This window comes from Nymphaea colorata, chromosome 2 (genome assembly GCF_008831285.2).
Source record: "Nymphaea colorata isolate Beijing-Zhang1983 chromosome 2, ASM883128v2, whole genome shotgun sequence".
Taxonomy (NCBI): domain Eukaryota; kingdom Viridiplantae; phylum Streptophyta; class Magnoliopsida; order Nymphaeales; family Nymphaeaceae; genus Nymphaea; species Nymphaea colorata.
Window position 1 is genome coordinate 2,065,971 of NC_045139.1, and position 118,614 is coordinate 2,184,584.

The following is a 118,614-nucleotide window of genomic DNA, read 5'->3' on the forward strand; positions in this document are numbered from 1 at the left end:
GAGACCATTTGGACATAAAAACACTGAGAGTTATTTTATGATGAATTTATGGAATATTAGAACTATATTTTTAATATGTTATAATCTTCATTCAGATTCATGTGATACTTACAAAGTGTCTTAAACCTAGTGCCGGAGGGAGGGGGCCCGCCCGGGCCATGGCCCGGGTGAGCCCAAGAAATTTTTTTTTTACATTGAAAAAATCAATTTTTTTTAGTAAACCCCTAAAAGATCTAAATCAAACTTATTATGGTAGTAAATGAACTAAAAAAATAGATTATTTTTTGATGAATGAAACGAACTAATGGTGCGGACTCTCTCAGTATATCAAATTCATGTAATATACTTGCACAAAATAAATCTTATTAAGATTTGGAATACCTCACAAGGTTGAATATTTCACAACAAGCGCATAAAATTTTGAAAACGAATAACAAAAAGTACTCAAATATTTCACAAAAAGCACATATAATTTTGATAACGAATAACAAAAAGGTACTCATATTTTAGTCATCTGACATTTCGTTACCTAGATTTCAGCATGTTCTACACTGTAATATAAAATATTCAATAATGGTTCAGCCGCCGGGTCGCTGCTCCATTGTGGGCTGACGGTTTTCAGATAATCCAGAATCCATCGTAACAAAGATCCAGATATGCGAGTCGTTTTCCGAGATTTGAAGCCAAAATAGTGGTCAACTTTATTAAACTTTCCCACAAATATGTTGACCATTAGCTCTTATTTAGCCGTCCACCTGAACGTACTCCCCTCTAGAAAATTCAGATCCGAATGAAGATTTGGATCTGAAACTCCAAAACATGACCCGATTCAGCGTATCCAATCAGATTCCATGGAATTGCCTTACTGAATCTAGTTCTTTTAGTCGGATTGGATCTGAGTTTCCAGATTTGGATAAAATGGGATGCACTGGATCCGAATGGAAGACGATGAAATCCATGGAATTTCAGATCCACATCATGTGAAGTTAGGTGAAAGGCAAGAAGGGTGGGATTGAGTAGAAATCACTCAGAAATGGATCCATCCAAGCATGGTTGTTGCATGCACACCTACCAACCCACTGGAGCTAAGATGGACGGCCATCTTTTAACGCATTTTATTTATTTAAATATTTTTGTATTTTCGATTTTTCTGGTCATTACATTGCTTTCTCTCTTTTTTTCTTTTTATCCCCAACATTTTTCTATATGATAAATAGCAGTGAGGCAGATCTGGAGCTGGTCTGAGTTGGTTCGCTAGATGATCGACGAGAACCTGACCACATCATGAATAGTTTTTTCTATTTTTTGTTTTTTGGAAATCTTCTGAGAAATATTTGTTTCCGATTCACAATCGGTTCACCTGAATCAGTGAATTGGCCGATTCACCAAGTCAGCCGACCGATTCACCGATTCATGATCGATAGATCAGTCCTCTACCAGGTCACAAGATAAAATACTCTTCTTGTTCGCCCAGATGATAAAATCATTATTTATTTTTTTTTTTCAATTTTTCTAAGATCAATTATCTATCTTTTGAAAATTTACATTCGAAAGTTTTTTTCAAAAAAAAAAAATTGGTAGAGGAAAAGAACTCCCTCATCCTTACAACAATCAAGTTATCAACCTAAAAATTCAAAAAAACTTTGTCACACCTCTAAATGTCTTTTCAGGAAGTGACTGTACACTTGCTATCTTCACAACCCAAATGCTTAAATTTGAAAATTAAAACTAAGGTGAGGTTTGTTTATAGTATAGATATAATTTTAAGAAATGAAAATTTTGAACCCTCTTCTTTTATATATATATATATATATGTATTAAAAAACCAAGTTCTTTATGTTGATTCTCAAAAACAAATATCTCTCTCTCTTTCTCTCTCAAAAGAAGAAAGATGCATTCAGGAAGCATATGAACTTTGAAGATCCCACAGATTCACCTTTTTGCTGCTTGTGATCTGAGCAGCTTTTTGTTAATTCTTTCATGTAATCTTTTTATGCAAGTATGCATGCTTTTCATCACGGGGACCAGAATTCAAAGCAGAATATATGTGCATGAGTTGTATTCCTTTTTATTCGACAACATCAAAACCAAAATCACGACGACTATGGCCTCAAGAGGGTAGCGTAGTTGGCACATTTTCATTTTGATTCCCGTGGGCGCTATTTTCTTAAATAATTAAAAAATGGTGTGCACTTCACGTGGGTACTATTCTCTTGAGCCATTAAAAAATGGCGTGCACTTCTAAAGTGGTCTCCTGCCCACCCAATGTTCCATGCACCATAAAGTGGTCACCTGCCCACCCAATCTTCGACGCAGCTAGGACCCATAGCTACGGAGAACGGGGAAAACCTTGAAACTTCATGGGAGTAGTGGGGATAACACTCTCACCCAAAAATCAAGGCTACCATGAGACATAATCCTTTCATTTCTTTTGTCTCCATTACAACATTTGTTTTCCCGCAGCAAAAATTTGGGAATTTATAGAGCAACTGGTTTTGAAGGATTCTAGTCGTATGAGGAGAAAGACTACCAGCTACAGATGGTTCTTGTAAAAACCAGATATTGTGCTGCAATGGACTCAACGATAGCTCTTCTAGCTACTTCATCTGTTCGCGAAAAGACATCTCATTCCTTCCCAATAAAATTATAAATTTTCTTTAATTTAAATAAAAAATAAGCTAGAAAATTTTGGTTAAAAGAACACTAATCAAGCCTCATAAATAAAACGCCTAGTGGATAGTGGGACTCCTAGTAGGCAGTCTGTATTGAACCAACGAGAGAAAGTTGCATGCCCCGTGCACAAGGTACGCAGTAGTAAAGGAGGAAAAGATATTTTGGTAATTTGTTAGAAAGAAATGTTTTTTATAGTCTTTTTAATTTTTTTAATTTTCATTTTTGGATTCACAAAAAATATTTTTTCAGTTCACACTAAAGGTATTTTAGTCATTTACCTAATTAACAGCGAAAATTAATGCACCAATATAGTGTATAAACCTGGTTAGAATAAACCTATATTGAGGTGATTATTTCATGATAAATGTAAACTTACCAGAATACCCCTGGGCATTAAGAAAGGGGAGACACCTCTACAAGGATGAAAATGGGAGTCAGAAAAATGAAATGTCGAAAAATAATTTTTATAAAATCGCCAAAATATCTTTGATCCTTTTTTTCCCCTCTACATTGGTTACATGCACACTTGGCTCTACAATTGATAAGTTAAAAAAAATCATGAATTTAGAATCATTGTTTTTCAAGTTTATGGACCTCTAGTAAGAGGAGAAGGATGATATGACGATCTAAATCCACATATTTAATGACGCAAGGAATACAAATTTATTTTGTAATTCATGCATCATCCAATTAAATGATAAAAGATCTTTCTAAAAATTAAATAATAAATATGAAACCTGTGGCATCGAAAATCGCCAAGATCTGTTTGATAACTGAGGTAATCAAACACCCCTTAAAAGTGCATGAGTATCTCTTTCCGAGGCAACAAGAAAAGGCTAATCTTTTTCTGTTGGAACGTCAATGAATCAGATTCAAATTAGATATGTCCTCTAGTAACATTTTGTTTGAGAGATGTACGAATTATATTTTGAATTTGTAATCTTCTCATCTTAACATGCATGGATCTCAAGTCAATGCCCTCCATTCCCTTTCATGAAATTTAATTGCTAAAACGGCATACTCGTAAGATTAGACCATGAGATCTAAGATTCAGGACAATCAAACTGTTGAATGTACGTGGAATGTCTAGGATCAAATATTGAAGTTAGAAATGTTTCTAATGTAGGTTCACAGCATAAGGATGATCATACCCACGTAATGGCATGGTTTTGGCAATAAACTTGGTCAATGAAGCACCTGTATTTGGTTTTCTTTTTGGTAGGAGCTGGATTTAATGAGACTTTTACCTGGTTAAGCCAATAAAGGTGCATCACTAGCGTTGAGCACTTGCCTTTTTTAACTTGAAAGCTTGAAGTACAATCTCCCAGTCAGGTGTAGATTGAGTTCCTGTCATTAAGTGCCAATGTTTCACCAACATGCTTTAGATTTATAAACTGCACATTTGACACACAATATACATTAACTGACCAAATTTGTTCTTCAAGTGTAGCAAATTAAACCCCTATGATCACATCAATACTGTACCATACCCCTAGATTCCAAATTCCTACTAGTAGTTGATGAAATTCTCTGTGTTGGCTCTTCTAATTAAAGATGCCTACAAAGAAAAACTTGCTATTTTCCTAAGATTGTAGGGACCCTCAATAGGTCATTTCTACACCATCTGTAGCTGCCACTTATAGAAGGAAAGCGACCTGTCACATGGATCAAGATAATTGATATGGACATGGATGAGTAATACTTTGAATATGTAACTAGCTGCTGTATATGCAATGAAACTAAGGAATGCAGTTCAGACTTTAAGATGAAGAAGATACAATCGTGCAAAACTGAGGATCAGATGCATTGCATATTGTGCCATGCAATGCAGCTCCCTGTGCAGGCATGTTTCATATCCCTTGTCATCGAGATTTTTATCAATATCTGCCTGCATTGAAATGAAATCTCTTGATTGAGATTCATAGCTTACAAGTACCTTAGATAATTTTGGGCATCTATGAAGTGAGAAGATTTAGATTGGTCAGCTTGATTTTGAACCACTTACCCTTCCTTAATGAAGCTGGTAATAACTTGTTCGATGCCCAATCAGATGAAAAAACCCCCTCATATAGACAAAGAAAGTGAGTGAGAAGACTCCGCCTACCAAAAATAAAAAAAATGTAAATCACCTTCTGAATGAGACCCAACTGGCTGATTTGAGCTCCTTTGAGAGGGCAGAACATGCAGCTTCTTCTTCGGGTCTAAACAAGTTTTGCTACTAAAACATCAAAGTTGGTAATATAAAATAGGAAGACAATCATCAACTTGTCTCTTTAATAGTAAAATGCATATCTTCTATTGGCATAGATCAATTTGAAAATTATTTTTTCACCGGAAGAAAGAAGCAAAGAAACAGTTCTTCACAATAATGGCTTGGTTCATTGTCTGGTGGCATCTTTAATATTCTTCCTAGCCCCCAAGTGCCATTCTGTACATCTCTCTCTCTCTCTCTCTCACACACACACACACACACACGCATATGCATTACGCATACAAATGCAAGCTTTAATATTTACTGCACTTGGGGGGTTTCCATTTGACAGTAAAACAGGTGGAGCAGTACGTAAAAAGTGAAAATGGGTAAATGCATGTGCAAGTGAGTGTGGTTGCTGTGCATGAAATGCTCTTTGTGGTGAGGGAATCTAAGAAGGGAGACAAAGTGTCTTGAGATTGGTCAATTATTTGGCACTCTGCAGGAAAGACAAACACAAATGGCAGGTGAGCCAAGAATAGATTTCATTTCTTTCTTCCCTTAGTGCTTCTAGTAACTTCCCCTTCTCTCCTAAAGGAAAACTGATCTGACCTTCCGTCTCCTTCTGTCTCTGTCTCTTCACCTGGTTCAATGAGAAATACCTCTCTCCACGGAGCAGAGTTGCCCTGTTGATTAGTGCCAGGATCACTTGGGATTTAGAGAGATGCAGATGCTTTATTTGCTTGAGAATAACAAATTACAGTCTGTTTATGGTTTACACTTTTGCGTACTGTGTATTTATGCTATAAATGACAAAACTGGACTAATATTTATTTCTCTGTGTGAGTGCATAAGTGTAGACTGAGAAAATGGGTGCTTTATTTGTTGCAGAGAATGTACTGTTCTTTTTCTCCTTTGAAATTTGAGGATATTGAATAGCTGGTAATGTACGTGCTTATAACTTCATAATAGTGCATAACACTGGCTTTGTTTTATGAAGAGCTAAATGAGAGAGAGAGGGAAGGAGCTCGGCTGTCAGTGGAGTTAATAATGAGAAAATAACCAGTGAAACAAGAGCAATACTGTCTCTTTTTTCTCATAAGAGCTGACCTCCCAATCCAGGCACATTTTTAGTGACTGAGGCTACTTTTGGAAACTTAACATTGGAAGATAGCCCCCCGGCTTATGTGGGGAACATGCACTGTCACTTTTGGCAACTGATCTCCAACTCATTCACGCCACTTCAAGTCCCACAGTTGCCCCAAATACCAAGCAAATGACTATCTTGTCCTTCATCGCCTCTAATGGCCAAAATAGCCCTCCACATCACAACTTCATCTATATATTCCTCCCTTCCTGATACAAGCTATCCATGTGCTCACTAAAAAGAAACAGAACTTCTCAAAACTTCTGTAGCTTGTGTGCCATTCTTCTACCAAGCTATGTCTCAACTTCTTGATCTTACAGAGCAACTCTGCTATGTGCAGTGCAGTTTCTGTGATACCATCTTGCTGGTTCTCTCTCTCTCTCTCTCTCTCTCCACCCCACGGAACTTTTCTTTCCCATGGAACTCCCCAAATAGATGACGGTGTTTTTATGCCGTTTGTGCAGGTAAGTGTCCCTTGCAGTAGCTTGCTGAAAGTGGTGCCTGTCAGATGTGGCCATTGTAGCAACCTCTTTTCAGTCAACATGCTGAAGGCTTCTTTTCTTCCACTTCAGCTTCTTGCTTCAATCAACAATGAGGTATCACCGAAATCTCCATAACTCTCTTCAGCAATGATTTCTTCGTCTGGATAAGGCAACAGTGTTCGACTTTGTCACATCAATCAACATATTTTGCAATGCTATTCCATGCCTGTTTGAATGTTAAACTTCTCTGTGAAGTGTGAACAAATGAAGAATTTCGGTTTCATGTCTGCAGACAAAGCAGGAAAATTTCCAAAATGCGCCTGCGAAGATTGGAGATACATCCTTCATGGAATCATTCTGTGAGGAAGAAAGAAAACCTGCATTTACTGTAAATAAACGTAAGCTAATTGCAAATAACATCAAAGAAGAGAGAAAAGTATTAGTTCAAGATTCCTTAATACGTACCTTTTTACTATTTCCTTCCTAATTCATACGTACTTTTTAACTGTTTTCTTCTTTATCTGATATCAATGCAGCTCCAGAGAAGAGACACAGAGCTCCTTCTGCTTACAACCGGTTCATAAAGTAACAGTTCCATTACTCCTTGCCTATTTAGGAACATATTAATACATTAAGCACATGATCTCTCTCTCTCTCTCTCTCTATATATATATATATATATATATATATATAGAAAGAGTGACTAAATATGGTGACAAAGGCACTAAAACCTATTAACAAACTTCAGTTTCTGATGGTTCATCTGATGTTTCTAAGGAAAGGGAACGACTAGATTTGTAAGAACGCTAACGTATGCATGTGATCCAACTTAAATATGTCTCCGTTGGGCAAATCTTCCTTTTATGTATTACGATCAGATATGTGTTATAATCCATTAATTTAGCTGAGCACCACCATTATGTTCAACGCGAAGAGAAACACATCGTGCCCATGATTCAATTGTCATGTGGAAGACATGCTTGACACGTGTCCAATCCCCCACACATGCCCTTGTAACAGGTTTATGCGCATGCGACTATAGTCGTGTATAAATGCAACATCAGATTCCAGGCGTGTATACATGCGCATCCATAATATATGTAGACATGAATGAGCATGCAAATGCATGTCAACATGCATGCAACACATACCATTACATACATATCCATACACAAATACACACGCAATGCTGCATGTGTTAGATGTAAATGCATATGCATTTACCTATATATTGCCTGCAGTACACATGCACGATCACTCTAGTCATATATGATCCAACAAAATCTTTTCTGAAAACCTATGCAGAAGCACCTATTAAATCTGAATATTTTCCAGCTGTTTGGATTTGATTTGTCTATGTACAGTATTAACCTATATACGTGGCTGATTCTATAATAAGTTTCTGCACTCTAATTCTTTCAGCATTTTTTTTTGTACTTACGATCACCAAAATCTAAAACTCTCAGCCATGCGAATGCAAGTGGCTGAAATGGATTAGCTAACAAAGGTCTAAATTCTCAGGGAAGAGATCCAGAGGCTCAAGACCAGTGAGCCAAGCATCAGCCACAGGGAGGCATTCAGCACTGCCGCTAAAAATGTGAGCCGAATTCTAAGGCAATAAGGAGAATCCAATGTATATTACTGCTAGTTTTTAGCCACAGTTCTGATGTTTCTGTTCTTGCTTGAGTTATATGGTGCAGTGGGCACATTTACCTCGAATTCAGCATAAACCAGATGCGGAAAGTGGCAGCCAGAGACAGAGCAACAAAGGCAAAGACAAGCATGTTGACCGCGAGGTGGTACAACACCAACCTCCAAACTTCAGAAATTTCTCCTGTAAATAGAAGTATACATTTATTTTAAGCTCTTAGATTTCTATACTTGTCATGTTAAACATTTAGTATGTGGACCATATAGTCTTCGAGGCTTTAATGCACGTCACACTGTGAGTAGGACGAGCACCCCTCCTCCGGTCTGCAGGTGAGCACGGCCACATGCAAGCGAGGAATGGTAGGACAGAACACTTAACGCGGTGTTCTGTTTCTCGAATCAAACGCCCTCTTTGAGTTCATCACATGAATTCTCAAACAGGGCACCCAGGCTTTGAGCAAGCTGTCTGGTCTCAAGATATCTTGTTTTATCCTATATTTAGGGACCAAGAAATTTTCCTTCTATTTTGGAAGTTCCCTACATTTGTCCAAGTCTATTTTTAGCTGTATGTAGAGTTGCATATTGAAAAAAAAAAAGAAAAAAGAAAAAAAGATGTTGCAGTTATCTAGATATTTAATTGTTATAGCGGCTATTTTTCTTGTACAATCCGCAACTATGTAGTATATATTCATATTGCACCTGCTAACAAAAAGATTTCTGCTTTTCCTTTCTATGGCAAGCTGGATCAGGCAAATTCTTACCAGAATATCTATGTTAGTGGAAAAATCAAGCATCTCCGGTTTCCAACTCATGAAATTTTCAAACTAAATGCCTTAATTAAATCCGACTTTTTAGGCATTAAGCTCTTGATCATCTTTAACTTAAACCTTCTAACGTCGATCAACACCTAGACAAGTGCACGAACTGAGCTTATGAAATCTAAATATTACACTGGGGTGTAGAAAATTTTAACTTCTTTCTTCTTCTTTTTTTTTGTGCAATTAAATTGGTTTGTGCAAAAAACCTTCTGTCAACTGATCAACATAGAATTTAGAGAGGCCTTATTTTGATAGGATAAAAAATATGGTCCAGGTATTTTTGAAAATTTTGTTCAAAAATTTTCTGAACTATAAAATTCTCATCTTGGTAGTCTCCTACGAACCAACTAAGGCTTTCAATGATTATCACATTGGTTTTTCGTGGCGCTAACTCCTGCCTTTTGCTCAATTTCAGGATAAAGAAGGAAACCAAAATTTCCAGCAGAGAAAGGTGTCGCAATCCTTCTTTACGGAAATACCCTCCCAATGAAGCTTAAATTACTAAAGTTCTCACTGAGTGTAGGTCTAATGATCAGAGAAGGGGGGTAAAAGCTTCAGGAATATAAAGGATCTCTGGTTTTCAGTCTTTTCCACAGATTCGTGATCAGTTGGAGCAAAATACCCTTCTTTTGCTCATCTCTTTAGAACAAAGTCTCTTAGGGTTTTTCATTAGCTAGAAAATCAAGCAGTGTCACCATTTTGTAGTGATCTGAAGGAGTACCACTGCTGTTTATCTTTTCTTTTAGTTGTTTTGGTGATTTGGGGTCTCAGTTAGTTTAAGAATGGTGAAACTTGTCCTTCTTAACATTCAAAATGATGAAAGCAACTTCCATTCCTATCTCTGATGAAGATCAACAGTAAGATTTGGCAACTTAATTAATTTGTGAAGTTTCAGCATTAAGTTTATGCAGCTTCCCCAACACGCGGAAGGTTATTTAGAATAAACCATGCGAGCGAAAGTTTACATCAAGAGACGACAGGATGAAAGTTGGTAATCTTACTTTAGCTTTTGGTAACCCACTTTAGAATGTTGACCAATATAAGACTTGCATTGGCCAAGTCAGCCTACATTCTCCCCTGTGGCTCCGTATTGGCCGATATATTGATAAAATAATAAATATCAGTAATAAATAGTTATATTTTTATTTTTATTTGATTTGTTGTGGTTGATGCAGCCCAATACAGACCAAAGTATGGATGGAAACTGATGTATGTATACAACTTAGTTGGACTTAATTAACATGCCTTTGAAATGAAGTAGGTCAAGAGTTCAATATCTAAGATGCATCCTTGTGGGCATGGTCAAGTAGCGGGAGACATATAAAAATGCCTTCAAGCTTAAGGAAAATAATTTAGCTTAGATCCCAAGATCAGTTGTACTCTCCCGAGGAGCATAATGTAGCTGGTCAGGCTGGTGGGCTGGTGAAAGTTCAGTCATCAGTTCAACTCTATAGGTACTACCCTTCTGGATTAAAAACAATGACATTCTCGCATTAAAGAGAGTAACCATAAGTACATTCAGGTTCTAACTCAGCCTTAGACCTTACTGAAGAAAGGGGTACATCAAGGTTCCAACTCAGCCTTGGACCCTAGTGGACAAGGGGGTACCACCTTCACCCTCTTCAAGGTATCTTCCCCGGCCCCTCTTACTTTGAAACTCTTCCAAAGTAAACGGAGAGGCATTAAACATCAAACGTGAGTTCAATAAGAGGGTTTACTTTTGTCTTCATACCGAATCAGTCGACTGCTACTCCATTCCCAGCGCTCTACTCATAAATTACAAGGGATTAGTGATCGATTTAGCGAAGACTATTAGAAAGAGCCCAAGGCTATTTCATCTGACAAAAGTAAGAAACCTTCTACCATTAATTTTTGCGCCATAGAGCAAACTATATTTTTTCTTTTCAAACAATACCAATCTCTGGTATGTGTATGTGAGTGCAGAAATTAGGGTAAGATTTATTATGAATAAGAATTGTGCCCTGGCACAATCCATTATGACTCAAGCAACTCATTGTATAGCTCAATGGCCATTGACTCACTTAACATGAACAAGAGTTGTGAAAAACACACCAAGTTACCGGTAAGATGCATTTCTTGTTGTGAACTCAAAGTTGGGATATATATAGTCTCTGTATACATATATGGGACACCAAACATTTTATTGACAAAAAGCCTAAAGTGTACTCATCTCATCAACTGATAGAGGACCAACCAAGAAATTCTAGTTGTATTAATAAAAATTAAATTATAGAGACATCATTTGGTTCTGGATTCAGATCCAATTATGTTAAAATCTTGCTCAACCCATTCAAAGGAACCTGCTGCCCTATAGTATGATCATGTAAGATGAATAATGTCTTTGTGCAATTAAAGGCAGGAGCTTGGCTGCAGTCACTGGTCCCATGCAGAGAGATCCAGAGTTAGTGGGGGCCTTCAAATGTGATAAGGAGACCTTTCTCCTTGTACTCTTCAAAAAATAAATTAATGGCAACTGCATAACGTTTACCTTCCAATGACAAAAATACCCCTTCCGACTTTCGATGTGGTTCCAGTGAAATGTCTGAAATGCCCTTGCAAGATTTTGAAGCATGTTGTTGAAAGGTCTTCCCACTGGAATGAAGGTAGAACGATTATGTATCACTTTTTTAAAATTCCACTTATGCTTAGTCATTAATGTGATCCTTGTTAGGCTAAAGATTCAAAAGACAAAATTAGTTCAAAATTTGTAGGACACAGAGTGTTCTCTATTATAAGTCTAACCAAAATGATCCATGAACATCTTTTTGGTTCATAAACTATGAAAATCACAAATGCATGCATGCTCACAGTGTTCAAGACTTACCAAGAATTTATTTTTAAAGTTAGCTTGTGAGTTAGGTTAATTGGTTATGGATTGAAAAAGATTGCTAAATGTTTTTGTAAGAATAGGTGGATAGTTATATAAAGAATAACTACAAGAACTTCAAAGAAATTTTTAAGAGTAAGTAGTGTTTTATACATGGCACCCTGTTCATACATCAGACCCTGTATCAGCCAATGAATCGAATCGATTTGACACCGATCCTATCAGAATCAACTAATTCACGGCAATCTATACAATATTATGTATAGCCATGGTATTGAGATCTTGATGTTTTCTAGCTTAAAATCTTTTAAACTGACCCACATAACCAAGTGACTAAGGGCTTTATATGGCATGATTGTGCAGGTTTAGCCTTTTCTCAGATGGTTCTTTTTGCATAAGCAAGGAAATTCATACCCCACTTATCATATTATTAGCACCTCCAATATATATATATATACACGCACATATTTTCCTGGCGTCTATTAAGTTGCAACAGATGAGGATGAATTATGCCGAGAGGGTCTTAAGAGCGATCGATCTCCTGAATTTCCATGTCCGTGTACTGATCCACAAAATTCATACGTGACAATATCGCTTCAAGCAAATCACCGTGAAGGACCGATTTGTGACGCATTAGATTGTCCTTCAAGTAATGAATCCAATATCCATGCAAATTTTTTTGAAAAATGTAAACAATAGACTGCTTATTTGAAATAATCTGCAATTATGAACATATGGGTACAAACTTAGTATATGAAAATTGGGGAATAAAGGATCAGCTCTTTGTCTAAGTATCTTCTCTAGAATAATCTAAGTTATATGTCAAGGAAAATATCCAACCCCATATCGCTATAGATAACGAAAGATGCCGGTGTCCATTGATTTATCTTTCTGCAATTACTTAACGACCTGATTTGTTTCCAGGATTGAGACTAAGAATCCATTTAATTAAATGCACTAGTATGGTGACAACCATTGAAAAGGTCAACAAAAAGACAGAAAACTTCGTTCTCATTAACATAGTCAACAAACTGTATATATATATACATATACATATAGGCACTGCCTTATTGAGAAATCAACGCTACTATTTTTTGCTTATAGCGCGAGCATCTTCACCTTCCGAACCTCCATCTTCTATGAAGTGCCTTGCCTGAGAGGTACATAACAACAAGAAAGTTAACATCATACATAGAACATTATTAGTTTTCTGATCTAAATAGATAGAAATAAGAGAAACAAATATATATGACCTCCTACAATATTATTTCAATAAATATTTAACGGTGTTATGATTGTTAGGTGAGATATATCGACTACCAACTAACCTTTAATATAATAAGAAGTAAGAACCATCATTTACTATTGATTAAAGTTAGACTATGTTGAAATATAATACTGAATGTAAATTTTGTAAAGTCCGCCGACACGACGTGATACGGCAAAGGATGATTCAGAATGTGAAGAAAATGAAGGAACGCGATTGGACCTTCCAGCTTTTAGAATGTGACAGGACATCCATTATTGGATGTACTGATAAAGGGAGGAACCGTGCGATGAACTTGGAATGAGAGATGGAGAAAAGGCCAAGACGTCCATTGTCCAGCATTCATGAGTATATGCAGAGAGACAGAGGAAGTAATGGGGCCTTTCTTTGATCATGTACATTGTGAAGGGAGGCAGCGTCGTACAATGGCTGCCTACGTTAACTTTTTCTGTGGAACTTAAAGTTGGTCTTCTGTTTTCTCTTCCTCTCTCTTAGAAAAGGGGAGAGAGGGAGATTACAGAAGGCCAACTGAAAGTTCGATTCCAAGTCTGTGTGTTCGCTCGCGTGTGAGAGAGGGAGAGAGACCATCGGACATGATGAATTACAGAGGACGAGACATGCTTCATGATGAATGCGGCATGATTTAGGACAGCTCTTTCTCTTCTTTCGGCCTTCTCCTCCTGCTTTATTTGTTATACTATAGATCAATAAGGTGCTCGAAATTATGCGTCTTACCAAGCAATTAAAAACTTTGTTTATGCATTCTTTTTCTTTGGAAGCTTGAAGGCACAAGAAAAAGAAAAAGAAGAATCAAGTATCTCAAACAAGAATGACCTTGGAGAAGAATCTCGGAAGTAATCCTGGAAGAACTCCTTATTTTCTTTCAAGAGCTCTTTCCACACTGCATCAACAATCAAACGTTTTTTGAAGTTTTGTGCGCAATGCCATGATACAACGCGAAGTAAAATGCGTAAATCATTGAGGAATTGCAGAAAAACACTTCGTGAATATGTTTAGCACGAAGTGACTGCAACACCATGCTCTCAAAATAACTCTTCAAGTTATGACTCACTCTGTCACGAAATGCAACAAAAGATTTCGTCAAAGATACCAATGAAAAAAAAAAATGCTTGAGCAGTAATCAAATTTAGAAGCTATTTTGTCAGATCTCAGAAGCTCCAATATATATGATACAACACTTGCAATAAGCATGACAAGTTCGCCTTCTGAATGCAGTAACATGGAGAGAGAGAAGTAAGGGAGGAAGACCTGTCAAAGTGACCAAGGGCTCGATATTTGCATGCTGAGCGAGTGCTTCGACGCAATCATCCCTCCCCATGCGAAGGATCAAGCACCTCTCGATAAGATGTTGAACCTAAGACAGGCACAGCTAGACCAACTGAAGATCAATAATCAAGCAACATTTTCAAAAACAATGAAACAAAAGAAGAAGAAAGAACGATAATGCTCTATGGGAAGAGCGAATGAACTCCATGCAAGAGTTGATCACACTATTCAAAAAGGGAAGAAAGAAGAGGAAACAACAATCATGGTTGACCACTATTAAAAGATGGAATCCAAAACAGCATGCATGTGTGTATTCATTTCGGGGCTATAGTTTATTGCAGCAGCATAGTTTATTACCATCCTGATGTAGCTTTGAGGGTGGCAGTGCAAACACGGGAAGTGGCTATCTTGGCACATTTCCTTCTTTGTCTAAAGTGGACAAAAAAGTGCGATCAATCAAAGAAGAGAAAAAGGGGAGGAAGAAACAAGAGAGAGAGAGAGAGAAGATATTTCAATATACACAGTAGTAGGAGAAGGGCTACTGTTATCCAAAGGTATCCAAGTGAAAGGCCAAAAGCGAAGGGATATCCAAACAGGGGGATTCACCTCTATCCTCAATTGAGGATAAGAGGGCGTGGCATCAAAGGAATGCAACATCGTGGCAGGTGCTGTTGCCACTTGAAACTTTTTGGCTCTTCAAAACCCTAACCCTAATTCATTCAATTTTTCTCTCTCTAGATCTCTCTCTCTCTCTCTCTTGTTTAAAGAAAGAGCAGTGGTCCAAAAGGGCAGGGTAGAATGGCACTTTACACGTGGCAGAGGTTGCTGACGTGGTCATGTGGGTGTGTCGCTGGCAGTTGGCTGCAGCCCACAACAGATGCCGAGGTAGTTGGCTGTGGGGACCAGCGATTTTGGCTCCTTTATAAAAAAAGCTAGACAACAACGCTTCACCGGGCCGGCGGGCCTGGCCCCTCGGCCCGGACTGGGCTCGGACTCGGGTCCACTTGACCTGACCGAGCTGCTAAAATGGGGCCAGAGCTGGCCCAGGACCGACTTTGAATCGAGCCAGCCTGATTCCCAACCCTATTTCTATCTCCCTAACACCTAACTCAAGGTATGCCCTCCAACTTTATTCAAGGTTAATGCAGTTTACATATACATAACTAATAAATATTAACGAACATCGAATCTGAGCCATTCGATCATGTACAATTATAAGAAAAATAAAAGGAAAATGTGATTTAGTTGACACTTTTTTGTTCTTATTTCTCTCTTAACCATTTAAATCATATAGTATTCATAAGGGAGTTCGATGACTCTGATTATTATTATTGTTATTATTATATAAATAAATAAATAAAGAAAGGAACACTCTAATGTCAAATCTAGTATTAGTACAACCCCAGTAAGAGTACCTATATTCATATTATAGAAATCACGTCTACAGGTTGTGCTCTTGTAATCAACCTTTTATATATATATATATATATATATATATATATATATATATATATATATATATATATATATATATAGTATTTTATACCATTTTGTTTTGATATAAAGACAGACTTTTTAATCTTAAAAGTTGACATACCGTAAGCCGTTGGTCTTTTTATCACATAAAATTACTCATATTTGTGCTCGCAACTTACAACCTAAAATCTGCCTCGAGGGGCATAGCGTAGCTGGTCGAGTTAGGAGCTTGTATTAAGACAGGTCTCTAGTTCGATTCCTATGGGCGCTATGTTCCTGTGTCTTAAAGCGGTAGAGCGCGACACCCAAGTTGAAGGGTGCACCGTTGCTATCGCTGACACCGACGCAGCTCAGGACCTCGGAGGCAGGAGGAATGGGGGGCGTTCAGGCCTTTTTCGGGTGGTGGGTTTCATACCCCTTGCTCACCCGAAACGTACAAACTAAAATCAAATGTTGTAGTCTTGTAGAGCTACGTAATATTAGATAAATAAAAAAATATTATATATATATATAATATTAATGGACATAGGTATGAACTGGATGAACCATTGTCTCGACCTGATGGATGGGATTTCAAGAGTGGAGATACTAAAAAGAAGTTGAGTTCAAATTCTACGTCGCATACTCGCACATTTTTTCGAATCTCTGGCTCTTGATATTGGCGTAATTCGGCTATGACATAATTCAAATGTCCATATCCATTTTCATCATCCACTCCTAAGAACTTGAATAATCAAACCTTATACAATAATAGATTGATTAATAGATCATAGATAGTAGTCCATACGATATAGAGCCTTATTCCTTCCATAGATTCTTTTGGACCCTATGAACAACTTAACTGCACTTTCATTTTGAGCAGTAAAAGAAGAAAAAAAGAAGGAGAAACTCTTATGACGCCAAGAAATCGATGGTAGAAAATGAAGTTCATTTATAAATCAGCGTAGAATCAAAACATTGTTCAATAAAACTGATACAAGCAGTACGTTAGCATATTCAAGTTAAGTCTCTTTAAACATAAAATAAGAAATTTTAGTAGTTTTCTATGTGCATCAGTTTTCTTTAACGAATAAAAAGAAGAAATTTCAAACGTAGATCTTCTTGAGAGCAACTGCAAAGCTAGAGCCTTCTATGATTTTATAGAAGGGTTGCCGTCTCCCAAAGCGGCCGTTCTTTTAAGAAGTATACTCAACATTCTAATATTCCCAAACTAACATTCGTTTTCTTTTGCAAAAAATGAATGCCTTTATAGTGGCATTTTTGTATGCATATATATCAGACCTTATTAAAAATGCATTTAAACCTTTTTTTTACCAAAATGTACAAATTTTTGCGGGGATTTGTGTATTGTATATTCATATATTGCTGTCTTCCCATACCCACATTTTCCAAACCTATCGTACCTGTGTCGGCTTTATTGTATGTACCTATATCTATACTAATATCGATGTGACTTACATGAAACCTAAATTCCGAGGTCTCATCTAATTGGTTTGAACTGTACCTGAGTTGGCAGCCCAAGCCTAGGACCACCCAAATATAACTGGGCTTGGATCTGGCCTGGCCCTGTTGTATTTTAATAAAAAAATATTTTTATAATTAATTCTTTGTAATGGAGCCTCGCCAGAGGCTGATCTCACGTCCAACCCGGTGGCCCCTGGCCTGGTGCCCGCTCTTAACAGGAACCTATTATAATTAGGCAAATGCAATCGTGGTGTTCCCCTGAAGAAGCCACCCAACTCGGCCTCATAACATGTATATATATATATATCTATACACACACATAGATATAGCAATGTTTATTATAATATTATATATAGCAATGTTTATTATAATATTATATATATAGCAATGTTTATTATAATATTATATATATATACACACACAGACTAGATGAGAATCATATAGACCACAGCTTATTAGTGAAGATCAAGTTGAGAAAAAAAAAACAGAACCTAAGTTGTGTCAAAAGAAGCGGTCTACATTCTACCAAACAAGGCTCTCTGGTACAAGTCAAGGACATAGTATTTCATTTTCTTGGTCCGAGATGAATCAAAACGTAAAGCGTGGCACGTCTATCACTAATTCGATTCACGTGGCTGTCAAATCCTTGCACAACCTAATGCATAAACTCACCAACACAGCTCTGAACCGCATCTTTGTCGATTCAACCCACTGACGATCTGCCCTTTCTCCTTCTCGCCTATAGAAAAGAAGAAAAAGCCACGCTATACCTCACTCGGTTCAGCAACAACTTCTATCAAAGCTCAGATATTGATGCAACTATACGAATAAAGATGTGAAACTTAACGAAAGATATGGATAGCAACAACTACAGTACTGACCATAAATACAAACAATAGGAGGAAACAGATGGACCAATGACAACCATGATGTTGTAGAAGCAGAGGCCGCCATAAATCACAATCTTTCAGTGCGCAGTATGTGAAGAGTCTGAAAATCAGATAACACTTTCAAACCATACAAAAGTTCTGTTACAAGTAGTTCAACTAGCAAACTTATTAACGGCACGATTCACCTTCATGGAACACAGAGTCATAGGCCCTTGTCTTGTACAGAGAAAAGTTTAATGGTGTAGGGACATTGCATTATTCAAACATCACTAGCACAAATAACTTAAATTCCGTGCAGAAAGCATTGGTGAAATCCCTAAAGACAAAGCCGAAGATTGAATTCTTTCCAGCAGGTTTCCAACTTCCAGTAAATTAAATACCACGAGGTTTTTAGGCTACAAACATACGATTCTAAGAACCAACCGATAACAACGCGAAGAACTTCTCCCCTACACTATATCGATTTCATTGATCACCACAAGTGGCAGAAAAAGCCACTAAAGTGGTACAGCGGTTCAAAATAAGAAGCAGAAGATAAGCATCATCACCATAGTAATCAATAGAAGCACCTTCGAAAACATCAAATGTCTTCACCGCCACTTTTGAACAGCATATCCCACCAAACAAAATTTCTTCCATCACTGTCATCGGGGAATTGCTTGACCTCAAAGTGCAGAAAACAAAAATAACAAACACATATAAACTGTAACGGACCATGCCTAAATGACATATATGTAGTTGCCAAATTCAATAACATATTCTGACCAATTTCAACCCAAACAAGCAGAGGACACAACCATGATGTTGTAGAAGCAGAGGCTGCCATAAATCACAAGCTTCCAATGAGCAGTACATGAAGAGTCTAGAGACCAGATAACACTTTCAAACGATAGAAAAGTTCTGTTACAATTACCTCAATGAGCAGTAAATGAAGAGTCTAGAGACCAGATTACACTTTCAAACCATAGAAAAGTTCAGTACATGAAGAGTCTAGAGACCAGATAACACTTTCAAACCATAGAAAAGTTCTGTTACAATTACCCCAAGTAGCAAACTTTTAAGCGCCAACTCTGACAGATAAATGGCACGATTCACCTTCATAGAACACATAAGAGTCACAGATCCTTTTCTTGTACAAAGAAAAGTCTAATGGTGTAGGAATATTGCATTATTCAAACATCATTAGCACAAATAACTTGATTTACGTGCCGAAAGAATTGATGAAATTCCTAAAGACAGACAAAGATTGAATTCTCTCCAGCGCCAAGGTTTTCAACTTCCAGTAAATTAAATACCACCGGGTTTTTAGAGTACAAACATACGATTCTAAGAGCCAACGGATAACAACGTGAGGAACTTTTCTCCTACACCATATCGATTACATTGATAAACACATGTGGCAGAAAAAAGACACTAGAATGGTACAGCTGTTCAAAACAAGAACCAGATGATAAGTATCATCACAATAGTAATCAATAGAAACACCTTCGAAAACATCAAAAATTTTCACCGCCACTATTGAACAGCATATACGACCATGCAGAATTTCTTCTCTCACCGTTAACGGGGAGTTGCTTGACCTCACATTGCAGCGAAGAACACTAACAAATAGAAATAAACTATGACGGATCATGCCTAAATGACATATATGTAGTTGCCAAATCTTAAAAAAATTTCTGACCAATTTCAACCCAAACAAGCAAAAGAGACAAAGAACATATTCACTTTAATTAGAAGAGGAAATCCCAGCTCTTTCTTCCCATGTTTTTCGTTCTCCAACTCGTTTACCATGAAGGAAACTGATCCCATCTCCAGGGAAGAGGAGAAACAATAAATAATTAACGTGATGCGCAACATTATTAAACGCAAACGTTATTCTTCAAAAACAAAATAACATCCATTAGTGAGGTTTGCCATAACAAATGCAAAAAATAGCAAGGGAAACAACTTCGCAAGTAATAATCATCACTCGCATTTTGAAATCTAATTACTAAAAAACAAAATTTATTAAACAAACTCAAGAGTATCATACTCATTAAAGAAAAACCAGTTCATGGATGTCTCAAAAGAGAACAATTCTCGCTAATAAACTCAAAGAGAGACCCTAAAATCGCTTCTTGCGATCGAATCTATTAAATAAAAAGACAACGAGAAGACACTATTCCGCACTAATCGCCTCCAGCCTTCTGGTAGACATAGGTGAGCCCGCACTTGCCGCAATAATGCCGGTCAAAATGGTTGGCCATGAAAGTTCCGGCGCCGCAGTCAGCGTTCGGGCACTCCTTCCGGAGCCTCTGTACCTTGCCGGAGTCGTCGACCTTGTAGAATTGGAGGACCGCGAGCTTGACCTTCTTCTTCTTGTGCTTGATCTTCTTGGGCTTGGTGTAGGTCTTCTTCTTCCTCTTCTTGGCGCCACCACGAAGGCGGAGGACGAGGTGGAGCGTGGACTCCTTCTGGATGTTGTAGTCGGCGAGGGTGCGGCCGTCCTCGAGCTGCTTGCCGGCGAAGATGAGGCGCTGCTGATCCGGCGGGATGCCCTCCTTGTCCTGGATCTTCGCCTTCACGTTGTCGATGGTGTCGGAAGACTCCACCTCGAGGGTGATCGTCTTCCCCGTTAGGGTCTTCACGAAGATCTGCATCTTCGCAGACGCAGTTGACAACCCAAGAGAGAGACAGAAAGGGGGAGAGATTAGGGTTAGGAACGGCGGAGATACGGCATTTATACTCGTGGGGTTGCTCGTCCTTGCAATGGATGTTAAGGGTATTAATGTCATTTCTTCATTTCGAGGCTACTATTCGGTTCGGACCCAAACAGTAAGTAAACCTGTCAACACTTCTTCGTCGGCACAGCTGGAGCGTCCGGAAGGAGGAAGCCGGAGAAGGAAGAGGAGGTAGAGCCGAAATTGGTCGGAGTGGCCGGAGAAGGAAGAGGAGGTAGAGCCGAAATTGGTCGGAGCCTTGGAGCAGTGGAATCACCGGGCCGCAGCGGCAGCATCACCGCGATTAGCTCCACACCTAAGACATGGCGAAGGAGGCGGCACGAACCTATAACGCTGCCGCCCACCGACCTTCCCGACGCTCCCGCTTTGTCGATGCTCTTCTGTCCCCAACGTTTCTTCTGTTTCTCCCGTCACCTCCGCCTTTTTATAAGAGGAATAGGGGAAATACAGGTGCAGCTTGTGGCTGGTGAGTCTCCATCTCCACTTTCAGCAACTGCAGATCTTTACAAATCCAAAGCTTCTGAGTCGTGATTCTACAAATCCTTGAGGGGACAAGCGCCCGTCTTCTCCAGTTTGAAAACATTGGGGGTTTGTGAACGATGGAGATCATTCTTGGATCCTCTGTTCTCTTTTTGGCCCCTTTCTTTTCTTCTGAGTTTTTTAACATGCGTGTTTTGTTGCAAAAGGTATTTTTGCTTACTCCTCTAGAGATGGTGGAAAAGAAAAAGGTCTCTTCCGGTGGAATTTTTTTTTAAAGAAAGTTTCATTTGAGACAATGACTATGACTGAATGTTTGTATCTCGCATGGAAACACTAATAAAAGTATTATAAACTATGGTTGATGCTCTTGTGGCCAAAATCTTTTGTCACAATTTTTAGCTTTTAGCCATGGGTTTCCTGTGAAGGAAGTCTTTCTAACTCCGGCACCAAACAACACTACAAAAGGGCACGTTAAAATAAAACTTGAAAAGACCTCAACACTTTCATTCTTTTTCTCACACATTGGATTACACACATGGAACTAGTATTTATAGAACAAAAGAAAAAACTACCCACTAATGCCACTTGCCAAAAAGCAGCTTCATTTTGTGGACACATAACCACTAATTCCTATTTTTATGGCTAAAAAAAAGAAACTAAAAAAAACCACCACATGTTTACACGATCTCCACTTCCACATATTGCTCACACGTTCACATTAACTAACATTTCTCCCCCTTAATGTGAAAAATCTTGTACTCCAATCGCTTCTCGAAAATTGAAAAACTTTGATGGTGGTAATGCTTTTGTAAAACCATCTGCAACTTGCTTTTTTGTGAAACATTGCTTCAACTCAATTTCTTCTTTCTCAATCACGTCTCTAATAAAGTGATAACGTAACTCTATATGTTTAGTCCTTCCATGAAATGATGGATTTTTTGCCATGGAAATAGTAGATTTGTTATCACAGTATAAGTATAACTGAGTTGGATTCTCTTGCTTCAATTGAAGATCTTCTAAAATACGTCTCATCCATATTGCTTGGCATGCAGCAGTAGTAGCAGCAATATACTCAGCTTCCGAAGATGATAAGGCTGTTGAACTTTGTTTCTTTGAGCACCACGACACAGCACTTGAATCAAATCCAAATACAAAACCACTTGTACTTTTTTTATCATCAACAGAACCTGCCCAATCACTATCAGTATATCCAAGTAAACCAAAGTTAGTCACAGGTTTATAAAAAATTCCATAGTTGAGTGTAGATTGAATGTAACGAAGAATTCTTTTTGCTGCACCAAGATGTTGCACTGAAGGATCTTGCATGAACCTTGATATCAAACTCACTGAAAACACAATGTCAAGTCTGGTATGTGTCAAGTACATCAATGCACCGACCATGCTTCTGAAATATTTTTCATTTACTTTTGCCATTCCATCATCTACATTCAGCTTTTCGTTGGTGTTCATGGGAGTTGCACAACCATTACAATTCATCATTTTAAACTTTTTCAGAGTATCTAATGCATATTTTCCTTGCGATATGAAGATTCCTTCATCACTTTGTACTACTTGAAGACCAAGAAAGTAATGACATTTCAAACTCCATCATCATACAATTTTTAAATTCTGCAATAAGGCTAGAAGAAGTGCCAGATAATGTCATCCACATAAACACTTACAATAAGTAAATGATTTTCACTCACTTTGACATAAAGAGTTGGCTCACTATCACTTCTTTGAAAGCCATTTTGATGAAGAAATTTATCAAGACTACTATACCAAGCACGAGGAGCTTGTTTAAATGCGTATAATGTCTTTTTAAGTTTATAAACCTTGTCTTCTTTTCCTTTAATTTTAAATCCAGGTGGTTGATCAACATACACTTCTACATTCAAATAGCCATTTAGAAAAGCAGACTTGACATCAAACTAAAAAACTTTCCATTTAAATTGAGCAGCAATAGAAAGAACCATTCTTACTGTCTCAAATCTTGCAACAGGTGAAAACGTCTCAGTAAAATCAATTCCATATACTTGCACAAAACCTCTAGCAACCAGCCTTGCTTTATATTTTTTCACGTTACCTTTAACATCATACTTCACCTTATAGACCCATTTTACTCCAATTGGTTCCTTCCCCGACGGCAACTTAGAGAGTTTTCATGTGTCATTCTTTTCTATGGTTTGTATTTCCTCTTCCATAGAATTCATCCAATTTTTGTCTACACATGCTTCATCAAAAGTTGAAGGTTCTATAACAGCAAAAGCGAATGCACACTTATAAATGTCATTTAAGGATCGTACCTTTCTTGGAGGAGTTTCTTCAAAAATGGATTCAATACCTTCATTGATCGTCTCCTTCAAGGCTTCATCTTTCTCCCTTGGTTCTTCGTCAATATGACTTGGATTCACTTCTTCCCCGTCAACTTGGAGTTTCATGGTTTCATTCTTAACCTAATCCCAGCAAGCTTTTTCATCAAATATAATGTCTCTTCTTATAATCATCTTCTTAGTGATAAGATTATAAAGACGATAACCCTTAGTTTCACTACTATAACCAATAAAAATGCATTTTTCACTCTTCTTATCCAACTTGCTTCTTTCACTAGGATCAATTAATGCATATGCAACACATCCAAAGACTTTTAACATACTTACATTTGGTTTGCGATTCCACCATGCTTCGAATGGAGTTTTGTTTCTGACTGCCTTTGTTGGAGAAATGTTGAGAAGATATACTGCCGTATGGATTGCTTCAGCCCAAAATTCACTTGGTAATTGTTTTTCATTTAACATGCTGCGTGCCATTTTCATCACTGTCTGATTTTTCCTTTCGGCCACACCATTTTGTTGTGGGGTCTTCCTTACTGTAAACTGTCTACGAATGCCATGATTTTTACAAAATAAACCAAATTCGTCAGACAAAAATTCTCCCCCTCTATCCGTACGTAGTATATTTATTATATTTTCACTTTCTTTTTTTGCAAACACTTTAAACTCTTTAAATTTATCCATTGCATCAGATTTGTGACTGAGAAAATATACCCAACTCATTCTAGTGTAATCATCAGTAAATAGCAAAAAATACTTGCTACCATTTAATGAAGAAGTTTTCATTGGACCGCATATGTCAGCATGAATTAATTGAAGCGGTATTTTAGCTCTCCATGATTTTCCAACTTGAAATGGTAATTTATGTTGTTTACCATAAATACACCATTCACATACATCATCATGACAATCAATAGATGGTAGTCCATATATCATACCTTTTTGATGTAAGAGCTTCAATCCATTAAAATGAAGATGTCCATATCTCACGTGCCATAGCTTGGAATCATCAATTTTTGTCATAAATGCATTTGTTTCAAGAGGAAACATTTTATTTCGAACCATATTTACTTTCGCAAGAACTACACCACTTTTATTTTTAATTTCACAAGCATCATTTTCAAATAAAAGTGTGTACCCTTTTTGAACCAATTGCCCAACACTAAGCAAATTTTGAGCCAACCCGGGAACGTAATACACATCATTAATAAATTTTTTCATACCTGTTTCTGATTTGATGATAGCAGTTCCTTTGCCCTTCACACTTATTCTATTATTGTCTCCAAGCCACACATCCAACTGTATAGTCTCATCAATGTCTTTGAAAAAACTCTTGTTACCAGTCATATGATTACTGCAGCCGCTATCTACAAACCAAACTTCACTCTTGCAACTGTTAGCATCCATAGTTGCAAGAAATAAATTCTCATTTTCTTCTACAAAACTAGCTTGTTGTTTTGCCTTTTCAAAACATTTAGCTTCTATATGACCAAACTTCTTGCAAAAGTTACATTGTTTTCCTCTAAAGTACTGATTTTGATTACTTTTCCCTGTTGTGTCATGGGTTTTATGGAAATTTCCATGGAATCTTCCACGTCCTCTACCATAACCACGAGTGACTCCTCTATAGCCTCCTCGTCCTTGACTCCTTCCTTCATTTCTTTGATCATAGCTTCCATTCTTCTCTTTTGAAAACTCTATCTTTGTTTGGAAAACTTGCTCTATTCATTTTTCTGTTGACCTGTTCATACGTTGCTCATGTGCTAAAAGAGACCCCATTAGTTCATCAATAGAATAAATAGACAAATCTTTGGATTCTTCTATTGCAGTGACAACATGATCAAATTTAAAAGGAAGACTTCTTAACACCTTTTCAACCACCTTTTGCTCGGTTATGGCTTCACCGAAACTCTTCATTTGATTTACAATAGTAGAGAGTCTAGAAAAATAATTTTGAACGGACTCACTAGTTTTCATGCAAAATGTTTCAAACTCTCTCCTTAAGATTTGGAGCTTAACTGTAGTAATCTTCTTATCTCCATGAAATTTTTGTTTGAGGAATAGCCACGCTTCACTTGACTTCTCTGCACCAGCAATAGTTGGGAAGACAGTCTCTGATACAGCCTGCTGCAATACTGAGAGTGTCTTTGCATCTTTCTTCCGAAATTCCTTAACATCAATTTTCTCTATTAACTTTCCTACTGCCTTTGATACTTCAGTTTCTGCATAACCATTTTCAACTAACTCCCAAAGATATTGTGAAATGAAGTAAGTCTTCATTTTGATACTCCAAAACTCATAGTTCTCACCATTAAAAATAGGCACTAAGGATTGGGATAAATTGAGAGTATTTGAATTAGCCATACCAGCTTTCAAAAAATAACTCTTACCAATAGCACGCAATTTGGAGTTCCTTGCTTCTGCAATGCTCCAAGATACTTGAGATGCCCACGCAACCTGGCGCTCTGATACCAAGATTGAAGGAAGTCTTTCTAACTCCCACACCAAACAACACTACAAAAGGGCACGTTAAAATAAAACTTGAAAAGACGTCAACACTTTCATTCTTTTTCTCACACATTGGATTACACGCATGGAACTAGTATTTATAGAACAAAAGAAAAAACTACCCACTAATGCCACTTGCCAAAAAGCAGCCCCATTTTGTAGACACATAACCACTAATTCCTATTTTTATGGCTAAAGAAAAGAAACTAAAAAAAAACCACCACATGTTTACACGATCTCCACTTCCACATATTGCTCACACGTTCACATTAACTAACATCTTGTTCATATGTAAAAATATATAAAATAGTTTACATGTGATGAAACTTTTCAAGGTTTGGCCTAATTAATGACAAATTGGTTTTAGCTCTAAAATAAAAGCAGCAAATTAGAAAATCAATACCCATCTGCTATGTCAACATGATTTTCATGATGAATATCTGCATATGTGAAGGACCACATAATTGCAAACACTATTTATTGATTGTTTACAATAAAAAGGTGTTTGCATAATATGCTTCATCCCCTGAATTGACGTTCATCTATAATATCTCCCCGGATGTGATAGCTAAAACCAGTACCGAGGGCGCCACCGACGATTCTCCACAAGAAATAGAAATACATTTTGCAGTTGGGACACATCCATTGTCACTTGCATTCTATAGCAATGTGCTCCTTCCCCGGTGTTCACAATGTTCTCTGCTCCCAAGTTCAATTCCACTTCATCATCACCGTCGGCTTCTGCAATTTTCTCAAACACAGTAACGCCATCGGCAATGATTGCTATGCAGATGGGTGAGAGCACCTTCTCCAGTCCCAACTTCACCCATGCTCTTCTCAACCAACTAAATGGCAACCTCGGGAGTACAAATTGCAGCCACTGTTGTCCTTTTGCTGATCCTGGCACTAAAGACCCTGACATCTTGAACATTTTCAACTTCTCAAAAGTTATCTCCTGAGACAAAGAAGTTCGCCATCAATAGAGTACTTAATTTACACGTATTCTTGGGATCCTTCGATAACAACAACCCTAACCCAGCCAGTTTAGAATTTCAAAATTTGTTGTCTCCATTATTGTTGATTGATCCTGTGGACTACTTCCTTGTGTGAAGTTTAGTTCCTTTCTTGTTTATAAGTTGGTCAATTTGTTTTCAAATAACTATCTATCAATTTACTATGCATGCGCTTAAAACAATTGCTAACTATATATGTTTAAGGAAAATTAACTTAACATTGTTGGGTATTTTCAAACATCGGTGGGGTATGGTACATCGTCGTCTACCAGTAAAATCTAAAGACATCTTAGTCAAATATTATAATTTCTTGGTCCTCATTCAATGTATATAATGTTAAAGAAAAATATATTGTTACATGACACGCTTTGTCAAATATATATATATATATATATATATATATATATATATATATATATATATATATATATGTATACACAAACACACTTTCTGATACTATAGGATACACACACCGCATGAAAAAAAAAAAAAAAAAAAATTTTAGTCTATACACCGCTAATTTTACTTTCATGGAAAAGTGAGCTTCATTGATGAAATATTAAATGTGACCTATATTTCTAAGTACCTGAGCTTTTGCCACAAGAAGTATTTCATTTAAGGCACTATATGATTCAAAACATTGTTAATTTGTATAGTGTTTCTCAAGCTTTTAATTCTATGTTTATGGCCTTTGTAGTTTTAATTTCTGTCTCTTCCACTACCAATGCAACTATAAGTAATAAATATGGTGCAATATTCCAATACAATGAACGTCAAGATAATATATATTCCATACATACCTTGAACACTTTGCTTTTGAAACCATGACTAAAGTGGCAACACCCCGCGAAATCACAAGGACCAGGCAGTTCTAGCACTTCCAAGTTGCTTGAAATATTTTCCAGGCCAGGCACATCTTCAAGCTGCTTACAGCCACCCAAACACAAGTTCTTCAAACTTTTCAAATTTGAAATATCCGGCATTTTTCTCAAATTGGTGCATCCAGAAGCTTCAAGCGTGAATAGAGAAGAAGGAATCTGAGGAAGGCACCCAAGCCTCTTGCAGTCTTCCAAACCTGTTTGTCGAATAGAAGCAGCGATCATACCTTCCAAGTTCTCACAACCACTTAGCTTAAGCCATTTAAGTCTTCCCACAGACTCAAAAATTGCTGCATCCAAGTATTTTAATTTACTGCTGTTGAAGGAGAAGCTCACAAGATTTTCCAATCCTCCAATGAAATCAGGTGGAGCTGTAAAATTGTCGCAATGTAAATGTAAATCTCGAAGACTTTGTAATTGTTCCATAGAGCTGGGCAAATCTTCAAGGTTGATGCAGTTTAGTCTCAAGAACCAAATTGTTGTTAGAGTGCCAATAGAATTGGGCAAATATTTGAGGCGATGGGAGTCCACTTCAAAGTATCCAAGACTTTTTAGTTCTCCAATAGAATCTGGTAGAATCTCGAGGTTTGGGCACTCTAATTCTAATCTCCAAACGTGTTTCAACGACCCAATGGAGTCAGGTAGAGCTTCAAGACTGTTAGACGACACCTCAAATTCTGTAAGTTCCTCCAAACGTCCGATCGAATCAGGTAGAGCTTCCAGACTCATGCAATGTAGCACCAACTTATCAACGCTTCCAAGACATGCAATCGAATTCGGTAGGGCCTTCAATTTTGCTGATTCAATTTTGAATGAGGAAACATTTTCCAGCTCTCCAATCGAATCAGGTAGAGCTTCGAGGTTCACACACTTCAATTCCAACTCCCACATCCGTTTCAGTGACCCAATCGAGTTGGGTAAAGCTTTGAGGTTCTCACACTTGAGAATCAACTGACGAAGTTGCTTGAGCGACCCAATCCAGTGGGGCAATTCTTTCAGCATTTCACATTCTAGCCGCAGCTTCTTGAGGTTTTCCATCCTTCCAACACAATCGGGCAACTCTTCAATTATAGCATCCTTCAAGTGAAGAATTTCTAAGGCTTTGTGAGTTTGGTCGCGCAAGCCAAGCAACTCCGAAGATGAACCTGTAAATTCGATAAAATTAATTGGTGCAAGATGTGGAAGGTCGATCTCGTAGATCTTTAAACTGGTTCTAGACATATTCAGCTGTTGTATGGAGCTCAATTGTCTTATGGAAATAGGTAATGCTTTTAGGAGCTTGCAACCTTCCAAAGACAGCAGGCGAAGGCTTTTAAGCTGTCCAACTGAATCAGGTATGATCTCTATTCTGGTATTGTCAAGAATAAGCTCCTCCAATCTCTCCATGTCTCCTAATCTTTTTGGCAAAGAGCGGAGAGAATGGCACCCACTAAGGTTAAGCGATTTCAACAACTTTAGCTGGCAAATGGAACCCGGGAGCTCTCTCAAGCTTTTTGAGTTACATAAAGATAGTTGATCAAGGTTGATAAGTTGTCCAATAGAATCGGGTATGACCTCAATGCTTGTCGAAGAAAGATCAATCTTCTTCAATGACTCCATGTCCCCTAAGCCTTCCGGTACAGAACAAAGTAGAAAGTTGGCATTCAAATCAAGTATTTCAAGAGAAGTTAATCGGCAAATGGAATCAGGTGCCTTCTTTATACTTGTGAGACTGAGATCAAGCTTCTTGAGTGATCCCAACTCTCCTAATCGCTCTGGCAAAGCGGAAAATTCCAAACAACCAGAAATATTAAGGACCTCAAGTGAACTTAATCGCCAAATTGAATCCGGTAGTTTCCGCAGATGCCTACAGTCTGGAGTACTTAAATGTGTCAAGTTCTTGAGTTTCCCGATTGATTCATCAATTGTAGTCAATGCTGAGCAATCTAGAAATCGCAATGTCACCAAGCCAGGCATATTCGTGAAATCAAAGGCGATCTTTGTTTGCACTCCGCAAAGTGACAGAACTTTCAATCTTTCAAAGGCCTGCATGCATAAAATAAATATTTCCAATAGGAACAAACAAGTCATGAGAATATATATGACAAGAGAAGAAAAACAGAAGCACTCCCTCATAATATACTGACCTTTGATCTCAGTGACAGTTGGTTTATAAGAATTGGGGCCATGTTGGTATTATAGAGGTCAAGGATGACGAGCTTCTCGAGATTAAAATCAGATGGTGGGGAGTCAAAGTGGCAACTGCTCAACTGCAACCATTTCAGATCTGTAGGAAAACATGGAAACGTGCCTTGGAACTTGACATTGTCAGCTTGAAGAAATCTCAGGTTGTCAAAGCATTCGACAATAACACAACCACCATGAATACGAATCCCTACGGCATCAATAGTCCTTGGTCTCTGCACAAAATAGAGACGCAAAGTAATTAGCATACCTTGGTTATGGAATCAGAACATGTACATTGAAACAACTCTCGTTGCTTGTCCCTAAAATTAAAGCAATTAGAAAAAAATATTTTCTTTATTTGCTAAATTTCTTAAATTCTATTTCACACAAATCATTATTATTCTTGATAAAATTGGAGACGACTTCGTTTTAGATACCAAGGCCCGCCCTTGGAATACATGATATTTCCAAGGAATGCTAAAATTGATTTATTTATTTTAGAAAAGCTAGCATTGGCTTTTCTAAAAGGTGCCTTGCCTTGCTCCTAGGCTTTCATTTTTGGCAACTGCATATCGTAGTAAAAGTGTTTCTGATACTCAAGTATTTGGAAAGTCAATGTAGTCGAAGAATTATAAAAGCAATTCTGGTTAGAAGTATAAAAGTGGCAAAGTTAATAAGCAGCACCTTAGAGTGACAAACAATTAGCCATTAAACTTGAAGAAACTAAACCACCAGATTTTAAAAATGTTTGATAGAAGCGTTTGAGAGGACAGAGGCAAAGGCAGCGGCAGCGGCAGGAGCTTTGGTCTTCCTTAGGATTTTATTTATATGTAAATTAAAAAAAAAGTTTAACATAAATAAAAAATTTAAAAATTTCTATTTTGTTCTCTGTTAAAATTTTGAAGCTATAGTTCGACTCTTTCGACAAAAAATTTCTTTCTCCGCCCATGTGAGAGGAAGTTCTATGAATCCAATCCCTCTACTTAGGTTTTCAAGGCCAAAGGTAAGAAGGGGACAAGGATAGGCCTTATCCTCGATTGATTTGGATTCTAGAGTGATTGGTATTAATTATTTTATATGTTAGTTTTCGGGTCCTATGGATCTTTAATAAGGAAGCCTCCTATTTAATGGGGAACTAAGCACACGGTTCAGATTCGAGTTGCATGCCAGCTTTTACCGGATTCAGTTAATTGAATTGTATGTAGTTGGATTTGGACTCAGATTTGGACTAGCATATCTAAGATCAGATGTTTATATGTAGTGAGACTACATTTTCAGTGGATCTCACTCGGATATTGAACTTGGATTTTATGATCCGATTCAAATGAGATTAATAATTTCGGTCCAAATTTTTTGACCTAACGCAGCCGGAGAGAGAGATTACGATTACCTTTCTTTGAAGTAAACCCCAAGAGTCTTGGTTATTCCACAGCCTACTCTTCTTCTGAAGCTTTCGGGAGCTTTCTTCATCAACTATGGCTCTCCCCATGTCTCGTATTTGATCGTGCATCTCGAACTCCTGACTTTCTTCATCTATCTTTACAAGAGACCTTTGTACAAGTACCCTAATTGCTGCACTGGGGCACCAGCGACAATCCTCCCACATGTAAGTAGCTCTTTCTCTGCCCCAACCAATAAAAAAACAAGAAATATCTAGAAAGATGTTCTTCTCCAAGTCATCTAAACTGTCATAGCTTAGCTTCAATCTCTGTTGGACTTCGTTGTGGGGAATCGTTTTCAGCTTCTCCAATGTATCTTTCCATTCTTGTACATTCTTTATGGAAGACAAAAGCGATCCGATCACTTCGAGAGTTAAGGGCAACCCACCAGCTGCTTCAACAAATTTGTTTGATAACTCGACGTACTCTCCTTGTGGTAATTCACCGTCAAATGCATGAAGCATGAATAACTCTCGCGACAGATCTTCATTCAGTTCTTGTGGCTTGTAAATTTCATCTTGTTTCACGTTGTGGGCTAGCAGTACCCCCTCATCTCTAGTTGTGATTATGATCACGATTCCTGAGCCAAACCAATCTCTCTCACCAGCCAATGCATCAAGTTGTTCTCCGGAATCAACGTCATCTAAGATAATCAGAACTCTTTTACAACTGGCCCTGTCTTTGATCACATTTTTTCCTTGTGCAACATCACGTAAGGATGTATTTTTTTCTTTCAAGATATCTTCAATGAACTGTTTTTGTAAGTTGACCAATCCATTGGGTTGCCCAGCATTTTCCCTAACATTTGAAATAAAACAAGTGGCGCCATTGAACTCTTCGGCTAAGTCGTTGTAAACAGCCTTGGCAATCGTTGTTTTTCCAATACCACCCATACCATGGATGCCAACCACATGAACACCATCAATATTGCCTCCATTCTCCAATATTTTCTTCACGTCATGAACACGAGTTTCAATCCCGATTGGACCAACCACACGAACACCATTAATATTGCTTCCATTCTCCAACATTTTCTTCACGTCATGAACACGAGTTTCAATCTCGATTGGATGCTTTGCGACTTCGAATGGCTTCTTGTTCAGTTTGGCTGACACTCTCTTAATGACTGCACGCTTTAGCTTTGCCTCATCCCTGCAAGTATTAATTTCTCCCATGCATGACAAACCATGAACAATAGGAAAAATGAATTTATGATGCTCCTTTTGCAGATCCAATATGAATATCTGCATATGTGTATTTATTGATTGTTTACAATGAAAATCTCTTTCCATAACAGGCTTCATTCAGTTAATTTACACCTTTCTTTCATCAGTTTTCCACATTCATCCATATGTTTGAACGTTTGGTCCCACTCATCCGTAAGTCTGCTCCGGTTCACGCAAATAAACATTTGAGTTATATTAAGCTGGTCACTGGGGAAGAAGACTGGCTACTTTACGTTCCAGTACACTTTAAATATTTATAAACATTTTCCAGGAAAACTAATGGCGTGCATGTAATTTTTATAAGCAAGAACTCGAAAATTGATCAAATAATCTTCTGTTCATTGGTAAGTAAGAAATTTTAAGAAGAAAAACGTGTGTCCGTTAATTTTAGATTTCTCATAAAATCTGATACATGCTTTCTGGGGAAACATGATTTTTCTTTTGGTTAATTGTTTAATTAAGTTTTTTCAACACAAAGATCACGTCTTAAATTGTCTCACTTTAACTGATAGTAGCTTTAAGGATATGTCCCGGTTAATTAAGTAAAGTAATTAAGTGAAAGATGAATTTGAGAAACTCGAATAGTGAAGGATGCATTTGATTAATATAGCTCATAAGATAATGATTTTAAAGAAAAAAAAATCTAAAATACTAGCCAAACATGATGTTGGGATAACGCAAGCCGAAAATAAGGTTATGAGTAAGATATGAATGGAAGCAACTGAAAAGCTATGGACAACAAGCATCAGCGACTTTACATTTGGAGAGAGAGAGAAAGAAAGAGAGAGGTGATTAAACTTTAATTCATCTAGAGGGAGAGAGGGAGAGAGAGATACCCATTCATGTCCTTGAGAGTGAAGCCAGAGATATTTCCGACTTTCTTCAATGCTTCCCTCCATTCCATCACCTCCTCTTGGTCCTGTTCCTTGTTCGATTGATGATCCTTAAACGCAGATTTGAAAGGGCCACCCTGGTTGCAGACGTCAGAAGGTTCCACGCCAAAAAACACCGGAATTATCTCCTTTCCACACTCCACACTTTTGGTCACCTCTTTCAAGCACCATTTTGATTCTGCAAAGCGTTTGGAGAAGATGGGAACAACGATCTTGGACCTGTCTATGTATTCCAACAGCTTGTTGATCTCCTCCCCCTTTTCCAACTTCTCGCAGTCTATGAAGGTGGTAATACCGCGCTCCTGGAGCCCGTCATGAAGATGCCCAGTGAAACCCTTTCGGGTGTCTTCGCTTCTGAAGCTGAGAAACACTTCAAACTCAGATCCATCAACTCTTGGTGAAGATGGTGAAGGTAATGTCTCTAGTACCTCTTCCCCTGCCTCCATGTTTCTTCCTCTAATTCCTCCACTACCATTTTGGTTGGCTGAAAATTGCAAGAAATCCTTGATTCGCTGAAGGAAGACATGACCAAAGAGAACGGTGATGAAGAGTACTATGAATAAAGCTGCAAAGATCACCATTTTCCCGATCTTAGCTTGGAGAACCAAGAAAGAAGATGGTAAAATTAGGCAATCTTTTCGTGGTCAGCAACACCGCCTCCACACAGAATATTAATAACTATCACAACAGTAGACACACAAAACGATCACTCCTCCTCACCCAACAAGCAGGAACAAGGCAGGAGATCGACAAGAGATGACAAGTGATATCGAGGAAGCTTCTGGCTGAGCTTCTTTCGGTGGAACAAGGGATCTTAATTAATGGCGGAAGACCCCATTGCATTACACCCTTTTTACCCTGTTTTTGATTAATTATCCGTTGCCTAGTCAACAGTTGAAACTTTCTTGTAAATGAAATTTCTTGGTAGTTTTCTAGTTGAATGTTCATCCATTTTCCTATGCATAAAATCATTTTCGCTTGAACTGATCCATTTTTTGTTTGCAGGAAGAGTAATATACTGTTGGACACATTCATTGTTTATGGCATATTTAAATTTGTTTTCTTTTTAAAATGTCCTTCAATTTTCAGATAGCCAAACAAAAAAAAAAGGAGAGAGAGAGATCTCATTTCACAGAGAATCTAGATTTGCTTTTGCCAAATGATTGTAACTATATGGTACTTCTTTTTTTTTCAAATTATTGTCATGAAAAACTGCACTTGAACAATTAATCACTTATATAATTTCCTGAACTTAGTTCGGAGAACCAAGAGGAAAGTGGTAAGATCTGGCAAGCTTTCGTGGTCACCAACACACTCAAAAAATGATCACGCTTCACCCAAGAAGCAGGAAGAAGGCAGGAGATCGATAAGAGATATCGAGGAAGCTTTTGGATGAGCTTCCCGGCTCTTAATTTATGGCAGAAGACGCCATGACATTGCTTCTTTTTTACCCTGTTCTTGATGAACTACACTCTTGTAAAGATCTACCCCAATCATCGTGCTGGACACGTTCACATTGCCAAACGATCCATAACATTTAATACCGCGGGTCCGTTATGTTCAGCTCCATCCATACAGTGACAATCTTGAAGAAATTTTGACAGGAATGTAAATTCACCTACCTGCAATTTAGAACCTTCATTATCAGCCGAGCACTTATAAAATAGTTTCATTTTGTTTTCTTATGAGACTTATCCAACTAGTAGTTAGTTCTTTCTTTCTCCCAGTGAAAAGAATTGTGAACGTGGCCAAGTTTCTGATCAATCATGAGGATGCCAACATCTTTAGGTTGAAGAGGAAGATGAACATCAACAACTATATTTAGCAATTCGTCACTGTCATGGTCTAGACAATTTACAGGCTTTTTTTTATCTGAAGAGCACCAAGGAACAAAAATAGTACAATACCTACATTATAGATCTAAAAACTGACAATACATTGACCTTCTTCTACCTAGAATGGCAAAAAATGATCAATTTGTAATTTTTTTTATCATAAACGTGGCCTTAATTCTTTAGGGGTCGTTCGGTAATAGGAACTACAATAAAGTGTTTCATGAACATGTTCCAATCTTTTAATGCAGATTCATGGAACACTGTGTTACAATGATTTTTTTTTTCTCTTTATGGTAAATTTAATGATGGTTTTAATTCATTTCTCTTTACTACAAACACATCATTTTCAATTCTGAAATCAAAATTTCTGACTATTAAACACAACAAGGAGCTAGAATTGGAATTTTAATTCAAATTCCAAATCCAATTTGAAAGGAAATTTTGCTTCTAAAATTTTAATTCTAAAATCAAAATTCAAGGTCTTCAAGTGCCATCTTAGAAAAATCATTCAAATATTGACTTTTCCAAATGAGACATGCACCCACTTCATGACTTAAATAGCTTGGCCCACAACATTAACCTCTAGAAACAGACAATCCTGAAGAAATTTTGATAGCAATGTAAATGCACCATATTTTGTCAACATCTTATTACTATGCCATATTTTGTCTAAAACATTTTGAACATAATTTTAAGTGTTTTAAATTTTATTCTTGGGTTGGAACAAATTTTATGTGCTTGGTGTATGCAATTGCCCACAACAGCCAAACGTAGCACCATAAATTCTTGGCTCAGATCCAAAACAATGTTTCATTGTTTAAAAACATGTCTGGATCCGACATCCGCCTGAAATGGACTTTACATTTTAATTGGACTTGGATGCCGAACTGCATTAACCGCAGGTCAATTATTAATCAGCAATTCCAACAATTTTTCAATATTAATCTAAAAAGTTGGATTATTCAACAATAAATTACATGATCATTGATCACTCTATTATCATGCCTAAATTACTGAAATGCCCAACTATGATTTTTGTGTGGCCTCATATTTCATTGTTATCATAAACCCATTGGCCAAGTCAGATTTTCTTTTTTTTTTTTGGAGAGGCACTCACAACCTTTAATACTTAAACATGCAGTTACATGTATAACAAAGTAAATATCAAACGATTTTATTGTAAAAATGAAAGAAAATTAAGAAGCTGGTGTGGGCAATTGCCCACACCAGCCCATATGTGGCTCCGCCACTCACAAACCCGGTTTTTGTTGATTCTGATTTTACTCATATTTTCCTAAATAATCTGTGTTCACCTTGTGATTTGGTATACCAATTGGACCATTGGATCCGAACATTCGTAATTTAATACATGCTTGTACTCTTTGAAAGGATCTAGTATATCCGACCACGATTGAAGAACTTGTATCCGGTAATTTATAAGATTCAAATTGCATGTTCCGTTTCATCGCTAAATGACAAAGCTTAAAATCCTATGCTTATCACACCATGCTCGTTGATTTTGAGTTTGAGAGAAAAGAAAATGAGTTTTTAATATAATTTCAATCCCTCCGAAAATGGAAAGATTGGAAAGGAAATGAATAGATGATCATTCTCTTTCCTTGCTTCTCCTTTCCCTCCCCATTCCCTTCTCTCTGCTTTCCCTTCCTTTTTCCTTCCATCCATTCCTTTCTCTTGGTCCAAATATAGAGTTAAGGACCAATAAAAGAAATAAGGGCTTCTGCTCTTGCTCGGGTAGTAAGATTAATCTTTTTCTTCATCCAACAACTAAATATCATTTAATAAATGTAGAATCGGACTCCATTTCCCATTTCTTGAAATAGCAAATGGACCAAATGTTGAGGGGTTTGGCGGTTGGTTTGCATTGGTAATATAGTCTCAGCTCCCCTGGCAATTTCATCTTTTTTTGTGTTCTCCCTTCACTATTTCCGTCCTTGATAGCATGGAGGTTTGTTTCTTTCACTGTCACAAAAAACATGTTTTATTGGAAAAAAGCACATATAATACGGTAAAACACAATCAGCCGTATAATACCTGTTTTATTCCCGTCTTTTTAAAAAAACGTCAGAAAATTAAAAAAAACATGTATTATACCTGTTTTTTTGTATTTTTTCATATTTTTATGAATTTTTATAATTTTTAGGATTTATTAAATGTTTTAAATTTTTTAAAAATTTGCCGAGATTTTCTCGTTTTATTTCCGAGATACACAACTTTGTTGTATTATACCCGTCTTTTTCCTCGTCGTATAACACCCATACACATTTTTTGTTTTCATAGTTGAATTCCAGTCATCTTCACCTTTGTTCTGTATTACTATGGTCACAGATAGAAGATAGAGTTTTGAAGCTGCAAAACCAACTCATGAGAAGACGGTGGGTTTTTTATGATGTATCGAGGGATTTATTTGACACCATGTTGTTATTGTTTCATGAATATGCCCAAAACTTTGATACGTATTATGTGTTTCATCACTGTCACAGCTCCCCTGGCAATTTCATCTTTTTTTCCGTCCTTGATAGCATGGAGGTTTGTTTCTTTCACTGTCACAAAAAACATGTTTTATTGGAAAAAGGCACATATAATACGGTAAAACACAATCAGCCGTACTTTTTAAAAAAACGTCAGAAAATTAAAAAAAAACATGTATTATACCTGTTTTTTTGTATTTTTTCATATTTTTATGAATTTTTATAATTTTTAGGATTTATTAAATGTTTTAAATTTTTTAAAAATTTGTCAAGATTTTCTCGTTTTATTTCCGAGATACACAACTTTGTTGTATTATACCCGTCTTTTTCCTCGTCGTATAATACCCATACACATTTTTTGTTTTCATAGTTGAATTCCAGTCATCTTCACCTTTGTTCTGTATTACTGTGGTCGCAGATAGAAGATAGAGTTTTGAAGCTGCAAAACCAACTCATGAGAAGACGGTGGGTTTTTTATGATGTATCGAGGGATTTGTTTGACACCATGTTGTTATTGTTTCATGAATATGCCCAAAACTTTGATACGTATTATGTGTTTCATAATTCTGCCCAATGTTTAGGCTGCATGAACAGTTTGATATTGTTGCTGAGTGGCTTTAAAGGGTGCGTTTGGGTGATTCGAAGGCAAAATGAGGTTTAACATGTATTTGGATGATGATCAAAACTGGTTTTTGTTAGAAAACATTATTTTCAAAAGAGACTGATAAGCTTGTGCATACCATCATGTTGTTTCGTCCAAAGGGAGTGAGTATTCCATCTGAATCAGGTGAAGAAGAAGGAGAAGGAGTTTCCAGTCTCAGTTGGCAGTCCTGTAAGGTGGTGAAATTTTCTTGGGCTCTCGCCTTCTCTTCCATTGGCACTGAAGTTGGGATTACTGGATAGTTGTTCATTTTGGTTCATTTCTGGAGTTGTTAGGATTAATGTGTTGCACTTGTTTTGCTCTTGGCTTTTGGATTTTGAAGTTGTGAGTGTTGGGTAGTTCTTAAATTTATAATTTCTTGAGTATGCTAGGCTCAAGATATTGAAAGAAATGGTGAGGGAGATACTAAAGGCCCAAGTTCATCTTGTTCTGAGCCGAAACGCCATTTTTTGGGCATGGGTTTTGCAGAGAAGACGGTGGAAAAAGCTATCAAACAAAACGGTTAGGGATCGGGTTGAGATTACTGAAAATCTCAGGTCCGATCATCCTTCTGTCGGGCTTGAAAACCACAGTTAGGAACAGTGGCAGAGCCAGAAATTTCTGCTTAAGGGATACTCTTAGTTCAAATTCCAAACTTTGAGCTACTCTCACATGTAAAAACAACAAAAAAATAATGAAGTACCAATACATAAACAGAACAAATTTTATGTGTTTCGTGCATGCAATTAATTGTATGCAACAGCCACAATGTAGCTCCGCCACTGGTTAGAAAATCTATTGGTTGTTTAAGTAGAGGGCCATACAAACTTAGAGTTTAAAATAACTTCAAGTCTGATATCTAAGGCTGTCAAACCCACCCTTAGATTAGATTAAAGCTCATTAAGCAATCTTATAAGTATACACACATCTATGAGAGTGTCTCCCAAAAAATCTCTCCCCGTCCCTCCCACCCTTCCTCTCTCTCTCTCTCTCTCTCATATTCATTGTCACAAAAAACATGTATAGGTATAATGTGGCGAGGAAAAAGATGAGTATAATACGGTAAAATTGTATATTTGAGGAATAAAATGAAAAATTTTAAAACATTTAATAAATCTTAAAAATTATAAAAAAATAAAAATTAATAAAAAAATAAGAAAAACGTAAAAAATAGAGAAAACGTATAATACAGGTATTATATATTATACATATTTTTTTGTTTTTTAGCATTTTCTAAAAAACTTGTTTTTTTAATGTTTTATACAGCTGATGGGTATAATACGGTAAAATTGTATATTTGAGGAATAAAACGGAAAAATTTAAAACATTTAATAAATCTTAAAAATTATAAAAAAATAAAAATTAATAAAAAACAAAAAAATAAGAAAAACATAAAAAATGGGGGAAAACGTATAATACAGGTATTATATACGTATTTTTTTGTTTTTTAGCATTTTTCTAAAAAACTTGTTTTTTTAATGTTTTATACAGCTGACTTGTTTTTCACGTTTTATACGCTTTTTTTTAATAAAACACGTTTTTTGTGACAATTATATATATATATATATATATATATATATATATATATATATATATATATATATATATATATATATATATATATATATATATATATATATGCTTTTGAATTGAATATTGGTCCCACTCCCTTTGCATAAACGTAAAAAAAAGCTAACTGGACCCATGCCACAGCAAATATGGTCCAAAGTCAGAGGATCAGATTCTATTGTCCATTGAAAGGACTAATTCTGATTCTTCTACTCACTTAATGGCAAAGTTGAAGGCGAAAGGGACACTACTTTATGGTCATTTGTCATGCCATTTCAATTTTCCTCCCTTGGTTACTTGGTAAACAAGAAACTGTTTCAATCCAAAGGCTTACTACTTAGGGCTTCTTTGGTTCCTTGTAAATGAAAATATGTCAGACACCTTGCTTTCATCCAATCCAAAAGATATAACATACTTTGCAATAAATTATATGTTTTCTTTACAAAATGTTATCTTATGTACCTTCATTATCAAATATACTTTTCCACTGCAGTAAAACCTCTTTTGAACATTGGTAATCAAATTTATGCTTTACATGTAGGAAATTTTGTATTTGATGATGCCTTTTGGCCATAATCTCAAAAAGAGCCTATTGGTTTTATTTTTTGCTAACAACTGCCAACAGGCAACAGGGGCCTGAGATAGTGAGACTGTTTTTTGTTGGAATATTAGAAAATTTATGTTTTCTAACTTTTCTTTTTTGTGAAGAAATATTTCCACTTTTATATGAAATTACCATCGGTATCATTTTTTTTTCTACTGGATTAGCACTTTCGATCAGAGTTAGGGGCAATCTTAAATATGATTCCATCTGTGTTTTGATTTCTCCTTTCCTCTTTCTGATGATATCCAAATATCCATATCCATATTTTGAAAGTTGTGGTTAAACCCATGTCTCAGGTCAGGGCAGAGCCAAGGTAGGGCTCGCATGGGCCCTTGCCCCACCTCAAAAAATTTTAAAGAAAGAAATTACATATAAATTTTTAAAAATTTTACTTGTTTGTATAAAATTTTGAAAAATGATATTTTGGCTCTAGTCAAAATTTAAAAACTTTAATTCTTCCCCCTCCCCATCATGAAAAATTTTTAGCTCTGCCCCAGTTTGAGATTAAGTCTGGGCTCCAAGTCTTGCCGTGACCAGTACTCAGTACTCAGCCCGACTCAGGCCCGAAAAAACATGACCCAAGCAAGCCTGGGTGGGCCCGATAAGCGCAGATGGGCCCAATAACAACCTTTTTTTTATTTTTTTAGTTATATATATATATATATATATATATATATATATATATATATATATATATATATATATATAACATTTTATTATTTGTATGTATTACATTATATTAAAAAATATTTTTTTAATATAATCGGGCCGGGCGGGGCTGGGGCTTGAGTTTTTTGAATCCGGTCAGGCCTGGCCTGGGCCCGACTAATTATCGGGCCAGACCGGCCCGATGTCCAAGCTTGTTTAAGTTCTACACAAGTTGGTAGGTTGGTAAAAGCTGATTCTCAGTTTGATTTTTCGTGCGCTCTTCGTCATATTCCCAAGCAGCCTTGAACCTCGAGGGCATAATCACCTCCTTCTAACATCAGGAAACAGGAACTTAGATCCATGTCTTGTAACACCAAAACCTTGTTCGATCTATTTGGATTCGGATCGACCTGAAAAATTGATCCGGTCATGTCACATTCGAATCCATTCTGGGACCTCATCAGAACCCCGTTGGCTCACGCCAGCGACTGGACCCTAACGACCAATGGGTCCTACGAAATCCATGTTCTAGAAACAACGGAAAGAGCGGATCCATAAACTTTATCCAAGCAATATCCATGCCCATTTGTCCAGTAGAAAAAGGATGTAAATGGATCTGATGCAAGATCCATATCTTCTTACTTTTGACTGTCTTGAATTCAATAGGTATCTGAATATGTACGTTTGTCTCATGGGTCCGGCACATTTGAACTTGGATCCGCAGCCAAGCAACCGCCCTCTGACCACCCAATGATACTTACGGTCCCAACTCAACATCATCATCACATGACCATTGCCATCATCATCATCTCATCACATCTTCCATGGTGTTTGTCAAATCTGAGACCGTCAAGTTTGGATTTGAAATTCAACTCAAACCCAAATTCGATGTCACTCAAACACTCCAAAAACATTGTCTCTGGATATCATATCGACTAATACACATTGGCCTATATCAGCATTTTATATCAGATATGCTGAAACGATGCGTACCAGCCGATACTGGCAAATGAGATTCCGATTTGGATAATAATGTTACCGATACGTTGAAGTTTAGATCCAATATCCAACGTATTTAACTGATCCATATCCGAACCATTTAGATCCGGGCCATGCCACCAGAACAAAACCGTTTTCCTTCCCTTTAGATTCTCCGACCAATCAATTTTATCCTCTCAACCGACACCATGTAAGAGGACGCGTGGCGGTGACATGAAGAAATAACTAAAACGCATTTTTTTTTTCTACCGCGTCTTCCATTTTCGATGTTTGACATCAAGGAACAGTTCAATGTCAAGCCCCACTGATTTTGCTACCAGTTGTCGAAGGCAAAGCGAACGTTTGTATCAAATTTGAAATAGAAGCAAAAAGAAAGTTGGACAAGAAGGAGGTAGAATCATTTCTGGTTCATAAATCATCAATCAACCATTTCAATCGTAATATTTTAGCCAATTTGAGAGAAGATTTATTCGTCATAAACAACATCAAAAGTGGAGATCTCAGATCAGTTCATTTTTCTGCCGAATCCATTTCGAATCATTGTATTTGAATTGTTCTGACAATGAGTTATGGTTTGGGGATTAAAAGTTTGGAGACTTGTTCCTCGAAGTCAACAAAAGGTTAAGGACATGTTTTGCTTCTGAATTGAGGAATAAATAAATTGACGGGCAAAAAAAGAAAAAAGGATTATTGGTTCATACTTGGTGTGTGTTCCAACTTCTAACAAGAGAGAGAGAGAGTCTTACACTCAAAGCATACTTTTGAAGCGAGAGAAGCAAAGCATCTCGTTTTACACCACCTCAAAGTTCCAGTTTTCGATCGGTAAGCACGCTCTTTTGCTACCCTTTTTTATGGTTTTCTGTTCTCTCTTTTGCGGGTAACTGTATGGGAAACGTGATGGACGACACGCCCTGAATTCCGGGTTTCTTCAGATTCCTGTAACGTTAAGAACAGGAGTACCTCCATTGGGTTTCACCTGTTTCGCTTTCCCTAGTGTCGGTTTCTGCATTTATGGTGGAGCCATTAGTGTTACCTTAGCATGGAGCTTGCTGCTTCATGATGGGGGTCTAGCCGTGGGTGGCATTGATAGATAAGATTCGCTTGTGTGGTGTTCGCTTGATTTCTCAGTCTGTCGTGGGCAGTTGGTGCTTCATTGGGTTGTTCTTGGTAGAAGTGTTCTTTTCTGAAATGGGCTTCGAATTTTCAGGAGATGTGAGATAAAATATTGTGATTTTTCTCTTTGGAATTTGTCGTCTCCATCAGTCAGTTTTTTAATGAGTTTTGTGTTTGTTGAGTTTTTGGTGTGTAATTTTTGTTGTTGAGTGATTTCTTGAATTAATGCGTCTTTGTTTTTGTTGAAGCATTTGCCTTTGGGTTGACGATGTTCTTTCTTTCTTGCTTTTGAGATTTCGAAGTGTTCCTTCGTCAAAAATCTTGTAAAAGATCAGCAATGTAAAATTTCTGATGCTTCTCCTAGTTTTCAACGTAGAAAAATTGTACTTTTTGCGGCCTTTTAACGAACAGGCGTTCAGTGGTGTTTCTGAAGAATGGGGAGTGTGAGGAGATCGATGAATAAGGTTGAAGTAAATGAGAGTTACTTCAAGTTTACTATGAATTATACAGGTTCTCTGAAGGCTACTTGGCAGCCAGTAATGACGGCTAACACAACCAACTTCGAGTACTGGATGCATTGGCAAGTTTTTTTATGCGCAATATGGATACTTCTTGCGATGTTTGTGGCCTCAGTTTTGATTCTGAAGTACGACGCATCATATAAACTGCGGGGCCGAGAAGCAGATTCAGATGGACAAATGGATGATTGTTTGTACGCTGATGAATCTTGGAGGCCTTGTTTAAAAGAAATCCATCCTGCTTCCTTACTGATATTCCGGGTTGTTGCTTTCTGTTTAATGGCGTCTCTTCTCTCAATCAACATCATTTTGGACGGAGCAGATATGTTCTACTTCTACACCCAGTAAGTTGATTCTCCAAGTACAGTGTCCGATGTAAATAGGATAATAAATTGCCCAAATGGGAGATGGTGTGGGAACGAACTGCATTCATGCCAATGAAGCCCAATCGCAGTCAATGATTAAAGTGGTTTTCTTCCTGAAATTATAATCCTGAACTTGGATTTTTTCAGAAAGTAACTGAATACAGACATCGAGTTATACGCCTTGAAGTTAAACTAATTCTACGGATACTTTTTTATTTTATCCCTGTAGCATTTAGTACCTCTATGAAGTTATTTGTAATATCATGCTTCCACTGTGAAGCCATTACTTGGCTCCCTCAAAAATATTGTGTGAAAGCCAAAACTTATTCCAGCGACAACTCTTTATGAGCACAATACATGTGCTGTGCTGCTATTATTTGTACTTGTCCTTTCTGATGCATTCACAGGTATGCTATTAACTTCCACACAAACATTTCGAAATGGAAAACATGGTAAGAAACTGCTTTGCTGTTATTTGTACTCGTCCTTTCTGATGCGTTCACAAATATATTATTGGCTTTCATACAAATGTCTGGACAATTTGGATTGGGAAGCGTAATAAGAGACTTGAAAGATCAGGACTAAAAACAACTTGTAGAACCATCGAACATAACGTTGACTTGCAACTCTTGGGTGATACTATCCTATTTGATCAGTAAAACCTTTCAAAAATCCTGCAGTGTAGAAACTGTGTTTCAGATATCATAAATTGTAACATCATATTTTCTGTTTATTTGGTGCTGAACAGGTGGACATTCACTCTAGTGACAGTTTACTTTGGGGTAATTCATTTTCCTGGAGCTACTCTCTCTCTTTCATTCCTTCTGGAAATGATGTAATGATTCTTCTGAAATATGAGCACGTTTTGCTCTGTGCAGTAGTTCCTGATATCTCAGTGAATTAGGTTCTCACATATTATGTTTAGCAAGCACAGGGGTTTGATGACTTGTCTCCTTGCTTGACTTGCAGCTTGGATCTGTGTTATCCATGTATGGCTGCTATCTCACTTTAAAAAAAGGGGGTAATGATGCTGACCGTTTCAAGGTGGATACTGAGAGGGGCAGTTATGTTCCTCCTGTAAGGGGGTGCAATGGAAGTATGGCTGCAAACAGTAACCACGGAGAAAGAAACACTCGTGAGAAGGCTGGGATCTGGGGTCACATATTTCAGGTTATGTTTCAGGTGAGTACTTGTTAAGCACTTGATAAGCAGTCAGGTTATGTTTCAGGCTGGTACTTGTTAAATACTTGATAAGCAGGGTGAAGTTAGAAAATTCCAGGCCCATTCTCATTCGATTCCTTTTTGTTAGTTTATATATATATATATATAACAATAAAATTATGCACAATATAAGGTCATGAAGATGCTTTAGAATTTAGGCAAATGTTAAGCACAAAAATATTCTCAATTTAAAAAAAGTAGAAGCTATAAATACACGTATGCCACCGATTTGAAGTACTTAGTTTTTGGAGATTGGACTCTCCTGAAGTGTTGATGTTGGTGTGTCATTTAGTTGCCAAATCGACCTAATTTTTTGCTTCTGGAAATTCTCAACTATGTTTTTCATGTTCAGAAAATCAATGCCATGAAGGTGGATCTTGCTGTGTCTCAAGTTGACTTGACTATTAGCTGAGGCCTCAACATCCAGGATTGGGATTTTGGTTGCTATTACACATATTTGCTGCTGTAGATGCAGTATACCTTCATTTATCAAGTCGTTCTTAATTGCTAGTCTATCAAGGGACATGGTATGAAAGCAAAAATGGGGTATCCATGTGCACAGATGGTGTCTCTGGTGCCATGTCTTTTTTTTTTTTTTTTCCAGACTCTGTTTCAGAATCCAGCCCCTTTTGACTTGTTTTGCTGGGTAGCTGTAGAGCTGCTTGTTTCAAACTGACCAAGTGTTAGGATATTGTTTCTGATGTCCTTATTTTGATTGAACAAAAGTTCCTTCTCAGCATTCTAGCGATAGCATAATTTGTTGTTTTTTGTAATTTTTTATTCTTTGGTTCTTGGTTTAGGGGACACTCTTTCTTCTGCAACAATCACATGAATGATTTAGGTTCTGTTTTGATTTTTGACAGACAAGTGCAGGAGCTGTGATGCTCACAGACTGTGTTTTTTGGTTCATCATCTTTCCATTTCTCACTGTCAGAGATTATAGCTTAAATTTTGTAAGTGTTCCTTTTAACACACAGTTAATTTCCATGTCTTTAATGAATTACCTCACGTATTGAGATGCTGTGGCTCATAACTGTCTTATACTGGATGCTGTTTGTTCAGCAACTAAATGCCAAGAGCCGAATGAGTAGAAGGGCTTTGATATCTACAAGCATAAGGATGTTGTAGCTTGTTGCGGTGGAAGACAAACGTTCTCTTATAGTAATCCCTAGTGTAGACTTACGTTCATAAGACTCTTGGAACAATCTTAAATAGTAATTTTCCTTGTTCTTACTGGCTAAAAAGATATCGTGGAAAAGGAGTCAAAGTTTCTGATTGCTGATAGCCTGATAATGTCATTGGAGAATATATGCACTTAGAGATTACATCATGCTGGAGAACAGGCGGATATTTCCGAAGTGGATATCTTTGTGGGAAAAGGGTACTGAAAAGGAGTAATTATTTTCAGTATGTTCTTTTACTGATTGAATAGGAATATCAAGATCACTTTTGGGTCCTTTGTGAGGGACACTGTTTGTTCTTGTTAACAATCACATAGACAAGGAAGATAGCATGATGGGCTATGAAGCAACTTGTATATTTTGCCAATTCAACTGCTACTGCGTTGTAACTTAAGGAAATAAATAATATACGTGGCTACAAACGCAGACTTCGTTAAAATCACAATCTGAAGGGACACACCAGATATAACTTTTTCTACAGGATCTTATTTTACATGTTGCTGAGCGTCTTGCAAATTTATGTTGAGCAATCAAAAGTAAGGCAAGAAATAGGGCAGAATCTTAACAAAGAGATTTTGTAAGTTTGAGACCAAGTAGTTGGCAGTTTGACTTTGTTCTTTCTTGGAGGGAAATAGTTGGTAGATAGGCATGAAAAATTTTCTGCAGTTTTAATGGGAAATATGCCCTAGTTTGTTGATATTTCATTTGAGAGGTCTATACAGACTACATAACCTATGCTACAATTGTTTGCAGTTCATGGTCAGTATGCACTCAATCAATGCCGTGCTCCTTCTCATTGACACTTCAGTGAATTGCATGGTAAGTTTTGCTTCCATAAACAGATAAATCTCCTGTATTGTCCACTAGATGAACTTGTCTCTGGAGATTGGAGTTGAAGCTTTTGAACTGGTGTCCCCTTCCAGCGGTTCCCATGGTATCGCATTGCCTACTTCATGCTATGGACTTCTGTATATGTGATCTTCCAATGGGTTATCCATGCCTCTGTCTCTTTATGGTAGGTCTTCTCCATTTCCTCTCTGTACATTTCATTTGTCTGACTATCCTTATATGTGTTATATTGCGTCTCATTCATGGGACACTCATATCTGTGTCTTCCTCTATTACAGGTGGCCATACCCATTCCTTGACTTATCATCTTCTTGGGCTCCTCTATGGTAATTTCTAATATCTCTTTCTCTCTCTTTTCACACACACACACACACACACACACACATATGGAGCTTCCCACTTTCTAAGATCTCTTTTTCTCTTTCTTTCTGCTCAATTGTCAGGTACCTTTTCGTTGGCTTGCTGCACATCCCATGCTATGCATTGTTTTCCTTCATTATAAAGGCTAAGCATTACTTCTTTGCAAGATGGTTTCCTCAATCATATCAATGTTCAAAGTGATACGTCCAGAGAAGTGGAGGGAAGGCCTTTTGGTCGGCTGTTGTCTTCCCTAAGATAGCATTTATTACGGACATCAGATATAAAGTTTGGGAAAAATGGTGCTAAACTTGGTCATCATCGTTGAAGAAAATAGAAATAGAAATAGAAATGAAATTTAAATTATTGAAAGATGTAAATTCTTCCTAAATCAGTGGCAGATATCATTTTTACAGAATTGTAAAATGCCTCTCTTTAAGAATCTGGACATGAAGTGCACCGGATGTAAATGATAATTGAAGGGCTTTTACGTGTTATAGTTCCATCTGCATTTCGTGCCTCGCGGCTGAGTAATTCTCCCTTTCATGAGGTGGCTGTCTCGAACATGGAAAAAAAGATGTTAACCGTTTTCTACTTTAGAGTCTCAAGAACGTTTCCACTTTTTGAGTTCATAAAACGCAGCAAGTTGATACATATGTGATCTTCAAGGCCGACAATGTAGAGTATTTCGTTCTTTATTTCCAGACCTGATACAAACTTGACAGGAAAGATCCTTTTTAGCTCCAAGCTTTTCAAACGTGAACCACTTTACAGTTAATCTCACAAAATCGCGCTCCTGATTGAGATATTCAGCGAGACTGCGTAGCACTTAACTTGCATTTGAGCATACCCTTTTCTCTCTCTCATGAAAATTTTCCAGAAAATCGGAGAAAATTGGAAACCATTCCAAGCGGCATCCTTCTACTTTCCTAAACCCCCGTGCAATTTAGGCTTATGTTTGGCATTGAGAGGTAAGACCAGGCTCGACTGTAGCAATGCCCAACAAGCAGACAAAACATGTTTAGAGTCTAGACTTGGATATGCCTCGAGACAGTCCATCAGGTCAGGTAAGCCCGAGTCTAATGGTGGCCCAATCAGCTTAATCAAGCAGGGACTTTGCCTAGATGAACCATGTCTGACTAGTCCCCTGTACGATGGCTGCAAAAGAATTAGTTCCATGTTGCAGATTCACAATTTTTTTACGGCATTCCATCTGATTCCGTCTATTTGCACACCTACTGTATTATGAAGCTGCATTTCAAGCTCAATCCTGAACCCACAATCAAACAGAAGCAGAGTTTCTACAGAAGCATTTTGACAAACATAACAATTTGTGCAGCTTGCTTCTGATTAATATTTCCTTGAAACAACTCCACAATGAACGGTGCATCTGAGTGCCACTTTCTCCTGCTGACATAAGAGCAAAGAATGATCCTCCATTCACAGTGCGATGGTGATACTTGCAGGAAGTCGTCATTGTTTGTCTTTGTGGTGAAGCTTAAAGACTTGCGTTTGCATTCTCACGGTGAGACCATCCCTCGCAAATTCACCTTCCTTGCCTATTAACATCTGCAACTTTACTAACTACCAAGATAATGACAGCTAAAAACTTCATGCAACCAATAGAACTACTCAAGTTTATGTGATCAATAGCAAATATGCTTTTTTCATATGGGTCAAGAGTTCAGTTCATGCAGTTTGATTTGCAGACCAAAAGAAAAGAGCTTCATTATTGAAATATGTATTCTGTGCAATTCAATGGTCCACCATTGATGAAGAAATCACATCAGCCTCCCTGGAAATAGTTTGACCACTCATTCTCAGTTTCTAAGTACCTGAATGGCTGAATCAATTGTTTGAAGGAGAAATGGTTATATGTGTGCAATGATTGAACAAACAATAGAAAAGGAGTAGAAGAGATGAATATAAGTAGAAATCGGACAGCCCAGCAGAACCTGTTACAATATCCAATCTGCAGCGCAGCAGCAGACTACTACCAGTCAATCTGGTGGTAGCCCGAGCTCGAAAACTGATAATTAATCAAATGTACAATCTGCTATTTTTCAAAGACTGACAATTATATGAGCATAAGTATACATCGGTTGGAGGGGTGGGGGGTGCGGAGGGGGGTTAGTGGTGGCGGTTCTGCTAAGCTGCTTTTAGTCTTCCTTTTCCCCCCCCTGAAGAGGCAGATTAATGGATTGTCCAAACACATGCATACATTAAACAGCAAAGCAGGGGATACAATCTACAAGTTCATCTGACCACAAAAACAAGTCAAGATGATCAAGCTGCTAAGAGGATTCACCTTATCTAAGGTCTCACATGATCTCTTATGAATTCCTCAATCTCAGATATCTCTCCTGTGATGCCAGAGGCATCAGTCACTGTAACTTTGTTATGGCAATGAGAAAACGTAAAGGGCTGGCCAGCTAGACCAAGCATAAATTCATTAGCAATATCAGCAGCAGATATAGCAATTCTTGATGTGCGCAACTTCTCCCTGTAGATTTATAGAAAATAAAGGAGTAAAACTTTTGCTTCCACTAGGTACTCTATACTGAAAATTTGTAATCTACACTTGTGTGCCTTTAAAACATCTGCACCACAGGAGCACAGTTTATAACCTGCGATCAGCCAAATGTTGTTTTAAAGCATTGGAAGATATGGCTACCCTTCACCCATCAATATTAGCATAGAAAGCATTCAGGCAACCAATAATTCATCCAATAATTTCATAAATCACTAGCTACAATGGAAGAATGGCAAACTTATTGGTGTCACAATAAGTTACAAAAAATCTAGCTTGCAACACAAGACGATCTTGTGATCCATGTATTTCGAACTGAAGAAGAGGAAGTTACCAAGAGTCGAAGACTGCAGATTGCAACATAAGACAATCTTGCGAGCAGTTCAAACTGAAGACGACGTTACAAGAGCTCATATAAGCAGCAGTTCCATGAAATACTTGACCATTTTTAATCAAAATAAGAGAGGCATAGTTCCAAAGGAGTTATTTCAAAAATGCTACTAAGCAAACATTAGATATAGAAAAAAAATTGCAATTAGATACATTCAAGCTAGTTTCTGCATGCCAACATTGTGAATGAAATGGACACCTTGATCTCATTGCAATTTGCCCCATCTTCTACAGGACTAGGAATAACATGAAAAAAGAAAAAATTAAAGCAGGCATTTGTGCTCCACAATAAAATCAACTTCTGCATCTTTTAGAAAGCCACAAAAGGTTTGGACCCATTTGTGCCGATCCAACAGCTAAGAAATAAAACCTAAAAACAGGGTTGCCTCCTAGAATAGTTTCCAGTAATGCTTCAGACAGCTGATCCTTGTCTTCTGTAGATAATGTAAACATCTTTAGGGAACATAAGAGGTACACAGGATCTCTTGGTAGGTTTACTCTCTTAATGTATTATCATATTATTTAACCATTCATAAAAGCTAAGAGCACATTTATTTGGATTTCACAGTGTCAAGAGAATAGTTGAGAAAGATGAAACATGATCATACAGTTCCTTTTCCAGTTGCCTTCTTATGAATTCCTTGGTGTGAGCCGTTACTTTGTCAGTCTTGTTGCACACTATAAGCACTGGGGTTTTCCTTGCAACAACACTGGCCTTTGTCAAAATATCATAGAAGTACCTTCATTAGAAAGAAGAAAGACTATCACCAAGATTGATTGCTAGATGTCTCTGAAAAATGGAATGTTGAAAGAAGGAATAAAAGAAAATAGAAAATAAAATAAAGAGAACACAAGGCCTGGACTCTACTCGGCAACCGCTTGCATATTCAGCAAGAAGTCCACAGCATCTATGACAAAAACAATCCCAGCTGCCTTCTGGAGAAAGTCATCAAGGTTTGGTCGCAGCCGAGAATGCCCAGGTACATCAACAATATGAACAGGCTTGACTTTTCCTCTCTGCTAGGACCAGAACAAAGTCAGATTGTTTCATACTTCCTTTTCTACAGAATACGTTTGCACAATTTTATGTAAATGACCATGATGATATTACCCTGTCAGCTTCAGAATGTAAGATAAAGGTCCCTTCATTTGGATCCATTGATGTGACGGAGCCTTGGTGTAAAGAACCATCTCGTAGCTTGTAAAGATTTACAGGAAATAAGATTTCATCAAAGAAGGGTCCTTTGGTGTTAAAATAAAGGCAAAGGAAATTTACTTCCTCGCGTAACAATTTTCCTCATTTGAAAAGCATATAAAATTGCACACAGACTAATCAATTGCAAATCAAATATTCACATGCTTCGTTCTAGCATGCCGACGAAGCTAAATGATAGAAGTCAAAGGATAAGTAAAAAATTTAGAACTAATTAACCTGGAAAATAGAAGATCATTAGAAGAAAACAGCAGGAAGACATGGAAACCAACCTGGTAGAAAAGCACAGTCTTGCCGCTGCCGCTCAATCCAGCTAGGACTATGGTGTTTGCTTTTGACTGCCTTATGAAACGAGCTGTAAGGATCAAAAACATAAAATTTGTAGATTTCCAAGCACGCAGATGAGAATGACTGGATGATTTAGATCATCCTTGTCAAAATCCAACCACAACACATGAAGTTGGATGATGCCCCAGATATGACTAGAAAGGGTGAGGATCTTGACAGGAAAATGGGGGAAACAGAAAAAAATCAAACCAAGTGAAGGTTGCAACTCACAAAAGAAAAGCAACATAATTGTTACAACTAATACAGCCAAAGCAACATAAAGTTGTACAAGAGTTGGCTGATTAATCAATTCCTTCCATTGCTCCGTAGCTGCAGACTGCAGATTCATCTTTCACAACACAAACTGAACCTGCATAGAAATAGAGAGCATTAGAGTTCGCGATGCTACATCTATCTTAAAATAACACTAGAAGTGCGCAAGGCTAGAAGTTAGTAGACATCTAAAACTCGATAAACCCACCATGGAAGCTATTGGTTATCAGGTCACAAACAAAAAGAATTATAGTTGCCGTTTAGTAGGCATCTTCAAGAAATCAAACCATTCCACCCTATATTTTTGTGATATCCAAAAATGCCACCAGATACCAATCTAGAAGGACATGAAACCAGAACAAAAAAGCATGTGGCACATCGTTGAACGAAGAAGCTTCAAACGACTGTAGGGAGAAAAAATTAACCGAATTTCCGCTGGAAACCATAACACCGCGGAGTAGTAATGCATACAAAGGAATTGCAAAAAATTCCACAAGACTCGAGAAAGACGGCCATAAAAATATGCAATAACATCTAAAAACCAAGAAAAGAACGACTGCTATGTGGTTTAAGGGATCAAGTGCCAGTTTCGGACTAAGATCATAATCCAGAGAGACGGAAATCCGCAGCAGAGCTCATGAACAAAACCCAGAAGATTGATCACCAGATGAACACGAGTTATAAAGATTGTGTTCATGTGAAGGTGGGTTTGATTGGTTACCTCAGAAGCGTCTCTTTCTCGTCAAACCGAGCACAGAAGCGCGGATGTCAGGGACAGTCGGAGCGAGACAGAGAACCGCGGGGTTTTATGGTTTCTCCGCCGGGGTCATACATACGTTTAAGCTGTTTTCTCTTGACATTCCACGATTTGATGGTACAATACGATCAGCTCAACAGGCCACAGCGTTCAACTTTTACGTTAGATCACGTCTTGAACAGGACTGGTTGTTGCCACATGGTGGCTTGTGCATTCGACGGTCGCAAATATAACGCCATAGGCATCATAAATCGAGGTCACCGTGAAATGTGCAAAAGCGTGTCCCACGTACATGTAATTAAATCCGAACCTACCAGTTACGTAAAAGTTAGGAAAAAAGGACTCCTAACATATGGAATTTAACTTCCATGAAATTACGTGAGAAAAATTTATGTCTCGCATCCGATTTTAAACTTCATTTGTTTAATCTTGAATTTGAGTTGAAATATGATATCATACTATATTGGAACCTTTACTCCCAGAGACAAGAATTGGATTAATCTTTCAATGTTGTCATATCATAAAAATATGAAGGGTTTTCTGTATAAACGAAATTGTCAAATATCAGGAAGACAAAGAAGAAACATAAGCCCCTCCTCCTGTCTTATACGCCAAACTTCAACTCAAACTCTTCGATTTAACCGCCCCTCCTCATACCCCTCCCCTCCTTCCTCCCCTTTCTCTCTCTGGTTCTCTGCACTTCTCTTGCTTCTATGGTTTTCTTCTCCATTGCTACCATTACCATGCACGTTCTCTTCCTCCATTCTGCTTTCTTCATATGGATTTCTAACTTCAAAAACACGCTTTGTTTTCATTGGTGGCCTTTTCTTTTTGCTACCCATTTCCTCATTTTCGGGTTCTGGGATTCTCTCTCCTTTTTTCGAGTCTAAACCCTAGTAGCTACAATTTTTTCCTCTTAGAAGATCCTCGTCTTCGTGGAATCAGAGTCTAAAACCCAGCCAGAGCATTTCACTTGAATTCTCTGGTTTGGTTCATGGTCTTGAAATGGTACAATCAAAGTATGGCTTTTTGCTATCGGCTTTCTGGGGTTTTCGGTCCGTTGGTTCATGAACACATCAATTAACGGATTCATCTTCGATGTTCTAAATTTGATTCAATTATAGAAATTTTGGTTGTTCGTTGAGTGGAGTTCTGGACCTGATTAATCTAGTAAAGTAAAATGATCTGTTTCTTATTGAACGCCATCTTCCAATGCTGAATTTCCACTTTAGGGACACTTAAGGTTGCTTTATGAATCATGCAAGCGTCACAATCGCCCGTGAACTTGATAGAATAAGTCGATCCTGACTTTCATCAAGATTACTTCCTTCATTCAAGGAAAGCATCACATTAATAGCTCATTCGGCCGATGAATTAAGTTTGAAAGAATGTAACATCCTTGAGTTCGGCCACTAGTCTTAGGGAGCCAACTCATGTTCGGCTCATTAATTTGTTGAACAAGTAGAGATGAGTATGGTCTGAAAGAAGAAGTCTACTGTCACAAAAAATGTGTCTCGATATGTATAATACGGTAAAACACAGTCAGCCGCATAATACCCGTTTTATTCTCATTTTTTTAAAAAAACGTCAGAATATAAAAAGACCCGTATAAAACGCATATTATATCTTTTTTGTGTTTTCTTCATCTTTTTTATGATTTTTTACTTTTTATAATTTTTAGGAATTACTAAATGTTTTAAATTTTTTAAAAATTTAATGAGATTTTCCCATTTTATTCTTGAGATATACAACTTTATCGTATTATACAAGTCTTTTTCCTCACCATATAATATCCGTATACGTTTTTTGTGACAATGGGACTCTGAACTGAATAGGTTCAAGCTACGCTTGGCTCAATTCCCAGCCTTAGTCACTTGTGGAATTTGAACCATCGACTCCTCACCTTGCATGCGTCATATCAAAATATAGACTTCAATCACATAAATTAAATATGCATTATAAAAAAAATCCAGTTTTGATCTATTAAATGTAGCTATGTCGAGTCCCGGCCTTTCCCTTTTTTTCTCCACAAGGAGGGAGGAGGTGCCTAAAGGCAAATTCTAAAATGTTTTTTTTTAATAGTTTTAAGTAAATTTCATCTACAAAGATCAAAGGTACCCTACACTTTAGTTTGGTATCTCAAAGTGATAAAGGAGATAGAGCATGTATGGATCAGATATGGGGATTCACATCATAATCGAATCCATTTGACTAGATTCAATCCACCTTCAAAGCAACCAAGAACATAGCTTCCCCAGTCAATGCCGGTCAGTTCAAGTTGGTCTGCACGGATCAATTTAAGTATGCTCAGTCTCAATCAACTCATAACTTTCATCCTTGACCACTGATGTTCATGGATATTGGATCCCAGTTGGGTCCAAATCCTTTATCTTTGCTACAAAGCAAGGAACTAATACTACCGAAGAGTTGTAATTCTTTTCCCCTAGAAATACACAAAGGTATAAAGCAAAAGGAATAAAGAGCAAAAGCAATCTTGAATGAAGCCTTTCCTTTTTTATCACCTACACTCCATAGAGGACTGTACAGCTTCTCAGTTAAACATGAAGCCGATTTTCTGGTTTTGCACCACCCTTCTTACTGCCATTCTTTTGCCGGTTTCCGGCCAAAGTGTTGATCACCGATGTAGATCCTACTGTGGGAATATCACCGTCGACTACCCTTTCGGCATCCGGCATGGATGCGGCCACGCTGGATACAGGGACCTCCTCTTCTGCATCAACGACATGCTCATGTTGCATATACAATCTGGTTCTTATCGTGTCCTAAACATTGATTATGCTTACAGAGTACTGACCCTCCACGATGCCGGCATGTCGACGTGCAGTGTGCTGAAACGGGGCGCCGGCAACGGGTTCGTGCTAGAAAAGCCGCGGGCTCGGTACTTAAAGCCCACATCTGATAATGTCTTCATGTTAATCGGTTGTAACGCAGATTCACCATTGTTCCAAGGCTTCCCTACCAGGAACCTACCATGTCAAAATGTTTCCGGCATGGGCTGTGAGGGGTTCTACGAATGTCCGGCCTGGTATGGGCAGCGGCAGTATGGGAGGAGCCAATTAGGACCCAATGGTGGCGCCACCACTCCGGCGGGGCCGCCGGATTGTTGCGCGGTTTCTTTCGAGGCAATTCGAGCTATCAATTTGAGCAGGCTGCAGTGTGATGGTTATAGTAGTGCATATGCATTGGCTCCACTGCATTTGGAGAGTGCGAGCCAGTGGATGTATGGAATCCATGTCACATTCTCTATACCGGAAAGTCACTCGTTTTGCCAGGCCTGTGAGGCTACCGGCGGCACTTGCGGGTACGACGTCGATGCCGGCGGGGAACTGTGCCTGTGCAATGGCTGGAACTCGACGATAAGCTGCGATCCAGGTGAGAAATCCTAGCACATAAACTTGGAACAGAGGGGTGTGCACTGTGCTCTGTTTGGTGAAACATTTCAGTTTTGGGTTCCTTCACCCATTGGAGAGGTTGAACTGAAATGAACTCAGATTGATTTAGGTGACACCCAACTTGTGCTATGTCAAGTTGAAGAAGGAGAAGCACCTGTGGATGAATCTGATGTACCACCATGAATGAACACCATGGATCCTGCAAAGTTCTGCACTTTTTAAAATCACAGAGCTCCTTATTGCTTCATGATCAGAGTTTTTTTTTTCCTTATAAAGTTATAATCATGCAATTTTATTGGTAGAATACCAACAAGATCTTCATACATACTTTCTAATGATAAAGTTTTACTTCATTTCATGTACTCAGTATTCTCTAAGTTTTTTGTGTGCTTTATAATTTTAATTCACTCATTATGGATTCTAATACTTGAAACCGTTTCTTTTGTTTGGTGCAGCATTGCCATTAGCAGCTCATAGTCAAGGAGGAATTCCATCGGAGAATGCTTTTACAGGTCATACACCGCGCTTTACTTTTTCCCATTTATTTCTTATCGATATTTTTATAGTTAAAGCATCTGCTTTCTTTTCCAGCTATTTAATATACTGAATGCTTGCTGTTTTCTAGAAGATTCTCACAACAGCACCTGAATTACTATTCATATCTGTTAACGCTGTTTTTTTCTCTTTTTTTCAGAATAAAAAGTAATTTTTGTTTTAATCCCTCAAATTGCCTACCCCAACTTTCCTATGAAAAGATTTCAGAACCTTGTGAAAATGCTAGTTGCTGTGGAACTTTGTCTCATCAAGTTCATTCCTTTCACCTTCTAATCACTTGTCATGGGGGTCCTAACTCATGCTTTCTTTGCTTTTGCAGTCTTTACCGCTTGCCTGATGGTATGGTTAGCCATGGTGAGATTGAAGTGAGCCTTGACTTGGGAAAATTTTGACAGAAAATGTTTCCTTGCTACTGTATTTTGTCTAGTGATATTCAGTTTTGTGAGTCTATCTTCTTTGTTTTCCCTTGATGTTAGTCTCTCATAAGATGCCAATTCCTCGACCATTTATAGTTTGAGTTTGCAAAAACTTTATAAGCTGCAAGAGAAAAGTTATTATTTTGATCGTTAGTATAGTTGTTTAGAGATGATTTTATGATGGTAGTTGTTGGAACACCTTTTTTGTCTAGATCATAATGGAAATGTTTTCTCAAACTAAATGGAGCATGAGAAAGTGCATTTCTTTTCTTGTAATTCTTGAGAATGTGTAACTCTCTCTTGCAAGTAGGGGTGTCCATCGACCGAGTTTAAAGCAGTGGCGTAGTCACATGGTGATGGTGACTGCTGTGGGCAGTTGCCCACAACAATCTCTTAAAGTTTTTTTATTTTTAAATGAGAATATTAAATATTTATTCTTATATATATAAGTGCCCCATCAGATTTGAGTATTTTTAAACAAGTGTCCTTCCAACCAATTCTTTTGGCTCGGCAAATGTGATAAATGCCATTATTAAATAAAATTTTTCAATTTTTTTAGAAACCAACAATATTTTTCAGCATTTTTATGAGAGCCAAATTAGAAATTCAGAATTTAATTTTTCATAGCTCTTTCTAATCCAAATTCGATTATATGAAATCCTAAATCAAATTTGGTAAAACCAAATCCGATCTTAATCCGAACCGTCTAAATCCCTATTGGTGAATGTTCATTAAATTTAGATTTGATGTATTCACAGGCATCAAAATAAATTGGATAAGAGTTGGCTGTTGATCGGTTGGTGTCCAAATTCATCATTTAACATTCGCTCACCAAATCAATTGGTATCCTTTTCCATCAACATCAACTTTTGCCTACCAAATTAATTCATTTTTCTTTCAACCAAGTGCCATCAGATCATTCATTGCTGCAGTTCATGTAAATTTGGATCTCACATAGATCCAAGTCTGAGTTGTAACCAAATCCAAGTAAGGAGAATCGGACCTGAATGAATTCGCATAATGGCCTGGTTCGATCTTCCTCGAACCCATTCGAAGAAGCCGGGCCTAGTAAGCCAACTGGGTCCATGGAAAGTGGTCGAGTCGGGTGGGTGGGTTCGATTACTAACTGAAGCGGGATACTTGATCCACTTGGCTCATTTAAGTATTGCTAATCTATTGCTTAAAAAATTAACGGCCAGATTTGTTTCCGCACATTAGTTCCAGTGGGCGAGCTCCCGACTGGATCGTTCCTCACACGTTCGTTAGACGAACCATCACGTGGTGGGAAGTAGTTGGTATTAATGTTGTTGCTGTCTGTGTGTATCGGCCGATACTCGGCGTCTCACCATTTGCTCTTCATTTTTCCGTTCCAAGCAAATCCAAATATACGTGGACCTCTTGAGCTCGGATCTAAGACATATGCATTAAAATCCCAATAATCTTAAAATCTTTGATATTGTTGAGATAGGTAGGAATTCACATCGGAAACATGGTTCACCAAACTAAAGATTTTGAGTTAGATCTGAGATCTATAATTTCATGTCCAAACTCTAGTGTTTTACATTGCTAGAAGTTTTTATTCAACATCAAGGGAATAAAAGTATAGGAATATAATAACTATTAAGAGATATTTCTTTACTTCGGATCTGATTCGAGATCACTGAGGATTTCAAATCTTCTATCCTCAAATCTGATGTTTTGGCCACACACTGCAAATCTCAATTCTTCAGATTTCAAATCAGTTTCGGGTTTTGTTTTTGGATATGAGATTATCAAACACATGGATCAACATTGTACCAATTCTTGAACCCTGGACTTTTACTATTACTACAACGTGAGGTGAACACATGATTTTACTCATCTCATCCAAATAATACAAGAATGAAGTAAGAGTTCATTTAGTATTTTGTGAGATCAAAATTTAAATTGGGCAACGAATTGGAATGTGTTGGGCACCTGTTGGTTTTAACTAGTGAAGGCGATACGATACGAAATTCTGATCCGGCTCTTACTGATCCGAGTTTTGAGAGGATGGTAGACGTCGGAGCTTATAAATTTGGCCGTTGGAGAACGCGCTTGTTCTGTTCTTCGTCCTAGCGATTTCTTCCCTTCCAAGTGCGAGACCTGTCAGGTACTGACTCTCTCCTTCTTTCTCCCACGGTTTCGATTTCTTTCGTCGAGATCCTTTTGGGTTCCGGCTGCTTCTTTCTTCCTCATCTTCTTCTCATTCTTAAGATTTGTGGTTTTGGATTTTTTTTTTTGTTGCACATTTCTGGAATGGTTGACTGTTGTCGATTCAAGGGCCTGAATTTGACGGGACATTGAGATTCCATGGCGAGGAAGAAGATCCGAGAGTATGACTCCAAGCGGCTTCTGAAGGAGCACCTGAAGAGGATTTCGGGGATAGAACTGCAGATCAGATCTGCTCAGGTGCGTGGTTTCTGATTCGCAGTTGGATCTCATTTTTATTTTTGGGGGTTTCCGATGGTCGAAGTGTTGGAGAGAGGGATGGTTTTGGAAAATTCCCTGCGCTTTATGCGAGCTTTCAGTGGAAATGTATGGCAAGCTGGAAATCTCTTGATATACGAAAACCACGTATTTATTGCTTCTGTTTCGTTAACGGAAGGGGGAAAGTTGAAGAAAAAGGAGGTACCTGTAAAATGATCTAATAAGAGGAAATATTACAAAGAAAATACTACTTCTTTGAATAGGCTTGGTTAGATACCAAATGGCGCTCAAATTATGAATGACGCTTGACATTTACCGCTTTTAATACTGAAAGATGAATGGCTCAAAAATTGATACTTTGTAATGCTTCTTATGTTTTCAAAGAGTGGACGAAGAGGAAATAATGGTCTCCATGGTTGTGAAGATCGCATTTATTTAATTAATGTAAAGAACAATCTCTAGTTCTTACTTTTTTTTTTTGCAACAAGCTGGATTTTTATAGTTTCAGTATCATAACTCTGTTGTAGGGATGGAATTCCACCAAGACTCAGATGGCTACTGAAAGAAGCCATAGAAAATTTCTGTGAAAAATTTGAAACGGCATAGATTGTTTAATTTTAGCTCGATAATCATCAACAGTAAGGGAGAACCTACATTGTGGAAATTATGAGTGATCTATAAAGGAGAAGCGTTCTTATAAAAATTAAAGCGTTCGGCAAGAATTTACGTAACGGTTACCTTTTTTCTACTGTGATATTTTATTTACTGACTTAGGTCACCGAGGCAACTGATTTTAACGAACTTGCGGCCCAAGAACCATGGCTTTCGTCAGAAAGACTGGTGGTGAAGCCTGATATGTTGTTTGGTAAAAGGGGGAAGAGTGGTCTGGTGGGATTGAATCTAGATCTGGCCCAGGTTGCTTCATTCACGAAGGAGCGGCTAGGGAAAGAGGTAATTCTTTTGCTAAAAGCTGTCTAACGATGCGAGTTCATGACTGCTGGATTGTCCCTTTTCCGTGTTTTATTATCTGCTTTTTTATTTTTTGCATCGTTTTGTGTTTATGCATACAATGCGTGGGCTAAAATGTAGACTTCTTTTTGTTCTATTTTTCTTAACACTTGTTTTTCTCTTATGGTGTCTCCAGGTTGAGATGGGGGGCTGTAAGGCACCTATAACTACATTTATTGTAGAACCCTTTGTCCCACATACTGAAGAATTTTACCTTTCAATTGTTTCTGAGAGGCTTGGATGCAACATAAGCTTTTCAGAATGTGGGGGAATTGAAATTGAAGAGAACTGGGAAAAGGTATGGTTATGAGCTTGTTCTTTGTTATCCTGCTATTAAACTGTCCTCCACAACGACGGGGTAGATGCTTTGTAGAGCCTTTTTCATGCTCTCATCTTTTGGACTGCAATTTTCCTCAAGCCTATGTGTTTGCCTACACGGTTTCCAGTTATAAATGTATTTTTCTAGACCTGACAACTTGTGGGACAGTTTCCAATTTACAAATGTAGTTCTAGATCCGGTGATTTGTGGAATCTATATGATATAATTTCTCCTATTTGGTTATTAATAGTTTTGGTCTCCTTTATTACAGATGTTTTTGGACTTATATGTTCTATGTAATTTCACACTTGTTGTTTTGGTGTTCTTGTTCTATGCCATTCAGGTGAAATCTATCTTTGTTCCAACTCAGGACTCACTAACATCTGAGCTCTGTGCCCCGTTGGTAGCAACTCTTCCTTTGGAGGTAAGTTCTATTTATTCATTTCTCGCACTAACTGTAGGCAGAAAGAAAATGGTTCTATGCATAGGAAATTTGACCTAGATATTCATCTCTTGTCTCTTCATTAAGAAGCTTTGCGCTTGCATCTTCAGACATGTTTGCTGCTTGGGAGAGAAAATTTTTTAGAATGTGCTAGTGATTTTTGGAGGTTAGCAGGAGGGCAGAATAGGAATTGTTGCAGTTCCCAAAAATTTTCTGCAAAATTTGTTTCTTATGTTATTGCAATAGCTACAGTTTAGTATGCTAGTTCTCTCACTTTGTTAGTTAAAATTTTGGTGCAGATTCGTGGAAAAGTTGAGAGCTTCATCAAGGGTGTTTTTGCTTTATTTTTAGGTAGTTAAAACTTCTATATGATGATTGACGTTCCACCCAGTGATTAAAATGTGGATAAATAGCTATATCTATGACCTTTTTGTCATGCAATTTCCTACCAGATCTGGACTTCACTTTCCTGGAGATGAATCCATTTACTTTAGTTGACGGAGAGCCTTATCCATTGGATATGAGAGGAGAACTGGATGATACTGCGGCATTCAAGAACTTCAAAAGGTATACGACTGTCTTGTCTGAATGACCAATTTGGGTTTATAAATTTCACTTTGCAAAGGGTTGAGGTCGTATATATAGGCTATCTATCTTACTGCCTTCTAATTAATAATTCACAGGTGGGGTAACGTGGAATTTCCATTGCCTTTTGGCAGAGTTATGAGTAATACTGAAAGCTTTATTCATGGGCTGGATGAAAAAGTAAGTGAAAAAGATGTTATTTTGAAGTTCAGACTAAGAATCATGGGTTGCATTTCATAGGGAAAGATCTAATGTTTCACATTCACTGTTTTTGACATAGTGTAGCACATGTACCTTATCTATGGATGTTGTATCCAGCAAGAGTTTCAACTTGCATAGCAGACAGTACTCACAGTCTGAACTCACTTTTGGCTGAGGACTTATTTCTTGATGATTCTGTGATGATAATGGACTCCATCAATTACTGTGTCTAGGGCATTGTATGCTTCAATGTTCTGTTTAAATTCATGAAAAGGAGGACTGAAACTTAGTGCGGGCTCAGCCAAGAGCTTTTTGCGAACCTGCACCTCATGCGTGTGAACTGGGCTGGATGCAATACCAGACTTGGTTTTAGGTCTTTTACATAGACCTGGAAGACTTTTTCTCTCTCTCTCTCCCCATGAATGATGATTCATCTTTCTGTGATTTATTATACTGATACTCTTGGAAGGCTGTCTTCCGAATTGACATGTCAATCAAGGGTTGCAATAAACGAAGTTATCAGTGTTTCTGCCATAACTGTAGTCATCTTCTTGTTTGTGTAGAAAACTCTAGGACAAGTTTTCCTTTTCCAGTGTCCTTACAGACTGCTCCTTAATATATAACTTGCAGACAAGTGCTTCATTAAAATTTACTGTTTTGAACCCGAAAGGAAGAATATGGACCATGGTTGCTGGTGGAGGTGCTAGTGTCATCTACGCTGATACAGTAAGCATCAGGAACAGTTTATTCTTGGATTTATTAGCTTGCTTTTCATTTTTTTTATCTCAAATGTATCCTACTTGCAGGTTGGAGATTTGGGCTATGCATCGGAACTTGGAAACTATGCAGAATATAGTGGAGCTCCTAACGAAGAAGAAGTTTTGCAGTATGCTAGGGTTGTAATTGATGTAAGAGTTAAAACTCTATCCACTGCAGCATCTTCTTGTGATATTTAGCAGTGCATAGTTTTCATGTCCTTACTATCTGTTTAACTCATAGTACTTTATATCAACGTGGTTGCTTTTTTTGGCATTGTCTTGGTAACTTTAGAATCTAAGTTGCCTTGCATATGTAAATGGTTAAGGATGGACATGTTTTGGCGGTTTCAATCATTCATATTATTCAGCTGCAAAGATGAGAAGATTTCTTTAATCTTGTACAGTGCGCTACTGCAAATCCTGATGGCCAAAAGAGAGCTCTGGTGATTGGAGGGGGAATAGCTAATTTTACAGATGTGGCTGTAACATTCAATGGAATTATTAAAGCCTTGCGAGAAAAGGTAATTTATGTGTCTTTTCAGTGTTGTCATGCATAAACAGGCATACTCTGGGCAGTTTCTTTCTGATTGAATGAAACACTTGCGGGAAAAGCCTTTTTCACTTTAACTGCATTATTGGGTCCAACAAACAACAGAAGGAAGGGCTCTATATGACTTGTCTGATGGAGCTTTGAGTTAACATGTTTTCTAAATGCTTTCCGCTCTTTTATTAACAGGAACCACAACTGAAAGCAGCAAGAATGAACATCTATGTTAGAAGGGGTGGTCCAAATTATCAGACAGGCTTGGCAAAGATGCGTGCACTTGGCCAGGAAATCGGCATTCCAATTGAGGTGCATTGCATTGCAAACTTAGAGTTGACCTCTGTCACATGTTTTCTTTAATTATCAGAACATGACAGCCACCACCTGCTGAAATATTGCATACCGAGCCATTATTATCCTTATATGCTTAAAAGAATTAAAAAGGAATTATTTAAGGGCAGAAAAATGAAAAAAAGAAACAAACTTTCATATATATTGAGCATGTCGATTGTTGTGTTAACATCAGTATGTGCTTTATTAAACAATTAAATTTGATTTTAAAAGAAGATAAAAGTTAGAAATACACAATATTTAAAAATATCATGAGATATCACTTCTGTTAGAAGCGATATATACAGATATTAGAAGATAAATACTCTTACGCTTTCAATTTAAGTATGCATTCTATTGTTTTCTGCATTAAACGTTGTTTTTTTTTAAAAAAAAGCCAACCGGGCTTACAATGCTTTTCTTTGGTAACCACTTCTTATAATCTTCAATCTATACGCCAACATTCTACCATCGCTGAACTTTTTGGAAGAATCTGCTGTCAAGCTTTGGCAAGATGGATGTAGGCATCAGCATGCATACATATGAAAGAAAGCTAGAAATATAAAACAAGAAGAATCTTGATTTAGAGATGCATAAACAACTCTTAGACCTAGAAAGAAATTGGACCAACCGAAGGCAGCATTGTCTCTAACTCTAAGATTTATATCTCTTGGTGCAGGTTTATGGTCCTGAGGCGACAATGACTGGCATTTGTCAGCAGGCAATCAAGTGCATCACGGCTGCGGCATAGGTTATTTTATCTACTAGAGTGAATCGTTTTGGTCTCGGTTAACCTAAGTTCGGCTTAAATATTTTGTATGCTGATGGACCGCTTATGTGAGTTATTGACCGTAGATCACAAGAGTGTTGTTGTAGTTGCCAGCTTCAAACTTGAACTACTTCCTTGACAATAGTTTATGCATTGAATAATTGTCCGTTCATGAATATTTAAGTGAATTACCATGCTAACTTTTGTTGAGTTTGAAATATGACATCTTGCATGAGAAGTTATTTGCCCTAGACTCTGATTCCACCGTACCTCTGTTTTATGTCGATGTGGATGAACCCATGTTGCATATGAAAGACAACTCTTTCTTATGAGAGCGCGAAACGGGTCTTCGTCAGGTTGAAGTATCCAAGAATAAAAAAAATCTGAGATGATGAGTTCATCTGCACCAGTATTCACCAAAAAGTTACGTATAGAGAGAACTTGAGTTGATCTTTTTTGGGTTGTGTTAGAAAATGTTCACTGAGTTAGGCATTGTAGTTTTTATTCTAACATATTTCTGGGTGGGTGAGTGCAAAAGATTAACAACTCACCCCTCAAAAAAAAAAGCTGCAAGGTCCTCTTGTTCCCCCCATCCTAGGGTCTTGGGTTGCAATGAAGACCTAAGGTACAGTATACCATTCAAGTAGTGTCATGATCCCACCATTTGTGGTTGGAAGAGAATAGCATCTATAAGAATCAAACCAACAATGCTCCTAGGGTCTTGAGTTGCAATGAAAACTTAAGTGAGGTACAGTACATCCTTCAAGGAATGTAGTGATCCCACCATTTGTAGTTCGAAGAGAGTTGCACCTATAGAAATCAAATCAACAATGCTCTTTGAACCGGTTGTGCTATGCCTCTGGTATCTCTAACATTATTTGCTATAAAGGATTTCTTGTGGTTTCACAAAAATCTCCTTTTGAGGAGGGTACTAAAAACATTGCATTGAGGGGTTCAACCACCCTTCCTAGCGAACACCCTGAAAATTATGGCTTCCAAAACAAAGTTAGTACCATAGTTACAAAAAACACGTTTTTTTTAATATGTACTTTTTTATTTTTTTATTTCCATCGGTTTTTTTTGTTGCAAATCTACTTATCTTTTGATGTTTTTTGTTATTAATTTTTCACTTATTTTATTTTTTCTTTAATTTTAGTTTTTAAATTTCTAAAAATTTACTTTTTTTTTCAAGCTCACCATTTTAGATTCCAGAAAAATCACTATGTTTAAAACTCGAAGACGTTATTTGTGAATATGGTTAGAACTCATGATTTCAAGCACATCTCCAAAGCTTTCGCTCAACTGACAAAAAAAATACTGGAAATATGATGCTGGACGTATTTAGTTTGTGGGTGCTTCAGTTTCTCTTTCTTCTTCAAAACGCAGCTAGAGAAGAACTCTGCACGACCCTTGAGCTTTGAAAGATCTACAAAGACGAACCTTATATTGTTGAATACAACACATGTTCCAAAAAAAAAATGTCGTTGTTTTAGTAGATATATTGCGATCATGAATATTATTTAAAAATCCAACAGTAAATTTGCTGGATATAATTACATCATTTATTTTAAAACAATAAAATGAACGTGTTCTATGACTACGTTTTCCAAAAACGCGATATACTTCCTATCCATTTTTTATTAAAAATAAAACAAACAAAAATTTAAATGTGTCCGGTAAGGTGGTACAAAATCAGATTCGATTCTCGAATTATTTAATGGATTTGCATCTGACATATTTAATTGCTTTAATGGAAGAACCAAAATTTTCGGGGTTCCGTATTTAAAAATGAACCTGAAAACGGCAAACACGATTCCACCATATTCTGACATTCAACTAATAATTATTGTAGTGCTAAATGTGGATTGAGAATTCCAACCAAACTCAATGCTGGTGGACCCGAAGATCACATGCTCAAACCCCAAGAGAAGATCTATCTGCAGCTCATCTTTAAGGCACCTCTCATAAAATGTACCAAATCCAACAATTTTTTTTGTCTCCCAATCAAAATCTGCCATCTTTGAGAATGGTAGGAAGATCTGTACCAATCATTTTCTTACAAGATCTAGATAATGTTTCATTTATTGGAACAAAAAATACCAAACTTCCCTTGTTTTCTTGTCTGTGTTTTTCAGATCAATGAGTTCTGGATCAAGTATACTTAGATCCAGATCCAAAAACACTATTCTTACTTCACTGTAGCCCATGTCTCGCATAGTGGCAGAGCCACATATAGGTTGGTGTGGGCAGTTTTCGACACCACCTTCTCAATTTTCTTTTATTTTTACATTAAAATTTTTAACATTTACTTTGTTATACATGTAAGTGCCCATCCATGTATGAAAACTTCAGAATCAAAATTCCTCCACAAAATTTTTCTAGCTCCGCCACTGTCTCGCATCTCAGAGGAGTTTGGATGGTGGATAAATAAGGATGTTACCAGACCTGACTGATCTGTTTAAAGGACTTGAATTTAGGTCCAACTGTTCGGATTTAATGAAGAAATAGAATGCTATTAACGGTTGAATTTAGTTTCAATTACAGATATCTATCTAGTGTGGACCAAATCCAAACTTTGACTAGAATCAAAATATAAAAGAACTGTGAGAATTCTTTTGAGTTAGTTCATAACCCAAATCCAAATCTGAACATTTCATCCCTGAGAATGACAATGTTGACATCCCTGAGCAGGGAACTAGGCTTCAGCAATACCTGAACTCGACCCGAGGTCCAAATCTTAATTGGTGACCCAAATAATTAAAGATCCGACTTCTACGTGGGGTACTTGAGCATGACTCGATGAAAGGAAATGGATCTTTTGAGATCTATATCTGGAAAAAAGGGAATCGGATTCCTCGAAGTTGGATCAGATCCGATCCATAATTCTCCGTCAGCATAAGCCCGGCTTGCTTGACTAGCACGGAGTCACGGAGGCTTTCTCCTGCAGAGCCGCGCCCTTCTTCCTCCCTGCCACGGTTTGTAGGCGACGCCATTTCTGCTCTCCGTGGTCTCCTCAACCAGCGTCCGCCACGGCTCGGTCAGTCCCTTGCCCCTCCCCCCCCTCTCTCTCTCTCGCTCTCTCTCTTTCGCTCTTTTTGTCGAGGAGGCTGGTGAGAAGATTTTCTTGTTTGTTTCTCTTCTTCATATGTTCTTGGAAGAGATCACTTTTTACTGTGTATTATTGATTTCTTTTATGATAGAGACCTGCGGATGTATCCAGGTTTTCTTAGTTAAGAAGATGATTTAGACTGCCAATTGCATTTGGAAGTGAACTTTTCAGGGACTTTGGAAGGTCATGTTTCAAAACGCATTATAGTTTCTCGATTGAAATTGTGATTCATTTCGCATAATGCTCTTTTGAGAACGACAAATTTGTTTTGGTTGTTTGGGCCTTTAAAGAAGAGTGGCAATGCTAACCACCCTGGGGAAAAGAAATTTTCCTGATAGAGAGAGAGAGAGAGAGCGAGCATCGACCTCTCTACGTCCCTCTTCTCTGAAATCTGAATTGTTTGGAAGTAGGCCGGGAAGGAGAAGGCTTCAAATTCGGCGAGTTGACCGGACGAGACTGGGAGAGTTCTTCGCCAGATTGGGAGAATAAAGTTGTCGGAAGCGTCTTTTTGTTTTAACCCGTCGACTTGGGAGTGTCGGATGCTCCAATAGAGGTAGCAAACTCAAGGATTCGAGACTCCGACACTCTCTCTAGAAAATTCTGTCATGCTGATGCTAATAAAATCGCCTGACCTTTGAAATGGCTCTTCCGGTTTTTTTGGAAGACGCTTTCTCTATTGCTTGTCTTGAATATATTATCTCTACTAGGAAAGCTAGATTTTGGAATGCTAGGAACGCGTAAATAGGTGCTGGAGATGCTTCTGTAGATTTTCTCGAAATCTTTTCTTCGCATTTCAAACGCGCATAAAAGTTTTCTAAAGCTAAGTCGAATTTGTGAAGGTGTTCCATGGATCCGACTTTTCCGATTTTTTGGGCCTCGGGCGCCGTCTTCGCGAGTGTTGTTCCTGCTCTAAACTTCGCTGCGGCCGCATTCATCTTCTCCGGTAAATCTCTCTCTCGTCGCCCGACCTTCGCCCGCCGGTGCTGGTAGTCTGTCATTCTGTCATTTCTAACCTCTCTCCCTCTTTACCTCTTTATTTCTCTCATCGCACCCCTCTCTCGGTTTAAAGCGCTTGAAAAAAAACGTGAATCTAAGAAAACCAACAGAGGGACGGGTTTCATTGCTTTTTCATGTCATTGACCTTGTTAGAGTTGTCAGTCGGTTCCATGTTTTTGCTTCTGTGCCGTTATTGCTTGAAGAAGAGCATCATCAACGCCTCCTCGTCTCCTGTGCAAAGGCTCCGCATGATTCTCATTATCTTTGTCCAAAGAAACCACCCGAGTTCGATTGGCCAGAGCGTTGGCAAACAGGGGCTGTTGAACCCCCTTTCTGGAAGCATGTGTGAGTGGCCGGAAAGGGGACTTTTGCCTTCTTTCTGGCCGTTTCCGGTAATTTGACCCAGTATGATGCTTTCTATCATCGGCCCAGCATGCCCTCTTCGTTCATTTTTTTTCCTCTCTGGTCTTCATCTTCTTCGTATGTTCCTTACCAAGTGCTCTGGTTCGTTCTTGCTTTATATCAGCTCTACGTCTGTTCCTGAGTAATACGTAGTGTGCTGCTCATAGTTTTAATACATCAAAATCATGTTCTTGCACTTCTTTAATTCTTCCGTGGCATTACAAGTTACAACTATTTGGGAGGATCGTTTATCTTGAAAATTTTTCTGGTTTTTTTTTTTTTTTGTGTACCCATCACAAGTTGAAATGGGAATGGTTGGAAAAAGATTTTCTCTTACACCCTATTCCAGGAACCTTTTTCATGGTAAAAAATCCATGAAATTTTTTCTGTGGCATCAAACGTCCCCTAAGATTATTCAATTTTTATAATGGCTTACTGTTGTGGTAATATTGTCGGGCCTAATAGTCGAATTGGCTCTCGAATTTATGTTGTTTTTGTTAGTTACAAACTTACCGGAGTATATGTTGTTGCATGATTAGGTGATCAAAGAGCTTTTGAAAGTTTCAACTTCTGGACCAGTTTTAGCTACACGGGCTCCTCTAAGATTGAAAGGGAGGAGTAAAGGAGTTGATTGACAGAGAAAAGATGGCTGTCGTAAGATGCAGTTTCTCTGTTTTACCTTCGCTGAGAAATTGCAGCATAAAAAAAAGTCGAATGGATCATCAAATTTGTTCTTTTCCTTCAAGATCCAATAGCGTCCCAATTCCAGTTTTGGCTTCAGCAAGCAATGTTCAAAATTTCCAGCAAACCCGACTCTGTGCCACCAATTCCAAGGAGGTGAGTGCGTTAGCTTATAGTTCCATTCTTGTTGGTTTTGTCAATTGAGGACGTCCAGTTTTTATTGTGGTTTTCAGTTGTTGGAATTACTGATTGAAAGAGTTGACTTATCTGAAGATATGGCGGAGGCCTCGCTTGAGTTTCTGCTGACAGAAGCTAATGAAGCTCTAATAAGTGCATTTCTTGTTCTTTTAAGGGCCAAAGGAGAGACATACGAAGAAGTAAGGCTTCGCCATGGACTCTGTGTTTTTGTATCTTGTTGGTTTTTCTGTGGTTTGGTGCCTCATCTGTTTAAGCTTTTGTTCCTCTTCTATTGCTTATTTGGGATACATGCTTAAGCCTGTTGAGCGTCAAAATTAAACTGGGTAAGCTGAGCCAGGTACACCCTTGTTTCATCAAGTTGGTCGTCTAGTAAGTGCAAAGCATGGTCTTTCCCAGCTAAATGTGTACGAAAACCTTAGTGCAAAAAATTTAGCTATTTCTTGAGTATTTGCCAGATTTCAAAATTTGATTAGCTCTTATCTGCTGACAAGTTTTCTTGTAGACATAGCATAGAACTATCCAAATACCTGGGTTATTTACATTGCTAGTGCAACCCAAGGTATGAACCTATTTGTTGTCAGCCAGATTCCACTGAAAGAAAAGGTTTTCATGGTGTCACGGGGAATTCCCTGTTCCTCTTGATAAATTTTGTTATTTTTCTTGCACAAAAAACTTACATTACCTTTTGCAAGCAGATTGCTGGATTGGCGAAGGCGATGATAAAACGTTGCAAGCAGATAAAAGGAATCACTGATGCTGTTGATATTGTTGGGACAGGAGGTGATGGTGCAAACACAGTTAACATATCAACAGGGGCCTCCATTCTAGCTGCTGCTTGTGGAGTGAAAGTTGCAAAGGTAAGGGTTCTCCCAGTAGGCTATAAAATTTTTTAAACTGGCTTCTTTTCTTTTTTTAACATTTCACTCTGACATAGTTGGTAGAAAAAAGTGATTAGAGTACTTTGTGCAGCAAGGAAACCGCTCCAGTTCTTCTGCATGTGGAAGTGCAGATGTGCTTGAAGAGCTAGGTGTAGTTATTGACTTGGATGCAGAGGTGAGTGTACAAAAACCATCAACAGGCAGAAGCTATTTAGGTATATGTTACATTTATATCACCTTACATGTAGAACATGTTTCATCTGTTATGCCATTCACATAAATCACAAGGAAAAACACATGAAGTTGGTGATGAACTGACCATCACCTTTGTTTTATACAGTTATGTGCTTTTCTATGCTATTTTTTCCTAGTAATTGTTTGTCTTAGGGACTGTTCATGATAAAAAAAACCTGGGTTTTTTGTGGACAGGGGGTGAAGGCATGCGTAGAGGAAGTAGGAATTGGTTTTATGATGGGTCCTGAATACCATCCAGCAATGAAAATTGTTGGTCCTGTCCGGAAAAAGCTGAAACTGAAAACAGTATTCAACATACTGGGTCCAATGTTGAATCCAGCACGAGTTCCTTATGCAGTTGTGGGTGTCTACCATCAAGAATTGGTAAGTTAAATGTTTTATGTGATATAATTATCTAAGCATATCATTTCTTTCTTCTTGCATGTTTTCTGTTTTCATATGCTCTCCTGTGAGTGGTGAGCAATTTTCTCATGGCTTCATCACCTAAAATGTGACGAGGCACACCTGGCTTTTTACTGCTTTGAAACTGGATTCAGATTTTGGATCATGATGCATCTCTTTTTTGGTCTACCTAAGAAATTTCTGACCACCAAACATTCTGAAATATATTTCTAGTGGGCCTGTGCATTTTGAATAAGCAGGATGAGTAAATGAGAAATCTGAAAAGTATACTAATTTTCTAATAATCTTCCGACACTCTTGACTAATGCTTTCCTTTCTTTCATTTAAAGTTTCTTGTACAGGTCAGATGTCTAGCAATGGAAAAAGCACTTCTTTTTCATGATTTTTCTTCTCGGCTGTGCATGTTTAGGAAGTGTGGAGAATATGATATTTCATAACTGTCTTCTAACTTGACTGGTTGTGTATAAATTGCATTATGCCACATTTAATATGATTATTTAGTGATGTTAGCAGTTTCTTTTTTCAATCTATCATTCAATTAATAAGTTTGTAAGAGCCACCTGTATGGTGGTTCTGAATTTCATTTTTTATTGCTTGAACAACTTGTTCAGTTCTAAGAATCTTCTGTTTTAGGTCAGTAAGATGGCGAAGGCTTTGCAAAGATTTGGCATGAAAAGGGCATTGGTAGTTCATTCAGAGGGACTGGATGAAATGAGTCCTCTTGGTAATTGTAGTTATCACTTGTGCAGCTTATAAGTTGTTCCTTCTAAGTTGTTATGCCTGATAAATCGAGTTCTTCTTTTCTTGTTCAGGTCCAGGATTTGTTCTTGATGTTACTCCAGAAAAGATTGACAATTTTCCGTTCGACCCATGTATGCTATTTTTTTTAACTGGCTAAGCATTTTATCCTAATAAAAAAAATAGTACGGCTACATTCACATGCAAATTTTAAAGTTTAAACATCAAATGGATTATCAAACTTTTGGACATGAAATCCCATGTGTGTAGCTATCTTGGAAAGCATAAATTTTGCATTTCTTATCAGTGTTTCTGATTAACGTACATATATATTTTTAGTGGAGTTTGGAATCGCTCGCTGCACTTTGGAAAGCCTGAAAGGTGGTGGCCCAGAGTTTAATGCAAGAGTACTTAAGGATGTGCTATCTGGTGATAAGGGATCAATTGCGGATGCTTTTGTAAGTGAGATTTTATTTTTGTCAATGGCAAGATTGGTTTCTTTCTTTTCTTTCAGTGATTGCTGTGTTTCATTCTCGTGTGTGCTCAAGAAGTTAGCATCCTGTGACCTCTTTGAAAATGATTAGTGAAAATCTGTGTAGGTACTAGGTAGCCTGTTCTCCTCAATTATGGTTGTTGAAATATAGCAGTTGTTCTTTTTCCTTTTCATATCTAATGCGACAATTTAGTTCATTTGTCCGGTCGGTATTTTATCTGTTTGGAATTGTATATCAGGCCTCAACAAATTCATCTTAAAAAAAATTCAGATGTTTGAAGACTACCTAGTTTTTACTTATCTGTTTTGAGCAATGGTGTTTGTTATCATGCTAATGTATTTTTTTCCTCAAAATATTTTCAGATTCTCAATGCTGCAGCTTCTCTCTTAGCCAGTGGTTATGTGAAAAATCTTGCTGAAGGAGTAGAGATGGCTCGTGAAACACACCGATCAGGAAAAGCTATTAGGACACTGGACTCATGGATAACTGTTTCAAACGTGAGTCTCAATTTCTTTTGCTTTTTTCCCAAATAGTTGATTATCTGCAGGAGTGGGTTGAATAACACGCTTCTCATTTATTTTGGGCTTTTCCAGCGTTTAAGAAGAAATGCTGCTGGATCTGAGCTGCCTAGGCAAATGCTGGGAAATGTATCCAAGTGACAGTTCGAAGAGAAAAATCAACAGCTTATCTTGTCCTGAAGTTCTCAATAATACTCTCAGTGAGTTTAACGTTTCTTTATATTTAATAAAGAAATCTGTATTCTAAAGCTGCAATTTACTTGTTCAGACAGTTGCTCTTTCCCTTTCGCCTAGTGCCCTTGCAGGATAGCAATGCTTATGTATATCCTGGTTCTTGTGTTCAAAACAACTGCATCTCTGGAAGTCAAGATGTCGAGAGCCTATCATGGTGAAAATATTTGAGCAAGTCATATGATGCTTACATTGATTATGCTTGATGCTTACATAAACACGTAGGCGTTCTGTTCACTGGTAGGTAGGGACCACGGGTCGAATATGAATCGGACGTACCCATTTATCGGATATTCACGTATTTAGATTCAAGTTAGGATTTGAATGCAGATGAAGACAAATCTACACCTTATTTTTGTATTTGAATTTTAAATTCGAAATCTGTATCCGGCTTTTAGATTCACAGCTGAATTCTATTTTTAAATGCAGAAGCCAATTCAAATTGTAAATTGAACATCAATAAAAAAATGACTTGAATACATCCTACCTTGAATTCAAAACATTTGTCCAAGAATTCTATTTTTAAATGTCCTAATGTGTTTATTCGTTGACATCATAACTGGGCTCATTAGTACATCAATAAAAAGGAAACATCTCAAGGTTGATTTTGGATTGTTTTTTTCCCAAAAAATGTTTCTTGGACAAAGAGCGGCTTTTCATGATGACCATCAAGATACAGTTGGTGAACGGTGCTAAAGGCTAAAGCCACCGTGTTCTCGGACAGTCCACGGAACGTGGATCTTCAGTTCCACCGTGATGTTTCCCATCCCGAACAAAATCAGGTAAAACAAATGCGTACCTAGCTGGCTGGGTGGGCATACGGTCCTGAAGTTGGAATTACAGCGGTGAAGAATTCTCCTGCCTCAAGTTCAGCACCCCATTCTCCACTTTAGATTTTCCATTGTTTTCTGGTATATCCAAGTTACGCATATGAATTAGATTCTGCTAAGAAATTCACCGTTGTTCAAGCTTGACCTCCTTGTAACTTGAAAGATGTTAATGCAAATAGCTAGTTGTGGATTGAGAACTTGTTGGCTTAAAATCATTCAGATTTCGCACGTTTGATATAATTCACGTATGCAGACACCGTTATCAGCTTTTAAGGTGCAGATTGACACTAGGTTATTTATTAAACTGATTTTTTTTTCTTCTGCTTTAGATGCTGATCCATGCATCAGATATAATTCCACTTCCGTTTCGTTTGCTTACCAAAGCTATCCATAATGGTCTACATGTATAGAAAATTTTATTGAATAAGCAAAGGTTTCACACTGAAGAACAATACTTTGTCCTGAAGGCCAACTTCAAGTACATTTTTGAAAGGCTAAGCATGAAGGATCACTATCTTGTCAAGAGAAACAACACTACAGCTAGCTGGAAGTAGCATTTGGCAGGGCTCCAGCATTCGTTAACAGAGGCACGAGCTTCCCTTGGTTGTGTGTTGCAGTGACGGCTGTAAAGTCGAAAAAATAAGAATTAAGTTTTTGTTGGGCAAGTAGCAATTACTTTTCTTGCACACTAGAGTTCTGTTCGACAGAGAAGGGAGGACCATGATAGAGTCGGCAGTGTCAGAAGATCCTTGCTCTCAGATGGTTTTAACTCTTTAACATACTAAAACAGTGGGCAGTGGCTCAATACACACCCTTGAATGCATGGATGTTACATCCACTATTCTAGGGTCCATATAGAAATACTTGTTATGCATCCATGTCCATACCGGGGTGGACAAGGCAGATAAAGGTAACATGCAAAATCACCACAAAATATAAATCATCCTTCCATCCTCCATCTTCCATTATTTGTCAATAAGGAAGACTGCAAAGAGAACTTGGGAACAACCAGAGGCACATAGAACCCCAGCCACCAGTTATAGCCACAAGTAGGAGGAAGTGCCAAGTGAATTTTGCAAGTTATGAGAAGTTGAGAACTAACCATCGCAACCACCGACATGGTTTCCGCCAATAAACACATTAGGCACAGTCCGCTGTCCAGTCCATTCCAGTAAGGCAGCCTGAACCGCACTTCCATCACCTTCAGACAAACAAATACTCATTAAATGCATGACTCCACCTCAGTGCTGCTATCTTGCGGCGGAAAGGTAAAAAATCAATGTTTTCTTAGCGATATATACAATTGTAAGATGTAACCTCTTGATCTTTGAGAAAAATAGACATAAAATCCAGCAAAATCACACACTGCATTGCAAAATCAACAGGTCAACAGCAACTGAGGAGAGAAGAATAATGATCAGAAGCAGACAGACCAATGATCGAGGCTGCAATCTCTAAGAGGGCATGGTGCAGATTATTGATTTGACAAAACTAATTCAAGTCGAGACTGTCATAAACAGTTACTCTTGCCCTAGTCAGGAGGAGTTACCAAATGCAGCCACAGTAAAATAGTACAACAGTCTGACTAGTGGCTACACATTGTGCACAGAATATTAGATATCTTTGACCATATTCCAAATTTGCTTTTCTCTATTGCACTATCCATACTGTTATATAGGCCAGAAATCAGCATGCTAATAACACGGTTGCCATGAACAATATAGATGTGGATTGTCAACAAAGTTATCTAAGTTGTCAAAATCAGAAGTTGGATACAAGTTAATCAGGTCCATAGAAAGACTAATAGGGACTAAATAAGGCTACTCAGGACCAGTCCGTGGACGTCGATTAACCATTAATAAATACATATGTATATTATATGGAAATACATGCAGAAATTATGTATGTCTTAAAATGAATGCACATATACATATGCACTAGGCTGACTAGTGGACTAGTCTGACCAGCTAGTCACCGGTTGGTCGATGACCAACTAAACTGACTTGTCAGACTAGACCACCAGTTGAGATTGACAAGTAAGATTTCTACTCAAGAACATGAAAGATATTTCCTTAACGTGAGAGATTGGCAAAGCAAGGTCCTTGTTTTGTTCTTCCCATCTCCTTGTCCTTTAAACGCAAGCGGAAGATAGCCCGTCATCGGCTTCAAACTTGTGACCCTCTAATTTATTACGCTATCAAACAACCTCACACTCAACCACTGACCTCATGCATCAAGTGACTATGAAATTGCAACTATATTGTAAAGACACGAAATTCATTCCATGATCTAGCTGTAGATAAAGGTATTACAAATAGAATAATAACACAAGAAATTGGCAATTAACAATAATCTACTCCACGACCTCCCCATCATCTATTATCACCAGAAGCAAACAATTCAAGTGCAGCAAATTTAAGCAATTTTGCATGACAGAAAATTAACAACTAAAATATGTAAACCATATATCTGAAAGAAACTATGGAGATGAAGAACTCACTCTCTACATCCAATTCGACCACCTTGTACTCTGCTCCTAACTTTGAAAGCAGCTGCTTAACTCGCGTGCAGAAGGGGCAGTATGTCTTACTGCAGCATTACAATAGATAGAGATCAAAGAGAGAAGTTCAGGAGGTCCCAACGAAGAAAAAATAATCAACACATAAAAGAAAACAATGGATTATTGAATTTGATGTCAGGTAGATACTGTGGATGAAAAGCATACGATTGAAAAGGCACTGTATTGTATCAGTAGCCTGAGTCTCGAAATACAGAAACTAGCTGATTACATTGGAAAAAGGCAAATAAAAATTACTAACTTCCAATGGAAGTAGTCTGCAGAAAAAATGCACAAACAAAAAAAGCCAACAAAGGGAAAAGTAAAAGACGTTTTCATTTCAAGCTACTAAGATCATGAAACAACTCAACAAAACAAGAAGGTAACCTGTAAATGAAATGGCTCAATATTTCTAGGTCAGAAGAAGCAAAGCAAGTAGAAACTGAAGAAAATAGAAGCTCAACAGATAGATAATGGCGGAAAATAAAAAATTCATTTCACAGACAGCAAATCCTAAATTTCGAATCCAAAAGCAATATCAAAGCACTCGAAGAATCCAACTTGAACCACGACAAAGGTAGAGAGAAGAATAACTCAACAGCTCACCTATGACTGCAACCATAGACCAGCACTCCTCCAACGGAGGACAAGAAAAAGAAAAACTCCCTCCTTCCAATTCCAATCTCGATTCCGAGATGGTGCGAAATAGAAACCCCCATCCAACAATCCCCAAACCCGAGTTCCCATTCGGACGATCCCCAAATCCGAGTTCATCCATCAATCAATCATAAACTCGGAAACAGACCACCCCCACAACTTGAAAAGAAAAAAGAAACATAAAGAGAAAACGAAACTCAGTGAAACGTCAAAGATAATGATTCATGATGATCATCATCATCACCTGAAGACAACGACGGGGTTGTTGGACACAATCTCCTGAGTCTTAGGGAGTGCCATCTTCACCTCTTCTGGAGACGCCTTCAAGCTACTGAACAATCCTCCCATCCGCTTTCGCCTTCACCTGCCGTTTATGTAAGCGCCAAAGCTCGCCGCCCCACGTCGCCGGTCCACTTCCGCTTTTGTCTCTAGTCCAGCCACTGAAATTTCGACGCGCTTTGGAAAGTGAGGCTGGCACGTCAGACCAGGTAGGAAACCCCGCAGGAAATGGAACAAAAGATGATAAAAGCCAGGCCATCCTGATAATAACATCTTGAGGGCCGCTCACTGTCGTTCATCTTGGAAATAAACGGCAACCATGTATCCGTGTATTAGATATTCTGCGAGATGCCCATATCAGAAAAAGATCTTTCTCATCCTTCGACGTCTGAAAGGGGTTAAGAAAAGTCAGCCCCACCATAAGCATCATCTTCGTCTTCGTCTCTGATCTGAGTTTGGAATGGTTTTATGTTTGAAAGCTCTACATTATATATATATATATAAAGTCGGTGTGAGATATGTAAAAAATCATCTTTGATTTTTCTAAATGGATGGCAGAGAAAAAACAAGAGAAGAAATTTTAATCGGGTTATTGTTTTTTTCCAAAACCATTTCTCTTTTAATTTTTTCCCAAATCCATTCTAAAGTAGGGAAAAGGAACCTATCATGCATGCATGATTGTTTCTAAAACGATGGTTTCTAAAATGTTTAATATGAAAAGATTTCTGCAATTTTTGTGCGGATAAAATTTGTGCAAGGAAGGAGGGAAAAATCTCTCGATTTTCTTGAGGATTATTCTTCATACATAATAATAATAATAAAAAAAAGTATAGTTACAATTCTTGGTCACTGTGCTCCCTGGTGGGAAATCCCATAACGTTATCTCATTTTGCTAACACAAGGAAAACGGACATCAAATTGCAAAACTTACAAAAAAATTTCTCGCGAAAATTTTGTGAGAAGAAACAGATAGTCATTTTAACTGATTGCAGATCACAGATTGACAATTTTCTGACATCTACATATGAAAGATCACACACACACACACACACACACACACACACACACACACACACATATATATATATATATATATATATATAAATTGAAGCTGAAATCAACGGCCAACGTTCATTCTCTGATTTTTTTTTAATATTTTGGTTGTTAAAAAAATGTCATAAATGGTTCATTCTTTATTTAAAAACCATGACCAATGAGTTGCTAATGTGGAATGGACCATTTATGACAGTTTTTAGCTAGTATCAAACAATATAAAAAGACCATCCGACAATGAATGTGAGTTGGTTGATTTAATATATATATATATATATATATATATATATATATATATATATATATAGACACACTTTGTAGAACATTGCTTTGGTGGTGTCGATGCACAGAGTTAAAGAGGCGACAATGGTAAATAAATAACATTTAAAGAAACGACACTTTATGTTAAATATTTTGTTCATATCTTGGGAAAAAAATTACATTTTCTCGCATAATGTTAAATAGTTTTATTAGGTCATTGCAGAATTGTGTTTACAAAATTGACTAATTCTCAGCAACCCACGTCACGGGCCAATTCAGGGTTTTAAATGAAAAGTCAGAGGATATCTTCAATTGCAAGTGAAATTGGTCATTAAAAAAAAAAAAGAAACTTTACTTTTTGTAAAAGTACAAAGTATTCTTGAACATTGGAAACTAAATAAAATAATGAGATTACACCCTAGGCTTTTTTTGGATCAAGATCTAGTTGTTACCAACTTGAACCTCATTGACTTTAGTTTAATTGGGCTCTTGGACTTCCCTGAATTTAGTCAGTTGGAATCAAATAGGATTATTTGAAGCCGAATCTGCATCCACTTAAAAAAAATGATCTTCACATGTATTTTCATAAGTTCCTTGGACAATTTGGATGAAGATCTAGACACTGAAAGCCTGGAGATTGGTTTCAAATCTGTTTGATCGGAAAATTTTGTTTGGTATGATGCTTTTCTGCTGGTGAATCGAATTGACTTTCCGCTGATTCGATCAGAGCCAACGATTCAGGTGATTCAGCTCAGTGTTATATCACTGCCAAACACTAAATGGAACAGTTTAAAACACTGTCCTGTTCAAGTTGCTCTGGGAAATGAGAGCTATGGACAAAACGGAATTGCCGAGAAAACACATACGAAAACCAGTGACATATCCAGACAACGGCAGAAGACATTATTGAGCTGTTCCTAGACTATGTATACATTGGAACATAAGAAGAATTACAAGATTTTGTTTTTATTTTCTACAAATAATTATATTAATGAGAGGAAATTACAGCATGCAACAATACAACAGGCTACCCCTAAGATAGCATGGACTCACATACTAATGTAGAACTTTTTTCTTTTTCCTTTTTTTGCTGAAAGCCATTCACATTTCTATATCAATGTGACTCTGCTGGAAAATGTTGAGGAAAGCCGGATGCATGAAAAATGCATGATTAGAAATAATAAACAATTTCAATCACCTAGATGCAGAAGAGAATATAGCTTCAAGGTCCCTGTACAATCCTGTAGGACTCTGACTTCTCCCCATGTTTCTCTGGTTCTGGCTGCTTGAAGGATCGGTCTGTGTCCCACTTCCTTCTCTGCTGAAGCTTGCTTTTGCCAACTCCCGCAGTTGCTTCATCCATGGCCTATCCGACGTGCTAGAGCTTCTTGACTGCCTCACAGGGGTATCTCCAACCACTCCAATTGCAGGAACACTCGTTTGATTGCCAAAGTTAGCTACATTTTCACCACTTTTGTCATTTGAGAACAATTGGCTATCCCATTTGTTTAACAGTTTCCATGGAATCAGGATCAACAACAATCCTGTAGAAACCATTTTCAGTCCATTACAGAAAGAGTGACCATCGCTGCTCAGTCTTAAGACCTGCTTAAACAGAGCTCGCCACTCACTGATTATTTGGACAATGAATCCAATGGAGAACATAAGTACCATAAATAGACCAAGTGCCTTATCATTAGAAACTGTCAAATCTCTCTCCAAGAGAACAATACATGTGGCAAAAACTGCTGCTTCTGTGGCAACAGCGATAATCTCCACAAACTGGACCATTTTCCGAATAAAAGGCTTCTTCATCACCATGAAGATAAGCTGGAAAGATGTAATGCAGAAGATGAATATGACAGGAAATTTACATTGACTGAAACTGGAATAAGCACCAACGGTGATTCCTAAGGAGACCCGCTTGATGAGTTCAAGCATGATATAATAGATTCTGAGAATCCCAAAAAGCTTTTGGATAAACGGTGCTTCTGCATCTTCAGTTTCGTCATCAGAAGCAATGATCTGGTCACTTTTCTTTTCAGACTTTTCTCCAACAATTTGAGAAAGCATGTATTTTGGTGGGCCTCTCAAATCTTCAAATAAAGGACCAAACATTGTCAGTTTGACTGAAAGGGGCTGGTTCTTCCATGTCCATTGCCCCCGCTTACCAGGACCCAAAGTGATTCTTATTAGTTCTTGGTACCAATGAAATTTTTGCCCTTCTTGATGAACCTCCTTATATTGAAGTAGCTTACCCATGGTAATTCCAATTGTGAGGAATGACAGCAAGGACAAAACACAAAGCGATGAGAAACCAACCAGTAAAACACCAACAATGACTTCTGGTGCCGACCCCCCTGGATTGAATTGAAATAAACATGGTCAAAGTGGAGCAGCATATGCCAGTAATCAATAATTGTGAGAAAGGTTAGGCAACAGGGATGCACAAGTACCAGCCTCTGCCTCCCCGTTCAGCCATAAACAGAAAAGATAATAAAAGAAAAACTAACAGGCAATAGTACTTACCTTTGATGACTGCTGCTCCAGCTTGGCACATGCAAGGCAGCGCCAGAATGATCAGAAATAACTCAAATCTTGGTACCACAAGTGCTCCATAACTTGCATGTTTCGGAGACATGCTTCTCCTTTTTAACTTGAGAGTAAATACAATTATAGCATGGAGCAGCATCAAACTGCCAACTATTACGACTAGCCAGAACATGTTCCTCTTGAATTCCTTCCATCTGAGATGCGAATTTATTGAAAGGATAAATTAAATAATATTGATTTCCAGTCAAAGTTTCATAAGGGGATATGAAACTAACATCTATAATTAAAAGGACATGATTTTTAGAAGAGAAAAACGTAAATATATTGATGAATTAGGCAACCATTCACAGCATAGATGCATTTGAAGCCAAGATCACAACTGCAGCATGTACCAAGCAAAGAATGTAAATCACACCATATCAGCTTACCCTGTGGAGGTCTTTCCACTCATGAGAAATTCTGCTTCTGGTTTCATATTCTGGATCTGGAAAGTATAGAAATGGGTCAAAAGTGTCCATTGATTATGAAACTGAAAACTCCATAGCCAAAGCAGAAAATAAATAGGTCCTCAAACCTCAAAAAGTGATGCATATTCCATAGCAGTAAGGTGCTTTGTCAATTGACTATCTCTTTTAAATGCATAACCGGAATATGATCTTTCCTCAACAACTTTTACAGGTGGATGGACATGGGAACTTGAATTGATCGGGAAGGTCTTGTAGTGTTCTGCTTCCCATGGTAGCCTAAGGTGGGGGATGCTCCACTGTAAGCCTCTCACAAATTCATAGTATTCAACAGGCAAGGTGACAGGTAGCCACTTTGAAAGTGCAAATACCTGAATGTGGCCAGCAATTCTCTGCGGGAAAAAGTATATACAAATATAGACAAAGCAGACATAAAACACCATATTAGATGTACACCCAACATTATAAACTAGAATCATGATAAACATGTCAAGAAAATATTATCAAAACGACAGGAAATTTTCTGAATGTGATAAATTCGTCTATGATAATCATAAAGTGGATGTTGTAACGTACAAAGAGATTTCTTGATGGATCATAGGTAACATATGATGGCAGAGGATTTGAAAGTGCTCCAAAAGATTGAAGGCTGGCAGTAGAAACTGTGAGCAATCCAGCTGCTAAAGATGTTACCGCAAAAGCAGCAGTAGTTAATGTACTGATTGCCACTGAGGTCGTGGGGACAGAATCTGCAATGGCATGCCATATTTTATTTTCCTTATATTCCTCTTCTGAATAGCACATAAAAACAGAGGGAAAGCTGAAAACTGAAAAGTACTCTAGAAATCTTGAAAGTGCCATAGATCAACATCTGTGCACGTGTGACATGTATCATGGTTATGAAGCATATAGTATGACAAATCAATGCAGGCTGTGAGGCATACTAAGGCATGCATTCATAAATTTGAACTATGTTTTGGTAAAACATCCAACATATTCTACACTAGATGAAAATGGTATTGAAATGTGTCAACAAATTTCTCCAAATAATAGGCAAAATAACAAGGAATTCTAATATTCAGCAGATAGAAATTTCCAACTGTTCTGCTCCTAAGTAGCCCAAACAAGCATGACCATGTCAGCACATTTCATGGTATGGCCTAGTGGATTGAACTTTAAGCTGGATATGATAGTAAAACGCTCCAAAGAAATATCCTTACAATGCATCACTTGTAAAACATTTGATGCTAGATTCTTGTTTCCTGCAATATCCCCTGTAATATTTGCAGGAATCTCTACTGATACTGTAGAGTCGTCCACATGCACATCAATGCCGTACAGACTCCAGCTAATTGGACTGAATCTGCACTTCATAAAAAAGAAGGAAACAATAGATTACTTGAAACACAAAAGCATGGAAAGATAGTAAATTAGTTATTGTTTTGAACTTTACACTAACATGTGTTGATAACTTGCCTTAGCAAATGGCCTCCTGAAATTGATATAGCAGAAGAATTAAAATCAAAAACTGGTTCCATGAATCTTATGAGTACCGGAAGATAATGATCTCTAGTCCTCTTCTCTGATGTGGTGGTCAATCTCACTGTTGGCCTTTGACAATCTGTCATCCAGTAACCACCAGCTGCAATCAGGTAAACCCAAAAATGCCAACAATATGCAGATGCACCTTGCTTAATGAATTATTGGCTTGATATTTTTGCAAATGCGGCTTTTCAGATAGTCACAGATACCAGCAATATATTCAAAACAATCACAACATTATTCAAACAGAAAGAAAGAAAGGAATTTGTTTGAAATTTGAATACATCTATGTGTATGTGTATCATATTTCTAATTTTCATTTATTGCAAAAATATTATGATAACTAATTTTATGTTTCTTTAAATTTTAACAATTGTTTAAGACGTCTACTAATCGTTTGGTAATAAACATTGTAGAAAACTCACAGTTCATAATTTTTTTACATTTTTTATTTTTTTGAGTTCTGCCTAGAAAGGCAAACATGATAATTAATATATGAGAAATACCTTTCCGGCAAAAACTCAAGAAGTATATTTTTTATTATGGCTTTAATGAACATTTAATGTACTAAATTTTACCTTTTTTAACATCAAATCAATAGGCCTTAAACGGGCCAAAAATAAAATCCAACACTGGGGCAAAAAGAAACGTTGTTTCTACAGAATAACTTCTCAACTAAGGCCACCTACTCATCATCTGTTTTCAAGCTCCACCTTGACTAGTTTGAGAGTAAACAGAGATCAAACTTTTTTAGGTCCTCCCCGTTCTTGGTCGTTTGGAGGGTAAAAAACAAAAAAGAACCACGGAACATTTTATGAGATGGCCTATTTTTGCTGAAACACCAGCCACAGAACTCAAAAAACTTACTCCCTTGTAAAACAAGCTTCTAATTCACCATCATATGCCTGTCATTTACCAGGTTGCAGCCATATTTGTTTCACTTCGAAATGGTAATCAATTAAATTTGATGCTGAACAGTTGTTAATAATTGCTTCTATAAAATGAAGTATATGGAAGCAAGACAACTTGGAAACGATACATTATTTTTTCTTCTACTCGAGAGTTTTTTCCAGTGACATAGGAGGTACCGTATAGAAAAGTGAGGGGTTCAGTGGGTGAAACAAAAGTCCCTTGCCGACTAATTATTGCATCTTGCTGCAGTGTTATTGTGATAATAGTAATGCTTGATGTGTTGTTCACCTGAAGAAAAATGAAACCCAATGAAACAATTAGGATATTCATATGTCCATGAATCATGCTGAAAAGTGAAAAACATACAATCACTAGGCAAACAGTATGCCTGTCTAACAAAAGAAAGACAACATGGTTTCAAGAACTGGAGAAAATTTTGCTTGACATAGGAAAACCACGAAGAAACCACTGCAAATATATCGGGGCTCATTGACGTCAAACAGCAACAACATAGAATGAGCAATTCATTAGAAAGTCTAAAAAGTCTTTCTATAGAGTCTACTGAAAGGACAATACAGAAGCATGTACGTGAAAAGAGTTATGTCCACATATACCATAAGATTTGGAAGCAGGAATAGAAGAAAAATTTTGGTCGTGAAACAGATGCATAAGCTTCAATAACAGTTAATATCAAACTGACAACTCATAGTAACTCAGACTGTCGTCCTAGAAAGGAAGTCCATAAACCTCATAGAAATAGTAACTGCTTCATGACTACCGTAAAAAGGAAGCTCACCAAAAATCCAAATCGGCGGTTCCCAAGGGTCTTTCGATTAATAGGAACGAGGAGGCCACTACTAATATGAAGAGCACTTAGAATTTCAGAGGACGAATTAAGAACAGGAACAGAGAAAACCAAATAAATTCTCAAGTTCCTGTGGTCGTTGGTTGCCTCCACTATCCTCGATGCAGCGTTAAGTTGAAGTAGCTTCATGGGGACATGTGCTGTCAAATTGGCAAATACTCTCCTCCTGTCTGACAAATTCCAGTTATAAAAAAGGGAAACACTTTACTAAACAGTGATGTAATAATAACAATACAAAACATATTCCGATACCGCCACTCCTCAGAACATAGTTGTGAAAAAGGAAATATAATCATTTCGCACTACCTAAAGAATGCAGTCGGCTGGGGAATTTTGTAGAAAAAGTTAATTGACTGATGGATCTAGTGAAACAAATAATATGCACGTAGCATTTATGTGCTTTCTTTAAGATAATATGAATGAAGCAACTTATGTCGCGTGGGGGTCCAATCTGTGAAAGAATGCATTAATGTTTTTATGGAGAAAAAATCAGCTTCAATCATTTCAGAGGCGAAAAGTAGACTTGAAATTTCCACAGCTAAGAGCATCTGTTTCTTTAAAAGTAGGAAACCCATCATTATACATTATGGGACATGAATAACATACCAAAGTGCAAGGTATACGTTGAATTAGCAGTTCTGATAAACCTATTTCCAGCAGAATCTGTGCAGAAACCTCTCCGCATTGCTAATATCACCCTTCCATACTGAGCAGCAGTAGAGAAACTCACAACAATAGAGAATTTCAGATCAGACTGGACAACCTGAAGGGTTGATGGCACAACCTGACCAGGCCCATAAACAAGAAGCTGGAAAAGGGACGAAATAAAATTGTAAATGACATGGATAGCCAATATCTAAACATATCAATAGCAGAAAAAGAGCAAGATCTACCATACCCAACTTACTTGCTATAGTAACTGAACAAATAGACAAATAAGCACTCCCTCTCTCTCTCCACACACACACTCCTTACACACAAATAGATCACACATGGAGAGGGAGATAGATAGAGAGAGAGAGGTCCTGGAGAGTTTTATCTTTTCCCGAAGTCATTCTAATTGTTTTCAAAAACACAGCCTTAGATGCTTGCTCAATATAACAGAAAGAAGATACTTAAGAAATAAATGAAAAATTGATACAGCTTTTCTCCATACTCACACTGCAGTCATTAACAGAAGAGCATCTAAATCCACCTTCCCCAAGGCATGGCTTGTTGAATGTAATAAAGGCTGAAATGTTTAATGCATTTGTGAAGGATCTTGAGGTTGAAATTGATGCAGTAGGATGAACCGTATCTGCAAGGATTTTGTGGTTAGAACGTTACTAACAGTTCAGATATTGATCTAGTTAGTAAGACAAAAAAATTAAGCATGTGAGAGAAACTGAGATGAAACAATGTATTTGTAACTACGTAATTTTTTCATGTCTAGGGAAACCAGATTGTTGTTTACACGTGCTGTATCAGCTACCTGAGAGATGCTGTCTTATATCTCCTGTTTTGATTGCATTCGTCTGTATAAAGTCCCCTACCATTGTTAACATGAAAACCTTATCACCCTTTTGGCCTTACGAGAAAGGATGCATAGTAAAGTAAAGGTTTCGAATTTGAACTCTAGACCTCCTTCAACATGAAGCTGCGCACATCAAGCAAACCCACACAGCTTGGTACACAGAGCATATGCATTGTGTAATTGATTTACTAAATAGTTATTTTTAGAATCTCTGAGGCTCTGATGCTTCACATGAGATTGACCCAAGATCTATGATTGATCTGGGAAAGTATATTGCAATCTATGCAGGATTTGAAAAATATATACTACTACTTTTTCTTTCCAGAAAATGGAAAGAAAAGAACATCGGATTGATCGCTCTGGTCTCAGAACAAACCATCAGGCTCATCCCTCTGTCTCAGAAATTCTGTTCACAACTCAAGGTGTGTTTATGGCAACTAATCCTGAGTCGCGATTTTAATAGGGTCATTTAAAGCGCTCTAACATTTTGCCGATATCATCTTTTGAGCTTCTCTTATACATTTCTAGGGCCATTAAACATTTGAAGGATGGTTAACAAATTGATTAATTTGCCAATCAAATAGGGATACTGCTATCTGCAAGAAATATATCAACGTGTAAATTCAGGAAAAAACTGATACAGCCGGGAGATGGAGAACAGTCTCCTAACCAATGGTCCAATTGTAGCTTGAGCACGAAATTTGTGCTGATCTGTTGATGCAGACATGGAATATGTGATCACCAGCTCCCAACCCTGAATAGGACACAGAGTTTTGCTCACAATTCGTAGGAGCTCGATCATCAAGCTGGGAAAGTTTCAAGAGTAGATAGTTAGCCAATGGAAGCAGTACATTGCTCATTAAAGCATGAAAATGACAGAAAAAACCACCCACACTTTTATCAGCACAAAGCATCTTCACCTGAAGATAATAAGTGAGCAGAGAACATAGGGAAGCAAATTAAAACAAATTAATGATAAAATTGAACCAATCAAGCCAGCTCTGAGGATCTAAACAGCTACTGACAGACTTTTTATTGCCCGCATCCATATTTCGCTCTTGCAGATAGATTTACATTTGCTGTTAAGCCCTGACTAGAAAATTAATAGTGGAAAAGAGAAACCCAGATTATCCTCGTCCAAATTTAAGCATAGATATCCTTGCTCAACATTAAGAATAAGGCAGGGTTATAGATACGTCCAGTGTAGAATTATTGCCTTTTTGGCACTCGCCTCGTTAATGGAACGAGGAACAGACTTTCCACACAATTCCGAAAATCAATTTAGAAGAGCTTGTGAGTAGTACCAAATTGTGCCAAACAAATTTGCAGTGCTTGGCCGCTGCAACTGAATGTGTCTCCAAGGAGGCAAGCAGGAATATGGAGAGCATAATTCAAGAAGCTGTAAAATGTAATAATGTGCTCACGCGGATACCTCCGCCAAGAGATTATAAGAAACAGTTTAATATGGAAAACACAGAAGTCCCATTTTTCATATTTGGCGAAAGAAACTTAGCAAAATTCAGTACCATTTGCTCAGGTAAAAGGAACATTATTGATGAACCGTCGTCAACAAGTATAGCAGGAGCTTCAACTAAGGAATAACGAAGAAGATGTTCTAAAACATTCATCAATGTTACTTTCCGGAAAGTTCTTTTTAACATAAAAAATGAACTTACCTCGCACTGGATGCTGCAATTGGTACACGGCTCTCCACCAGCTCCCAACGAAACCTCGAAAACAAATGTAGCTGACCTGAGAGAGGTAATAGGCAGAGGAGCCTTTTGAAATGTCACCAGCACATCGAAATTGCTTCCATACACCATATGGAAGTACAAGCAAACGAGAACCCACGGAACTCTCTTGAACAGCATATCTGAAGAAGTTTCAGTCATATCTTTTGATAAAATGGTAGAAGCCAAGACATGAAATTTTTAGCATTTGGATAAGGAAGAAAAAGAAAATATGAACAGTGAAGAGAAACGGGGCTTCTGTGAGAACAATGGCTAGGAACTCATTATTTACAGTACTAGACAAATACAACACCGATCTAAAACCACCCAACAAAGGAAGTTCTCAGGAACCCCATTAATAGCAGAGACTTATCAGAGGTAAGCACAGCTTAAGACAGACTGAGATTTTATAGAGATAAGGAACTTATTTTAGCATTCCCATTTGCAACTCAAAATAGACCACGGTCAGTGGAGAGCAAGACTAAAGGTGACTTTAAAAACGTAAGGATTGAGGATGATTGTAAGGATGTCAGTGACATTAATAGGCGGTCTCTTGAATGCAGATATGAGAGCATGGACAGTTGTAACAGATGAGCAGGTGGGAGTGATGAAGTCTGAAATGGAGCCTGCACATGAAAGACTGTCAGTGAGCCCAGTATTTAAATGGGCGGTAAATAAAGAAACAAAATTGAAACTTAGAAGTAAAGGAATCCATCTTACATAGATAAGTGGGACTTGGAAAAAGGAAACCAGGCATGGCAGAGAAAGAGCAGGAAGCAGAGACTCAGAGTTACCTCAGCAAAATAATTGGTTGATTGATGACAATAGCAAATTGGTGGAGCTCAGGACAGTTCTTTTGTTAGTCAAGTACTGGACTTGCTTCTAAAGTTTAAATAAAAAAAGAAGAGAGAAAGAGAGAAAAAAAAATATCTTCCTCACTTCCCTCTGCTGTAATGCAATATTCTACTGACGTTCTTTCGTGAAAACCAAGTTTTTGTATTTTTTTAAGCAGCATGCGTCATTACTGAGGTTGAGTAAGATTCTCAAAGTCTTCCCTCTTAAAGGGGTCTCGGGCTCCAAACCTGTTGGGATTAGGAAATTTCTGTCTTCCGCTAATTTGAAGACGAAGCCCACTAAAAACTTGGGATTGTGTTGTTGACAGTAAAATATTATTTACCTCTCTCTCTCTCTTCATGGTGAACCTGAAAACTGAGACAGTAAAGAAAACCAGGACTGTGGTAACAGTAAAAACATAGATCCAAACTATTCAAAGGGGAAAATGGCGTGCCATCTTATGCACCAGTTATTGGAACTCTGCTGTATTTTGTAACTTTCATATTGTTCAAGGCAAAAGGAATGGACCTCAGAAACCTATGGGTAATTTCCCTTCATCCTGTAATAATTTCAGCCATGGAGAAACATAGTTGGCATTTGCTCTTTGGACTGCCAGAGTGTTCTTTGTACAGAGAAGGGGAGATGGGAGGGGACCCGCCGTAGGGCAGTGTCCTAAAGGACGTTTTTTTAACTACGGCCTTTGTTTTTTCCCCTGTCAGCCTTTAACCCGTCACCTCTTTGCACAATTATACTTGCAGCTGCAGACCTCATGTGTAAAGGACCACAAGAAAGTGCCATGAATTATGTTCCTCCCTTTTTCTCAAGGTTCTTTTGACTTGTTGCCCTCTGGGGCAGTCAACAGGTCGGGTACTTGACCCACCAGGGTGCACCAAATCCAGCTAACTAATAAGGATCCAGGTTTGGTTTGTGCTGGTTTGGGAAGATTGCATAGGGAACTGGATCCAACCCTTGTTATTTATAAGCATAGTTATAAAAAAAAATGCATTAAAAAATGTGTTGAAATGCAAAAAATAAGTCAGCTGAATAAGATGGGAAAAAAACCCGTTTTTTACAAGTTTTTTTCCCCGTTTTTCTCCCTTTTTATTTTGGGAGTATTTTTCCACATTCTTTAATGTCAAACTGCTTGTCATCTCATTTTTAAAATTTTATTCATTGTTTGTCTACTTATTTATTGTGGCTTATTAGTTTCTCATTTATTTTATTTTTTACTTAATTTTAAGTATTTTTAATTTTTTTAAAAAAAATTATCATATTTTCCTTTTTTCTTCAAGTTTCCCGTATTAGACTTCAGAAAAACCTCTGCGAAGACAACATTTGTAATTATTTTTTAAGTCATTTGAAGCACAAATCTATTCGATTTATATTTCTTGCAATTGAATACACGCACAATCTAATTAAGATCACAACATATGGATTTTATGTATCTTATTTAATGGCGTAGATGTGTTTAGAATAGGCGAAAAACCTTCACATTGACTTTTATTTATCGGAGAAATTGAAAAATATTGTTAAATGTAAGATTTTGGCCATTCAAAACCAAATTTCAGGGAAACCAATCCAGTATATCACACTCATAAAGATGAATGTACAAAAAAAAAATATTGAAAATTTTGATAAGAAACGAGAAGCCAAAGTTCTCTCTTTTCTTGGATCTGGGTTTAATTTAGCGCCGCATCGGCTTGCACCGGAGTACAAAACACACAAGTATCAAGCATACTTGTTATGCATTATACTAAGTGGAAAGTGGAAATACACAAGTTCAATACCCACTGTGTTAGGTATCAAAGGCTATATAGCAGATATAAACCCAACAAACATACATGTATATATATATATATATATATATATATATATATATATATATAGATATATATATACACACACAGAGAGATAGATAGAGGGAGAGAGAGAGAAAGAGAAAGAGAGAGAGAGAGAGGTCCTTTAAGAAGATGAGGTGACTAGCAAATGTAAGGCCAGGAAAGACTACCATTCCAAGGATGGAGATAAGTTAATTTTTATGGCCAAAATTTTGGTTGTGAAATCTTTAGGATTCTTGAAATTGATTGAAAGACACACACAGAATCGTCCTTTTGCTCTTTTTATCTTCAATGGATGAACCTAATTGAAGATAAAAAATTCTGGAGGAACACTCATTCACACATTTCTATATCGAAAGAAGCACTATGTATGTAGCCGTGACTCCATTTCTGGATGAACTAGAAAGTCATGACGATATCGATATTTTTGTCGGTAAACACTCAAAAGTCATTTTGCTTGAAGAAAAAGAAAAAAGCTCATAACTATTTCCCATTTTTCTGCTGTCATGTCTTTGAATTGTTATTTAGTTGGTTTCTTGGGTGAACATGGTTTTGTTATGAAGTTTAAAGGTAGCAAACATGTGCTATTTAAGTGCATCTTATTAGTTTTTGGGAACACTTCAAAAGCTTGGTGGTATATATATGTATGAATTCTTACGTAGTTGGATTCTTGAATTTAGATATTCTTCTTATGAAGTTTGTTCTTATGAAGTTTGTAGGATAGCAAAAATATGTCATTTTGGCTTGGTAAATCAAGTTTTCGATTCATTGTGGTCTGATTGTTTTTTAAAGACATTTAAAAAAGCTTGTCGCAATGCATACATGTACAATAAAAAGAAGTCAGCTTTATTTTTTTAGATAACTTTGCTCGCCTACTTCCATTTGCCTCATGCTCCACACTGTTTCTTGTCTCACTTTGTATTGTTAAAACTTGGCTCGTGAACGAGTTCGAGCTGAGTCATTTGTTTAATGAGTCAAACTCAAGTTTATAAGTTGATTCATTCAAATAATCGAGTTGAGTTTGAGCTCAACACGTAAATGCCGAGTCGAGCTCGAGCCTTAATCGAGTTTGTCGAGCCTTAATCAAGTCGATATATTCAAACACGTTTACGAGCTTGTCGAGCTTTAATCGAGTCGAGCTCGAGCTCAACATGTAATAATGAATATCAATTCTATTCAAACGAGTTTGTCAAGTCTTAATCTAGTTGAGCTCGAGCTCAACATGTAACGATGAATATCAATTCTATTCAAACGAGTTTGTCGAGCCTTAATCGAGTTGAGTTCGAGCTCAACATGTAACGATGAATATTAATTCTATGCAAACGAGTTTGTCGAACCTTAATCGAGTCGAGCTCGAACTCAATACATAACAGTCGAGTCGAGCTCGAGCTGCTTTTGTCGTGCTATTCTCGAGCTCGAGGTTTTATTAGTCGAGCCAAGCTCGAGCTGTCTGAACTTGGGCTTATGTTCACGTCTAGAAAACATGACTATTCAATGCTTTGGTGGAGTATAGAACCCCATTTATACTTAAAAAGCTTCCCTAATTTCCATGAAAATAAGGGCATTTATATAATTTCAATTTTAAGGGTTTTGTTCTAATACCCATGTTTGAGATAAAGAAATGAATGATCTTGTGACCATTCACTAAAAAACCCAAGTTCTTGTGATCTCCAAGTTCTGAACCCATCACTTGTCCCCTTCAAACCCAAGTTGGAATACAAAATATTATATGCACGCCTCAAAGCATTCACCTCAATGCTCGGGTGTCAAAATGACCAAAATACCCCTACACAAGGAAGCACAAAGCCAAAGTAGAAACTATTTACCTTTTCAAAAAGACAAAAATACCCCTAATCCAGCAGGGCAACAATGGTTGACCTCAGCGTTGACCATGTTTCGAAGTTGGGAATGCATCTTAACCTTAGATTCAGCTATTTGGCGAAAGTAAGAAATTATTACTGTTATATGAACTCACCCTGAAAATTGAAGGATATTTATAAAACACTTTATCAAGTTGTTTTATAAATATGTCGTAATTTTTGAGACAGATTCATAAAACAATAACAGTTTCTTATTGAGAGTGATAGTATACTATGATTGCGGACCACCGTGTTAGGTTTCTGTATTTTGATTTCTCTAATAGCCAACTTTCAAAATTTTTCTTCCTTGTTGTTGGACGCATTTCACATGATGGCTTCCGTAGAAAATGAAATTTGAAATTAATGGCAGAAGCAACCAAAAACAGGTCTATTGGCAATGTTCTTCCTGTTGCATTAAGACCCTTCATATGCACGTGCTGCTGTAGCCTCTTGAGCCCCCAAGTACGGACCCGATGGACCCTTCTACCATCAAATAATTGTGACACGGTCGTTCTTATTCTTCCTTTTTGGACTACGCATCAACACCTGTTGGTACTGTCACAATATTCAAAATGGAATCGTACTTAAATCTTGAATTTAATGGAAATTTAGTTAATTTATTTCTCTAGGTTGGACCTGAATTCATGTTGGTGTTGTCACATACAAAAGAAAATGAGAGAATTAATTCATTTGCATCTTTAGGAGTACGACATATTGATAGATAAGTTAGTGCAAATAATCAATGTGCTTGGTTTTTAATTAATGAACCAAAAAGCCCTAGGAGGCATAGGCTAAATGGGTAGACTTGGGGTGTGTTTTCGGTTTGAATTCGTGGGGGCCATCCTCCTATAATATAAGAAGGTTAGGTTCTACTTGCAAGTTGAAGCATATATAGATCTCACCGCGTAGTGCTAATGCAGTTCTGAACTTCAGAGGCAATTAAACAGGAAGGGCGTTTTAAATGTGACATACAAATAATTTACGTACATATGGTTAAGTTTGGGCATAGAGATGTCAATATATCCATTTTAAATAAGATATCTAACCGATTCGATCCAAAAAATTGGATATAAAAAAAAATTTAATATCCGATTAAAAGATCGGATCAGATTCAGATTTAATAGAAAAATTGGAAATGGATTCGGATCAGATTCATTTTTTAGACAAATTTTCAATATGTAATTCAAAATCGGGTTCAAAATTCAGATCCGGATTCAGACATAAATATGAAAATTGGATTCGGATCAGATTCAGATTGTAAAATCGGATTTCAGATTTGGATTCAGATATGACTTTTCTTTATTCGAATTTGAATGCGAATTCGGATCCGAATATGTGAATATCCGAAAAGCGGATATGATTAATGATATATTCGATCCGAATCCGATCCATTGACATCCCTACTTGGGAAAGGATAAGGTTAGCTGGTAATTAATAAGAGTATTAATGGTTTGAATGTGGGTCAAGATCCAGCTATTGAATTCAACTCGAGTAATTGGATCAGATCCTACTTTTCTAAAACCCGAATTTAAATCCAATTTACCATGCAATCGAATGGGATCTTTATCAGATCCCAGTCTGATACTGAATTTAAGATCAGGATTTGGTTCTAAAACTAAATCTTGATCCAATTAGTAATCAAATCCAGTTTTCTTTTACCAGATCAGGCTAAACATAGCTAGTACTGGCAACGAATCGAACAGCTCATCGTTTAGATAAGTTAGGCTTATTGAGAACTCAATTGGCTCTTAAAAATGTCAGACAAGTTTGAGGTCCTTCTTGTCAATAAACAAATAGCTATGAATGCATGTTCGTTTTGTCTTGTACAAGTTTATTTGTAAACATATTTTATTGCTTGACATATAAAATACCATTTATGCAACATTTATATGAGTAACAAGATTCAAAAGATAAATTAATTATGAAATTATTTTATTTTATGTACCCACATCTGGTCAAGGATAAGGCTGGTAAATGTACCAAGTAGGTGGATGCTAAGATGAGTTCAACTTGTGTGGAACTCATGCATGATTGGGTTGGTTAAAGGTTCAGCCAAGCAACAGCTCATTCATTTCAATAAACAAATTGAGTATGAACACAAGGTGGTCCTTTGTCCTGTATAAAGTAAAAAACAATGCAACCATTTTGTGGCTCATCTGGTTGACCTGAGCTTGAGCTTGACCAGTTGGTAGTACCAACATGCTCCGCCAAACCAAGGTGGTATAAGTCTTGTTCAGTTTGTTTCAGGTGAGCGAAAGAAAATTAATCCGTTCGCTGAAGCCCCCTTTTCCTTTGCCTTTAGGGTCTAGGGCTACGTAGATGCTCGGATTGGAGCCTAACTCCATGTTTGCCAAGAACACATGAATCTCATTATTATTTATGAGCATAGATAAGAAGAAAGTGAGCCTGTCTGTCGAGCCCAACCAAGACCAAATTGCCACAAGAATAATATTAGGAAACAACTCAAACAACAAAATGTCAACATTGAGACTTGATCCGAGGTCTTGAACTTAGCTCCCTTTTTATGCCCCTCTTGTGGATTTTCAGTAGGAATGTCAATATGTCGGACTTGAATCGGATATCCAATCTCATTTAAAAAAAAAAGTTGAATATCCAATTAAGAAATTGAGTGAAATTAGATTTTAGAAATGATATCTAATCAAATTCAGATATACATAAATATCTGATCGGATTTGAATTTGGATTTGAATCAGAATTAGTTTTAAATAAATATCTTATATCAAATGCTCTAACAACTTGAAAATTGGATGAATTCGGTCCAAATTCAAACTCTGATTCAGATATGAATGTAAAATTCATATTCATGTTGTGAATTGATTTCAGATTTGGATTCAAATATGATTTTTTTTTCATTTGTATTCAAATCCAAAGATATAAATATCTGAAAAAGCAGGTATGGTTAGAGTACACCTCGTTTTAATCCTACCCATTGACATTCCTCATTCTCACTGCCACTCCAATTTTTGAATGCAGCAGATTAATTTATTGCCTTTGGCAGCTTTGTCACCCATCTTCCTAAAAGATGCTTATATGTAGGACGATGAACCCTTCAAAGCATGACCACTCAATGAACCTGTCCTTGGAGAGGTGAACTTCCGGTGAGCCCGGACCACCCAATCCATACAAGGACAGCACCATTTATTCTATTGCTGCGGATGGACACTATCTACTGTGAGACATGTGATCGATCAACTGTTTGGTACATGGCACAATGCCAACACATTAATTGCCTGAAACTGATTGATCTTTTACCATTCTATGGAGCACAAACAAGTGAATGTGCATTGGGCATACTCTCTTGGTATTCCAACCTAAAAATCGTACCCATTTGTCTCGAAGATACAGGAGAATTTGTAACTGTTCTATGAATTTACCCAGAAAAATTAAGGCAAATTTATTGAATACTTTCTAAGGTGTTCCATGAATCTACTCTAGTTTTTATGTTATATTCATGAAACAATTACATACTGTTATGTTTGCCAAATGGACTCTGAAGTGTGAGTCTAGTGACATGGTTTTGGAATACTGAGGACAATAACACTTCTAAAGCGCGATCCATGAGCCATATCTTTCATTTTTGTTAGTTTATATAGAAACGTTTGGTGCAGGAAACTTTATCATTTTTGAGCAGTTTGCTAGTGACAATTAAGTAATAATTAAAATTAACATTGTGTACATATTGGGGTTTAGGTTTTGATGCGATCCTTAGAACCACTTGCAGTTTGATTAGCGAACAGCCAGATGATAAAGAAAATAGGAAGCAATAGAGAAAGGAAGAGGAAAAGAGAAAACACAAGATTTACGTGGTTCGGTCCTTGAGAACCTACGTCCACAATCAGAAAATCAAAGTGACTTCCTTCTTTGTTTCTTTTCTTTTTCTTTTTTCTTGATTTCACTTTCTATGTACATCGTCACTTTTTGTACAGTAGTAAGAGGCTACAAAAATCTCCCTGTAACCGGTGAGAGATTTTTGGGCATAATTATTTCAGTTTGAGAATCGTGAGCCAAATCACCATCTTTATGATCTTTCTTTTTTCTTTTTCTTCTTATCCTCTCATCAAGATTTATTTCCTTTTCTCCTTGCGTTGCATTGTGAGAATCGTGGATCAGATTGGGAGCATTCTGGCTGGCACATGATAACTGCTGCTTTCCATTTGTAGAGCCCATTAAATGACGTTCCATAGAAGCGTTTTGTTCCTTGCAGCTGTCGATACCAAAACTGAACGTTGCATTGAATTTGGGCATTACACTATTTGATAGACGATTTCCTTGCTGACTTGATTGCTCATGAGTCAAAATTGAAGGTTCTTCTTTAATACGCCCCCTCAAACGAAAACGACTGATGACGTTGAGTTTGGCTCGTAAATTTAAAAACTGATCTTTCCCCAAGACTTTGGTAAATATGTCCGCAATTTGGTCAGAAGAATGCACGTACCTAGTGGTGAGATTCCCTGAAGTGGCCATTTCTCGCACATAATGATAATCAATCTGAATATGTTTCGACCGATTGTGGAAGACTGGATTTTTTGCTAAATAGAGAGCACTGACATTATCACAAAGAAGAACAGGTGCTTTCATAATTGGAATGCCAATATCTCTAAGGATCTGAAGAAGCCAGGTTAATTCGGCCGCTGTTGATGCCATGGAACGATATTCAGCCTCGGTGCTGGATCGAGCGACGGTGGTTTGCTTCTTTGCACTCCAAGAAATATAATTTGCTCCTAGAAAAGTACAGTACCTTGTTGTGGATCTTCTGGTAAGATGACATCCGGCCCAATCGGCATCAGAAAAAGCATATAAATCAACCGTACTCTGAGAAAGGAGATGAATTCCATAATCGATAGTCCCTTTGATGTAACGGAGAATACGCTTGGCAATGTTGAAGTGAGCTCGGGTGGGATTCTGCATAAATTGACTGATGAAATTGACTGAAAATGATATCTCTGGCCGAGTGATTGTGAGGTACTGTAAGGATCCAACTATCGCGCGATAAAATGTAGGATCTGGGTATGATGAAGTATCCAGAAGATCTAACTTAGTTGCCATGGGAGTGTTCATTGGTTTGCAATCAATCATTTGTGCACGGTCCAAAATGTCTTGAGCATATTTTACTTGATTGAGGAAGAGACCATTGCCAGTGTGTAAAACTTCGATCCCAAGAAAATAGCTGAGTTGCCCCATATCTTTCACAGGAAATTCATCTTGAAGTTTAGAGAGAAAATTCTGAATTAAGCTGGAAGAGCTACCCGTAAGCACCATATCATCAACATAGATTAAGAGAATGAGACAATTGTTATTCTCATGAAACGTGAACATCGATGGATCGGAATAGCAGCTCCGAAATCCATTGTCGAAGAGGAAGTCACTTAGCCGTTGAAACCATGCTCTAGAAGCCTGCTTCAGACCATATAAAGCCTTGTTAAGACGGCAAACATGATGCGGAAGAAGAGGATCCTCAAACCCTGGTGGTTGGGACATATATACTTTTTCATCAAGTGATCCATGTAGAAAGGCATTTTTAACATCTAATTGTTTGATGTGCCAATTGAAAATGGTTGCAAGAGAAAGAACGAGCCTTATAGTAGTGGGTCGAATGACAGGAGAGAAAGTCTCTTGATAATCGATTCCTTCAACTTGAGTGAAACCCCGGGCAACCAAGCGTGCCTTTAGCCGATCAAGGCTTCCATCAGCTTTGAGTTTGGATTTGAAAACCCATTTAGATCCAACGACGTTCATATTGGGTTCTTTTGGAACTAATTCCCATGTGTTATTGGATCTCAGTGCCATCATTTCTTCTTCCATTGCCGCTCTCCATCCATCATGTCGAAGAGCATGTTGAATTCTTTTGGGCTCTTTTGGAATGCTAGAGTAAGTGATATGAACATTGGCATATTTTGGATTGGGTTTGTGAATGCCCGTCATAGCTCTAGTGGTCATTGTTCTGCTTTGGGAAGATGTTGCTCGAGTCATAGATCTAGTAACTATGGCTCGAGGTTCCATAGAGTTTGATGGGCTAGATGAAGCTGATAGCGTTGGATCAGGTGGATCGGCTGAATCAACATTTGTAGGTAAGGAGCTGACATTTGTCGCGTCTTGATCATATACATTTAGGCGCGGGTCTGGTGCAGGGCTGCAACAAGGTGTGAGATCGTCTGAATCTAATGGAGTTCCAGCACTTGAGCCTTCGACGTCGACAAAAGATATAAAATCACTTCCCATGACGTCATCCTTGTAAAGAGAAGATGGGTTTTTGAAAGGGAGTGAATTTTCATCAAAGACGACATGCCTTATGTATAGACGTCTGGAATTTGGTTCGAAGCATTTGTAACCCTTATGAAGGGTGCTATAGCCGATAAAAACACATGGAACTGATTTAGGATCAAATTTGTTCCTTGCGTATCCTCTCAAATAAGGGAAACATCTGGTCCCAAAAATGCGCATGCTAGAATAATTAAGCATCCTGTTAAACAAGATGGCAAAAGGTGACTGCATATTCAAGGTGGCGGAGGGCAGCCTGTTCATTAAGAAAACCGCAGCTGAGAAGGCGTCAGTCCAAAAACGTGCTGGAGCATTAGAATGGAAAAGCAATGTTAATCCCAATTCAGTGATAGAGCGATGCTTGCGTTCTGCCTTGCCATTTTGTTCAGGTGTCTTGGGGCAGGAATATTGACGTTTAATTCCAAGAGCATCAAGATAGGCTGTGAAACGAGAACTAGTGTATTCACCGCCTCCATCACTTTGGAAGATTTTTATTTTCCTGTCGAACTGACGCTCAACCATTTTGTGAAAATGAACAAAAGCATCAAAAAAATCAGATTTATGCCTTAGAGGGTAAAACCATGTAAAGCGACTATTGTCATCAACAAATATAGCATAGAAATGATATTGTTCTCGAGATGGAACGGGTGCCGGCCCCCATAAATCACTATGAATTTTTTCTAATGGTAAAGAGCTAATATCATCTTTCTCAAGAAAAGGCAATTTGCAAGATTTTCCCATTTGGCAACTAGCACAAATAGAAAATGAACCATTAGGTAAAACATCAATGTATTTATGATTCTTCAAAAAAGAGAGAACACTAGATTGAGGATGTCCCAATCGAGCATGCCAAGATTCTTCCGTCGCCCGTCGAAAACGTGATGAAAAGAAAGCTTTATGATTGCTATTGTTGTTAACTTCATAGAGACCACCTTGTTCAGTTCCCGTTGCCACTAGCCTGCCCGTCCTCTTGTCCTTCAAGATGCATCGACCGGAGGTAAGATGTATGGAAAATCGTTAGTCAATTTACTAACAGAGATAAGATCTTTAGTGAGACGAGGAACATAGAGAACATCCTTAAGAGAAAGATTTGGAGAAATATCAGCTTGTCCAACGTGTGTGATTGGGATACGCTGCCCGTTCCCAACAATAACAATATCAGAACCATAATAAGGAGAAATGTTCTTAAGTTTACCTGCGTCCCCTGTCATATGGGCTGTAGCTCCAGTATCAACCAGCCATCCGGAATCTTATGGATCACTTATAGTAAGGGCTGCAAGGGCATGATTAGCATCTGCCGCTTGGAAAGAATGATTAAAACGATTGTAGCATCTCATGGCAGAGTGATTCTTCTTGTTACAAATTTGACAAACAATATCTTTGGATGAATTGAAGGAGGTGGCCGACCCATCGATTTTTGGTTGAGGAGGTTTAGTGTTGTAACCTGTTTGAGACAGATTGTATCCACCTCCGTGAGAAGGATAATGTTGATGGTAGCCTCCTCCACGTCCACCTCTATTATGCCGTCCTCGTCCTCGAGAGAATTGGTAAGTGCCCCGGAGTCGATTTTGATTGTCACGTTGCGCATAGAAGGCAACTTGGGGCGAAGTGTCCGAATTGAAAAATTTATTTCTCACTTCCAAACTTTGTAATAAAGATATCAATTCTTTGTAAGAAGGAACGGGTGGCTTAAGCATGGCCATAACGAAAGGTTCGTAGCCTTTTCCCAGTCCTTGGAGAAGCCAGAAGGCCTTTTCTTTGTCTCCAACAGATTTTCCTATGGCAGCCAAGTCATCGCATATGGCTTTGAACTTGGCAACATAGACTTCAAGGGCATCGTTACCCTTTTTACAAGTCGTAAGCATATGAGTAAGATGAAAACCCCGTTCTTGGGATTCTTGGGCAAAGGCATCAACAAGAGTGGACCAAATTTCTTGAGAAGAACTCAATCCAACAACTAAACCAAGGACGTTTTCAGACAACGTACCAGTGATCCATCCTTTTATAAGACGGTCGGAGCGACGCCACGATTCAAAATTGGGATTTGAGATTAGTTGCTGTGGATCAGCCGGGTCAACAATGTGACTTGGCGGAGCAGAGATTGAACCAGTCAGAAAACCCTCCATGTCCTGACTTTCAATGAGTGCAAGGATTTGCGTCTTCCACAATAGGAAGTTATTGTGCGTCAACTTCAGAGAAACAAAATTGGCCACGTTCAAATTGAAGGGGTAAGGATAGAGCAAACTGTTTGAAGATGCTGCTGAGGTGGATGGTGTCATGGTCACCAAATTGAGAGGACGACACTTCCTTGGATATCAACGGCGGCACTAAGGGAAATGACTGATTTCCAGGAGTTATCTGCCGATGAAGGCTTGTAGAGGCTTTGATACCAGAAAGAAAATAGGAAGCAATAGAGAAAGGAAGAGGAAAAGAGAAAACACAAGATTTACGTGGTTCGGTCCTTGAGAACCTACGTCCACAATCAGAAAATCAAAGTGACTTCCTTCTTTGTTTCTTTTCTTTTTCTTTTTTCTTGATTTCACTTTCTATGTACATCGTCAGTTTTTGTACAGTAGTAAGAGGCTACAAAAATCTCCCTGTAACCGGTGAGAGATTTTTGGGCATAATTATTTCAGTTTGAGAATCGTGAGCCAAATCACCATCTTTATGATCTTTCTTTTTTCTTTTTCTTCTTATCCTCTCATCAAGATTTATTTCCTTTTCTCCTTGCGTTGCATTGTGAGAATCGTGGATCAGATTGGGAGCATTCTGGCTGGCACATGATAACTGCTGCTTTCCATTTGTAGAGCCCATTAAATGACGTTCCATAGAAGCGTTTTGTTCCTTGCAGCGGTCGATACCAAAACTGAACGTTGCATTGAATTTGGGCATTACACTATTTGATAGACGATTTCCTTGCTGACTTGATTGCTCATGAGTCAAAATTGAAGGTTCTTCTTTAATAGATTACACCATATCGCTACTGAAATTTGCATTTAACCAAGCATTTTGACTAACGAAGCTGTATAATTTTTAATTAAAAGCATTATTTTTCTTAGCACAATTTTTTTTTCTTAACTGCATATTGGTAGACCTTTGATGCAGTGGTCAAGTCAGTCACATTATGAGGGGCATTATATATATATATATATAAAGGGTCAATTGATAAGTGAATTCAGGAATTTTATTGGACTGCATGTGCAAGTGCCCTTACATGCCCACACATGTCTTTGCCCCTGTTTTGATGAGTAAAACTTTAGAGGTGTTTGGTAGTTGGAACAATTTAATTGAAACAGTGTTATGAATCTATCCTAAAGATTAAAGCATATTTATGGAACAATGACAAATGGAAAGACACTCTCTACTGTCAGGACAAGAGAGAGGGTTGCTTCGAAGGACGGCTACTTCAGGCAGGGCCGCCGATCTTCCTGGTCAGTTACCAACATTTGATCAATTTCAGAACCATCGGAGGAACCCAGAAATTCCACTTATTTTGACCAATTCAGAGTGAAAAACGAGGTTGCTCCCTCTAAAATACTGGGATAAAGTTGAGCCAAAAGAGTTTTTTTGGTTCCCATTGCATTGGGTTTACCTTGTTCACAGGTTGACCCCATGGCAGCAAGAAAAGGCAAACAGTTTTTTACGATGCCATCTTTACGAGACCCAGACAAAAAAATGTGGAATGCTGACCATTTCATGTAATGGAAAGGATCAATGGCAATTGTATGCTATTAGTGTTGACCCCGACTTAAAGCTTGCGGCTTCGCACCGTAGTCCAACATGGCCGTTTGTTTCCTTTTTCTTTTTTGTTTCGTGGCGAATCAACCTTGCTTCACCAGCGAAGCGATAGCTGTTGTCATAGTCATAAGGGTTTCCACTTCCAGGAAAAAACTTAGAATTGGGAGGGCGATCTTCCTGGTGAACTGACCAAGGACACTGGGGTTGCGGGGCAGGAAACAGGGTCCTGTAGAGAAACTCTATTTGGCTGGACCCAGACCCTACTTCAACATAAAGAGATTTCCTTAGGCCCGTGTGGGCAACTGCCTAAGCATGGCTCTGCACCTAGCAGGGTGTAGCTGTCATGTAAGTAGTTATGGTTCAGATGTGGCGCTGCTCAGAGTGACCATAGGAAGTTTGGACAAACAATGAAGTCTATCTAGCCAAGTGCAGTTCCCTCAGAAAATAAAGCATAAAATGCATCCAATGACAGAATTTGACAATATAAGATGCAGGATTTGCATGCAAATCTTGGACCCAGGTCTGTTAACTTGTTTATTTATTTCTTTTGAGTAGGCAAGATGCGATTAGATAGAGCAGACCCATTAGATAGAGTAGGCTCAATATGTTGTCTTTTGATCGTTATCTTTGAGAGCCTTGGATGTCATGAGAACCAAGGTAGGTCTGAAATCTACACTTTGTGGGACGCATTATTTTAGATCCACATCAAATATCAAATTAAAATCTTAGATTCGAGATCTGACCATAGGATGGGGAGGCAAGGGGGTCGGACCTCAAACCCCGAGATCTGAGATCCACCTCACATCTCAGATCCAACCAAACAAACATAATAAATAGGGAACCATGATCTCCTAGAGAATGTAGCAATCCCATTAGGATACGTTATTTTTGAGTTGGTGGTTGAAATTGAGAATCTACATGAATTGTCTGTCTCCTTGTAAGATCTTTGAGGTGGGTCTAACATTGATGCAAGATTTGGGGTCCCAAAGGAAGAAGATAATGTGAAGGTTGGACCATTAATACTGCAGCAAGAACGAAAGGCAACTGCCCATAGAGTGCGCATTACTGCCTCCGCCCCTAATGGTATCCTTCGAAAGGTTTCCGCTAATGGTAGCCTTTGAAAGGTTTTGAAATTCAGCAGCTTTTACCTGAGACTTTCCCAATATCCGAAGGACGACATTCCTGATGTTTCATTCAAATTTTAATATTTAAAAAAAAAAACGTTTAGTCGCAATAAATACGATTGCTAATTGATTGCAGGAAAAATGAGATGGGGTTTTGCTGTTAGAGCTGATTGCAGGAAGAAAGGCATTAGATTTTGAAAAGTTGCAGGCGAGAAAGTGTCATGCTTGATTGCGTGAGTTTCTCGCCTCTCAATGCTGACTGCAGAAGTCAACATATCCTTTGGCTCAACTGAGGAGCTCTACCCTTTACCCTGTTCTCGTTGATTTTGTTGCCGTCTTCCTATCCTACTCTGTTTTGTTTATCAAGACAACAGTGTCGTGTGGTTTGCTTCCCTGCTGCTGCATTGCCGCAGAGGTCTGCCGATTGATCCATGGTGGTGGTGCTGCTGCTCCTGCTTTGAATTTTACACGGGTTTGAAGGCAGAGAAGGCACCTTAAGATCTCCAATTTCCTGCCAAAAACAAAAGAAATATGCACAGATGCACTCTCGTTTGAAGATGAATAATGAGTGATTTGAAAATTGAGTGTGCTTCCACAAAATTTAAACAATCTGCATCTTCATTAGTTGTTGGTGTTCCTCAGCAAACAGCATCTTCTAAAACAGTTCAATCAAATGTAAATACCTTTCCAAAAAAATCAAGGAATTGGATTGGAAAGATAGGCAGCGAATGTGTAATCAAAATCTCTAATTGAAGGAACCTGCACATCTCACCAAATAATCAAGAGAGCACAGAGTCGTGGATGGAGGCTTCGACTGAACCAGGTTAAAATCGTTGCTCTTTCGTTTTTCTCTCCTTCCGTCTTGCGTTTACCAAATCGAACCAAAATTGAGGTGAAGGACAACAACAGGACCATCATAGTGTTCGAATAGTCCACCAAAATTGACCCTGACTTTATGCCGTCGGATTTGATTTGTTTAAAGAAGAGGAAGAAAGGGATTACGTGAATCCACAACTTAGAAGGCACGTCGAAATTATAAAATACTTTTCATCATAAAGAAAAAGAATAATTTCATGGTATGCCATGGCGGCTTCCGCCATTAATTAAGAGCCCTTGTTCCACCCAAAGAGAAGCTTCCTCGATATCCCTTGTCGATCTCCTGCCTTGTTCCTGCTTGTTGGTTGAGGAGGAGTGACGATTTTCTGTGTCCACTGTCGTGATCGTTACTAATATTCTGTGTGGAGGCGGTGTTGCTGACCACGGAAAGCTTGCTTAATTTTACCATCTTCTTTCTTGGTTCTCCAAGCTAAGATCAAGAAAATGGTGATCTTTGCAGCTTTATTCATATTACTCTTCATCACCGTTCTCTTTGGTCATAACTTCCTTCCGCGAATCAAGGATTTCTTGCAGGCTGAAGGAATTTTCTCGCCAACCAAAAATGTTGATGGAGGAATTAGAGGAAGCAACACAGAGGCATGGGAAGAGGTACTAGAGACATTAACACCTTCACCGTCTTCTGATGGATCTGAGTTTGAAGTGTTTCTTAGCTTCAGAGGCGAAGACACCCGAAAGCGTTTCATTGGGCATCTTTATGAAGGCCTCGAGGATCATAGTATTCCCACCTTCATTGATAGCGAGAAGTTGAAAAAGGGGGAGGGGATCGACAAGCTGTTGAAATACATAAAGAGGTCTAAGATCTTTGTCCCCATCTTCTCCAAACGCTTTGCAGAATCGAAATGGTGTTTGAAGGAGGTGACCAAAAGTGTGGAGTGCGGGAAGGAGATAATTCCGGTGTTCTTTGGCGTGGAACCTTCCGATGTCCGCAACCAGAGCGGCCCCTTCAAATCCGCGTTTAAGGTTCATCAGTCCAACAAGAAGCAGGACCAAGAGGAGGTGAAGAAATGGAGGGAAGCATTGAAGAAAGTTGGAAATCTCTCCGGCTTCACTCTCAAGGACATGAATGGGTATATGTCTTCTCTCTCTCTTTCTCTAGAACAAATAAAGTTTAATCACCTCTCTCCAAATTTAAAGTCTAAGCAAGGGGATGCTTTGTTGTCTATATCTTTTCATTTGCTTCCATTCACATCTTGTTCATATGCTTATTTTCTGCTTGTGTTGTCCCAACATCATGTTTGGCTAGTATTTTAGATCTTTTTTCCATTAAAATCATTATCTTATCTGCTATATTAATCAAATGCATCCTTCACCATTTGAGTTTCTCAAATTCATCTTCCACTTTATTATTGTACTTAATTAATTAAAATGAGAAAATTTAAGACGTGATCTTTGTATTAAAAAATTGACTACTATATAAACGTGATCTTTTTGTTGAAAAACTTAATTAAACAATTAACAAAAAGAAAAATCATGTTTCCCCACAAAGCATGTACAGATTTTATGAGAAATCTAAAATTAACGCACACACGTTTCTCTTCTTAAAATTTCTTAATTACCAATGAGCAGAAGATTATTTTGTCAATTTTCGAGTTCTTGCTTGTAAAAATCACATGCATGCCGTTAGTTTCTCGGGAAAATGTTTATAAATATTTAAAATGTACTATTTACGTATTATCGAAGAGTACTTGAGTGCAAAGTACCTAGTCCTTTTTCCTAGTGCCCAACTTAATATAACTCAAATGTTTATTTGTGCGAACCGGAGCAGACTTTCGGATGGGTGGGACAAAACGTTCCAACATATGGATGAGTGTGAAAAACTGATCAAAGGAAGGTGTTAATTAATGGGAAAAACCGAAAAAGCATATTATGAAAACACCTTTTTATTGTAAACAATCAATAAATAGTGTTTGCAATTGTGTGGTCCTTCACATTTGCAGATATTCATATTGGATCGGCTAAAGGAGCATCATAAATTCATTTTTCCTATTGTTCATAGTTTGTCATGCATGGGTGAAGTTAATACTTGCAGGGATGAGGCAAAGTTAAAGCGTGCAGTCATTGAGAGAGTGTCAGCCAGACTAAACAAGAAGCCATTCGAAGTCGCAAAGCATCCAATCGGGATTGAAACTCGTGTTCATGATGTGAAGAAAATGTTGGAGAATGGAAGCAATAATAATGGTGTTCATGTGGTTGGCATCCATGGTATGGGGGGTCTTGGAAAAACAACGATTGCCAAGGCTGTTTACAATGACCTAGTCGAAGGGTTCAATGGTGCCACTTGTTTTATTTCAAATGTTAGAGAAAATGCTGGACAACCCAATGGAATGGTCAACTTACAAAAACAGTTCATTGGAGACGTCTTAAAAGAAAAAAATACATCCTTAGGTGATGTTGCACAAGGAAAAGTTGTGATCAAAGATAGGGCCAGTTGTAAAAGGGTTCTGCTTATTTTAGATGACGTTGATTGCAGAGAACAACTTGATGCATTGGCTGGTGGGAGAGATTGGTTTGGCTTAGGAAGCGTTATCATAGTCACAACTAGAGATGAGGAGGTACTTCTAGCCTACAACGTGAAACAAGATGAAATTTACAAGCCACAAGAACTGAATGAAGATCAGTCACGAGAGCTATTCATGCTTCATGCATTTAATGGTGAACAACCACAAGGAGAGTATGCTCAGTTATCAAACGAAGTTGTTGCAGCAGCTGGTGGGCTGCCCTTAACCCTCGAAGTTATCGGATCACTTTTGTCTTCTAAAAAGAATGTACAAGAGTGGAAAGATACATTAGAGAAGCTGAAAAGGATCCCCCCCTGCAAAGTCCAACAAAGATTGAAGCTAAGCTATGACAGTTTAGATAACTTAGAGAAGAAAATATTTCTAGATATTTCATGTTTTCTTATCGGTAAGAACAGGGAAAATGCTACTTATATGTGGGAGGGTTGTGACTGGTTCCCAAATGCAGCAGTTAGGATACTTGAACAAAGGTCTCTCGTTAAGATAGATGGGAAATATGAAAAGTTCAAGATGCATGATCAAATACGAGACATGGGGAGAGCCATAGTTGATGAAGAATGCTCTCAAAAGCTTCAGAAGAAGAGTAGACTGTGGAATAAGCAAGACTCCTGGGATTTACTTCGAAGAAAGGTAACTGTAATCTCTCTCGCTCTCTCTCTGGCTGGATTTGGTGAAACAATTTGGACCGAATTATTAATCTAGTCTGACTACATATCATGTATTCCGAGGAAGGTGGGACTTGGTACCTAAAAAGAAGTCTTCTGCAATTTTATCAAGAACAATGATTTGTATGAAATAGAATTTAAGAAATTTAGCAAATAAAGAGAATAACTTTGTTCCTAATTAATCTAGTTTTAGAGACAAGCAACGAGAGTTGTTTCAATGTGCATGTTCTGATTCCATTCAATGTGCATGTTCTGATTCCACTGTTTATGCAAGTTGACAGACATAGGTCCTTAAAGCAAAGACACCATTAACTAAGGTATGGTAATTACCTTGCATTTCTATTTTCTGCAGGGACCAGGTACTATTGATGCTGAAGGGATTCAGATACTGCAAAAGGACAAACGGTTCAATGAGAATGATTGTAAAGTTAGTGCCGAATGCTTTGGAAACATGCCCAACCTAAGATATCTTCAAGCTGAAAATGTCAACTTCCAAGGCACGTTTCCATGTTTTCCTACAGATTTGAAATGGTTGGAATTGAGCAGTTGCCACTTTGACTCCCTGCCATCTGATTTTAATCTCGAGAAGCTTGTCATCCTTGATCTCTGTGAAACCAACATGACTCCAATTCTTATAAACCAACAGTCACTGAGATTAAAGGTCAGTATATTATGATGGAGTAGTTCTGTTTTTCTTCACTTGTCAAATCCTCATGACTTGTTCCCATTGGAAATATTTATTTTATGCATGCAGGCCTTTGAAAGATTGAAAGTTCTGTCACTTTGTGGAGTGGAAACAAAGATTGCCCTTCATTTCATGAATATGCCTAGCTTGGTGAAATTGCAGTTTCTAGTTTGCTCAGGATTAAGTACAATTGATGAATCAATCGGGAAACTCAAGAACTTGACACATTTAAGCACTTTCAGCTGTAGGCTTCTACAAAAACTACCAGATTCAATATGGCGATTGAGTTCACTTGAGGTCCTTAATATTTCTGGTTGTTTCAATGTTTCCTCTTTGCCAGAGCGATTGGGAGATTTGGGATCACTCAAGAAGCTTGATCTCAGACACACATGTATAAAGAAGCTACCTGATTCCATTTGCCGGTTAAGTTCTATTGAAAAGCTTCGTTTGCAATTGTGCTTGGAACTTTTTTCTATACCAGAAGGCTTAGGGGACATGGAGTCATTAAAGAAGATTAACCTTTCTATGACATGCATTGAGGTCATACCTGATTCTATTGGACAGCTTACCGACCTTGTTGAGCTATCTTTATGTAACTTAGAGAGCTTGGATAACTTACCTGATTCCATTTGCCAGCTAAACTCATTGAAATCGCTTAACCTTAGAGGGTGTCTTTCTTTGTGCTCTTTGCCAGAAAGACTAGGGGACATGGAGAAACTAGAGGAGCTTATTCTTGACGATACCAGAATAGAGATCATACCTGATTCAGTTGGACAGCTCAAAAGCCTTCGCCTGCTATCTTTGCAAGGTTGCAAGCTCCTAAAAGCATTACCTATTTCCATAAGACAATTGAGCTCCATACAACAGCTGAAACTGTCTGGAACCAGTTTAAAGAGCTTTGAGAACGACCTTCCACATCTTGCAGCAGTTAATATTATTGAATTTACAGGTTCATCTTTGGAGTTGCTTGGCTTGTGCGACCAAATTCACAAAGCCTTAGAAATTCTTCACTTGAACGATGCTATAATTGAAGAGTTGCCTGATTGTGTTGGAAGGATGGAAAACCTCAAGGAGCTGCGGCTAGAATGTGAAATACTGAAAAAATTGCCTAATCGGATTGAGGGGTACTTGGAAAATCTTACTAAATTGGAGGTTAGGAGCATGCATCTAAAAGCTCTGCCTGACTCCTTTGGGTCATTGAAACACATTTGGAGATTAACATTAAAGTGCCCAAACCTCGAGATTCTACCAGTTTCTACTGGAGAATTAAAAAGTCTTGCATTTTTTGAAGTGAACTCCCATCGCCTCAAATATTTGCCCAATTCTATTGGGTTGTTGAAACACATTTACCAGTTAGAATTAAAGTGCCCAAACCTCGAAATTCTACCAGATTCTATCGGAGAATTAGAAAGTCTTACACACTTTGAAGTGGATTCCCATCGCCTTAAATGTTTTCCCAATTCTATTGGCTCTCTAACAAGGATTTGGTTCTTGATAATAAACTGCAAGAACCTTGAAGATTTGCCTAACTCTATGATTACAAAGTCTTGAGATTTTACATTTACAGTGCGTCAATATTACAGCTCCACCTGATTTCATTGGACGATTGGAAAATCTTGTAACCTTCTTGTTCAACAGCAAAAAATTAAAATACTTGGATGCCACCATTTTTGAGCCTTTGCGAAGACTTGGTCGTCTATCGCTAAGTGGCTGTGAGAACCTGGAATGTATGATAGCAGCCTCTATTCGACAAACAGGTTTGGCTCACCTCACATCCTTAAAGTCACTGGATTTGAAAGACTGCGAGGGGCGTGAGTTCCTTCCTCAGCTTCCCTCTTCTCTACGCTCGCTCGATGCTTCTGGTTGCACCAATTTGAGAAAAATGTCTGATATTTCAAATCTTAAAAAATTGAAGAAGTTGTGTTTGGGTGGTTGTAAGCAGCTTGAAGATGTTCCTGGCCTCGAAAATATTTCAAGCAACTTGGAAGTGCTAGAACTGCCTGGCCCTTGCGATTTCATGGAGTGTTGCCACTTCAGTCATGATTTCAAAAACAAAGTGTTCAAGGTATGTAAGGAATATATATTATCTTGTTGTTCATCATATTAGGAAATTGCACAGTAGTTATTACGTATAATGAGTCTTTGGGAAAACTTCACACATAAAGAAGTAGTCGACAGGATCAATCAATAATAATGGAGATCACAAATTTTTTAATTCTAAACTGGGTGGGTTAGGGTGGGAACTACCAACAATAGCACTATAATCCCCTCTAACAAATGAATCTTTCAGCGTTGTCGCGATTTATTGTTATGGAAGGACTCCAAATACGTGCAAATTTAGTACTCTATTGATGACGAACTTCTTTGTCTCAGGAGATGACTTTTGAAAACTTGGAAAGTTTGAAGATATCAGGGTCTTTAGTGCCAGGGTCAGCAAAAGGACAACAGCAGCTGCAATTTATACTCCCGAGGTTGCCTTTTAGTTGGTTGAGAAGCAAACGGCTGAAGTTGCGCCTGGACAAGGTGCTCTCACCCATCTGCATAGCAATCATTGCCGATGACGTTACTGTGTTTGAGAAAATAATTGCAGAAGTCGACGGTGATAAAGTCGAATTGAACTTGGGAGAAGAGAGCATTGTGAACACAAGGGAGGGAGCACATTGCTATACAATGCAAGTGACAATGGATATGTCCCAACTGCAAAATGTATTTGTAACTCTTGCGAAGAATCATTACTCTGACTTGTACTGGTAGTGGTAGTAGCTATCACATCCAGGAAAATGGATGGTGCTTGCACTTAGAAGAGGCCAGTTCTTCCCAAGGGAAGCACTCTGCATGATCATTATCATAACATGTCAAATATTGTGCATCCAGGTCAGGTTGGAGCCATAAAATTTTTCTCATAAGATACTAAATATATAGTTAACACCTAGGTCCATCCAGGTCCATAGAGTGGTGACCCGAGTCTCATACAGTTGCCCCATATAACCGGGCCCAGGGCCAACAAAAACAAATTACCAAATTTTTCAGAGTGTGTTATGTGGGGCATCACGGAGACCCCATATGTCTCTGCCCTTCAATTAAGCTTTCACAGTGGGCTCCAAAGGGCACATGCCTCATGGAGACCCCACAAATCGATTGTTGAACGACTAATATCCAAGTACAGATTGCAGCTAGAATCTAGCATAGATATCTTATCGAGGAAAAAGAAAAAACGGGTTTTCATGATCTTTATGTTTTGACTTCCATTAACTGAAGGAAGCATGTAAATCTTAATTTTCTCTTGACGCACGTTCTTTGTTTTTTTTTTTTTTAATTAGTTGTTTGATATTGCATGCTTATTTGAAACTCTTGAAATAAATTACATTTACTGCTCACACTTGAACAATGTACTGACCACCGCCGAACTTTTGATAAACACAAAACTAACAAAATAATTCACAGAACCCCTCCATGTTGTTCTTGATGGAAAACACAGGAGGACTGAGTATATACCATAAGGCACTGACCACAGGTATTAACGGCATCGCTTGTGATTTACCATTTGAGGGTAGAAAAAAAAAAACCTTTATAAGTATTAACAGCGTCGCTTGTGAATTGTGATGTACCATTTGAGGGTAGTATTGTGAAAAATAATTTTGAATGGATTCACTTATAATCATCAATAGAGACGGACGTGGTTCATGCACCCATTCTAGTTCCCTTATCAATCCATTTCCCTTGTTAATATTATATATCAAAATTGTATTTTTTTTTTTTAATCTTAAAGTATTGTTTGCATCTGATGTCAATATTTTTGCATTTAGTGTCATACCAGTAGCAAATTGAGACAATGCAAGCTGATATGCAACTCAGAATTTCAGTAACAAATAGAAAAAAGAACACTTTGATATTATAATCGAAAGAGGTATCCCAACTAGAAACTTCTATCTATCTTTTGCGTATCACTGATGGACCGAGCTGCTGGTGCCAAACAAAATTTTAATGACGCTTCTGCCTAAGCCCAACCTTTCCAATTTAAAAGACGATGAAGTAGACGACGAGTGATGTTGAAATGAATGACAATATACCAAACACTTGAGAGTAGCAAACTCTCCTTTTCGCGCAATGCATAAGCACGCTAGGCCAGAAATACTTTTTTTTTTTTTTTTTTTTTCTTTTGGATCAAGCACATCAAAATTTATCCTCAATCTTTCAAGAATATCTTTATCTTGATCTTCCTTCAACCTTTCCCACATAACTCTCCATTCTTTATCAGTTTTCAGATAAAAAAAATGTCATCCAATCATGGCGAGGGCAAATAGTAGCCCAGCAGCAGTAGACGCAGCCCCTCTATCCCAAATGCATGCCAACAAAACCAATTCGTGCTGCCACAGCCAACTCGCTGAGTTGTGATTCATCATCGAGAACAAGCAAAACCTTCTTATGCTGCATTTGTTCTGCAAATCCCATTTGAACATCAACCCTCAATTAATTAATTAACCTAAATAATTATTATTCGAATATCTATTGAAATTTGATTAGCTTTCTCGTGGCATTATGCTTATATAATTTGGACCGCTCATCTGAGGCTATTGAAGAAAACTTAAAACAAAAATCCAATTAAAGAAATTGAAGAGCGGCCCAAACACCGGGTGGCTAGTCATAGGGAAAGTCTGGTGATGCTTAGGACGGTACAATATGTTCAGTCAGCTTGTGGTCGACTTGAACTTGCTTGTTAAAACTTGACTAAAAGCACTTGAGGTCAAATGTGTGCTCGAAATATTTTAAACAAGTCGAGTTCGAGTTGTAAGAACTCAACCTTTTTAAACACGACTTTGCTCAACAATATAATGAACGCTAAAATATAATGAAAGAATAGTTAAACGACTAGCAACGTAACTAGTTAAACAAGTTAAAAGAAAACGAGATAGGCTTCACCGAAGCAGAACTTTAGGTCCATTCTCTGATTTGGGTCTCTTTCTCTCTTTTTCGTATTTCAAAGATATTGGAAAAAAGAGCTCTGCACCTGTTACTTTCTCAAGTAACAAAATATCTGGTGCACACTCGTCAGTAATGCAAGGGTCAGATATTTTAAGCTAGTAGAAGTGGCCAGAAACAAGATCCAAATAAGGGAATTTTAACTGATCAGAGGCATCGGGACTTGGGCTCAGTCCAATCTTCGAATTGAGCATTAATAAGATTTGCCTTTATTTACCAAACCCAATTAACCAAAGTAAGACCTGTTTAAAGCAAAGATGTTTGTGACAAAGATTAGAATGTATGAACCTTGACTGATAAGCTGCGGGAGGCGGGAGACTTTTGACTTATGAGCCACAAAATTCAATCGAAGGGATACTAGTTATAAAATTTTAAATTTTAAAGGGCACCAATATATAAATGAAGAAATTTCTCTGAAATATCAACATGAAAATAGGAATTTTTTTGCAGGTCTGTAGGCTCAGTTGAGGAGCTCGATCCTTTTGCCTCTGTTCTCGTTGATTTTACTGCTGTGTTGCTATCCTACTCTGTTTTGTTTATCAAGAGAACAGTGCCTTGTGATGCCTGCCGATTGATCCATGGTGCTGCTGCTCTGAATTTTACACGGGTTTGAAGGTAGAGAAAGCACTTAAAGATCTCGAGACTACAATGGATGTGCATTATTTTCCTGCCAAAACAAAAGAAATATGCACAAATGCGCTCACGTTTGAAGATGATGAATAAGTGACTGGAAAATTGAGTGTGCATTTGTTGTTTCACAAAATTTAAAGAGTTTTTAGTCAAACCCCTTCTTAAAAAGAGTTACTTTGGAACGTTTCATTGTTGTAAATATCGGCTTGAGACCTGTCATTTTTCGAAGAAAGGGTATGGCAAAGGAGGCTGTATGTATTTGGCCGATTCATTCTGCGGTTCCATCCATGTCTGCAAGGGCCTCATGAGCTTCATTTCAGTGAGCTCCAGGGACAGCATTCAAATGCGTACAGGTTCTTCTTCCCCAAATGCAAATTAACCAACTGAAGAGCAGAAGTGGATGAGTAGGAGTTCATAGGCTATTATTAAACTTGTTCCCTGCGTTTTTCCCACCTTCCTTCTTGTGTTTACCAAATCTAACGAAAATTCAGGTAGAGAGCAACGATAGGACCATGAAATATTCCACCAAAATTTGCCCAGAAGTGAGGAGTATGGTTGCGTGAACGAGCGCCCTGCAGTTCCATGGTGGCCTCATAGTTGAGTTATAGAGCTAAAAGAAAAGTCAAAACAACAATATTCTCAAGATGAAAGCCGTCAGGCAATGAATCCAGGTTTTCTGCTCTCCATTCCAACCATCTAAGAGTCCTGGGAATGTTTTCCCATTTACCTTCCCGTCTCGCACTCCCCAATTGGAGCTCTCTGAGTTGGGACATGGATGAAAAATACTGCGTCCACACACATTGGATCTCCAACCTCAGAATAGAGTTTGGATTACTTCAATATCATTTTCTCCCTGCATTTTAAATTTGATGGACGATTAAACAGATGAAATTAGTTTCTTTTCATAATGAGAAACATGGGTTCCAACATTTTAGAAACAAAGCTATAGAACACAACCTTTTTACCAACTTTTTTAAGTTACCCGCAGCTGCCCTCTAAGGCTCCGTCGATCGAACAGCGCAAGCTAATAATGCATGGGAAAGTTCCTACAACCGGCCGCTGAGGAACACAGTGCTGGCGGCTAGCAGATGGCATTCTTTTCTCCTGAATCGATCTACCGACAATTCAAACAAAAAACGGCAAGTCGTGGAAAATGCATGGAAGCAAAGGCAGTGGAAGAAGAATGATTGTCCTTTAAAGGATCTCTTCATCTTTTTTTATTGCATCTTTGTTGGAAATTAAAGTGGGCTGCCCTTCCCCTTTAGCATATTCCAAGCTACAATTATTCGTGTCACTTTATGCCAAACTTTATGCCAAACGGCCTACTAAACAATATTCTTCCTGAAAGATATTTATATAAATTGTAACATGTAATAATATTCCACGCTACAATTATTCTTGTCCCTTTCCCAGACCGACTTAAAGTTTCCCCCGTCAGCTTTGTGGACTGAAACATGAATGGGCTCCAAACGATAAATGTTCAATAGGTTGGGCGCACTAGTATACTTGTTTAACGAAGTATAGATTGAAAGAAGATAGAGAGAAGTTATATATTGATTGCTTTTAAGGGGCACCGAATGGGTTACTATTTAAGGTACCTTTGACTTGACGTCTGGCTCTCCCTTAAAAGCATGAAAGGTATTGACATTGATTCGTGAGACACACAATTTGATATTATGCTGTTCATTATTGATGCACTATTCCATAGTAAGAAGGACACAAAGGAACACATTTTCCTTATAGTTCTAGTTCCATTGATCCTTGCACTCCATTTTTTATCCTCTCAATGCATGGAGCAAATTATTCTCAGATCGATATGTGTACAACTATGATGCGTTTTCTGTATGGCTAGTAAAACATATATATATTGTCTATTGCATATATAAAGACTCTTAGATACTGTCAATTACTGACTATTTGAATGATTGGTTTTTCATAAAAATACCTAATTTATTAGGTTTTTCAATATCATTTGAATCATACAAACAAAAAAATGTCAGTTGATCACCAAGCTTTTTACACACTTAAAAATGACCTTTTACATGAATATAAACAAAAAAAAATGTCCAATACCAGTGTGACTGCTCTGTTCAATTTAAAACATGGCTCTCAAGATCCTCGGTTAACTCTCCTGTAAGTTGCATGCTTTTTGTTTCATGTAGCAAATGTTTTTTTGGTTTTAGGGTTATTTAGCCTCGGTCCTCTTACCCTATGAGACGTTTCAAAAGAAATTTTAGGAGAAGGGTCGGTTGTTTGAGAGAGATTTTTTTTTATCCCAATCGCTCAAACCTAAAGTTCCAAACTCTTAGTCTTAGGGTAGAATATTAGAAATACCGAAAATCAGGGTGCCTTTTTGTATTTTGTTTTTCTTTATATAAAAGTAGGCACCAACAACTCGTGCTTTTCCATCATGCCATCCACGCGAATAAAAACGGTGGAAAAAGAATCGTTTCCATGACTCTCTCTGCTGGGTTGGTGGTTTTTTTTTTTCTAAATAGGCACTAGAAATATGGATTTTACCTATAGAACCCCAAACCTTGTTATAGCAGAAAAGAGGGGATGGAGAAAATGTAACCGTACAAAATAAAAAAAAAAGGACGGAACAAGACACAAGACTAAAACTTGGGAAACATTGTGGGAAGCAGGAGAAAATGAAATGCAGCAATTCTTCAGCCCGTAACATGAGTCTTCCTGAGTTATATATTATTTGAGGTACATTAGAATTAAACAGTTTATATTATTTGAGAATTTCTTTCCGGCGGTGTAGACCATATACATTATATTGCTTTAAAAATAAAACAATTTAAAGAATAAATTTGCACCAGAAAGTGAATTTTATATGTACTACAATGCAAATTTAGATGGACAAGCCTTGTCTTTGTTAAATATCAACTTTCATGGTGCTCTACTTGAAATAATAGCTTTTTGACCGAAAT

General features: G+C 37.8%; 11 protein-coding genes and 1 long non-coding RNA gene across 21 annotated transcripts; 7 read left to right on the forward strand and 5 right to left on the reverse strand.

Moving 5' to 3' along the window:
• The first annotated feature begins 6,236 nt into the window (after positions 1-6,236).
• LOC116248786 (axial regulator YABBY 5) lies at positions 6,237-9,798 on the forward strand. 2 transcript variants are annotated; one of them, XM_031621759.1, is made up of 7 exons: positions 6,237-6,378; positions 6,476-6,607; positions 6,786-6,891; positions 7,030-7,078; positions 8,015-8,090; positions 8,194-8,289; positions 9,377-9,798. In XM_031621759.1, exons 1-7 carry the CDS (start codon positions 6,307-6,309, stop codon positions 9,449-9,451), a joined length of 606 nt encoding a protein of 201 aa, XP_031477619.1. In that variant the 5' UTR covers positions 6,237-6,306; the 3' UTR covers positions 9,452-9,798. The 2 variants fall into 2 exon arrangements, with proteins under 2 accessions (XP_031477619.1, XP_031477620.1); XM_031621760.1 differs by having other exon boundaries at positions 6,256-6,378; positions 8,194-8,339; positions 9,377-9,471.
• A 10,382-nt stretch (positions 9,799-20,180) lies between these two features.
• LOC116246724 (ubiquitin-40S ribosomal protein S27a) lies at positions 20,181-20,894 on the reverse strand. Its single transcript, XM_031618559.2, has one exon. The coding sequence runs from the start codon at positions 20,830-20,832 to the stop codon at positions 20,362-20,364; it is 471 nt and encodes a 156-aa protein (XP_031474419.2). The 5' UTR covers positions 20,833-20,894; the 3' UTR covers positions 20,181-20,361.
• A 2,354-nt stretch (positions 20,895-23,248) lies between these two features.
• LOC116249186 (disease resistance protein RPV1-like) lies at positions 23,249-34,430 on the reverse strand. Its single transcript, XM_031622366.2, has 5 exons — positions 33,793-34,430; positions 31,682-32,882; positions 30,252-30,524; positions 28,048-30,150; positions 23,249-27,189 (listed from the first exon to the last, which is right to left on the reverse strand). The coding sequence occupies exons 1-5, from the start codon at positions 34,428-34,430 to the stop codon at positions 26,803-26,805; spliced, it is 4,602 nt and encodes a 1,533-aa protein (XP_031478226.2). The 3' UTR covers positions 23,249-26,802.
• Positions 34,127-34,890, forward strand: LOC126409787 (uncharacterized). Its single transcript, XR_007572523.1, has 2 exons — positions 34,127-34,261; positions 34,348-34,890. It is a non-coding gene; the product is annotated as an uncharacterized LOC126409787 (long non-coding RNA).
• Positions 34,891-43,081: 8,191 nt separating this feature from the next.
• LOC116247836 (uncharacterized) lies at positions 43,082-48,526 on the forward strand. 3 transcript variants are annotated; one of them, XM_031620194.2, is made up of 9 exons: positions 43,082-43,455; positions 44,257-44,608; positions 45,378-45,411; positions 45,599-45,811; positions 46,714-46,803; positions 47,785-47,850; positions 47,955-48,046; positions 48,159-48,206; positions 48,324-48,526. In XM_031620194.2, exons 2-9 carry the CDS (start codon positions 44,286-44,288, stop codon positions 48,439-48,441), a joined length of 984 nt encoding a protein of 327 aa, XP_031476054.1. In that variant the 5' UTR covers positions 43,082-43,455; positions 44,257-44,285; the 3' UTR covers positions 48,442-48,526. The 3 variants fall into 3 exon arrangements, with proteins under 3 accessions (XP_031476054.1, XP_031476053.1, XP_049931939.1); XM_031620193.2 differs by lacking the exon at positions 43,082-43,455 and having other exon boundaries at positions 43,470-44,608; XM_050075982.1 differs by lacking the exon at positions 43,082-43,455 and having other exon boundaries at positions 43,470-44,608; positions 48,289-48,387.
• Positions 48,527-48,532: 6 nt separating this feature from the next.
• Positions 48,533-53,951, reverse strand: LOC116247837 (uncharacterized). 2 transcript variants are annotated; one of them, XM_031620196.2, is made up of 8 exons: positions 53,692-53,951; positions 52,929-53,067; positions 52,643-52,725; positions 52,269-52,355; positions 52,026-52,174; positions 51,766-51,897; positions 50,546-50,740; positions 48,533-49,796 (listed from the first exon to the last, which is right to left on the reverse strand). In XM_031620196.2, exons 2-7 carry the CDS (start codon positions 53,044-53,046, stop codon positions 50,551-50,553), a joined length of 759 nt encoding a protein of 252 aa, XP_031476056.1. In that variant the 5' UTR covers positions 53,047-53,067; positions 53,692-53,951; the 3' UTR covers positions 48,533-49,796; positions 50,546-50,550. The 2 variants fall into 2 exon arrangements, with proteins under 2 accessions (XP_031476056.1, XP_031476055.1); XM_031620195.2 differs by lacking the exon at positions 48,533-49,796 and having other exon boundaries at positions 50,158-50,740.
• A 2,295-nt stretch (positions 53,952-56,246) lies between these two features.
• LOC116248643 (uncharacterized) lies at positions 56,247-58,353 on the forward strand. Its single transcript, XM_031621549.2, has 3 exons — positions 56,247-57,120; positions 57,596-57,652; positions 58,015-58,353. The coding sequence occupies exons 1-3, from the start codon at positions 56,289-56,291 to the stop codon at positions 58,062-58,064; spliced, it is 939 nt and encodes a 312-aa protein (XP_031477409.1). The 5' UTR covers positions 56,247-56,288; the 3' UTR covers positions 58,065-58,353.
• A 1,809-nt stretch (positions 58,354-60,162) lies between these two features.
• LOC116248780 (ATP-citrate synthase alpha chain protein 2-like) lies at positions 60,163-65,715 on the forward strand. Its single transcript, XM_031621752.2, has 13 exons — positions 60,163-60,242; positions 60,413-60,541; positions 61,334-61,510; positions 61,704-61,865; positions 62,230-62,310; positions 62,628-62,679; positions 62,781-62,895; positions 63,012-63,093; positions 63,745-63,840; positions 63,921-64,022; positions 64,277-64,393; positions 64,609-64,725; positions 65,426-65,715. Exons 2-13 carry the CDS (start codon positions 60,443-60,445, stop codon positions 65,495-65,497), a joined length of 1,272 nt encoding a protein of 423 aa, XP_031477612.1. The 5' UTR covers positions 60,163-60,242; positions 60,413-60,442; the 3' UTR covers positions 65,498-65,715.
• A 2,710-nt stretch (positions 65,716-68,425) lies between these two features.
• On the forward strand, positions 68,426-74,616 carry LOC116247970 (anthranilate phosphoribosyltransferase, chloroplastic). Of its 3 annotated transcripts, none has more exons than XM_031620464.2 (11): positions 68,426-68,552; positions 70,562-70,859; positions 70,937-71,080; positions 71,597-71,758; positions 71,871-71,954; positions 72,209-72,397; positions 73,070-73,160; positions 73,249-73,308; positions 73,514-73,632; positions 74,031-74,165; positions 74,262-74,616. In XM_031620464.2, exons 2-11 carry the CDS (start codon positions 70,668-70,670, stop codon positions 74,325-74,327), a joined length of 1,242 nt encoding a protein of 413 aa, XP_031476324.1. In that variant the 5' UTR covers positions 68,426-68,552; positions 70,562-70,667; the 3' UTR covers positions 74,328-74,616. The 3 variants fall into 3 exon arrangements, with proteins under 3 accessions (XP_031476324.1, XP_031476326.1, XP_031476327.1); XM_031620466.2 differs by lacking the exon at positions 68,426-68,552 and adding an exon at positions 68,956-69,177; XM_031620467.2 differs by lacking the exon at positions 68,426-68,552 and adding an exon at positions 69,464-69,567.
• Positions 74,617-75,646: 1,030 nt separating this feature from the next.
• LOC116247971 (glutaredoxin-like) lies at positions 75,647-78,972 on the reverse strand. The gene is made up of 4 exons (XM_031620468.2): positions 78,706-78,972; positions 77,748-77,836; positions 76,350-76,448; positions 75,647-75,870 (listed from the first exon to the last, which is right to left on the reverse strand). The coding sequence occupies exons 1-4, from the start codon at positions 78,807-78,809 to the stop codon at positions 75,788-75,790; spliced, it is 375 nt and encodes a 124-aa protein (XP_031476328.1). The 5' UTR covers positions 78,810-78,972; the 3' UTR covers positions 75,647-75,787.
• Positions 78,973-80,950: 1,978 nt separating this feature from the next.
• Positions 80,951-90,559, reverse strand: LOC116248337 (uncharacterized). Of its 3 annotated transcripts, none has more exons than XM_031621074.2 (14): positions 90,428-90,559; positions 89,580-90,259; positions 88,574-88,709; positions 87,551-87,687; positions 86,997-87,198; positions 86,322-86,560; positions 85,702-85,813; positions 84,548-84,692; positions 84,292-84,434; positions 83,648-83,820; positions 83,182-83,463; positions 83,036-83,091; positions 82,584-82,801; positions 80,951-82,414 (listed from the first exon to the last, which is right to left on the reverse strand). In XM_031621074.2, the coding sequence occupies exons 2-14, from the start codon at positions 89,793-89,795 to the stop codon at positions 81,249-81,251; spliced, it is 3,225 nt and encodes a 1,074-aa protein (XP_031476934.1). In that variant the 5' UTR covers positions 89,796-90,259; positions 90,428-90,559; the 3' UTR covers positions 80,951-81,248. The 3 variants fall into 3 exon arrangements, with proteins under 3 accessions (XP_031476934.1, XP_049932166.1, XP_031476933.1); XM_050076209.1 differs by having other exon boundaries at positions 84,292-84,439; positions 84,625-84,692; positions 90,354-90,496; XM_031621073.2 differs by having other exon boundaries at positions 90,354-90,496.
• A 15,372-nt stretch (positions 90,560-105,931) lies between these two features.
• Positions 105,932-112,997, forward strand: LOC116247830 (disease resistance protein RUN1-like). Of its 2 annotated transcripts, none has more exons than XM_031620177.2 (5): positions 105,932-107,269; positions 108,673-109,348; positions 109,736-110,044; positions 110,138-112,133; positions 112,442-112,997. In XM_031620177.2, the coding sequence occupies exons 1-4, from the start codon at positions 106,626-106,628 to the stop codon at positions 111,617-111,619; spliced, it is 3,111 nt and encodes a 1,036-aa protein (XP_031476037.1). In that variant the 5' UTR covers positions 105,932-106,625; the 3' UTR covers positions 111,620-112,133; positions 112,442-112,997. The 2 variants fall into 2 exon arrangements, with proteins under 2 accessions (XP_031476037.1, XP_031476036.1); XM_031620176.2 differs by having other exon boundaries at positions 108,232-109,348; positions 112,442-112,996.
• Positions 112,998-118,614: the final 5,617 nt, after the last annotated feature.

Coding starts and splice junctions, on each gene's coding strand:
- LOC116248780 (XM_031621752.2), top strand. CDS start 60,443: ATGGCGAGGAAGAAGATCCGAGAGTATGACTCCAAGCGGCTTCTGAAG. Junction 62,311..62,627: donor TAGCAACTCTTCCTTTGGAG/GTAAGTTCTATT, acceptor ATTTTGGTGCAG/ATTCGTGGAAAAGTTGAGAG. Junction 62,680..62,780: donor TGTTTTTGCTTTATTTTTAG/GTAGTTAAAACT, acceptor ATTTCCTACCAG/ATCTGGACTTCACTTTCCTG.
- LOC116248643 (XM_031621549.2), top strand. CDS start 56,289: ATGAAGCCGATTTTCTGGTTTTGCACCACCCTTCTTACTGCCATTCTT. Junction 57,121..57,595: donor GACGATAAGCTGCGATCCAG/GTGAGAAATCCT, acceptor TGTTTGGTGCAG/CATTGCCATTAGCAGCTCAT. Junction 57,653..58,014: donor ATCGGAGAATGCTTTTACAG/GTCATACACCGC, acceptor TTGCTTTTGCAG/TCTTTACCGCTTGCCTGATG.
- LOC116246724 (XM_031618559.2), bottom strand. CDS start 20,832: ATGCAGATCTTCGTGAAGACCCTAACGGGGAAGACGATCACCCTCGAG.
- LOC116248337 (XM_031621074.2), bottom strand. CDS start 89,795: ATGACTGAAACTTCTTCAGATATGCTGTTCAAGAGAGTTCCGTGGGTT. Junction 88,710..89,579: donor ATTGCAGCATCCAGTGCGAG/GTAAGTTCATTT, acceptor AAACTTTCCCAG/CTTGATGATCGAGCTCCTAC. Junction 82,415..82,583: donor TGGAGCAGCAGTCATCAAAG/GTAAGTACTATT, acceptor AATTCAATCCAG/GGGGGTCGGCACCAGAAGTC.
- LOC116247837 (XM_031620196.2), bottom strand. CDS start 53,046: ATGAATCTGCAGTCTGCAGCTACGGAGCAATGGAAGGAATTGATTAAT. Junction 52,726..52,928: donor AATTATGTTGCTTTTCTTTT/GTGAGTTGCAAC, acceptor TGATCCTTACAG/CTCGTTTCATAAGGCAGTCA. Junction 52,356..52,642: donor AGACTGTGCTTTTCTACCAG/GTTGGTTTCCAT, acceptor AATCTTTACAAG/CTACGAGATGGTTCTTTACA.
- LOC116247836 (XM_031620193.2), top strand. CDS start 44,181: ATGGGGAGTGTGAGGAGATCGATGAATAAGGTTGAAGTAAATGAGAGT. Junction 45,812..46,713: donor TATTTCAGGTTATGTTTCAG/GTGAGTACTTGT, acceptor GATTTTTGACAG/ACAAGTGCAGGAGCTGTGAT. Junction 46,804..47,784: donor GAGATTATAGCTTAAATTTT/GTAAGTGTTCCT, acceptor AATTGTTTGCAG/TTCATGGTCAGTATGCACTC.
- LOC116248786 (XM_031621759.1), top strand. CDS start 6,307: ATGTCTCAACTTCTTGATCTTACAGAGCAACTCTGCTATGTGCAGTGC. Junction 6,608..6,785: donor TTGCTTCAATCAACAATGAG/GTATCACCGAAA, acceptor TCATGTCTGCAG/ACAAAGCAGGAAAATTTCCA. Junction 7,079..8,014: donor GCTTACAACCGGTTCATAAA/GTAACAGTTCCA, acceptor CTAAATTCTCAG/GGAAGAGATCCAGAGGCTCA.
- LOC116247830 (XM_031620176.2), top strand. CDS start 106,626: ATGGTGATCTTTGCAGCTTTATTCATATTACTCTTCATCACCGTTCTC. Junction 107,270..108,231: donor ACTCTCAAGGACATGAATGG/GTATATGTCTTC, acceptor TAATACTTGCAG/GGATGAGGCAAAGTTAAAGC. Junction 109,349..109,735: donor GGGATTTACTTCGAAGAAAG/GTAACTGTAATC, acceptor TATTTTCTGCAG/GGACCAGGTACTATTGATGC.
- LOC116247970 (XM_031620464.2), top strand. CDS start 70,668: ATGGCTGTCGTAAGATGCAGTTTCTCTGTTTTACCTTCGCTGAGAAAT. Junction 73,633..74,030: donor GATCAATTGCGGATGCTTTT/GTAAGTGAGATT, acceptor AAATATTTTCAG/ATTCTCAATGCTGCAGCTTC. Junction 74,166..74,261: donor CATGGATAACTGTTTCAAAC/GTGAGTCTCAAT, acceptor GGGCTTTTCCAG/CGTTTAAGAAGAAATGCTGC.
- LOC116247971 (XM_031620468.2), bottom strand. CDS start 78,809: ATGGGAGGATTGTTCAGTAGCTTGAAGGCGTCTCCAGAAGAGGTGAAG. Junction 77,837..78,705: donor AACCCCGTCGTTGTCTTCAG/GTGATGATGATG, acceptor GTAATGCTGCAG/TAAGACATACTGCCCCTTCT. Junction 75,871..76,349: donor CCATGTCGGTGGTTGCGATG/GTTAGTTCTCAA, acceptor TCGACTTTACAG/CCGTCACTGCAACACACAAC.
- LOC116249186 (XM_031622366.2), bottom strand. CDS start 34,430: ATGGTGATCTTTGCAGCTTTATTCATAGTACTCTTCATCACCGTTCTC. Junction 30,525..31,681: donor GGGGTTTACTTCAAAGAAAG/GTAATCGTAATC, acceptor TATTTTGTGCAG/AGACCAAGGACTATTGATGC. Junction 27,190..28,047: donor TCAAAAGCAAAGTGTTCAAG/GTATGTATGGAA, acceptor TCTTTGTCTCAG/GAGATAACTTTTGAGAAGTT.